The sequence below is a fragment of the Giraffa tippelskirchi genome, chromosome 2 (genome assembly GCF_054371585.1).
Source record: "Giraffa tippelskirchi isolate mGirTip1 chromosome 2, T2T-mGirTip1v1.2.pri, whole genome shotgun sequence".
NCBI classification, from domain to species: domain Eukaryota; kingdom Metazoa; phylum Chordata; class Mammalia; order Artiodactyla; family Giraffidae; genus Giraffa; species Giraffa tippelskirchi.
Window position 1 is genome coordinate 56,957,355 of NC_137276.1, and position 123,319 is coordinate 57,080,673.

General features: G+C 45.4%; 1 protein-coding gene across 7 annotated transcripts; it reads right to left on the reverse strand.

Moving 5' to 3' along the window:
- Nucleotides 1–21,939: 21,939 nt before the first annotated feature.
- Nucleotides 21,940–108,032, reverse strand: SH2D4B (SH2 domain containing 4B). Of its 7 annotated transcripts, none has more exons than XM_081570753.1 (10): nt 107,965–108,032; nt 107,294–107,382; nt 106,148–106,478; nt 85,014–85,173; nt 80,669–80,816; nt 66,065–66,212; nt 50,351–50,567; nt 46,326–46,450; nt 28,139–28,359; nt 21,940–24,946 (listed from the first exon to the last, which is right to left on the reverse strand). In XM_081570753.1, exons 3-10 carry the CDS (start codon nt 106,329–106,331, stop codon nt 24,854–24,856), a joined length of 1,296 nt encoding a protein of 431 aa, XP_081426879.1. In that variant the 5' UTR covers nt 106,332–106,478; nt 107,294–107,382; nt 107,965–108,032; the 3' UTR covers nt 21,940–24,853. The 7 variants fall into 7 exon arrangements, with proteins under 7 accessions (XP_081426879.1, XP_081426875.1, XP_081426876.1 ...); XM_081570749.1 differs by having other exon boundaries at nt 46,326–46,453; XM_081570750.1 differs by having other exon boundaries at nt 46,326–46,453; nt 107,630–107,973.
- Nucleotides 108,033–123,319: the final 15,287 nt, after the last annotated feature.

Genomic DNA, 123,319 nt, shown 5'->3' on the forward strand with positions numbered 1-123,319 from the left:
CTTAAATCCCCTTGTCCTTCCTTCTCCAGATTCCTTATTTTCAATTACTCTACAGTCCTAAGAGCCTCCAGCTTTCTTTCCACCCAGACCCCCATGAGAAGAGAATGTCTGTGCTTGAATACCCAGTGTGGCCTACAGAGGAAATGCCAAGTGGCCACACACAGAAGCTACTTTGCAGGTTACAGACTACATTTCCATCCATATCCCCCCACTCATCTTTTGGCAAAATGCAGACAGAGGATTAAAGACTGAGGAGGATTCTATCAAGTCAGGCAAAATTAATTAGCTGCAATTTCACTGCTGAGCTACCAGGTAAATTTCACATTGTGATCATTCCAAGCTTCTGCGTTAATGTGACAATAACGTCTTTTAAGTATCCAATATCCCATTTTCCTCCATGCATGGGCAAGCCTAAGAATTAGGTACTAGCTTAGATGCCATGCTTGGTTTGGAGCTGGGGATAATCACATTTTGTAGAATGCTTCTCATAGAGAAACACAGTAGCTTCAGTCTTCATTTTTTTCTCCTCCCACCTTTAAATGGGAATAATATCTACCTCAGTGGGTTGTTGAGACACTTCTAACACAGCACCTGGCATATAATTGGTGCTCAGTATAGCTTTATATGGCAACAACCATGTGGTATGTCCCCAACGGCAGTGAAGGCCTCAGAAGAAAAACTTTAGAGGAGAGGGGATTGTGGTATTTGGGTTACATGCAATGATTCAGAAAGCGTGGAAGGAAACAAAGCGCGGACCCCACATAAAAGGAACAGCAGGTCAGCTGGAGAGAGGACACACGTCTACCCTCTGTGACCACGGCTACCTGAGCCTGCTCACCCCCGACACCACCTGAGCCTGACTCAGAGAGCCCTAGACCCCAGGAAGTCTTCTCTGTGTGAAATGAAATCTTCTCAGCAGACCAGGGTGGGCCCTGGCTCTGCCCTCTGCTGCTATGTAGAACAGCTCTATGGTTCTTAGTCACTCTTTCATGCTCGACTCTTTGCCACCATTTGGACTGTAGCCCACCAGGCTCCTCTGCCCATGGGATTTTTCAGGCAAGAACACTGGAGTGGGTTGCCATTTTCCTCATCCAGGGAATTTTCCCGACCCAGGGATCGAACCCTTGTCTCCCATATCTCCTGCATTGCAGGCAGATTCTTTACCTGCTGAGCCATCTATCTCCTTCTAAATGGTGGCCCTGCAGGAAGCACTTTTGTCTTCACTAAGGGCCCCTCCTTCCTTCCTCAGTCCCCAGCGCCCAGACTGAAGCTGTGTTGTCTTGTGCTTAATCACAAGACCTCTGAAGTCAGGCAGATGTGGAGAGAATCTAGTTTGGCCCTGGTCCAGTTATTTTACTCTCTTAAGCCATAATGCCTCTTCTGTAATACAGAGGATTTAATAGAGAAGATACCTCATAGAGTCTTGTGCATAATTGAACACCAGCCTTAACTCATATTAAGCACTTACTAAATGTTAGTAATTTTCATAAAATGGGGGATTTACAGGAGAAGATAGCTCAAAGAGTTTGTGCACAATGCAAGCGTAAGTTTTAAGGCATATTAAGCATTCCATTAAATACTAGTAAATTATTCTTCCTTTAAACTCTGTTGTATTCGTGTTTTCTGACATCTTCAATTATTTTCATAGGTAGATAAGTAAGTAGATAGATAGATAGATAGATAGCTATACCAGAAGCTCTCTGAAAGTGTCTAGTTTTCTCCTACCTCACTGGCTGATACTAACTGGTGTCCTCTGTTAATTCAGGCTCTTTGGATACCTCCAAATGGTGGGTGCTCAGGATCCGTTCAAGGCCCTCATATTTCCTCTATCTACCCTTGGCTGTTAACAACATACCTATGTCTAAGACCACCCCCAACCATTTTAGCTCTAGCTCAAATATTTCTATTGAGCTCCAGATTCATATACCCAACTGTTTACCTCACATTTTCTTTTGGATGTTGTACAGTAAAGAATTTAACCTTGCCCCAAAAGAAGTCTAGCCTCTGCCCTTTGCTTTTGAGAGGTTATCTTTAAGCCTTTGAAAATGTCATGCCTGAAAGGAGTATCTTTATTTGCCTAAGAGCCTTGGATCATGCAAAATAGTCTAACAATGTGATTTAGGGTTAGGGAATTTGAGTTATATGGTACTGGTGAGCCACTGAGAATGGAAGTTAGGATCAGTCACGTGAGCAATCGATCATGCCTACACAATTGATGCCAATAAAAACTCCAAATACTGAGACTCAGATGAGCTTTCCCAGTCATTAGTATTCCACGCATATTGTTCACATTAATGGTGTAGAACAATGCTGTCCTGACTCTATGGGGAGAGGACAATGTAAGTTCCATGTCTGGTATTTCTGGACTCTGCTATGAGCTTCTTCTGTTGGCTGATTTCAATCAGTATTCTTTCCTCGTAGCAAACCATAAATATGGATAGAACAGCTTTCAGTGAATTCTATGAATCTTTCTAGTGAATTATCAAATATCAAGGCAGTTTTTAAAGTCCCTGAACTTGCAGTTGGTGTTGGAGTGAAAGTGATCTTATAGATTGCACCTTCTAACCTCTTGATAGGTAAATTCTTGCGGATGTCTAATGGCCTCTCAAGCCTAGTGCATCCCAAACAGAAACCTTGATGTGATCTTCCAAAAAGTAAACTAACAATAAAATTTTTAAAACCTTCAAAACAAGGCTGTTAATAACATTTGCTCATCACCATCAAACCAGCAGAAGGAAAACATACATGGAGTTGGCATGGGGGGTTTTCAGAAGCCAAGACTAGAGGGACATCTAGTACTTGTACTTGCATTCCATTGGCTGAAACATAACCAGACAGTCACACACATAATATTAAGGGTGGCTAGAAAATATACAAGACTTGGGTGCTCAGCAGAAGAAAAAAGCCTGTTGAGTAGTTAGCCATCCCTGCTATACTTCCCATCAATAGAGGACTGAAGCTCAGTTCCTTATTTCTGCTCTTCACTAGGTTGATTCCTGCATCAGGCTATCCACCACTGCTGTTTTCTTTGCCTGGACCTCCACATGACTGGCTCCTTCTTGTCAATCATACATCAGCTCAAATGTCACCTCCTCAAACAGGGCTTTCCTGGGCACCCAATCAAAAGTAACCTCCACTCACCAGTTACTTTGTGACATTCCCCCTGTTCAATTTTTGTCATGCACTTACATTAGGATCTGAATCAGTCTTGTTATTTCTGTACTTGTTTATTATCAGTCTGTACATTAAGAAAGGGCTTTCTTGTTGGCTTGTGTGGTAAAGAATCTGCCTGCAACATGGGAGACCCGGGTTCAATCCCTGGGTCGGGAAGATGCCCTGGAGAGAAGGGAATGGCAACCCACTCCAGTATTCTTGCCTGGAGAATTCCATGGACAGAGAAGCCTCGTGGGCTATAGTCCATGGGGTCACAAAGAGTCAGACATGACTGAGCAACTAATACTTTCACTTTTCATTAGGAAATCTATGAGTGCCTGAGCCTGGCACTGACACACTAGTATCTTTGAAAGAATGAATGAATGAATCCGTCTCCATGGATTTGCCAATTCACCCAACATCATCTGAACCATGCAACCCCCAGATGAGATTTCCATAGCGCAAAAGCACACATCATTTTGTGGTTCCACTGTTTCTTCTGGTAGGCCCCGTACTGTCATGAGCACTGAGACCAAAACCCTTGAGCCTTTTGATGTAGGTCCTAAAGCTCTGATCCTTCTGACTGTAGCTTTCTATCTGCTGTTACTGTCCTAGTGGTAAACTCAGAATCTATTCCTGTTAAAACTCTTCGTTTTAAACAAATGATACAGTTTGTCCCTGGGAGTCCTTAATGATCCCATTGTATTGGTTCTTCCATCCAAATTGAGTCAGTACATAAATGGGTACACCCCACAGTGAATGGGAAACAAAACAGTGTTCTTTTGGCTCTGGCTGTTAGCCTTGCCCCAAACTTAACATTTCAGATACTGTCCTTGTTCAACTAACTTCAGACGAAATTAATAGGCCCTTGAGCCCAACCTGTCCTTACTAATCTTGAGTCTCAGACTCTCAGGAGCTTTGTTCTTCCTGACATGGCCTAACAAGGTCGCTGTCCTGCCCACGTGTTCCTCCTCCTACCTCTTCTACTCCTGCCCTGTGGAGCCTCTGGAATTTCTACAGGGCCCTTGGGTGTCAGTCACTAGGCTTTTCATTAAACATGCCATGATTTTAAGCATGGCTCATTCACTAACTAGCTGTATGATTCTGGGCCTCTGTGTCCTCTTCTCTAAGAAGAGGTGACCATGTTCATTTGAGGAGCTGTTGTGAGGATTAAAGAAAATAAAATGTGTAAAGCACGGAGCCCAGCACAGAACAGGACTCTAACAGAAAGTTCATATCCTCAAAAGAGGATACGCTTTGTGGGTTCACCAGGTCCTTTAGGTCCTCACATCCAGCCTGGCATGTGTTGACTAAGCAGAATTGATGCCCCTTTCCTTAGGAATGTTTCCATGTTGGGCATACCTCAGCCAACATCCAGTGCACTCACTACTGCAGACAGGGGCAGAGCACTGATGCCCCACCAGGCACGGGCTTTACCATTCATGATGATGTCTAAAAACAGGGTTCAGGGGGCCTCAGTCCCTTTCCTGGGAAAGGGCCAAGGGTCAATAGACTGTTGACCGAGGAGTTTCTATGACCTCTTCACCCCTCTGTCTTAAAGGCTTGACCAATATCAAGTTCTGAAAGCTCTCACAGAGCAAACAGAAGAACCCATCAGCCATCTGAGACACAGTTCTAACAATGGCCCATCCTGGGATGCACCATCCCTGGCTGGAGAGGGCCTGTGATGCTGGACAGGGCCACTTTCTTCTCACTGACTAGGAAGAGAGGTGAGAAGCCTGCAGGTCTGCCGACAGATCAGGTATAACCAGGGCGAAACCAGGTCAGGACAGGAGTCAACAATAGCCACCTCACATCCTCCCATCTCCCCCCACCAGCTCGAGGTGTCTTTGTCCTGGGAGATTCCCTTCTGTACCGGTTGCAGAGAAAAGACCAACACAATAGTGGAAGAGAAGGCAGCTGAAAGGTATTTCCTCTAGGAATAAAAGTAGCTGGTAAAAAAATGAAAGGAATCTTATTCTTTTCATTGCGGCATTTTTTTTCTTATGAATCATTGTATCGGAAAGGTCACTCTTTGAGGCTGATGGCTTTCATTGGAATGCATTTGCTTTCCATTCCTCATTCGTGGGGCCTGCACATCACAAGATAGACGAGATGGCTACTCTTCTAAAATCTTAAATTGCAACCATGTGAATAGCTAAAATAAAGCTTTTTGGGGCTCTGAAGTTCTGGCTTTTTAAAAAATTGAATTTATAGGTTACTCTGCTTTCAGATGTCCCTTGCCAATTCTGGCTTGTGAAAAGAACCATCAACCCCGAGTGAGAAGCTGGTTTTCCAGAGTCTCTCAGGAGGCAGCAATTCTGGTTCATCCATCCATATACTCATCATGTATCCACCCATCCATCCACCCATCCCGGCATTCATCTGTTCTTGCAACAACCATTGGCTTAGTGCCAGTCTCTGGCCTATACAGTATCAGTATAGCAGGAAATTTATAGTGGTGGTCCCTGGTCTTGTGGAACTGGTATTGAAAGTGGGTGGACAAGTAAACCAGTGTAGCAGGATGATTTGTTAGAAATACACTATAACATCATTTAGAAATGCTTGTTGTTGTTCAGTCGCTAAGCCGTGTCTGACTCTGTGACCCCATGGACTATATAACCTACCAGACTCTTCTGTCCATGATATTTCCCAGAGAACAATACTGGAGTGGGTTGCCATTTCCTTCTCCAGAGGATCGTCTCGACCCAGGGCCTGAACTCACATCTCCTGCTTTGCAGGTGGATTCTTTACCACTGAGCCTCCTGGGAAGCCCCCATTCAGAGATACACTATATATTTGCTAGAAATATGCTATAACTTCATTTAGCTTAAACATACTATAACTGTGTCTTACTCCCCTAAAGAGGTATTTAGGGCATTCATTCCTGAAGTCTTGGGTTTCTTTTACCTATTGGCTATGTACAGGAATAAGCTATTGTTTTAAAATTTTGGGGTGAATCGTCCCTCATTGCCCACTGAGGGTCACCCTGCAGCCACTGTTTTCAGCCTACACAAGGCTTTTAAAGACACTGGATGTGGGCAGGTGAGAGACCCCAAATAATCCTGATGTTAACCACTCACCCTCTGCAGGCAGTTGGGTTTGTGAATCTTCTCTATATACACAATGAAGAGAAATTGGGCTGGCAGAAGTTCTCAACCTTGGCTGCAAGTTAGTCACCTGGAACTTTTAAAAATCACTATGCCCAGACTGTATCCAGACCAATTAAGTCAGAGAAGCTGGAGATGAGAGCCAAGCATCAGTTTTTAAAGTTCCCCAGAGGCATCCAATGAGAACAGCTAGTCTTAGCAGAAGAGCTGGCAGCTTTAAACACTGAGGGTTGAAGGAAGAATTATTCCAGCCCTTTAAGATGGGCTGCAGAAAGGGAGGGTTTGGGTTTCTGTTCCTAATGGGAGGCAGATCATCATCACAGGGTCCTTCCCAGGGAAGCAGTGATGTCATTAGCAGAAGGAGCAGAGCAAGAGGAACAGGCAGCCACCGTGGGTCATGGAAGCCCCAGGGCACTTGCCTGAGGAGAGTCCAGGAATGGCAAGACCTCGTGGGCAGAACCTCAGGGCTGGATTTTGTATTACTTAGGAAGTTTAGGACATGTGTCCCTTTTTGTACCTCAAGTATCATGTAAGTAATTCATCCCTTTTACCCGCTCACTGGTCAGCTAGGGTAGCAAGTGCTAAGAAAGAGACAGACCTTTGGCTGTGGTAAAAGAGGGTCACAAGCTGGCTGGTACTCTCTCTTTTTACCAGCACCCATCAGCCAACCGCACCTGCCTCGGCTCCCAGACACACCCCACTGGATCACATCCTCTGAGCACTTTAACTCCAAAGCAGAGAGAAGTGGTAGGTTGGGAACACTGGGCTCCAAGTATCCAAGTCCTCCTAAGACTTAATTCTTCCTTTAACTACAAATTTCAAGGGTGATTCTCTTCCTTAGGTCCCCTTCCTCCTACCCTGTTGCCCGCTGTCCCCCCTCCCCACCACACGCTCTAGCTTCCTTCCCAAACAAAGAAGGTAAAAGTGTCTGAAATGTTTGCCCAGCCCCTTTCCCTTCTGTGAAAAGGGAATTTTCCCACCTCTCTGAATTTCTCCTGCAGCATGTGGCTTTAAGAACCTTCCCTTGCTTACTGTTAGGATTATTCACTGTATTTCATAGAAATAAAAAACTATAAGCTTGTTCTCTCTGTTGGCACAGCCTACAAGGAACAGCTGGCAGCTTTGTAAATGACTCCATTAAATCCCATCTCTGTAGTGGGGCAAAGATTTCCACAGCCCAGTGCTTCTCACCCTCGGCTGCAGTTGGGATCATCTAGATGAATTTTTAAAAATAAGATGCCTAGGTCCACAGCTTACCTCCATAGATTTTGTTTTAATGAGTCTGTGAGAGACAGGGAGGGCTGTACATGAGAACTGAATTCTCAGCACTCCATGTGATTCTACAGGGTGGCCCGGGTGGAGAACCCCTGCAGTGGAGCTGACAAATGTCTTGTCTACCCGGGGACCATCTCTGAAGTGCCATGATCAGGGATGCAACTTGATGAAATAAAGCTACATCATTCATCCTCCAGGGGTTCTGCAGGTTCCCATCTGGTGCTCTCACTACCTCCAAACACACCTCCAGTTGGTATAGGCACTGCTGCAGCCCCCCCATCTCTATGCAAATATATGTTCCAGGGTAAAATATCTTTACTTGATATACTTTTCAATCAGCAAACCCTCTCTGAGCATGTTGAATAAGATGGATGCAGCATACATAATACCCAGCTCTTGCCCTTCCTCAAAGAGCCCCATGTCCAACTGGGGAGATGAGCAGGTGATCAAAGGCTGACCTGTGTACTAATACATATAAATTCAGGGTGTACAGTGGACTTCCAGGGAAGGGGCAACAACGGGTGCTGCGGTGGAGACAGATGCCTGGAGGAGGCAGTTCAAAAGTAGGGTGGAGAATAGAGAACAATAAGGCCAAAAGGAGGGCTTCCTGCTGCTGCTGCTGCTGCTAAGTCGCTTCAGTCGTGTCCGACTCTATGTGACCCCATAGACGGCAGCCCACCAGGCTCCGCCGTCCCTGGGATTCTCCAGGCAAGAATACTGGAGTGGGTTGCCGTTTCCTTCTCCAGTGCATGAAAGGGAAAAGTGAAAGTGAAGTCGCTCAGTCGTCCGACTCTTAGCAACCCCATGGACTGTAGCCCACCAGGCTCCGCCGTCCCTGGGATTCTCCAGGCAAGAGTACTGGAGTGGGGTGCCATTGCCTACTCCAGATGGCTTCCTAAGGAAAGGCAAAAGAGAAAGGACATCCCAAGGGCAGGAAAAGGTGTACCAATGGGAGGAGATGATGGGAGAAATCAGGAAGAGAAAATTGGGTCTGATCCCACTAACCTATCACAATCCTGTGAACTGAGGCCACTACCATTGCCTCTCTAGAAATTTGCACCTGCCTTGTCCTTATCTGTAGAGGCCCTGCTGCTGGGAGTGATATAGGTAGTAGTAGGAGAACGAGCATTCATAATTTGCTGAACCATAATCCAAACTATTGCTCACACCCAGCCAATTAACAAAAATTCCTTAGTATCAGCTGATTTCCAGACCACCATATTTCACAAATGTCCTTTTTATAGGCTATTGGTTCAAATGGAGATCCAAACAGTGTCCATATATTGCATTTAGTTGATGTGTCTCTTAAGTTTCTTTTCATCCAGAAGTTACTTCCCCACCCCCATTATTTTTCTCATGTCTTTCAAAGAAGTCGGGTCATTTGTCCCATAGCATTTCCCTCATTCTGAAGTTAACTCTCTACATCATCATTTGAAGTGTAATTTAAAAGTATAAACAAAAACAGGCAGAGAATCATCAGGACATGGAAGAGGCAGGGAAGCCTACCTAAGAAATATTCTCTAGAAAAAAAGAATAACCAAACCATTAGCTTCCATTTATGTTAGTCCCTGAGAGAGAAAAGTAGAATGAAGCTCTTTCCATCCCAAGCCTACTCATAGTTCCAAACTTTGGAAATGTGTTGAGAAAAACAGTTAATGGAAAGAAAGGACACATGAGCTAGGAGGGAAATGGCGCTGAGGTTTGAACCAGCTCAGAAGAGGTGAAGAATCACAGCTGTGAAGGAAGTATTTCAAGTGGCCCCATCCTCTGCAGACACCTTTTGAGGGCAGAAGAGATCAAAGTCTTGTTCAGCCATAGACAGGGACCCACATTGCCTCCTGCAGGTGAAACTCCCTCAACACCGGTGATGAAATCTCAGCTGGGATTTCCTTCAGAGCTTTGGAGAAAGCAGGAGTGTAGGAACAGCTTTCATATTGTGCATGCTGACTTGTTAGAGGAGAAACGAGGTTTAAAATGTCCTGAGCCAGAAGTCAATTGGTGAAAAAGTCTTCAAATCATCAGATATATATATACAATTGATGGTGGAGGCCAGCATTCTCATTGACATAAGTTCAAATGGAAGTTCTCTCCTTTCAAAAAGACACTTAAGAAGACTGTATATAAAGTTATAAATGCACTGTATATTTTCTCTCGTGTAATGGGAATTGGATAAATACAATTGCTTCCATTTTTCTGTTTGTACAACACAATCCTGTAGCGATACTACAGTGTGTCTATGTCTGATGCTTTTTGTTGTTTGGTTGCTAAGCTGCGTCCAACTTTTTTGTGACCCCATGGACTGTACTCTGCCAGACTCCTTTGTCCACAGGATGTTTTTATAGGAAAGAACACTGGATTGAGTTGCCATTTTCTACTCCAGAGGATCTTCCCAACCCATGAATCAAATCAGTCTCTCCTGCATTGGCTGGTGGATTCTTTACCACTGTGCCACCAGGGAAGCCTATCTGATGTTTATACATCCCAGATACCAAGATTAAAACATAAATTTTGATTCAACTTTATTGGAGGAAGCAATAGCTTATCTTTTTAATTCATTTGCAAAATATTATGAAATGACAATTTTACAGAGATATAATCAAAGAGTATGAAGCCAAGATATGTAGGAAATTGAAAGTACCACTGAGGTGTGTTAAAAAGAGCTATTTAGTGAAAACGTTATACCATCTTTTTGAACTTGAGGGTGTTTGTGGTATTTGGCAACTTATTTAAATTGTGTTTTGTTGTTATTTCTTTCCATATTTTACATATTCATTTTTGTACCAAAAACACAAAAAACAAAAAAAGACTTAAGCAGAAAAAAAGTGAAAGTTATAAAATAGGTGAATTAAGGTGTGATAATTAGCTTTGCATAGTTTGATTTAACAAAATAATTATTTTAGATAGACAATGTTCTCTTGGGGCATTTTAATTATGACTTCACAATATATTATAGAGGTGAATAGACCTGAGGTGATCTTATGCACTTTACTCCTCAGATAGCCGAGAAAAGGACTCCAGGTCCAAAATTACACTGGGAGTTCTGCAAAGGCAGAATTAGAACCCAGGACCCCCATCCCCTGTCCACATTCTCCTGTGTCCACAGGTTTACAGGCTGTGGAGAGGTGTATGGGGTTTTCTGGGTAGCTCAGACAGTAAAGAATCTGCCTGCAATGCAGGAGACCTGGGTTCGTTCCCTCGGTCAGGAAGATCCCCTAGAGAAGGGAACAGCAACCCACTCCAGTATTCTTACCTGGAGAATTCCTTGAACAGAGGAGCCTGGTGGGCTACAGTCTATGGGGTCTCAAAGAGTCAGACATAACTGAACAACTAACACTTAACTTAAAGCCATCATTTACCCTGAAACACATACATTAACAAAAGCCACCTACACCTCTGGGCCACAGCTCTAAGTTCCTCAAGCTAAGCAAGCAGAGGGTAGGCCTTTTTCATGGTAGTATGACTTCCTACATTACACCCTTCCATTGCCATGGTCTGAGACTCCCACCTGTCTTTCCTGCTGCAGGTGAGGCTGCCTCAGCAGATGCTGCAGGTGCCCCCTGCTGGCCAAACCGAATATCACAGCCCAGGTCACCCTCCCTTTTAGAGATTCTTGCTCCTCTCCAGCAGTTTAGAACCTGTACGAAAGATGTGGGGTTCAAGTAGAACTTTAGTAGAACTAAAGTAGAACTTCCTACACATGAAGGGGAAGGAAAGTGTTCCATGATACTTTGTCCTGTACATGCTCCGTTGAGACTATGGCAATCAGAACTCCATCCTCAAGATCCTGAAACTATGAAGCCTGGTTGTGGAGCCTAGAGAGGGGCCTTGAAATTTAACATGAGTAGACATTTCCTGGGAATCTTGTTCAAACACAAATTCTGATTAGCTGGGTCTAGGTTGGAGCTTGAGGTGCTGTGTTACTAACAAGGCCCCAGGTCGTGCCAATGTTGCTAGTCCAAGGACCACACTTAGAGTAACAAGACTGTAGATGACAGTGCATGTACTTTGAAGTCAGATAGAATGATCTGAATCCCGTTTTTTACTCACCAGCCATATGACCTCAGACAAAGATGGTTAAATCATCTTGAACCTTGAACTCTAGGTCTATAAAATCAGCATGCACACACCTGACTGCATTTTTCGTGGGTGATGTAGATACCATATACATCTACATCTACATCTGGTATCCGGTATGTAATAGACATTCAGTACATTGTGTCTATTACTGTTACATGAATTTTCTCCCAATAGGTTCTGTATCCTCAGCAGCTTACTGCTTGTAGATACCAGTAAAATGCTGTGATTTACACAAACATGTAAATCATAGCATCTCAAACTTATGGGCATCACAGTTTCATTTTATTAGCCCCTCATGGCCAAGGTTAGATCCACCTATAATTGTAAACCCTGAGGCTGTGGATAAGTTAGAGTTGGGTCCTTAACAGTGGTCTGAGGCAGCCCTGATGAATGTACATCTTCTCTCACACCCAAACTGGAAAGACACAGAAGAAGTAAGATTGATGCCTCATCGCCACGCTGGAGGTGAGCCGTATTTCACATGTGCTCCAGGCAGACATTGGAACGTGACCTGCACAGAAAATCTTCAGAGGAGCATGTAGAAAGAGACTCAGTTCTGTGAGCTGGAAGGCCTGGGTTCACATACTAGCATCAGTGCTCTGTCACTGAGCCACCTCAAAGAACCCTCTAAGTTATCTGAGTCTCAATTTCCTCATCTGTAAAATGAGATGATGAAAATAATGCAGCCAAATTAGACACAGAGTGTGAACTGCTTTTAAAAGCATCATCCCCATCACCTTGGCTCCCCTTGTGTGAGAAGGGTTAGAATTTAAGATAAATGGGGAGGGATCCTTTCTCCACAATAGTTCTGAACCCAAGAACCCAGGAGCTTAGAAGCAGCAGATGTTTCAGAAATATTTGTTTGTGAATAAAATATACTGCAGTTTATTTTACATCAAAGAGTTTAGGTTATAGAGTGGCAAAAGTCCACCCCCGCCCCCAATTTGGGTTACATTTTGAAGCAGGGAGTGACTGAAACACTGTAATCCCATCTCCACAGCAGAGCTTGTAAGAGCCTTCCACAGTGACCCTCTCCAGCTCATTGCTGACTCCATCCCCAGGGCGCCAAATCCTGGAGCCCTTTTACACCTCTGCACCTTTTCACATGCCCCTACCTTGTCCTCTCCCTCAATCCTCCCCAAACTTCTGACTTAAGGACCAGTCAGGGCTCTTGGTTTCAACAGAGTCTGTCCTTCGGTGACATAAGCAGTAGAATAACATATCAGAGGATATTGGGGAGCTGAGAGAATCACCTAGAAGGCTGGAGAGAGTGGCTGGGCAGGTGGAGGGAGATGCAGGAAATCACAGTCAGAACCACAGCCAAGACTTCAGTGCAAAACAGCCCAGGGACCACCCTTCTGCTGCCACTACCAAGCACAGGAACCCATAAGTGTGTGTTCCACCAATGCCCCCCCCCAAAGGCTGGCCCGACTCCCACACTCCCCCCCATCACCAATCCAGGAAATGAGACTGGGCAGCTGCAGAGACTGGGCAGACCTGTGCAGGTGGGTAAGTGTGGGGGACTTTGCCCTTCTTACCAGGAAGGCAGAAAATGGGGAAATTGGGCTTCTCAACTTCTGTGGTAGAATCCTGCATTCCAACCAGACCCACTCAGGTAAAGGGCTCTGAAATCAGGCAGCCAGATAGATAACAGATGCATGTCCACAAGCCTAGCATCATGATGTGCCAAAACTTCCCTGCTATACTTTTCTCTGTGTCCTGGAGCTGTGTTCCAAGCACCCCTTAAATCTGACCATGTGGTTTTATATTTTTCTAACTAGGTTTCTCTGAATGCCTTAGGACAGACTCCCCCAAAACAGACCTTGGGAGGAGAAACCTCATACAAATGGTTTATGAAGGAAATTCTCCAGGAAAGATATGTGAAGGAGTGGGAAAACAGGACAGGAAGAAGGGAAAGCCAACAAGGAGGCGATCTTGGCAAAAGTGAAACAGAGGGTGGCTTCAAGCTGACCTCCACAGGGGACCTCAGGAGGGTAAACTATGCCTCAGAAACGACTCAACTCAAGGTGAGGGGCTGGGTTCCCACACTCAGTACCCAACAGGAATTGGTTAATGGCAGCAAGGGTTGGAGAAGGAAGGTATAAGTCCAAGGCACTTCCTTGCACAGTGGCTCCCGTGGCCCTAGCACCATGCTCCAAGAAGTGTGGCAGGTACCACTGTGCTATTGAAAGCACAGTGTTGACTGTAGCAAAGATAAAACAGGGTCCAAGGGGATGGACGGAGCTCTGACTCTGCCTGCTCCAGTGGCCTCATTACACTGGAGCCCCCTCAAGATCACTGCCTGGTGCTGATTTAGCCTTATGTTCCCAGCACCCAACACAGGGCAGGAGCTTAGAAGGCATTGAGGAAATGTTGAAAAAGTGAATAAATGCTGGCTGTAAGGGGCTTATTGCTTCTGGGGTGCAAAACAAAGCAAAAAGATGAACGCAGACCTTGACGGGAGGCAAGCAGGCAAGGGTCAGGGAATTCCAACCTGGGATTTATATTCCTTTCATTATCTTGCAAGTCCTGGCCACACTGTCTCTGACAAAGGAAAGAATTCGTGGAGTTCCCAAGATCAGAGGGGGCTTGTCTTTAGAAAGGGTCTAGTGTGGACTGAACCCTTGTCTCTGGAAGGTGAAAGAACATTTGGAGTTCTCAGGCACAGCCGGCCCACAGCTACCCATCCCCTCAGGAAAAACCTAGAAGCTGGAGCTGATACAGATGGCTTCTGAAGTCACATACAATACCCAGAGGACACGGGCGATTTGCTACAGCAGCTCACTTCTTGTCGCCTACTAGTAGGTGGAAGGCAGGACTGGACAGGCTTGTAAGCCCCTGACGAATGTGCTTTCACACTAGAGCTCCCAGAAGAATTCATCCCAGCTGACTCTGGAGAGAGGGTTATTTTTTGTCCTGTGCCTTTGGATTGGCCAACCTCAGAGAAAGAACAGAGCTGGTGGGGTGCAGGCAGAGGGAAGGGGGCAATCTCCCCCTCCCATTTTAGGATCAAGAAGAAGGCAGAGTGTTTTAGCACAGGCTTGATTTGGGATGCCAAAGAGATCTGTGTTCTTCCAGTCTGAGGCACAAATGGTAGCCCTGTGAGTGTGGCAGGCCACCAAGAGAAGGGACCACTGATTAAGGGTCACTGTGGCCCAGGTCATGTCATCAGCAGGCCAGTGCAGAACACCACCATCGGCCTCTGGAGTTAAGGGCCACTGTGATGGTTAATTTTATGAGCCAACTTGGCTGTGCTACAGAGCCCAGATATGTGGCCAAGGATTTTTGCAAGGGTGTTTTTGGATGTGACAAACATTTAAGTTGGTGGACTTTGGATAAAGCTGCTTGCTCTCCATGATATTGGTAAATCCATCCTGGGAAGAAGAGAGACTGGGAGTTCACTGACTGTAACCTGAAATAACCAAATTTTATTCAGAAAATGGGGACTTGATATAAATTAGGTTTAATTGCAGAAAATTAAAGTGGCATTTCTCACACAGTTACCTAAATCATGAAGATAGTACATGTCATCATCGTCACAAAGACAGCATGTCCACACTGTCCTGTGCCCCACAGAGGGGACACTTAACCTCAGAAACACAGAGTCTCCTTTTACTTAAAATAGACTGATGCTGAGGTCCAGCCCAGACCAAGGTGTTAGCATCTCTAGAGTAGGAACATTACTGTCTATTTGGGTTTTTTGCTTTGTTTTCAGGATCCCTGGAAACTGCTTTAGATCATCCTGTTCATGCCCATCATGTAACCCTGTGAATGGACAATTTCCTGGCTGGGCAGACAAAAACAGAGAACTGAGGTCCCTTCCCCTCTTTGCTGGTTTGTTTCCCTTTTGTTGTGCAAAGTTTCAAATACAGTCCAATTAGACTCTGCCTCCAGTCCTTCTAATCTGCAGAATTTACACTAGAAATTTCTCTCCATGCTCAGATTAACCAGTGAGGAAATGACAACCATTTTACATGGCCATCCCCTTGTTCTGCCAAGACCATAAAACAACTACACAAAGAAAATGGACAGAGTTGCCTGGTAGGTGGGGCCCAAAGTCTCCACAGCGTCCCAGCAGCAGAGCCCTGGCTTCCTGGGCAGGGACACTGAGCCACAGGTTCAGGGGAAAAAACCCTAGAGATGCTCAGACTGTACTGACTCCAAGTATGTGCTTCTCTGATGAATTTCCCTTGTCTCCTATTATTGCTTTGTCTTTGGAGATTCAAAAAAGGAGAAAATCTATACCATGGGAAAAGTGGAGAAAGTTAGAAATGAAATAAACCTTTAACTAGAGATTGTTCAAATGATCACTGCCAGAAATGTATGAAGAATGGGCTCAGTGCTAAAAACGATGACATTGGAAAATCCATGAAAAGCAGCATAAACTAAAGAACGTCGGAGTGCGGAGGATACGGTGGCCTGCCCTCCCGGGGTCCAGTGACCACCGCCAGGCAGTCTATCTCGTCAGGTACGGGGAGAAAGGTGAGGGTCACCTTGTGGTGGAGATGCTGAAACACTACAGCCAAGTTTAAAAGCCAGAGGTTGGGTGATAAGATAAGGCCTCTGCCTTCAAATGCAAAATAAAGAGATCTGTTAACAGACTTCACAAGTGGACCTAGAAAGGTGACTGTGGTGGATGGGACAGAACAGCAGGCAGAGACCCTATCTCTGAATACGTACAAGGACTCAAGGTTGGCAGGATAAGCTGGGACATCTTCAGACTAACTTTGCCCCCCTACCCAGATACACTCCTGACTCCTCCACCTTTGGTGGCTGTCCTGTATAGATTTCACCAAGAGTTTCAGACCCTCTGGCCACAGGCCGGTTCAGTCACTGGGGCACCCAGCAGAGGTTGGAAACAGGGAGGAGGGTGAAGGCAGGGTATTAATTTCTTGCCCCAGCTGCCTCCCTGGAAGGTCACCTCAGCTGTCTCTGTCCCCGGACACAGTCCTGACCTGCTTGGAATAGCCGGCGGTATATATATCTCCCTCCACATGCTGTAACTGCTCTCCCCTCCCCACATCAGGGCCTGGGGGTAACAGGTGGGATGCCACTAAGTCACACAGAGGTCACAGCCTTTCCACCATGGGTCCCCTACACCCCCACCTTTGTGAATAAAACCTCATCCGGTGACCCTTGTTGAGGCCCCCTCATCCTTCCTACTGGAGCCACAACGTAGACACCAACAGCCCCTAGATCTTTTCCTGGCCGTTCTCAGGTGTCAGTGAAAAAAAAAAAAAAAACAAATCACATATGCAATGGGGGAGAAAATGATTCCATTTGAAGAAGAAACTGAGAAAAGACAAAAAGCTTATAAAAGCCTATGAAATGTGTCTCCTAACTTTTTCTCCTTTTTGAGTCACCATTGTACTTTTGAGTACAATTGGTTAAAAATTAGTGTTCAGAGGCTTTTAATATTGCTGGGAGAAATGGTTCCTGCCTTAAACCAATCATTGAATTGCTTAATTGAGAACATAAATCTATGTTGTGAATACTGACAGTTTCTCTTTAAGGGCTCTGTATGCTACACCTACCAGCCTGGGCTCCATTGTTTTATAGACATGTCAGGTAAGCGCTTTTAACACAAAGTATTCCTCCCTTGGTATGTACTAAGTAATAAAAGTTAAGTTGTTCCTAAAATGATTTTTGTGTTTCTGTTTCAGCTGTGAGTTAGCCTCTGCTTTTTAAGGTTAAGAATGTTTCTAATGCAGAATGTCATTAATTAGTTTTCCCATGGCCCTTGTGTTCAGGGATTCCATGCCTCTTGAACAAATTGCTAAGCGGTTAATGCAAAACTATATTTTGTTAGGCAGACTGGAGAAAGTATCTGATTTATTCCTAAAACAACATTTTAGAGCAGGGCTCTGGGTTGCTAGATCACGGATGTTCATATGGATTTAGTTATTTGTTCAAATACTAATTTTTGTATTTCAGCATACTATTTTGGTTGTTCTGTTTGTTTTTATTTGCTTGTAAGCTACAAGCGTTCTTTACTTTTCAAGAAGCCTTAGAAACTGGAAATGAGGAGAGGGGCCTCATTAGCTCAGAGAACTTTCCACAGTTCTGTTCAACAACCACTAGTAGAAATATAAGGCTGAAACAATACACATGCAACATGTAAGGGGGTGGGCCCTCACCTTATTAAATTGCCCAGCAGCTGTGCAGGGGGAAAAGAATCACTAAAGAAAGGCAAAATGACAAGCAATAATTACAGCCAGTCAGAACAAGCCAAATGGGAAAAACCCACCAAAACCCCATGAAGATGTGAGAATAAAAAAGAAGTTAACCAGAGTCATACCGGCATAAATAGCAATATGAAACATCAATTAGAGTCAAGAAAAGGTAGATGAGGAAGAAACCAAGTTATAGAAGGGCTAGGCTGTTTTTGGCCAACACCCAAGTTAGAGGTACAAATTGTTTGCAGAAGTGTCCGAGACACTCGGCTGATGACTGAGAATCTAAGCAGAATAAGTCCCTTATGATGAATTCAGTTGTACAGATGTTCAGTTTGAGTGATAAGGGAGGGGTAGATTACAGAATGCTAAAGAGCTCCCCCCCCAACACACACACACACATACATGCAGCCCAAGTTTGGTTCTGAAGGAACTTGTAGATCATAGGGGCTTTTAAAGCCTTTTTCCTGGAACATATGAATACATACACTCATGTACTTTTATACTGCCATACCATTACTTATGCCAGTTTTTTCCTGTTTCTAGAAGCCTCTTTTATTCTTTGACCATTTATATTTGGATGCATATCGGTGACCCTCAGTGAATTACTCTTCCCTCTACTCTGCTTCCTCCTCCTGCCTAGGTGGGGGATGCAAGATGAGGTATCCATCGAGGGGAGAAGCCCTTTGGTGAATAGGTTAAGGGTCCACCATAGATAAGCTTGCTACCTCCCCCTTCTACAGAACATGGATGCTCCTGAGGCCTTCTCTCCTTCAGCTCCGCCAGAGTGGGGTCACTGATTGCTGGGCCTGTAACATGGGATGCCTCTAGGGTAACAAATTTTCCTTCAGAAGAGTATCTGGAATAACCATTTTTTGAAGGGGGGTTGTTTTTTAAGATATTTTTTTATTTTTTTAATTTATTTTTTAATTGAAGGAAAATTGCTTTACAATGTTGTACTGGTTTCTGCCATACAACAATGCAAATCAGCCATAATTATACATATATCACCTCCCTCCTAAGCCTCTGTCCCCTCCTCCCATCCCACCCCTCTAGGTCATCACAGAGTGTCAGGATGGACTCCCTGTGTTATATAGCAACTTCTCACCAGCTATCTATTTTACACATGGTAGTGTATATATGTCAGTTTGGCTGTGCCAGGTCTTAGCTACAGCACGTGGGATCTTTGATCCTCATTGCTGCATATGGGATCTAATTCCCTGACCAGGAATCGAACCCAGGCTCCCAACATTGGGAACACAGAGTCTTAGCCACTGGACCACCAGGGAAGTCCTGGCATAACCATTTTTGAGTGTGTCTCTGGCTCTGCAACCTTACCATTGTCCACATTATACAGTTTCCTAGAGTATAAGCTCATAGCCCAGCAAGTCCATGAGCTCATCCTATGAGATGATGTTAGAAGTGGACATGGACTATTGCCCACAACGGCAACTCTCACAGCTGATCTTAGCATGGTCAATGGAGAAGGGACATTCAGCTGTTATTAACTGTGTATCATGGATCCCATACTTTACAGACATCATCTTTATAAAGCCCACCAGCGAAAGCCCTCCTGGAATCATGTGTAACCAAAGTTAGATTGATCAGCTGGTTGCAGCAAGGGAAAGCATATACCAGAAGAACTGTGGGAGTTAGGTAAGATAACTTGTTGGAGCTGAAGCTGATCACAGCATAACCTTGGCAGGGATTGGTCAGAATCTATAAGCTGGGGAGTTGCTGAAACACCCAAGAGATCTTTAGAACACATGAGTCATGTAAATACACACCCAAGTTCATAGCAGCATTACAACAGCCACAAGGTTGAAGCAACATAGATGTCTATCAACAGAAGAATGGATAAACAAAATGTATACACATACGATGGAATATTACTCAGCCTTAAACAGGAAAAAAATCTGATACATACCACAATATGGATGAACCTTGAAGAAATTATGCCCAGTGAAACAAGCCGATGACAAAAAGGCCAATACAGCGATTCCACCTACATGCGGTACCTCGAGTCATCACATTAATTCAGACAGAAAGTAGAAAGGTGGCTGCCAGGGGCTGGAAGGAGGGGAGAACAGGGAGTTACTGTGTAATTGGTTACGTTTATCTGTTTTGCAAGTCACAGAACAGTTTTGCCAAGATGTGATTTTTGTTTGAATTCTCAGTTCCCCTACTTTAGACTAGATGTTAGCAGAGCTGTTTTTGAGCTTACGGGTCTTGCTTGTTTGTTCCTCTTAACAGCTGGAAGTAGTGGATTCAGGATTCCAACCCAAGGCAGCTGTGATGCTCAGCTTGGGCTTTTCAACCATAGGACTCCCCTAAAGGTGAAAGCAGCCTTTTGAGATCCACACAACCCATTTGTCCCCAGTCCATAACAAGTGCAATTTGACAACAGCGACTATTCCAGGCACCATAAAACATACAGGTATGTGGCATCACTTGGCCTCCAGGACCCACAGATTGAAGGACAAAACAAATAGAACTGTAGGGAAGTATGATTCATTCGAGAAAGCAAATGACCCTGTGCCCTTGTAAAGTATCTATATAACTGTGATCGTGCTTGCTTATATTTGGTTAAAATCCTTTGACAAAAAACAGGCCTCTTCTTTGATTACTAGAGATGAGTTTCAAATTTAAAATGGAAACATGTAACACATTCACTTAGGTTTCTCAGACATATAAACAATGGTCTTAGCATCTTTCCTAAGGAGTTAAATTTAGATAAAGCAGAAAAAGAAAGCAAAAGTAATTTCTCACATACACACCATAACTTAAAGCCGGGGTCAGCAAATTTTTCCATAAAGGGCTAGATAGAAAATATTTCAGGCTTTGCAGACCATAGGCAGCCAAAGACTAGGTAAACAAACTAGCAAAGCTGTAATCCAATAAAACTTTATTGATGGACACTGAAATTTGGATTTAATGTAATTTTCACAGGTCATAAAATATTATTCTTCTTTTTAATTTTTTCCAGCCAACTGAAAATATAAAAACCACTTTTGGCTCAGGCTGTAGAAACACAGAAGAGAGGCTGAATTTGGCCTGCAGCTTTAATGTGCAAGGCTTGCTTCTCCAATTGCGGCCAAAGGTCCTGCAACACTGACAACACCTGAAAACTTGTTAGAAATGCACACCTTCAGGCCCCACCCCTCAGCCACCGGAGGACATTTTAAGAACATCACCTGTGTTCGTTTACACATCCGAGATTGAAAACACTGGTGTGAGGTCTACACAGGCTCCAAAGCCAGGCTGGTGAATCCCAGTGCTGTAATACAACTTCTCTCAGAAGTGCCGCTGAGAAAGTTCTGAGCTTCTCTTTGCCTCAGTTTCCCCACACACAAGATGACGATGATAGCACCGTCTCCCTCAGCATGGTTGTGAGAATTATACCCACACACAGAACTCAGTATTTGTTGTTACTGTTACAAAATCTTGTGTTATTTTCCCAGCGACTGCTCTGAGACAGGCATTGTGGAGAAACTGTGGCCCCGAGAATTGTAGACACTTGTTTAGAGTCACAAAACAAAGGTCTTTCTGCCTCCAAAATTATCCCGAGGATAATGAAGGATTTAAGGGTACAGAAGAGGGCATGCTCCCCAGGGACTCAGATCTCCCTCTTCATGTGTCCTTTTTATTTATTTATTTTTTTAAGATTTTTTTTTTTAATGTAGACCATTTTAAAAATCTTATTGAATTTGTTACAATATTGTTTCTATTTTATATTTTAGCTTTTTGGCTGTAAGGCATTTGTAGTCTCCAGCCAGGGATTGAACCCACACCTCCTGCATTGGAAGATGAAGTCTTAACCACTGGACCACCAGGGAAGTCCCAACACATGTCCCTTCTAGGGATTCCCTCTCAGTAGCCCTTCGCAGCCCTTCGCAGCCTTGTTCCTTATATATTCCGTCCCCCTTCAGTGCGCAGCTCCAACTCCACACACAGGGACCTCCCCCCCAAATCTTTACCCCAAGTTCCCCTTTCATTCCTTGAAATTTATCCTCCATTAAGTTGCACAGTGTTTTTTTTACAACTTCTCCTTCTAGTTGTGGATTGTAAATTTTCCCTCTGCTGAGTCCTGTAGCTGGCTGGCTGTTTTTCATTATATTTGTAGGCCTCAGGGAAAAAAAATAGGCAATTCCTTTATTTGAGAATCCTGACATTTATTAGCATAATAAAACTCTCACGATGAGATTGCAGTTTTCCAGACAGTAATTTCATTTGCAGGACAACTTACAAGGAATTTATTTTAAGGCCAGGTAAAACCTAAAATCTATGAGACATGCAGAAAGTATGGGCCCCAAATACAAGGAAATAAATGTGCTGGACATGGAAAATTCAGCTGTTGTTTCTCACAAGTTAATTAGGGGTGACAGGAACAACAGCTTAGGGAATCAAGTTCTCAACCCATCCTGGTCTGCTTTCAAAGCTGCTTTTGAATAGAAGTTTCTTCTTGTTAGTTCCTTCTAACACCTCGAAAATCATCACATCATATCCTCATGACATTTGAAACTATTGTCACTGTTAAAGCAGTTGTCACCAGCAATACTTTCCATTTCATAGAGCTCTCATATTTATCATTTGACTGACCTGCCAAGAGGCCTAGTGGTAGCCATATAGGAAATTCTCTTCTCAGATACACTGAACTTTAGTGAGGTTAAATGACATGAACAGCATCATATGGTTAGTTAAGTAGCAACCAGAACTCTAATTTGATTCCTCAGAGTCTAATAGAAAGAAGGTAATTATAATAATAATAATAATCAGGTTTTAAAGCACTTTACAGTTCAGAAAGCCGATTCCCTCAATCACTTTCATGCATCCATTCAGGGGCCCTGTGATGCAGGGAAATAGGAGGAAGGCCATGGAGTCAGGATACAAATTTTATATTATAAAACACATTTGTATGATGGATCCTTACCCTGGCTTCCCCAAAATGCTAAGCCTGTGGCACATGCTTATATGCCACTGTTTCACATGGTAACAAAGTCCCAAGGGACCAGGAGAGAAAGAAAAAAAAAAGCAGAAGCAAGGCAGAGATGGAGGGGATGGTACTGATGCAGCTACCACTTGTTTTATCATGACCAGTTGCTCGGTCTTATTGGACTGTCTTAATATGTCTTGCATAAGAAGAACAGCCTCATGATACAGTCCATCCAGAAGGGAGGAGGAAGGGAGAAGAACTGATCACCAGCCTCTGTCTCCCATTAATCCAGGATTCCCTGCATGGGGAATTAACTTCCCAGCTCTCCTTGGTTGCATGGTGTCTCAACATCTCTGCAGTAACAGAAGAACAGTCCATAGCACCACACGTGGCAAGGCACCATTGGCCAATGCTCATGTAAAGCTGATCAACATGGTGGGAAAGAGTAGAGCCCATCCAGAACTGGTTTTAGTGGTGGCAACAGGAGTAAAATAAGTAGCAAGTAGCCAAGCTGATCTGAGGAACAGGTGAGTCAGTGGTGGAATAGAGCATGAGAGATATTTGATACAACTATCAAGTAAGGTAACCAGTTCACTGATGGCCAGAGTCCATTCATCCTTTTACTCCCACCAAATACAATGCTGCCAGCATTATAATACTAGTCAGTTTCAGGGTGTGATTTGAACCCAAGTCTGCTTGATTCTGCAGCCTATAAAATTCCCATGATAACATGTCATATACAAATACATATAATCCATAAATGTGAAACATGAGCATGCAAAGACATCAATGCTGAAAGTTATTGAAGAGTTACTGGGAGAGTCTTCTTGTTAATAAGAAGAATGTACTCAGTATAAACATAGTATAAATAGAACACAGTCAGTATAAATAGGCATGCAAGCATGCATGCTCAGTCGCTTCAGTCGTGTCCAACTCTTTGTGACCCTATGGACTGTAGCCCGCAAGCCTCCTCTGTTATGGGATTCTCCAAGCAAGAATACTGGAGTGGTTTCCATTTCCTTCTCCAGGGGATCTTCCTGACCCCGGGATCGAACCCGTGTCTCTTAAGTTTCCTGCATTGGCAGGCAGGTTCTTTACCACTAATGCCGCCTGGGAAGCCGAGTATAAATGGACAGTAGAATCAAAATCAAAAGGACTGTGAGGATAGAGCTAACAATTTGAGTAACCTGCATAAACAGGACCACATCCTAGAAAGCAAAGGCCATATCAGAGGTCTACAAACGATCCTTGTATTTTTAATTTCCCTGGGGCTTAGGCACATCTGTAGAAATACATGAAACCACTGCCTCAATATTGCAAATCTGAGGCCAAGATATGATTTCAAGAAACAGGAGAGATGGCAGAAGAAGAGGGAAATACAGAGGCAGGGCAATGTCATCTGTTCTGGAAGCTGGGACTCAGAAGCCTTAGGTAATTCCAATGATAATACCAATGAGAATGAATATCATTTAAAATACAGTACCTATGCCTTCCATATAAATCCTTTACAATATTTCTTCCCTAATATCCATGACTTTATGCTGCTGCTGCTGCTGCTAAGTCGCTTCAGTCGTGTCCAACTCTGTGCAACCCCATGGACTGCAGCCTATCAGGCTCCTCCATCCATGGGATTTTCCAGGCAAGAGTACTGGAGTGGGGTGCAATTCCATGACTTTATAAACAGGGACAAATAGAACTTACTAGAAATCATTCCTGGCCAGTGTTGGAAAACTTTCAAAAGAAGTGCATTCATTCAACAAACATTTATTGAATGTCTACCATAGGTTAAATTCAGAGTTCGGCACTGGAATTATTTGGATAATTAAAACATGACCACGTACTCTAGGAGCTCAGTTTAGGGCAGCCATGACAAAACGGCTTTATTTTCTGAGGTTGTATCTAAATTTTTCAGGAAAGAGCTGTATCAGCTATTAGCAATTTCTGTCCTGGGCACTAGGTCAGGAACCACCAACACATACACCATATATTTCATATTTGTTTAAATATACTAATCCACTTGTTCCTCTGGATGTTAGTGGATCTTCCAGAAGGCCATAAGGATTTTAGCTGGGAAGTTCTTGAGTTCAAAAATAGGATGCCCAATGAAGTCAAATTGAGAAGGGGGAAGAAAATCATTCAAACAACAGATGGTAGTCTGGTGGGCTGTCCCTCTGTCCACAGGGTTCCTGCAGCAACTCTCCCCCTGCAACAGTGATAATTTCCTCCTAAAAAGGAAAAAAAAAAAAAAAAGTAAAATTCACTTATAATCAGGAAAAGGAAATAAATGTCCACCAGAGAGAGACCAGTTCAAGATAGAAAGACTAAGAATATGTATCTCCCTCCTCCTCATTCAAATTTATAGAAATGACAGAAAAAGTGTTCTTAAAAAGAAATAAATCTATAAAAGCATGGGAAAATAAGAAGGAAGGCCACCAACAAAGCAAGACCAAAGTCAATATGTGATGAGATTGTCAGAGGAGTGAATGTAGGGCAGGAGAGAGAACAAGTTGTCAGTGGGCAGGTTGGGGGAACCCCAGAGGACAGAAGTCTGTGTCTCAGGCAGGTGAGGACGTGAGGAGAGGAAGCCGAAGCAATGCAAACAGTTCAGACAGTTTCACTCCCAAAGATGAGCTACTCACTGTCAGCTCCAACCTTGGCCACATGAAGAGGCTGGATTTGAGAAACAGGAACTGTATCCACAGATGAACAAATAGGAATTTCAAAGTTCAAAGATTCCCCCCAAAGCCCAAAACTTATGAACATTTAAGGAAAATCATAACCATAAAAGAAAGATGCCAAACTCAAACAATCGAAATGACTCCCAGGAAAATATCAGGTTTATAAAACAAACCGAGTCTTTCAGAGATATGTATTATATTCCTCAGTGAAATAAGAAGATCAATCACCCATGAAACAAGAATGGACTATTACAAAATAAAAGAACCCGTTAAAGAATCTGGAAATGAAAGGGACGCCCATTTAAGTTCAAAACTTTTTTTCAATAGAAGACCTGGAGAGCAGAATGGATGTAACTAAAGAGCAATTTAGTCGCCAAGAGAACTGACACATCAACACATCAGTAAAAAAAAAGACATCTGAGTAGAAAAATGGACAAAGGATATAAACAGATAATTCACAGAAGAAATCCAAGTGGCCATTAAAAATGTGAAAAAATCCTCAGCATCAGTGGTAATGAGAGAATGCAGGCTCAACAACAGTGAGATACATTGTCTGCCCATCTGGTGGGAAAAAATTAAAATGACTGATAATCTCCAGTATTGGCAGCAGTGTCGGGGAACAGCCTCATATAGTTTTGGAAGAAGTATGAATTGGCGCTACATTTTAGGAGGGCAGTCTGGCAGATCTTTACAAAGTAAAATGTGCATAGTCTTCTAGCCAGCAATTCCAATTTGAGGGATCCATCCCAGAAAAAGATTTGCATGTGTGCCCAAAGTAACACATACAGCACTGTTTGTGATCATGAAAACCTGGAAGCTACCAAAGTGACCAGCAAAAGGAGGGTGGAGAACGAAATTGTAAGATACATCTACACCAAGATGTGGTGTATGCCTGGACATGAAAAGATCCCATAGACACAAGTCAGTAACAACCAGCTTGTCCTGATAATATACAAATGTAAGGTATAGTGTTTTAGTGCTTTACACAGTGATAGCTCATTGAAATCTTCCTGACCCTGAAGAGGTGAGTGCTATTATTAACCCTATCTTACTGAGGAGGAAAGGCTTCCCTGGTGGTTCAGTGGTAAAGAATCCACCTGCCAATGCAGGAGACGTGAGTTCAATTCCTGGGTTGGGAAGATGCCCTGGAGGAGGGCATGGCAGCCCACTTCAGTATTCTTGCCTGGAGAATCCCCATGGACAGAGGAGCCTGGAGGGCTACAGTCCATGGGGTCGCTAAGAGTCAGATATGACTTAGCGACTAAACGACAACACTGAGGAAGAAACTAAGGTCCCAAAGTTGAATAGTTGCCCAAAGTGACACACTGTAATGAAGCTGGGGTTTAAAACCTGGAGCTTGATTTCAGGGACTATGCTTTCAAAACATGCATTCAAGGATATATTGTGAAAGTGTTAGTCGCTCAGTCATGTCTGACTCTCTGTGAATCTGCCTGCCAATGCAGGAGATGCAAGAGACGTGGGTTCAGTCTCTTGCATCTCCTGCATTGGCAGGCAGATTCTTTACAACTGCACTACCTGGGAAGCCAGAGTCATGGTGAAAGTTAAATACAACATGGATCGTGGATGAGCGCAACAGGCACAGTGCTCAAAACAGAAGGTGCCAGCATCCACACACCCTTCCTTCCTCTGTCCTATGGTTGAAATGTACGTAGAAATCTGCCTTGATTCTGGTTAACTGAGTTTTCCAGGCAGTTCTCTCCTCCCAGCATCTAGCTATTTGTAATTGTATGTGCTTTACTTGAAGTTAAGAGCTGTCCTAGAGACCTGGAGACATCCATGAAGAAAAACTAATATGAATTCAAGAGTCCCTTTTATAGCAAAAACCCAGTGAGATGGCCAAGGAATTCTGTGAACATTTCTACACCTGCGAAGCTCAGGGAGATGGGGACCCCTGTGTTGTCACAGCTCTATCTCCTAGAATCCTGGGCCCCACCTTTCTGGGTCACTGAGCTCCACTGCTGGCTTTCTCACAGGTAGTATTGAAGCCACATTAACACAAAATTTGTTTCTTTTTATACACACTGTTTGGAAGGCAACATCTCTTCTAATGTGAGGTCCCCAGCAGGGGAACAAATAACAAATAGAGTTGTGGGAAACAAGAATGTGCATACTGCTTTCCAGTTATAGGGTGCTGTTACATACAGTCCCCATGCAAGACTCACAGGAGCCAAGCTAAGTATTATTTATAAGACATTCGTTTGCCTAGTTAGGGGGCTTAAGCTCAGCATGAATAAGGAAACTGCCTGAGGTCACACACAAACTAAGTGGTAAGGCTGGATTTGGAACAAGAGGCTTTAGAAAAGCTTCTCTAACTGCAGGGTTGCCTGCTCAACTTCAGCTAACCCTATGAAGCTGCCAGAGACTTGTCTAGAACATCCTCAAAAGGGACATTCTGGAATGAGCTGGGGGTGAGACATGGGCTTGGACAGAAGGCAAGTCAACCAGCCAGCCCCCTTCTCACTCAGGTACTCAGGGTGAGAACACACCTGTGGACCAGGGTTAGAGATGCCCACATGAGTAGAGAGTTGGCCAGAGAAGAACAGCAATTCCAGAGCCTGGTCTAGACAATCTCTGGTCTCTTCCATCAGGATGGTCTAGATCCCTGTGACCCTAGAGACTTTCTGAGGCTGCCTGCTCACTCTCCATCCTCATCTCTTAGAATGCCCACAGCCTGGCATTTCCTGCCCTCCTCCACATCAGCACCCCTAAGAGGAATACCTTGTGGAAATCAATGAGATCCGTGAGTGTCGCATGGCGATTGGGGTCTACTCCCAGGAAGCTGTAAAAATCCCCAGAGGCATCCACAAGAAAATGCTTGAACCCCTTCTGCAGGCGGTAGGAGAGGGTATAACCCCAGATTTTCTCACTGACCCGGACCAGAAATGAGCCCTCGGTCATATTCTCAAGGAGATCTTCAGCATCTTCTCGGCTGATAATTCCTGGTTTTAAAAAAGAAAAGAAAAAAAAAATGTCAGCAGATTCTGCAACCCCTTTCTCATCTGCCAGGCTTCCCATCTCATCCCTGCCCCTCAGCCTCTGTCAAAGTTCTAGAGAAAAGGGGAGCCTCAGGAGCTGTCCAGCACTTCCCTTATTCCAGTGAGGGGACCTCTTGGCCCGGAGCAACTAACGGCAGTGAGCTTGGGGGCAGAGTCTCTACTAAGACCCCAATTTAGCATGCTTTCCTTCAAATTAAGCCACACTAATTTGGATTAATTGGGTAAAATCGGGCAAGCAAAGAATTAGTAATGAGCTGGAATTATAGCGTCTATTGATTACAAATACAAGTCAACAAACATTGCCCTGTGGAGATCCTTGCTTTAATGAACAGACCAGAATGACTTACGATTACTACCTTGGTTATCTCTCTGGTACCTGTGAGTGAGCACCTGAAAACAGCAGTTCCTCTTAGGAAGTAAAAAGATATCCTCTGTCTATCTATGGACACAAGGCAAACAGTTTCTTAATAGGGGCACAGAATTAAGCACCACTTCAGCTCAAAGAACAAAACATTCTCAGGTTCTGCAGTTCTATACAATGTGGTTTCACCAGAGTATGACAGTCAGGTGTTTGTGCATCAGTGTCAATCCCCTGAAAGGCTTTTCAGGAGCTGCTCTCCCCTGAGGAGTACCAAAGGGGCCATGCGTCTGGTGGGTCAGGCTTTGGAGGGCAGGGTGGTGGGAAAAGGAGAGGGAGACTTAGTCTACCTGTCCAGCCCTGCCCTCACCTGCCTACAGGACCTTCAGCCAAGCCCTCAACTTCTCCAATGTCTTTTAACATTTAAATGACCATCTTAACCTATCTATTTCCAGGGCATGTTATGACTTTCAAGTGAGACCAAGAATTGAAAAACCATTTTGTAAACAGAAGAGCTGTGGGATTGTGGGCTCCTGCTCTCATCTGTTATTTGGGGGAAAGGTAAATTTGCAACACAATGTCCTCTTACACACCCACTTATTTACCATCTACATACATTCAGCAGGGTTCTGCCAGTCACACAGCAGAGGGCAGAAGGTGGCTGGGCTGCTCATCACCCTGACCCTGAAGGCACTGCACACTGTTACTCACCACCACCACCCCCTCCACCACAGCACCCCCAGTGCCTCTGCTACGATTCAGTGCAGGGACACTCCCTTCCCCGATCTTTCCTACTTCACAGGAGGTGTGGCAGGACTTCCTTGTGCCCAAAGCAGAGGACACAGAAGCCACCACACTGTCACAGGTCCCCTGTCAAGATAGCCAACAACACAAATGGGGGCCACCTCTTTCCTCCTGGGGCCGAGGACTTACCAGGAGGCAATCGAGCCAACAACCCCCACCCCAACCAGGCGGGATAAGCAGAAAACCAGGAAGAGAGAGGGAGAGAAACAGGCGGGAAGCGCTCCCACCACAGGGCACCCGGAGGATGGCACATACATCCATGCAGGAGGGTAGATGCCCCCGGTGGCATTGGTAGGTTCAGCTGGAGAAGAAGCGACGGCCAAAAGAAGTCCAACCAAAAGGGCATCCTAAGGCTTTGTCAAAAGACTCAGCAGTGATCCTCAGCCACCTCCCTGCCCCAATACCAGAGGACCTAGATCCCAAAGGTGGCTGGGGCGGAGGAGTCAGTAAAGGGAGACAGAGACATAGCCAAGGCCTGTGAAGAAGAAGGACCAGAAGACATCACCTCTGTCCCAATTCTAAGTACCTCAAGCTGAAGCCCCGTGTTGACTGGCGGTGGAGAGGAGAGTTAAAATGGGTGGAGACTAAACACCCTTGATGTGACTTGATTTTTTAATATGCAAAAATGATCAGTAGCACCAAAATGACAATGCCACGTCTCTCTGCCATCTAAAACCCTGGAAGATCCTTCCACTGACCTCCATCTGGCAAAGCCTCGCTCAAGCACAGTGGACACCAGGCTCTGAATGTCTACTTTCTCCCTGCTGACCTGGAATCCTCACTGAAGGATTTCTCTTCTCTCCCAAGAATCACAGGCTGCCGGGTGCCTATACTCTACCTTTGTGTGGGTTAGAAAACATCCTTCAAGGTGGTTGAGCTGGAAGAAGGTGCTTCTCCGAGCCAAAAGGACTAAGCTTACATTTCTGCCCTTCAATTCGTTCTCCCCTAAACCAGCCCCCACTGAAAGTGAAAGTTGCTCAGTCCTGTCTGACTCTTTGCGACCCCATGGACTATAGAGTCCATGGAATTCTCCAGGCCAGAATACTGGAGTGGGTAGCCTTTCCCTTCTCCAGGGGATCCTCCCAATCCAGGGATTAAACCCAGGTCTCCTGCATTGCAGGCAGATTCTTTACCAGCTGAGCCACAAGGGAAGCCCAAACTAGCCCCACTGGCTTCTTTTTATTCATTGCACATTCTGCCTGACCCACCAGGAAATCGTTTTATCCCAGAAGGTGCTGGGACAGCTCACCTTTGGGCTTTCATGACCTTCTGCCCAGACTCTACAGTATATTAGTACAGCTGGGAACAGCTCAAGGATGGAGACTGGCAGCCATGAGTTCTGCTCAGCCTCCCTTCCAGAAAGACTCTGCTTCAAGGAGCAGCATCTCCAGCTGTTGTCCCTGCAGGATCCACCATGCCCAGGAGGTACTACATGCCTGATTCAGGGCAAAGGGTATTATAACTGAGTCCAAGGGTACCAGAGCCACCATGTCTACCCTATGTTGATGTTGTCCAGTCAGTAAATCATGTCTGACTCGTGCAACTCCATGGATTGCAGCACACCAGGCTTCCCTGTCCTTCACCATCTCCCAGAGTTTGCTCAAACTCATGTACATTGAGTGATGCCATCCAACCATCTCGTCCTCTGTCGTCCCCTTCTCCTCCTGACGACCCTACATGGGGGATGACAGTCTCCTACGTGGGACTCCTCTACTGAGCAGTCTTTTCTCGGGAGCTTCCCCTCAGCCTGACCAAGGTGTTCTCTGAGCTGCACTCCTGTGTCAGGCTCTTCCTCTCAATCATCTGTCCTTCCTTCCCTCTGCCCCTTTACAGGTGTCAGACCTGTACCATGTTCTTAAGACTCTCCCCACCTACCCCATTCCCTCTTCCCTTCATCCTTCAACGGAATTTCCTCTAATAAAGCTCTTGGACTTCTGCTTTTGGATGACCTGAACAGACAAAGCAACCTTATCTTTATACTCCAAGTGCCAGAGATGTTGGGGGGAGGGGGGCTTGTTTACTTCATGGCAGTGAATATGCACATGAACTAAAATCACAGCTCAGGGACTTGATCAATAGGTGGCCTTGGGCATGTCACTTAAGCCCCTCTTAAGTGACACCCAGTTCAGTGTCCTCATCTATTAAATGGTACTGATTATAGCACCTATGTCTTATCATTATTTGAGACTTCATTACAGTAGTGTATTAATGTGCTTATCACACATGTGAATGTGCTTAAAGTAATGACTACCCAATACCATGTAACTCATCTGTACTGGATATACTGAGTACATGACATATGTGCTACTGTTGGATGTTACCTCAAGCTTATAGCAGCAATGATCATTGTACTGCTGGGCTGTACTACCCACACCCCACACACCCAATCCTCTCAGAGAGGGTGCTGAGGGTGACTTTCTCTGAAGGGGACCACTTGGGTCCCTGGGCCCAAGCCTGGGCTATTCTATATGGGGGACTCACCAGGTAGCTCAAATAATAAGCATCAGTGAACTCTTTGATACCTCTTTGATGCCTTCCTATGACTCAAAATCATAATCTGTCCCAAGACCAAAGGTAGTATGGCCTCATAGTTCAGGATGCCAAAGACAGTTTTACAGAAAACCAACCATCAAGAGAATTAGTTGGTGGCTGGGGGATGTGAAGGTTGTTTGGGGGAAGAAGCAGTTGCTTTCCTGCTCCATTATTCTGCTCTCCATCTCTCTCTCCCCAGATCACTCTTAAGCTAAGTGTACTGGGAATCAGCATTAATCATATCCCATCCCATCCCATCCCCTTTGATACACTTTACAACCTCCTGGCTGAGGAAATGGGGGGGGAGCCACACCTCCCCACTTCTAGCTAGGGAGTGAGCTCACCATCAGGACCACAGAAACTTTCTAAATCTGCTAATAACCAAGATCTTCTGCTGAGGGATACAGCCTTACCAGATGATGCTCCAGGGTTGTTGACCATTATTGGAGAATACAGCTATGGATTCTTTCTGAGCCAGTTCTCACCCTCAGACAACAGGAAATGTAGCTTTTCCTGTAGTTTCCAGAAACACTTTCTTTTCCTTTTTTCCTTTTTCTTTCCTCCAATAAACATTTATCAACCACTCTCTAGGAGCCAGGCCCCATGCTGGGCATCTAAGAGTCACCATTGAATGAGAAACAATTCCTGCCTTCCAGAATCTTTGATTCTGGACTGAAATCAAGATTAGCAGAATTTTTTATGGGGGGTGGGGGTGATGTGGTGTGAGAGGAGCTCACTGTAACTGGTAGTGATAAAGACCATAGAATATGGGCTCAGAGAGATAACCCTCCCAGCTCTGGAGCCCAGGGATGGAAGTGCCAGTTAGACTGAGAACAGAAAGGTTAAGACAGAGGGGCAAGGAAAAAGGGGCAGTTTGCAAAAGGAAAGAGCACATGATTCTTTGTGGCTGGAGGGAGAGCTGAAGTAGGAGCTGGGCAGTGGCAAGACATGTAGAGGTTGGCAGGGGTCAGGCCCCAAAGCACTCTCTACACCATTAAAAGGATTACGGACTTCATTCTGAGGGCAGTGGGGAGCTACTGATCTTCCCTAAACAGAGGAAGGACACAAGAATGTTCAAGAGTGGAAAATCGATTGAAGGGTACGGATTAGAGACATACAAGCCAGGGATTTCAACTCAGTGATGGCTTTCTCACATAAGCGTTGTTTCACAGCTACATTTCCACAGTTGCAACCTTGGTATCCAGCTCCCAAGCCAGTAGTCAGCCAGGAATAGTTTCCATTGTGAAGCAGAGGGCCAAGGGTCACACGAGAAGCCTGATATTGAAGCCAGCACTGGGCAGTACCTGGGGGACTCGGTGGCCCTCATCACATTTAGTCTCCTAACAACCCTACCATTGTCAGTTCATAGCTGAGGACACTGAAGTTCAGCAAGACAAGTGACTTACCCAAGGTCAGTTCAATTCAGTCGCTCAGTCATGTCCGACTCTTTGCGACCCCATGAACTGCAGCACGCCAGGCCTCTCTGTCCATCACCAACTCCTGGAGTCTACCCAAACCCATGTCCATTGAGTCAGTGATGCCATCCAACCGTCTCATTCTCTGTCATCCCCTTCTCCTCTTGCCTCCAATCCTACCCAGCATTAGGGTCTTTTCCAATGAGTCAACTCTTCACATGAGGTGGCCAAAGTACTGGAGTTTCAGCTTCAACATCAGTCCTTCCAATGAACACCCAGGATTGATCTCCTTTAGGATGGATTGATTGGATCTCCTTGCAGTCCAAGGGACTCTCAAGAGTCTTCTCCAACACCACAGTTCAAAAGCATCAATTCTGCAGCGTTCAGCTCTCTTCACCGTCCAACTCTCACATCCATACATGACCACTGGAAAAACCATAGCCTTGACTAGACGGACTTTTGTTGGCAAAGTAATGTCTCTGCTTTAAATATGCTATCTAGGTTGGCCACAACCTTCCTTCCAAGGAGTAAGCGACTTTTAATTTCATGGCTGCAATCACCATCAGCAGTGATTTTGGAGCCCAAAAAAATAAAGTCTGACACTGTTTCCACTGTTTCCCCATCTATTTCCCACGAAGTGATGGGACCAGATGCCATGATCTTAGTTTCCTGAACGTTGAGCTTTAAGCCAACTTTTTCACTCTCCTCTTTCACTTTCATCAAGAGGCTCTTTAGTTCTTCTTCACTTTCTGCCATAAGGGTGGTGTCATCTGCATATCTGTTACTGATATTTCTCCCGGCAATCTTGATTCCAGCTTGTGTTTCTTCCAGCCCAGCGTTTCTCATGATGCACTCTGCATATAAGTTAAATAAGTAGGGTGACAATATACAGCCTTGACATACTCCTTTGCCTATTTGGAACCAGTCTGTTGTTCCATGTCCAGTTCTAACTGTTGCTTCCTGCCCTGCATACAGGTTTCTCAAGAGACAGGTCAGATGGTCTGGTATTCCCATCTGAAGCAGGGCAAAGGCTAATAGAGTTTTGCCAAGAGAATGCACTGGTAATAGCAAACACCCTATTCCAACAACACAAGAGAAGACTCTACACGTGGACATCACCAGATGGTCAACACCGAAATCAGATTGATTATATTCTTTGCAGCCAAAGATGGAAAAGCTCTATACAATCAGCAAAAACAAGACCGGGAGCTGACTGTGGCTCAGATCATGAACTGCTTATTGCCAAGTTCAGACTTAAATTGAAGAAAGTAGGGGAAACCACTAGTCCATTCAGGTATGACCTAGATCAAATCCCTTATGAGTATACAGTAGAAGTGACAGATAGATTTAAGGGACTAGATCTGATAGACAGAGTGCCTGATGAACTATGGACAGAGGTTTGTGACATTGTACAGGAGACAGGGATCAAGACAATCCCCATGGAAAAGAAATGCAAAAAAGCAAAATGGCTGTCTCAGGAGGCCTTACAGATAGCTGGGAAGAGAAGAGAAGGGAAAAGCAAAGGAGAAAAGGGAAGATATTCCCATCTGAATGTAGAGTTTCAAAGAATAGCAAGGAGAGATAAGAAAGCCTTCCTCAGCGATCAATGGAAAGAAATAGAGGAAAACAACAGATTGGGAAAAACTAGAGATCTCTTCACGAAAATTAGAGATACCAAAGGAACATTTCATGCAAAGATAGGCTCGATAAAGGACAGAAATGGTACGGACCTAACAGAAGCAGAAGATATTAAGAAGAGGTGGCAAGAATACACAGAAGAACTGTACAAAAAAGATCTTCACGACCCAGATAATCACAATGGTGTGATCACTCACCTAGAGCCAGACATCCTGGAATGTGAGGTCAAGTGGGCCTTAGAAAGCATCACTACGAACAAAGCTAGTGGAGGTGATGGAATTCCAGTTGAGCTATTTCAAATCCTCAAAGACAATGCTATGAACGTGCTGCACTCGATATGCCAGCAAATTTGGAAAACTCAGCAGAGGCCACAGGACTGGAAAAGGTCAGTTTTCATTCCAATCCCAAAGAAAGGCAATGCCAAAGAATGCTCAAACTACCGCACAATTGCACTCATCTCACACGCTAGTAAAGTAATGCTCAAAATTCTCCAAGCCAGGCTTCAGCAATACGTGAACCGTGAACTTCCAGATTTTCAAGCTGGTTTTAGAAAAGGTAGAGGAACCAGAGATCAAATTGCCAATATCCGCTGGATCATTGAAAAAGCAAGAGAGTTCCAGAAAAACATCTATTTCTGCTTTATTGACATTGACTTACAAAGTAACGATAATCATGGGTAATTTGAGGGTTTAAAAAAGATAGAACTAAATTACTGAATAGTATCTTATCATTTGAGAGCAGGATGATTAGAATTTGTTTAGGAAGAGGTTAAAGATATATATTAACAAAGTATGCATGTGAAATCATCGGAATTAACCACTAAAAACAGGCGTTGAGTGTGGTATAACCTCCAAACAACAGAAGCAGGAAGATGCAATGAGAAAAAAAATTATTTTTCAATGAAGTGTAAAATAAGCTAATAACTGAAAAATAAATACAGTGTAGTTCCATTTATATTAAACTGAAAAACTCACGAAGCTAAACCCTCATGGTTGGAGATCAATATATAAACAATATATGAAGCAAAGAAATGATGGACAAAATACTCAGAATAGGGATCACATCTGATGAAAGGAAGTGGGATACATTAGTGAGAAGAAGGCTATGTAGAGGCCTCGAATGACTTTATTCCTTGCTTTTCACCAGAGTCAACGGCACAAGGAAGCAAAGCTGTAATCTGGAAACTGAGGCGGAAGCCCAGCATACAGATGGAGATCCTTGATGGGAACTAAGGGGAAAAGGGTGTTGGACCTGACCTGTCCCACAAGTCCCACGGGTGCCCATGGCTTCTCTGGGCATCAGAGGCAATCTGACTCACTGCAATGCCCCCTGTGGCGCCTCTTCCCAGAAAAGACAGGGCCAAGGTCAGGGGACAGAGGCCCTTCAGGGCAGCAGCCCCGCTTCCTGTGGTTGCATCAGGTGAGGGTGAGAAGGTGGGGAAGGCAGCCCGGAACATGTACACCAGCACAGCAAAGGAGTCCAGGATGACTTTCAGGCTCCTGGCACCTGCACATCAATAGCACGTGTGGGAGTTTGCAGCCAATATTCCCGTGACGTGGGGCAGCTGCTGCTCCCCACTCAGGTCTGTTATTGTACCTCGGGCACAAATCCCCGAACATTCTTCCTGACGCCTCCCCTAATCATCTCCCTGGATTCTTCTCAAACACCACCAAAACTCAGTGTTCGCTATCAAAATATTGGCTCCTTCTGTACTAACCGACGGCAGCCCCGGGAAAGGAGAGACACATTAAGCACACTTGCAAAAGACGCTCTGCTCTCAGGGACCCATAAATCCACATTTTAGCAAATCCTAAAGCAGACCCGGGATGCAGTTCCCATCCCCTCCGCCACTTCCATACTGGTCCCTGAAATCATTAGCTCGACTCGAACCTGAGTAACCAAATGAGCTCCTTTTATTTCTCTGTTAGGGCTTCTCCCCAAAAAGGAAGAAAGCCAGGCAGGCCAGACATGACATTTTACTTTTTATGGGTCTCAATTTATCTGACATGCATATTTCTTAAAGCTTTCACCAAAGCTATGCCTCACTGGCCAGCCAACAACACCTCCATTACCTCTCAGCTATTTCTCATTCACTTCTGTGACTTTCCTTTCTTATTGCCACACTTTCCAGACGATAACATTAAGGGGATTGGAATTATTAAGCTCTTCCTTCTCAACAGTTTCTCAGAGCATCCTGAAGCCACAGAGATTGTGATGAATGAGTTCCAATGCCTTCATTTTTTATAACTCCAAATGAAATTTAGCCACAGCTAAGTGCTGAGACAAGGGTTTCACTGGACAAGCTTCTTGGTTTCAGATATATTATGCACAAGGGGCACCATTCCATGCCATGACTGCCTGCCTGTTCCAAGCTGACATGCCAGGCTCAAATCACGGATGCCACTATTCATGACAGGGTTGCAACCCCCCAGCAAAATGACTTCTGAAACTGGCTACACGAGCTTGTGTAGCACTAACCTCAATTGGAAGTAGAAATTCATTATTTGATTCATGCCAGTCTCGTTGACTGGATTGTGAGTTTCACTAGGACAGTTACTTTCCTCAACATGGTGGCCCTCCATTGGTCTTGCCCACTCAGGACCATCTGTGCTTCTTCTGGCAAGGGAATGGTGAGCTTCTTTTGGGGAGCCACATCTTCCCCCTCAGTCTATCCAGTTGCAATGGGATGGACTCGTCCCTGCTCCAGGAGTGGTCATGTGACTCAAGCCTAGCCAATCAGAGAGCTCATCCATCTGGCCATGATGACCGGCTCAGGAGTGGGCATGTGACCACACCAGAGTCAACAAGGCAGAATATTGGGACTAATACTACAAATTATTTGAGAGAAAAGTATGCCCCCTCTTCAGCTAGATTTGAAACTAGGAAAACAAGTGCAGGCATGCTACCTCAGGCTGATGCATTGTTTGAGAATAAAAATAACATGGAGAGCAACAGAGCTGAGAGATGGAGAGAGGCCAGTTGCTGAAAACAAGCTCCCTGAATCAAGCAAAGCCTGAAGCTGGACTAATCTCTTTTGAGTATATCGGTTTGATAGCTTTCTGTCAATTGCAAGTGAATGTAAGTGCCACAAGGGGAAGGAAATTGTCAGTTTTGCTCACCACTATATGCCCTGTACTTAGTACAGTGTCTCACATAAAACAGAAGCTTAATGTTAATAATCAACAAATGATTTAAATACCTTACACAGGAGCCTGCTCCCTAGTGCCCCCGCCCGGACAATTCAACAACCTCAAACTCACAAGTACTATTATTACGTCTTCCAGAGAATTGTGCAGGCTTCCCTGGTAGCTCAACTGGTAAAGAATCCTTCTGCAATGCAGGAGACCTGGATTCAATCCCTGGGTTGGGAAGATCCCCTGGAGGAGTGCATGGCAACCCACTCCAGTGTTCTTGCCTGGAGAATCCCCATGGACAGAGGAGCCTGGCGGGCTACAGTCCATGGGGTCACAAACAGTCAGACATGACTGAGCGACTAAGCACAGCACAGCACAGAGAACTGTGCAAGGGATAAATGAAATACTGGATGTTTGATGTTTACCAGACACAAAGCACAAAAGAAATTTTCACTAAATTACCAGTTAAAACATAAAACCTGGTATGACCCCACACATGAGGCAAACCAGCCAAACCCCATGAATACAGACCAGTGTACACCTGAGGAATGGTACCAGATCAGGCAACACCTGCCCAGGGATGCCACCAATCTAAGTGGTACCTCTGAGCACCTCCAGATAGACACGGCCCCAAGCAGGGGACAGGACCTGGAAGCAGATCAGGGACACAGATCTTGGCCTCTCACCCTCAGTTGCACATCCTCATGCAAAGTCTAGACAACTGCATGGCAGTCTTGCCCCTGACCATCTCCCCAAAAGAGCAGAGAAGACTCTGACACTCAGATGCCCTTTTGTAGAGAAGCAGGGAGTGGGGTGAGACAATTGCAATCCTAAAGTCTATTCTCCCCAAAAGGACCAAGTTAACTAAAGACGACTGCATCGAAAAGAATGACACTAAACGGAATGGATGAGAGTTTATTTTTTCCCTACTACCTAGAGGGGTAAAAGGGGATGGTGATAACTTCATGAGATCAGAGAAATTATATAAAAGTACACTGCATTAAATTTAAATAAGCTTGAAATGTGGCTGTACAAATGTTGGTAGCACTGTGAGCTCTGCATGGGGGGCAGACAGTCTATTCGTGATGACTGCAGGAAGAAAACCATGTTAATTGCAAGTGACGCTAGCCACATTGATCCCCTGCAGGAAGTGTTTCTAGGAGGCTGCAGCCTAGAGCAGGTGACATCCTCCTGTCTTGTGCACTCCTGGGGGCTGATGAGGAGGAGTGTGATCTCAACATGTAAAAGCATCATCTCTGTTTTAAATGAAAGCTGTAGGCAAATGGGGCTTCCCTGATGGTTCAGTAGTAAAGAATTCGTCTGCCAATGCAGGAGACACAGGGGACTTGGGTTTGATCCCTGGGTTGGGAAGATCCCCTGGAGAAGGGAATGGCAACCCATTCCAGTATTCTTGCCTGGAGAATCCCATGGACAGAGGAGCCTGGCAGGCTATAGTCCATAGGGTCACAAAGCTTCAGAGCAACTGAGTATGCACACACACAGGCAAATGGCTCTGACATGTGAATCTATAAGAACTTAATTACTAAACAAGGTAATTTGAATATGATAGACTTTTAATACTTAAGCGTAAGTATTATAAAAGTCATTTCCAGAAAGCTTCTTAACTAGTGTAGCAACCAGACTTCATTCTCTAGCAAATGTCAAAGCCACCATATTTGTTTCTAGATAAGCAGAGAAAGAAGAGCTCGTGGTGGGAAGGTAGGGGAGAAAAGTCATGTGATCTGACCTAATCCCCATCAGACTGGACAAGCCATGCCTTCACTGTCTTGACTGAAGGGCCATCTGGCCTCTGTTTACACATCTTAGCAGTAGGTGTGCTCATGGCTCCTGGAGGTAGTTTATTCCATCTCAGGACAACTAACTGCTAAAAAAGATGGTGAGACTGAATCAAAGTTAGCACCCTGTGATTTTCATAAGTGTTCCATTTCTTGAGGCCCCTGACCTGGAAGACATTAGTGATTGGAAGACAGCAGCTATGCCTCCCACGCCAAGGCTTCCATCTCATGCCTGTCATCATAAAAATGTGAGGCCATGAAAAGGTTCTGGCATGAGCTGGAGCCCTTTGTCACAGGGCTGAGACAAGCTTGGGGCTGGGGATCCATGGGAAACTAGACTACAGGTCCTGGAGCAAGATAAAACTAAAGGCAGTTTCCTGGGTCTAACCGATGATAGAAACTTCGCAGAGTCAGCAAATTAGGAAAACTCTCTTGCAACCACCAGAAATATGATGAGACCATCAGAAGTATATTAAATCAGTAACAACAGAAATCACAGTATATTGTTACTCTGTGCTTTTATTTAATCCCGATAGAAAATAAAAATCAGTTTTATCAAATCCAAGCCATCTAGATCCTCAAACTTCTGTCCCTTTCCACACACTTTAGTTACCCACACCTGTGCATCACAAAACAATCTCAGCAAAACATCGAAAATGAAAAAGTGTTAGGTAGACAAGACACAAAGGGTCTGAAATCAGAAACACAGAACTAGCAGAAAGGAAAGAGTTAAAATCTTGAGAATACCATTACAATCGATGCTTTCCTAAAGCAAAAAATAATTCCACTCTTCTTTGTGATTTTTTTTGAGACCCTATAGCCAGTGCACAATTTAAAAAAAAAAAAAAAGAAGGAAAAAGGTTCCTTTATTTCTTAGTTGGAACAGCTTAAGCAAGAACTTATGAAGAAAGTAGGTCAACCGACCTACTTTTCTTCTTCTTTAGAAATGTTTGCATTTAGGATAAGAGTTGGTGGAAATTTTCCATTCCAAATTCTGCTCTGGAGGGGAAAATCAGCCATCTGACTTGACATGATGGATGGTAACATGCTAACCATCCCTTCCAAATGACCCATGTGTTATCCCTCACAGTATTTTTTAAAAATTTCAAGATGGGTATCATATTCATAATGAAAGAAAATTCAGACTTTTACTTTTTTGTGAGGAAGGCTAAATACATACCATCTTCCTTTTGTGAAGAGTTGCTTGATGTCATCTTTTTCTTTACTTCCAAGTGACAGGAATGGTTTACCCTAAGGGCATGAAGCCACCATTCACATGCTTCAAATCCTGATATGCATCTCCAAAGGCTACCGTGTTTATTTATTACATATAACAAGTAGAAGCATTTATTGCAAGTTCTAAACACTTTATAAATATTATACACTTAATCTTCATAACACCACCGTTACTTTCATGACCACTGGTTTCTTCAGCTAGTTTTTGCTTCACATGGATTTGGTGCTCAGGTCCCCACTTCCGCCCCCCCCCCACCGCCCCGATTCCGGCTGCCACCTCTCAACAGGTTCCAAAGCCTCACCATAGTTTCCTATCCTTCTATTGTTCTTGGGGACTGAGGACAAAAGCCTCAGCTGGCTCACTCTCTCCTTCTCACCCTAGACACTCTAGCTTCCAAGACTGATCCCAAAGACTGTACAAGGCATTCCCTGATTTCCCATCAAGCTAGGTTAGGAACTAGAGGCAGCTCTGCTCTGGAAAGTCCAAGGAATGAGAAGGGGTGAGATTTAAAATAAAGAACTCAAGGGGAGTTCCCTCGTGGTCCAGTGGTTAAGAATCTGCCTTCTAATGCAGAGGACGCAGGTTCAATCCCTGGTCGGGGAACTATTAATAAGATCCCACCTGCCTCAGAGCAAATAACCCCAAGTGCCTCAACAAAGACCCAGTGCAGCAAAAAAATAAATAAAATAAAAGCACTAGAGCTATGCATGAAAGAAGTTCAAGTGAATACACAGTAAAGGGATTGTGAATCCAGAGGAGGCACTTTTTTGCCCCAGTCTCCCTCCCTGGCCAGCTGTATATTCAAGGAGCCACCAGAATGGAGGAACAAAATCTGGGAGCCAGAGCCAATCCCAGCTCCCATAGTTACTACTGGGTAAATAAGGGTGATTTCTCAAGCTTTTCTGGCCATCAGTGATGCTATCTGTAGAGGGCTAACCATGACTAACTCAAGAAGTTGAGAGTCCCTCTGAGGCAGTACACATCCAACCACTCTGCACATCTACACAGCCAGGCAAACACACAAGACCTCAAGGCAGCAGCCTGCCAGGAGGATCACCAATGGGTAGTACTGATCAGCCAGTCCAAGCCCTTTGTGTTCCGTGCAGCTCAGAGAGGATGTGACCTCCCAGAGCATGCAGTTGGGGGAGACCACATTGCCTTTCACCCTCTGCCTCCCCAGGCACAATCTTTCCCACCTCCTTGGGGGGCTGCCTCTCTACAGGACAGCCTGGTGTGTCTGCTCCCCCACCTCCCACAGGACTCCTGGAAGGGCCATCCAGGAGGGAGTGTCCACTGCCTGAGCCTCAGTTCCTGGACTGAAAACAGTACCGGTAATAGAGACACAAATAAGACAAAGAAGCCCAACAGTCACTAGGAAGAAAACACCCTCACTCCTTAGCCCACAGACTCCCACCCAGGTGCCCGCTCTGTGGCTAACCCCACTCCTGGCCAATCTTTCCCATGCTCCCAACAACCTGAGAAAACTTTGGAAGCTTGAGCGGGGAGTAAGACCGGTGGTCCTGGGGCAGTGCCAGCAGAATCACACTGCATACCAGATGCTGAGAGCAGACACTCTTAAAGGCCCTCTGGTCACCCATCTGAAGAGTCCACTAGCCATCCCTCTGCCCAACGGTAGCTGCAACCATCTTTCTTCTATTGAAGTGAAATGTGTCTCTTTAGAACTCCCAGCCCCGAATCCGCTTAATGATCTCTCTTTTACCAGATGGGACTCTGGAGATTGAGGACTGGTGGCTTTGTTCCCCCCCACACACACATTTGCAAGACAAACATTCCCCCCCACCAAATAATTACTAAAAATGACTGCTATAACTTCTATGTCCTTCCCCTGCTTCAAACACAATCAGATGTGCTGTGGTTAAGAATAAGGTGGACAAAGAGCCGGAAGGGATGGACCCACCCTAGAATCCTGCAGCTCTGGGACCTTCAACAATCCTCTCCTCCACGTGTGTCCTGAAGACACAACATGGGAAGGTAGGAAGCAGTGCCCATTCCACTTGGGAGCTCTGCTTTGCACGGAAAGCCAACCTCAACTGCCAGGTCCCTAAAGCTGCACCGACTACATGGATGGGGAGTGCCCTGCCCTGGTGATTGTCAGAAAAAGTTAAGAGGTGAACACCCCACCTGAGTGCAGGACAGGCCATCAGGAGGCCCATTTCCAGCACCCAAGCCCCAACTCCACTATTCACTGCGTGCCCACAGTCCCTACCAAGCCCTTAGGGCAAGTCCTCTGGAGACAGCCAGTGGGTTGCTGCCAAGACAATAAGCCATGAACCAGGTTTGCCTGATTTTTAGAAGTAAAGCTCAGGAGGAGAAATGGGTTCTGACTGAGGCAGTGTTTAGACAGAGGATATTCTTAATAGTTTCAGATACATGTTGAAGTCCAAAAATAGATATTTTTTCCCCCAAAGCCAAGCTTCTATGCAATAGCTTTTCTCATGAGTATTTTTATATAACCAGAAAGCTCTCTTAGAACCCCTGGAACATAACAATGAACACAGGAGAAAGGAGGAATGACTTTACATTTTCTCTCTTTTTAACAGAGAAGACTTTTATCAAGAACCCTGTGGTCCCAGTGGGAAGCCACCTCCTCCTCACCACCACCCCGCCCCACCACCGCCCGGAACTCTGTGCTCAGAGTCCACTTTCCCAGACTGTTTCTCTGGAGAGGAGGAGTCTCAGACTCCGGGAGGCATCAGCACCCACGCTCATGTGCTCATGGACAGAGCACATTTGTTGGCTTGATCTTCACACATATCCCACGGAGTCGAAGTTATGGTCACAGATGAGGAACTGAAAGGACACACCGAAGCTCACAGAGCTGCTAGGTTCTAGAGAGGGCCCTGGGTCTTCAGACTCCTGGTCCACATTGCTCTTTGGATTACAGTTCAACAACACATCCAAATGTGTTTGACAGAAGGGAAGCGAATACAAAGTCACAAGAGTCCTTTTTACACTTGAATTTTGCACCTTAAATTCAACTAAATTAATGATGAATGCTTACCCCGGGAAAGAAAAGATTTACATTAGGATTGTGATCGATTGCCTTATTCGCTCAAATTCTCCTCCCCTCCCTGTCTTCACACTCTTTGACACATGGCTTTGCAGTTCCTCACACGAAAGGAGCAGAATATTTTTCCCACCTTCTCAACTCTGTGACACATTGTGGCCAATGGCACGAGGTCAAAGTGATAGCATGCTGGTTTGGAGGCTAGACTTCAAGAGCCTGGCATGCTGCCACTTGCTTTCTGGCTCCTGAGAAGAGTGTGCCCAGGCTGGCCTGCTGGTCCCAAGAGGAGCATGAGAGCTACACGCAGCAGAGTCCCCCTGCCCCAGTTACGATGCCCAGCCAAGATCAGCCAAGAGCAGAGCCCCAGCCAATCTGCAGCAAAGACTCCCTAACACCTGACTGTGGGGCAGGAGGCATCTTCTCTCGTACAGAGAAGCAAGGGGGAGTCCCACTAACAATGCTGTAGGGAATTGCTACCATGGGAAAGAAGTTGGACCATACCAGGACTTCCAGACTTCGGGACTTTAGGTATAAGTATCAATAAAAAGCCTCTGGAGAAGGAAATGACAACCCACTCCAGTATTCTTGCCTGGAGAATCCCATGGACAGAGGAGCCTGGCGGGCTACAGTCCATAGCGTTGCAAATAGTAGGACATGACTTAGCTACTAAAAAACAACAACAAATCAAAGAAAAAGTGTGGAAACCAACACGAGGTTCCTCCCTTTTTGCTTTTCTGAGCAAAGACAATACACAAAAAAATAACCATTGCTTACTATCACCATCAATTCATAAGAGACAGGACATGTTAACACTAAAACTGAGGAGAGGATATTATCTTTGAATATGACACAGTCCTTTCCAAACAAAGATAGCTGGCCACCCTCCATATAAGAGCCTTTTTCTTTCCTCTTATCACAGATCAATGAAAACTTTGTCACTAAATAGCTCTGGTCCATGTATTAGCAACGTTTCTGCATGCTTTATAGTAGAACTGTCAGAAGAACATGGAATCAGTTATGTGAATCGCAAGACTTAAATCACGTTTCTGTTTTCTCTGTGCCAGTATAAAAATTACGTTTTTAAAACTGGGATGAAAAATAAAGCTAAAGATAAATTTGAGGACCTCTGTCATGCCTTCTCCATTGGCAGAGGAGCCAATGGCCCTGACAAACCTCTACCTCAACAAAATTTTTTGAGTCACACACTATGCAGGAGCCTAAGATGATAGTTTTGTGCTTCCATGATTACAATAATGTAGGAATAAAAAGGAAAGCAGTGATCCCAATAGAAGCTCTCCCAGGGGCTACAGGGACACATAACTGAGACAGAGGTTACGGGCAGGGAATCCCAGGGACCAGCTCCAGGGACACACAATGAGATCACACATAAACATTGACTGTCTTCTTTCTGAGCCATAAAGAGCCCCTCCATCCTTCTGTTGGGTATATGGAGGCCCAGGAGAAGGAAGGGGGTCTCAATGCCCAGAGAGAAATGCCTCTGAGAGGCCCTTGATGGCCAAGCAGGTTGTGAGGTGAGGGCAGTGGGCAAGAGTCTGTTAATCCCTTCCCAGCAGAGAGGGCAGTGCATGTCTAGAGCCCTGGGGGCTGGCGGTCCCCAGGACTCCCGCACAGAGATGTTAAGCCGTGGTCTCTAACAGTCTCTGTGAAGGTCACTCAGTGTTTCAGCACATGCCATGGGGACATCAAAGCTTGTGCCTCGAGCTCAGCACATTCAGTGAGCACGGAAAGGACAGACACCAGACCTCTCTCCACTCCCCTCTCTGCAGGCGACCAGGAACACTGAGCCTTAGCCCTGGGAGACCGGCCAGTCTTTGTGGAGCCAGCGCAGAATTAGCAGTCTAACGTCCTCACTCCCATGATTGCAGCGGTCCCTCTGACTCTGCCCCACCCCCAGAGGGAGGCTGAGATGTGGAAACCTGCCCCAGGGATCTGGAAGGTCAGCCTACCGTGGAACCAGGGGGCAATGGCTTTGGTGTTCCTCTCGAAGCCCGCTCGGCGAGGCAGCTGCTCCTCCTTAAACCAGCGGACTATGACTTCTCTGGAGACGGGGCGCAGAGGCCGCTCCCAGGTCCTGCTGAGACAGAGACCACGGAGTGTGGGAGAGTCATGAGGGAGGGGGTGGACGGCGGGGCAGGAAGGAGGGGGAGGGAGCTGGGAAGACCACCATGAACAAGCCCAATGCCCACATGCACACTTGTGGAAAGGATTAAATGAATCCAGGTACTTGAGGGCACTCTGCAGATTATAATGTACCAGCTGTTTGTATCTTTCCCCAAAAGAAAACTGTTATCACTTGCTTTGGGGAAAAAAAGCCTACTAGCATAGCATTGTAAAGCTACTATACTCCAATAAAAAATTTTTTAAAAAAGGAGGGGGACTTTCCTGGCAGCCCAGTGGTTTAGTGGTTAAGACTCCATGCTTCCAATCCAGGAGGGGGGCAGGGTCCCTCAGGTTCAGTCCCTGGTTTGGGAACACACCTGTTGCCTGGTAAGGCCAACATTTCTTTTAATGTAAAAAAAAAAAAAAGAAAAAATCACACAAATGCAAGTGGCAAATAGGACAGGAGGGGATGTCTGAGGGAGAGAAAAGGCCAGGGCATAAGCAGCAGAATCTATGAAGAAGGATCCTAATGTAATACCAGCAAAATCATTATATGCGCGTGTCCTCCACCATCCCCAAATCCCCACTGAAGAGGATGCTGGTTTTGCCTTCTCCCCATCTCCCTGCCCATCTCCCCTGCCCCTGCCATCTAAGGGGACACCTGTCTTGGCCAACCAGCTTTCGTGATTTATGATGCAGTATCAGGACAGGGAATAGCCTCAATCTGCTCTGAAAATGGCTGAGCTTCACCTCCAAAAAATAAAAAGGAAAAGGACAGAGGAAAGAGAGAGGGGCAGGAGCAAGGCACTATGCTGCCTGACTTTTGACCGGCAATCTGGTGAGGGTCTGTAGATCCCTAGAGTGAGATGTACAGGGGCACTACTTCCATGCTTTCTGATATTTTCCCACAAGAGCCCAGATTTTACTTGTTTTTGTGTCTGTACTGTGGCTCCTGGATGTATACAGAAATTCTGTTGTATTGGAGCCACACTAGCACGAAGCCCAGTAAGGGTTTGACAGCATATGCCCCATAACAGCATACACCACTGTTTGTGGATATGTAGCAAGATTTGTTGTTGTTGTTGTTTAGTTGCTAAGTCATGCCCAACTCTTTTGTGACCCCATGAATTGCAGCCTGCCAGGCTCCCCTGTCTATGGGATTTCCCAGGCAAGAATACTGGAGTGGGTTGCCATTTTCTTCTTCAGGGGATCTTATCAACCCAGGGATCAAACTCACGTCTCCTGCAATGGCAGGGAGATTCTTTATCACTGAATCACCAAGGAAGCTCATGTAGCAAAATTCCATTACATTAATTTATGTAATGGAATTACAGAGCAGAGCAGAGTTTGCTGCTGCTGCTGCTGCTGCTAAGTCGCTTCAGTCGTGCCTGACTCTGTGCGACCCCATAGACGGCAGCCCACCAGGCTCCGCTGGGATTCCCTGGGATTCCCCAGGCAAGAATACTGGAGTGGGTTGCCATTTCCTTCTCCAATGCACGAAAGTGAAAAGTGAAAGTGAAGTCACTCAGTCATGTCCGACTCTTCACGACCCCATGGACTGCAGCCTACCAGGCTCCTCTGTCCGTGGGATTTTCCAGGCAAGAGTACTGGAGTGGGGTGCCATTGCCTTCTCTGGAGCAGAGTTTGGGCCCACCTTAAATAACTGCAACTTTTTCAGCTTTCCACCTGAGCGACAGAAACCTAGCAAATTCTCACTGTCATTGCTGTCTGGTCACCTAATAGCACTGGCATTTAGGATTCACCACCACTGTCATCATCTCTTATAAAATAAACATCAGCTGTCCCCTTATGCAGTCACTGCATTTCCTCTGCACCAACAAAAACTGATGATGAGCCCAGGACTTCCTGGCAAACCCCAGAATGAGCTCCTATTTTTCTTGCCCTAAAATGAATCCATGTACTCACGTGCAGTAGTGAACACTGCAGATTTTTAAAAAGATTCAATAAGAAAGACAGGGCTTCCCTGGTGGCTCAGACAGTAAAGAATCCTCCTGTAATGCAGGAGACCTGGGTTCGATCCCTGGGTTGAGAAGATCCCCTGGAGGAAGGCATGGCAACCCACTCTAGTATTCTTGCCTGGAGAATCCCCATGGACAGAGGAGCCTGGTGGGCTCCAGTCCATGGAGTCACAAAGAGTTGGACATGACTGAGCAACTAACACACAAGAAAGATAAAGGGTGAGGTTCCACTGAATGGCTCAAAGGCATGATCAGTGGGGTCTGTTCTCCAAATCCCTTCCTCCCCACAGCCACCTCCACAGGCAGAGCCCCTCTAACCAGCTTTGCTCCCCTGTATCCACCCTTCCGGATTTCCCTCTTCTCAGGAACCTCAGAGTTCCTTTCTCTTTATGAAACAACAGTCCTGCCCCCAGCCTCTTCTTTCATACTTGCATTCCTCAGTAAATAACTATGCTTGGGGGGAAAAAATCCTCTGGTTTCTAAGACTCATTATCCTTAGAAGGCAAGAGGAGGTGATAAATGACAGCAAGGAAAATTCATTCACTCTTGTCTGTCTGTTTCCAAGTAGAGAATCTGATTCCCCAGAAAGTAAATGCTAGGGGGAGGTGCTCCAAGAGGCCACCTGGCCAGAAGCCTTGCTCCTGCACCTGCAGCTCTCTCCCATCAACCATGTGTCTGCCCCCAGTACAGCCAGGCAAGCATGTGCTGGCACCACAGTGCTGAAGGCAGTGAGGCCACAGGGACCTGTGCCATAGGGCAGCCTCAGGAAGGAGGCTGATCCATGGCTTCGGGTGCCTGGGTCTGCCGTTCCATCTGCCTGGTCCCTGGTCCCCCCACCCCATCCAAGATGGCTCGCTGTGGCTGTCACTTCTCCTCTACTGACAGCTACACCCAGAGAGCCTGGAGGCAGACTGCAACAGTCCATGCAGCTCTGTCTTCTGGGCCTGAAGGACAAATTATTTGTCTCCTTAAAAAAAAAAAAAGCACAAGAGGAAGAAGACTTCTAACTATGTCTCTAAATCCAGTAAACATAAAAGAAACTCTGACCTCATAAAAATCAAGAATTCCTGCACGACAAATATTATTGTAAAAGTCAAAAGACAAATGACAGATTGAGGGGGAAAAAACGTTTTATCACAAAGAAAAGAATCTATTCCCCTATATTTTAGGAGTTCTTAAAAATAGATCAACCCTGAATATTCATTGGAAGGGCTGTTGCTGAAGCTGAAGCTCCAAAATTTTGGCCACCTGATGTGAAGAGCTGATTCACTGGAAACGATCCTAATGCTGGGAAAGATTGGAGGTAAAAGGAGAAGGGAATGGCAGAGGATGAGATGGTTAGACAGCATCACTGATTCAGTGAACATGAATGTGAGCAAACTCCGGGAGATAGTAGAGGACAGAGGAGCCTGGTGTGCCATAGCCCATGGGGTTGCAAAGAGTTGGGCACGACTTAGCGACTGAATAACAATAAACAAAAAAATAGATGACAAAAAGACCAATAACACAATGAAGAGGCAGGAAAGGAAGAGACAGGTATGGAAATATCAAAAACCCTTAAACATATACAAAATACTTCATCTCATGCATAAATAGAAATGCAGATTTAAACTTTCACTGAGATATTATTTCTCACGAAAAACAAAAATCTGACAACTTACTGCTGGCAAGGCTAAAGAATGAGAGTGTTCACTGGTACCATCTCTGTGGAGGACAAATTGACCTCAACTATCAATAATATAAATACATGTAGCCCTTAATCCAGCGGTCCCACTTTTGGGAATCTCTGTTGTAGATAATAGTTGCACGAGTATAAAATTAATGTCTACAAGGTTACTTATCAAGGGCATTATTGGTAATAACCAAAGGTCTCAAACAACACCACGACCCACCTGCCAGTCACGGCCAGGGGTGAAAGCAGACCTGGGCCTGGGAGGTCATGGTAGCATCTCGCCTCCCGCTCATGGCTCTGGCCGAGCTCTCGGAACCTGGAGCTGAGTCCGGCAACGGTGCCCTTCTGGATGGCGCGGAGCGAGTGACGCTGGTACTCGTCCCGGGCGCGCTGGGCTCGGTGGCTCCTCTCCTCATCAGCCGCCTTGGATCGACGCACTGGAAAGGAAAAGAGAGCATGTTCACCACTGTATCCACTCCCAGGCTTTCTTCCTTTTAAAATCAGGTATTTCCAGGGACTTCCCTGGTGGTCCAGTGGTTAGGAATCTGCCTTCCAGTGCAAGGGATGGGAGTCTGATCCCCGGTCAGGGAACTAAGATCCCACTTGCCATGGGGCAACTAAGCCCACACCCCAACTAGAGAAAAGGCCTGCGTGCCACAATGAAGATTCAGTGGAGCCAAAATTTTAAAAAAATAAATCAATAAAAAATAAAAATAAAATCAGGTGTATCTGACACAAGAGCCCCTGCTGTTTCCTACAAAAAGCCACAAGAGCCCTTAAGACCATCCCGTTACTCACCCCTCCTCATGTTACTCATGTGGAAACTGAGTTCTAGAGAAGGACATTGCCTTGCCCAGCTGGGTCAGTGGGCAAACCTGGCAGGGACCCATACTCCCTGCTACCAGAGGATGAGTTATGCGAAACCCTGGAGTCCCGATCCCGATGCCCTTTCTCTTTGGTTTCCTGTGGCCTTGACAGCTGGTGGGTGAGTGTGTTGGAGGGAGGGAAGAAGGTGCTTCAGTAACTCTGTCACCACAGAGCTGCCATGTCTGCCATGACGCCCCTCTCACCAGCCTGTCTTTTCATGTCTCTCGAGGCAGGTCGGACATCTGCAAGTTGCTGCTTCTAAAACTCAAAAGGAAGTCCTGGAGCTGGGAAAGTGCACAGATCGAGGAAAACCTCTGAAGCATGGTCTAGAATTAAAACGGATTATTTTGTAGTCTGACTGCATCAAGTCAGGCCCCATCTGCCTCTAAAATTCAGTCCTTTTGTAGAGAACTCTTGGAGCTGGCAGTGTTCTCGTTGCGCAGGTCCAGGCATCGCGTTGGCCCAAGCCTTGAGAAAAATCTTACCCAAAGTCCAAGTCTACTCCAAAGTCCATCCAATACCTGTATAGCATGCACCTACAACCTACCAATGCCAGAGAACTGTGTTCTGTTGGCACTTGCAGGATACAAGGCAAATGGCCCTCATCCTTAAAGAAAGAGCTTCTCCTCTTCAAGCGGTCAAAGTTCATTCTCGAAACACAACATCTCCCAGATCTGAAGAAGGCAGCATGAAGTCTGTCCCTCAGAAAGTATTTATAGAAGTGGAGGTCACATAGACTAAGAGTGCAGGGTGGCGGGAGGGGAGTTTTCTTTGGTCTATTCATTGCTGCATTCCAGTGTCTAGCATACATATGCATCAGTCAGCAGGTGATACATATGCTTGAACGACTGCACCGCATTAAGTATTTAACCCTACCAGGCTCTGAGCTGAATATAGAGATAGCAAAGACGAGAACTTTCCCTCAGGACACTCAGAGCGTAGCTGGGAGAATAAGACAAATAAATATCTCTAGCATAAGGAGAACAGGGACTCAGCAAGTCTTGTCGGAGTTTAGGGGCTACAGCACTCACATTCTGAGAGGGAGTCAGGAGCCACCACAGGAGCCTGAGCACCCCACTGGGTCTGGAAAGGTCAATAGGAGTTTTTCCAGGGAAAGAAGAGGGAGGAATCCAGAACAGGCAGGGGGCAGGGTCCGGGGGGAGAAAAAACCTAATTTCAGTTTCTGGTACTAAGAACACCACAGCACCTGCCACCACAAAGTTTCCCAGCGTGGGCTTTCCAGTCACTGGACTGCAGACAGAACACAGAAGCCTCTGCCCCACAAGGACGCCTTCCCTGGTGGCTCAGTAGTAAAGAATCCACCTGCCAAAGCAGGAGGCGCAGGTTTGATTCCTGGGTCGGGAAGATCCCCTGGAGAAGGAAATGGCAACGCACTTCAGTATTCTTGTCTGGGGAAATCCAATGGACAGAGGAGCCTGGTGGGCTACAGTCAATGGGTCGCAAAAGAGTCAGACATGACTTGGAGATTAAAGGGGTCATTGACATTTGAGAGTTGACAGCCCTTGAGAGACAGCCACAGTCAGTGATAGAAGGATGTCATGTGCAAAGTAGGAAGACAGGCTTTGGGAACTCAGATAGGAGAGGGCACAGGCCATGGGTCACACAGGGACTAAATCCAGCCTCCCAAAGTCTAGCCCTGGTTTTGCCATTGTCTTCCTCAGAAGCCTTCAGTGGCTCCCAGTACTTGCAGGACAAAAGGCAAATCCCTTGGCCCTTAAGGATCATCCCTTCCACTTTCTTCCCAGCCCAATGGGCCTCTGAGCTTCTCCCGGCCCTTTGTACAAGTGCCACGAAGCTCCCCACCGTTCTGCAAACTCTCCTCTGTGCAACTGTGTCCACCAACTCAAACCAGCTGTGATGCACATGCAGGCAGATAAGCTCAGAAATGCTAGGCAGCAGTACAGAGTGTACTCAGAGGTGAGGACATGGCCAAGGCTGCAAGCAGGAAGCCAGCCCTGCCACCCAGCCTTGATTATGGAAAAGAGACTGATACGGAGTCAGACAGGGTCAGTTGCAGCTCCAGGAGAGCTTCTTGGGTCTTTTTCTCTTCTTGTGTTTCTTTCTTTTTCTTTTTTTTTTGATACATAATTGATGTACATAAGCTTAAAGTGTTCTATGTGCTGATGTTGAGATACTTAATATATTGCAAAATGATGATTACCATAGCATTAACTAACTCATTCATCAGTCACATAGTTACCATTTCTTTTTTGTGGAGAGAACATTTAAGATCCAGTCTCTTGGCAACTTGAGCTTCCCTGGTGGCTCAGATGGTAAGGAACCTGCCTGCAATGTGGGAGACCCAGGTTGGATCCCTGGGTTGGGAAGATCCCCTGGAGAAGGAAATGGATACCCACTCCAGTATTCTTCCCTGGAGAATTCCATGGACAGAAGAGCCTGGTGAGCTATACAGTCCATGGGGTTCCAAAGAGTCAGACACCACTGAGTGACTCACTTTTTCACTTTTATTCTTGGCAACTTAGAAGTATATAACCTATTATTGTTGACTACAGTCACTAAGCTATGCATTAGATCCCCAGAATTTATCCATCTTCTAATTTTGTACCCTTTGATCAACTTCTAACTCCTTCTCAACCTGCCACCCCTGCCCCCAGGCCCTGGAAACCACCATCTTACTCTCTGTTTCTTCAGGTTTGACTTTTTTAGATTTCATATATAAGTGAAATCATGTAGTATTTTCCTTTGTCTTTTTTTTCACTTAGCATAATCCCTAACGGTCCATGTATGTATAGGTATGTGTGTGTGTGTGTGTGTGTGTGGTCTTTATTCATCCGTTGACAGATGTTTATGTTGTTTCTGTAGCTTGGCTATTGTGAATAATGTTGCGGTAAACATGAGAGCACAGATATCGCTTTAATAGCCTGATTTTATTTCCTTTGGATACATACCCAGAAGGGAGATTGCTGGGTCACATGGTAGCTTTATTTTTTTAATTTTTTTGAGGAATCTCCATAATGTTTGCCATAGTGGCTGCATTGATTTATACTCTCACTAACAGTGCCCAGGTTCCCTTTTCTCCAACCTTCATCAGCGCTCTATGCCAGCTTTCTTTTGAAAGTCCCTGAATGCCTCCAGGCCTCAGTGTTTATCTCTGCAAAATAAGAATGATGTGAGTGTCTGCCTCATTGAGTTATTATAAAGATTAAATGAAACATATAAAACACTATAAACAATGAAGTGCTTTGGAAAAGCAATGTCTTACTAAATCAGGCCTCTGACCTTGATCTTTTCTTCAAATTTCTCAAAGCCTGATTCTGGAGCCAAGCTGCCTGGGTTCAGATCTCAACTTCATTTACCAGCTGTGTAACAGTGGACAAGTTAGTTAATCATCCTAGGCCTCCATTTTGTCAGAAGTAAAATGGACATAATAATGGTTCCTACCTCATGAAGTTGTTAGAAGTTATTATGAAACTAATAATACAAATCACTTACAACTGTGTCAGGTACATTTTGAGCACCATGGTGTTAGCTAAAGCTTTTATTTTCATCAGAAGTGAAAAAGGTAAACGTTTTCCGTGCTCAGTCATGTCTTTGCGACGTTTGCCATCCCGTGGACTGTAGCCCGCCAGTCTCCTCTGTCCATGGAATTCTCCAGGCAAGAATACTGGAGTGGGTGGCATTAGCCCTGTCAAAATGCAGACATAAGCAGTTCTCAGTCAGTCCAGGAGGGGGCACCCTTGACGCTCAGTGGCATGGATTCTGGGTCTGTTTCCAAGCAGTTTGTGGGACCTTAGCTCCCCAGCCAGGGCAGTGAAAGCCTAACCACTGGACCTCCAGGGAACTCCCAGCTTACCCTAAAGTAAGCTTTGAAATCTTCAAAGGTCGCTTCTGTTCCTTCTCTGAATCTGGGATAGATTCAAGCTATATCATGTGAATCTGCCATGGAAAATCTCAGCCAGAACTCAAAGCTTTTTTTCTTCTATCCCAGTGAAAACAACCCAAGCATCTTTGGCCCTGAGGCAGCAAGTATCAGACTGTCTTATACCCCAAAGGATGCCACTGAGGAGGTGGGGCCCCATCCAAGTCAACTTCGCTTTCTCCCACGGCCCGAGTTCCAGTCCAAGATGACTTCCCATGGGCCCACCTGGCAAGGGCCTGCACTGCATGCAGAACAAAGGGGAATCATGGCCATTCCCACTTCTGAGATGGGCTCCAAGGTCTCTTTTCTCCATCTGTTAAAGGGGAGAATGAACCTCGTCTCTCAGAAATAATGTAAAGACAGCTGAACAACATGAAAACACTGAAGACCAGAAGAAAAGCTGAATTTATAGACTGAAAAATGGACCAATCACAGAGAGATATTTCTTCACACCTATTTGTATAGCTATTGTTTTTTCAAATTAAAAGAAATATGATAATAACAAGTATTGGCAAGGATATGGAGAAATTGGAACCCTCATGCACTGTTGGTGGGACTATGAAATGGTACAACTGCTGTGGAAAATAGCACAGCAATTCCACAAAAAAATTAAATGCACAATTACATATGGTCCAGCAATGCCAGTTCTAGATATATACCCAAAAGAATTGAAAGCAGGAATTCAAACAAATATTTGTACACCCATGTTCATAACAGCATGATTCACAATAGCCAAAACATGGAAATAACACAAATATCCATCAATGGATAAGCAGATAAACAAAACATAGTATATACATAAAAGGAATATTATTCAGTCTTAAAAAGGGAGGAAATTCTGACACAAACTACAACATTATTGAAACTTAAAGACATTATGCTAAGTGAATAAGCCAGACACAAAAGGAAAAGCGTTGTATGATTTCACTTATACTTCACTTATTGCACTTAGAGTAGCTAAATTCACAGAGTAGAAAGTGGTGGCCACCAGGGGCTAGAGGCAGAGTGAAATGAGGAGTTATTGTTTCATGGGCCAGAGTTTCAATGTGGGAAGAAAACAAATTTCTGGAGGTGGGCGGTGGTGATGGTAGCAAAGCACCATAAACGTACTCAGTGTCACTGAACTACACACTTAAAAGTAGTTAAAATAATCAATCTGAAGCTGTATCAGTTCAGTTCAGTTGCTCAGTCATGTCTGACTCTTTGCAAAACCATGGACTTCAGCACGCCAGGCCTCCCTACTTCTGCTGCTGCTGCTGCTAAGTCGCTTCAGTCATGTCCGACTCTGTGTGACCCTATAGACGGCAGCCCACCAGGCTCCGCTGTCCCTGGGATTCTCCAGGCAAGAACACTGGAGTAGGTTGCCATTTCCTTCTCCAATGCATGAAAGTGAAAAGTGAAAGTGAAGTCGCTCAGTCGTGTCCAACTCTTAGTGGCCCTCTGGACTGCAGCCCACCAGGCCCCTCCGTCCATAGGATTTTCCAGGCAAGCGTACTGGAGTGGGGTGCCATTGCCTTCTCTGCCAGGCCTCCCTATCCATCACCAACTCCCAGAGCCTTTTGTCAAACTCATGTCCATCGCATGGGTGATGCCATCCAACCATTTCATCCTCTGCCGTCCCCTTCTCCTCCCGCCTTCAATCTTTCCCAGCATCAGGGTCTTTTCCAATGAATCGATTCTTCGCATCAAGTGGCCAAAGTATTGGAGTTTCAGCTTCAGCATCAGTCCTTCCAATGAATAATCAGGACTGATTTCCTTTAGGATTGACATGTTGGATCTCCTTGCATTCCAATGGACTCTCAAGAGTCTTTTCCAACATCACAGTTCAAAACCACAATGCATTTGTTGGGGGTTTTTTACCTTTTTTTTTTGGCCAGGCAGGTGTGGGTACATCCTCATGATAGGAGGGCAAAGCTGGAAGAGGCCTTTCCCCCTGATCTGCAGGTGAGAGAACCTCCCAGAACTGAGATAACACTTTCCAGGACTGCTGGCCTGCAACTCTCATGCTCAAAAGACACCCAGACCCCCAGTCTTAGGAGTCCAGCCTCACTCTTGTTGGACCTGGGAGTTTCAGCTGCCCCGGGCCGGGAGCGGACAGCTGAGCATTCTGCTTGGCTTTGCTCCTGACTCTCTGTCTAGCCCACGACAAGTTTTCACCTCCCTAGGTTTTAGTTTTCCCTCCGTGGAAAATAGAGACCACCCCCTCTTTCATCTTGTGTGTGTGTGTGTTTACTAAATCATTTAGTCATGTCCAACTCTTTGCAACCCCATGGACTGTAGCCCGCCAGGCTCCTCTGTCCGGGGCTTCTCCAGACAGGAATACTGGAGTGGGTTGCCGTGACCTTCTCCAGGGGATCTTCCCAACCCAGGGATCGAACTGCCAGGCTGCTCTGGAATCACGTCCCAGCTTCTGTTCAAGACTCCTGCTCAGTTCTCCCATGCTGAAGAGAAATGGCAGGAGCTGGGTTTCCTCTTGGCAGCGTATCTGTGAGCAGTTACACAGCTCCAGAAACATGGCCAGGCTAGTCATTGCCAGAGGCAGGGTTTTTAACACTTTAAGTAACACATTCAGGCACAAAAAACACATTTATTCAGCACATGTGTGCAGCGCCTCCCTTGTGCCAGCTCCACGTTGCGCAGGCAGGAGCTGTGCATTGCACAGCTCCAGGGGGCACAGTCACCCGTGATCGTCATCCATATGTACAGATGTTGTGACAGTTTCCTGGTAGATGGAAGTGCAGCACCTTGAAAAGTGGGCACCTTTTCCTAACTTTTCACGAGGTTACCCTATCGGCTGGCAGCCTGGCTGCTGCTAGGGGATGTAAATACAGCAACGAGGAAGACACAGTCCCCATCCTCGGAGACCTCACTGCCTTGAAGGGGGAACATAACAGCAAATGGTGCATGGAGCTATGCAGTATGGACAGGGTGCTGGGGAGCCCCAGAGAGGGGGTACCTTCTCCAGTCAGAGAAATACTCTGGAGGACATCTAAGTTGATGCCCGGTGGACACAAGGGATTCCAAGAGAGGCCAAGGAGGGGCTATTCCAGCAGAGGAAGCTCAGGGGCAGAGGCCCAGAGGCAAAAGGGAGTTGGAGCATTTATCACAGAATGGCTGGAAGGAAGCTCTTGTGGGGAGGGGGCAAGAGGTAAGGATGCAGAAACAGAAAGGCCATTTAGGAAACCCCAAAACACTGACTAATCAATTTCAGTACTTTACCAAAGAGTGATGAAAGCCAATGAAAGGCTTTAAGCAGGAAAGCAGGATGCTGTTGGAGCTTTCCAAAGATTGACTTAGCTACATTGTTGGGAATGAACTTGACAGGAACAAGAATGAACGTTTGCAAAACAGAAAGCTAGACAAAGAGAAATGGGGGTCAAAGTTAAGACATGGTCAGGATGATGAGGAGGAGGGGTGTAAATTCCAAGAATACTGAGGAGGTTGAATCTTTATAACTTGGTAGGTTTGGGGATTAGTAGTGAGCAGAAAGAGAGACCAGAATGACAGCCAAGTTTCCACCTTTGACAGCCAGGTGATGAAGCAAGTGAGGGAAGAGGAGGATTGGGTTTTGAACGAGTGGAGGTAGAGGTGCCTATGGGATTCAGGGGGAAAGGTCCAGGGAGCGTGAGGTCTTAGAAGATCACCAGTTGCCACTCATCATGAAACCTATTTCTAGAGCACTTGCCTACGGTTCTCCCTACGTTTGCCCAGACAGAAAAGACTCAATGCTGAATAGAATTCAGATGAGCTAGTTAGAGCCTGCAGAGAAACCAAATGCTTCAAAGCATTATCAATTTGTAGTAAGCCCTTGGGTGAATAACATAATGTCTCTGAAAATTAGTGAATAATCCTATATACAGGAAAAGGCACCAATAAAGATTCAGGTTGTGTATGTGTGTAGATGTGTTTAAATTCAGCTCCATCTTCTGCTTCATGGGAAGCTTAGGCAACTTGAATTACCTTGTCTCTACTTTATTTCCTCATCTGTAAAATGAGGGCCTCACAGGGTTGCTTTGAGACATCAATGAGAATGTACATAGATGGTGCTTGGACAGTTCCTGGCACATGGCAAGAGTTCATTAAATGTTATCGTGTTTGCTGTGAGATAGGGGGACTGGAATACAACCTTTAGAAAGGGCCCAGTCTCGTTAAGGCACAGAGGGGTGGAGGTGGGGAAGTGGTGTAAGATGGGGGGCTGCATAGAGTCAGGAGCCCTTGTCAGGGAAATGCGGAAAATGAAGCTTTGTGAGAAGGGGACGTTTCCTGACCCCTAAGAAAGAGAAACATGTGGTCCAGATGTTGAAGGATATACATTCAGGCCTCTGGTAGCCTGGGGAACAGCCATCACCTGGGGAAGAATGGGTTTGTCACCAAGGCAATGAACCCTGATGAGCCTCAGGGAAATCCAGTGAGGTCCACCCACAGCTAAACAAGACCTCTCTGTCTAGGGCTCTCTCTACCTGGACTCAGAGGCTTCTGAGGCCAGCTGTCAACCATCCTTGTTTGGCTTACAATCCTGATGGCTGCCAACAGTGACCCCGTCTGGACACCAGGGGCAACATCAGGGGTTCCTTAAGACCAGAGTGCTCTCCAGGGATTCTTGAGCAATCAAGAGGAGAAAGAACCCTAGGCAGGACGTGAATCGGGCATGTTGGAGGGGTCAGGCTGGCATTATTCTGAGCTATAAAAGCAAAAATATATGGCACCTGTAGTTTGGGGAGCAGTTGCCCAAGGAGCAACTCCACAGTTTCCCATCCCATCAGTGAAGAGAAAAAAAACTTCTGTGTTATTCTTCAACTGTCCTTCAAACCCAAAATTCTCTGCCCCATCCCATCTCCATAACATATCCCTCTCCACAAGCCCTCAAGTTCTACCTGGGTCAAGTACAGAGCAGTTTAGAATCACTGACTTTCTTTCTCTGGCTGTACTGGAGCTTAGTTGTGGCACATTGGGATCATTGATCTTCGTTGCAATATGCAGGATCTTTAGTTGTGGAAATGAAAATTCTAAGTTGCAGCCTGTGGGATCTAGTTCCCTGATCGAACCTGGGCTCCTTGCACTGGAAGCTTAAAATCTTAGCCATTGAATCACTGGGGAGTCCCCTAGAATCACTGTGTTTAAACCCAGACTCCAGAGCACATGCCCTTCTATGAGGGAAGAGAACAGAACCAACACAACTGGGCTCCCTAGTAGACTTGAGCACACATTTTCTCACTCAGCTCTGACCACAACCCCACAAAGGGTTGACACGAGGATGCAGATTGTGGGTTGGGGGCCACAACTGGGATCATAAAGCTCAAAGAGGAAGCGGAGGGCTTAACTGTAACACTGTCCCAATTTTTATAAGCGATACCATTAGCCAAGTCAGACTGGCTCATCTCAAAATCTCTGTGCAACTAGATGTTACCTAACTCACAGTCCTACAAATTCCCGCTGAGAAATTATTAAGCGAATTTCTGCCTGATATATTCAGAGCTTCTCAGAAGTCAGAGCCTGCTCTGCTGTTTGAACTGAATAACTAACTCTGTATTCAAGTGATACTAAAGGGAACAATTCCCTCTTTTTTTTCCTAACTTGGAGAATTTAATTTAGGTGTTTTATCAAAAACTGCTGCTCCCAGTAGATTAATGGCCCACTGTAGCTTTCATATTAAGTTAATTGAGTGCAGAATGGCTTTGCTGGATTTGAATGACAGCTTCAGAGTTAAGCTCATCATTCTTTAAGAAAGCATAAAATGAGGGAACCGAAATCATGGGCCTGAATTATCACATCTTTTCTCTGTTTAGGGTAGGTTTTTCCATTTTTCGGGTGCCACACAGCCCATTAATTAGCAAACAGGCAGCACTTGCACGAAATGATCTCCATCCTCCGTCCGCAGCTAAACACCAGCCCAGCCCGGAACTTTCCATCTCAGGGTGTAGGTACCAAAAAAAGGAACGTTCTGTGAGTGACAGCCCTTCACAGCTTAGAGAGCGCCTGGGTTCCTCTCTCTCATTCCACCCTCCCAACAAGCCTCAACTCTCCACGATCACCCTCATTTTACAAATGAAGAGACTGAGCAACAGCAGAACGAGAACTCGCTTGAGGTCACACACTAGGAAGCAGCAGAGCCAGGACAGGGCTCCCCGCCCAGAACAGGGTAGGCTCGTGTGACGTCACTCTGTGACTGTTCACTTGGTTTTATTCACTGTAAACTTCTGTCCTGCCTTCTTTTTCCCTCTATCTCTCCATCCATTCCAAATTTATATGAACGAATTCTTCTTAAGTCTTGCCTGTTTTACCTTTTCAGCTTTATTTCCATCATTACCCAACACGAACCCCAGGCGGCAGCCACGTCAAAACATTTGCTGGCTTCCCTGGTGGTCCAGTGGTTAAGAGTCCATCTGCCAATGCAAGGGACACAGGTGTGATCTCTGGTCCGGGAAGATTCCACATGCCACGGAGCAACTAAGCCCAGGCGCCACAGTTACCCAGCCTTCACTCTAGATCCCGCAAGCCACAACTACTGAGCCCATGTGCTGCAACTATTGAAGCCCGTGTGTCTAGAGCCCGTGCTCCACAAGGAAAGCCATCGCAGTAAGCCTGAGCACCACAACTAAAGAGAAGTCCCCTCTCGCCACAACTAGAGAAAGCCCACACACAGTAACGAGACCCAGCACAGCCATAAATAATTTTTTTCAAAAACATGTGCCATGTTCCATGCACATAAGGACCTCACTTTTACTCAGTGCTGTTCCCTCTGCTGTGATGCCCTTCTCCACCTTCACCTTTTCTACTGAACTTTCCCAAACAAAATGCCAGTTCCTCCATGGGGCCTTTCCAAATTTTCAAATGTTTTGTAGCAAAATATTACAGGATTCTTGTGCATTTATGTGTATCAAGGATAGTGGCTTGTAAATTTCTTTGCTTATACTGTCTCTGTCTGGCTTTGGTATGAGGATGATGCTGGCCTCTTAAAATGACTTTGGAAGTAATACCTCCTCTTCAATTTTTTGGAATATTTTGAGAAGGATTTGTGTTAATTCTTTTTTAGATGTTCAGTAGAATCCATCAGTGAAGCCATCTGGTCCTGGACTGTTCCATGTTGGCAGATTTTTTTATTACTGATTCAACATTCTTATTAGTAATTGGTCTGTTCAGATTTTCTATTTCTTCATGATTCAGTCTTTGTAGGTTGTACGTTTCTGGAAAGTGATTCATTTCTTCTGGGTTATCTAATTTGCTGGACTATAACTGTTCATAGTAGCTTCTTACATGGAAAAGGCAATGGCACCCCACTCCAGTACTCTTGCCTGGAAAATCCCATGGATGGAGGAGCCTGGTAGGCTGCAGTCCATGGGGTCGCTAAGAGTCAAACACGATTGAGCGACTTCACCTTCACTTTTCACTCTCATGCATTGGAGAAGGAAACGGCAACCCACTCCAGTGTTCTTGCCTGGAGAATCCCAGGGACAGCAGAGCCTGGTGGGCTGTTGTCTATGGGGTCACACAGAGTCGGACACGACTGAAGCAACTTAGCAGTAGCAGCAGCAGCAGCAGCTTCTTACAATCCTCAGTATTTTCATGGCAAGTGTTAGGTAGATGCAAATCAAAATCGCAATAAGATAGCATTTCTTTAGGACGGATATTAAGCAAAACACCAAAAACGAGTGCTAACAAGGATGTGAAGACATTGGCGCCCTTACACATTGCTTGTAGAAGTGTAAAATGGTATGGTCACTTTGGAAAACAGTATGGCAGTTTATCAAACTGTTAAACATAGAGTTATCATAAGACTCAGAAAGTCCACTCCTGGATACATATCCGAGAGAATTGAAAATATATATTCACAAAAACATACACAAATACTCAGAGCAACATTATCTGTAATAGCCAAAAAATAGAAATAACCCAAATGTCCATGAACTGATAAACAGATAAACAAAAGTGTGGTATATACACACATTAGAATTTTATTGTCATAAAAAAGAATGAATGATTGATCCATGCTACAACATGGATGGACCTTGAAGACACACTAAATGAAAGGAGTCAGACACAAAAGACCACATAATACATGATTCTACTTACACGAATTGGCCGTTTCAGGCAAATCCATAGAGACAGAAATTAGATTAGTGGTTTCCAGGGGTAGAGTGGGAGGGCGTGAGTAACTGCCACTGGGCACGGAGTTTCTTTCTCCGGGGATGAAAATGTTCTAGGATTGGAGAGTGGTAATGGTGGCACGACTTTGTGAATATACTAGAAACCGCTGAACTGCACATTTTAAAAGGATGAATTTTATGGTACGTGAATTGTATCTCAATTTTTTAAAAGTCTGTCTAATGAATGGGGCAGATGGTTGTGAAATGCTGAAGACCAGAATGCTGGCCAGCGGAAGGCATCTCATATCTCTGCTCCCCCTGCTGTGGCCCTAGTCATCTCCAAAGCCCATCATGCCACAGTCTCCTCCTTCTCTCTCTCACTCCCAAAACCAGCCCGAATTATGTCACTCGACTTCAGAAGTTTCCTCTGTCCACTCATACAAGTCATGCCTTTTTTATTTTCTGTATGTTTTGAAGTTTTGACATCTGGGACCTTGCTAGTCCTTCAGATACTGCCCCTCCAAGATCTAGCCATTTCCTAAAGCTAGCAAAGGACCCAGCTGCAGGTGCCCTTTTCAAATGCAAACCAACCAATGCAAAGCCCATACCCCAACCACCTCGTTTATCTGGTTCTTATACTCCTCAGTCCGTCCATCTGCCCTAATCACCCCAGTGCCGGATATAGATAACTAGAGACAGTTCCTATACTCCAGAGCCTGCTGAAATTATTCAAACTAGCCAGTCCTAAGTCTGTTTACTCTGTCCTGCCTTACTTTTGAGGCTTCCCAGGTGGCGCTAGTGGTAAAGAACCCGCCTGCCAGTGCAGGAGACTTAAGAGACAAGGGTTCGATCCCTGGGTCAGGAAGATCCCCTGGAGCAGGGCACAGGAACCACTCAAGTATTCTTGCCTGGAGAATCCCATGGACAGAGGAGCCCGGTAGGCTATAGTCCATAGGGTCACAAAGAGTCAAACACGACTGAAGCAACTGAGCTTGCACACACGCATGCCTTACCTTTCCCAATGACACCCTAGTAAAGGCTCTTGCCCACTTTTTCTACTTGTTTCCTCTGCCTTTTGACTCACCCTGGTGCTTCCTGTGTGGCCCTGATTGGCATGCCATGCTCTCCATTTCTAGGAATCTGTGAGCAAAAACTTCTTGCAACAGTCATTTCCACATGTGCATGCCTATCCATACCTGGTTAAACCAAGTCTCAAGTACATATTAAAACACCACCTTCAAGCTTAGTTCCACTTTCTCTTTCTCATCTGACTTCTTACCACCCCCGACACTCTCCAAGATTAAGAGCTACCTATACATCTCTAACAGTACTCTTGCCTGGAAGATCCCATGGACGGAGGAGCCTGGTAGGCTGCAGTCCAGGGGGTCGCAAAGAGTCGGACACGACTGAGTGACTTCACTTTCACTTTTCACTTTCATGCATTGGAGAAGGAAATGGCAACCCACTCCAGTGTTCTTGCCTGGAGAATCCCAGGGATGGGGGAGCCTGGTGGGCTGCCGTCTATGGGGTCGCACAGAGTTGGACACGACTGAAGCGACTTAGCAGCAGCAGCATACATCTCTAATGGCTCAGACGGTAAAGAATCTGCCTGCAATGCAGGAGACCTTGACTTGATCCCTGGGTCAGGAAGATCCCCTGGAGAAGGGAATGGCAACCCACTCCAGTATTCTTGCCTGGAGAATTCCACAGACAGAAGAGCCTGCCAGGCTATAATCCATAGGGTCGCAAAGAGTCACATATGACCAAGTGATTTTCACTTTTTCACATACATCTCTAACTTTCTAAGCACACCACATCCCTTTATCATATTCTGGGTCCTCCATCCTGACTACCTTCTCCAGCCTCTTTGTCTGATAGCCTCATGCTCCCAGCAAGCCTCACTTTATAACTTCTCATCTGGAATGCCACCACAATAGTCACCATGTGCTCCAACAGAATGTGTACCTTTTCCCTCAAAGCCCTTAGCCTGTGTGTCTAGCTCCTGCCTGACTGGCTAGTTCCCCCAATATACAGACCATGATCCCTCATCTCTGGATCTCCAGGGCTTAGCACACAACCAGAAAATTATTGGTAACTCAGTAAACGTAGAATTTTACTCTTTAGTATAAGAAATCTCCCCAACAGGCAAGTAAGTTCCTTGAGGATGGAGCTCTTACCCTCTAGGTCCTTAGCAGGACCATATACATTGTTAACACAGGTTAAAGGCTTCTGGGCTAAGCAGATGAACTGGAATGATGGCTGAGCAAATAGACAGGTGGGAGGAAAGTGGCTGAGAAAGCAGGCCAGCCTCCCAGTCCCCAGTAAGAGAGCTTAGGACCTTCCTGGTGTTCCAGGGTCTAAGACTTTGAGTTCCCAATGCAGGAGGCCCGAGTCAGGGAACTAGATCCCATAAGCCACAACGAAGAGTCTGCATGCTGAAAGGAAGATCCAGCAGACCTAATTAATCACTGCAGGTGGTGACGGCAGCCATGAAATTAAAAGACGCTTATTCCTTGGAAGAAAAGTTATGACCAACCTAGAAAGCACGTTAAAAAGCAGAGACATTACTTTGCCAACAAAGGTCCGTCTCGTCCGTCTACTGGTTTTTCCAGTAGTCGTGTATGGATGTGAGAGTTGGACTATAAAGAAAGCTGAGTGCCAAAGAACTGATGCTTTTGAACCGTGGTGTTGGAGAAGACTCTTGAGAGTCCCTTGGACTGCAAGGAGATTCAGCCAGTCCATCCTAAAGGAGATCAGTCCTGGGTGTTCATTGGAAGGACTGATGCTGAAGCCGTAACTCCAATACTTTGGCCACCTGATGCGAAGAGCTGACTCATTTGAAAAGACCCTGATGCTGGGAAAGATTGAAGGCGGAAGGAGAAGGGGATGACAGAGGATGAGATGGTTGGATGGCATCACCGACTCAATGGACATGAGTTTGGGTAAACTCTGGGAGTTGGTGATGGACAGGGAGGGCTGGCGTGCTGCAGTCCATGGAGTCGCAGAGTCGGACCTGACTGAGCGACTGAACTGAACTGAACTGAACTGAATTAATTTTTTTAAAAAAGCAAGTGCTACTCACACTGTTCTTCCCATTCACGTTCCTCCTTCTCGCTGGGGTGGCTTTGCAGCTGGGCCTGCTTCAGGGTCCAGTAGAGTTCCTTCGCCCTCTGCTCTTCCTGGAGGCGAATCTGCTCTTCTCCTCGCTTCCTCTCCTCTTCCTCTTTCCTCTAAAAAACATCATGGGGACAGAATGACATTAGGTGATAGTAACAGGTCACAGGCAGGGCAGGGCTGAGCTGTCACATGGAAAGGTGGCCAGAGGAGGCCACTCCAGACTCTGTCTCTACACACATGAAGTGGTTACAGTTATATCTAATCAGGCCATGGTAAAGATCAAATGACTTGAAATATGTGAACCAAATATGTGAAGCTTTCTGCAATAATAAAAGAACTCTGGGCCACCCTTGGTCACACTTCCATTCTGGGGGAAGAGAGAAGTGGGCATGAGGAGGGGAGCTTGGTCTTCTTGGAGGCAAGTTAAGGAGGATATGATTATTGTCAAAGCCTTTGACTGTGTGGATCACTATAAACTGTGGAAAATTCTGAAAGAGATGGGAATAGCAGTGCACCTGACCTGCCTCTTGAGAAACCTGTATGCAGGTCAGGAAGCAACAGTTAGAACTGGACATGGAACAACAGACTGGTTCCAAATAGGCAAAGGAGTATGTCAAGGCTGTATATTGTCACCCTGCTTATTTAACTTATATGCAGAGTACATCATGAGAAACGCTGGGCTGGAAGAAACACAAGCTGGAATCAAGATTGCCAGGAGAAATATCAATAATCTCAGATATGCAGATGACACCACCCTTATGGCAGAAAGCGAAGAAGAACTAAACAGCCTCTTGATGAAAGTGAAAGAGGAGAGTGAAAAAGTTGGCTTAAAGCTCAACGTTCAGAAAACTAAGATCATGGCATCTGGTCCCATCACTTCATGGGAAATAGATGGGGAAACAGTGGAAACAGTGTCAGACTTTATTTTAGGGGCCTCCAAAATCACTGCAGATGGTGATTGCAGCCATGAAATTAAAAGACATTTACTCCTTGGAAGGAAATTTATGACCAACCTAGATACCAGAACAACTGTGCTCACATGCCACAACTATTGAGACCAAGCTTTAAAGCCTGGGCTCTGCAACAAGAGAAGCCACCGCAATGAGAAGCCTGCACACCAGGACAAAGAATAGCCCCTACTCACTGCAACTAGAGAAAATCCATGCACAGTAATGAAGACCCAGTGCAATCATAAATAAATAAATTTTTTTTTAATAAATATAGTTCACTGTAAGGAGAAGGCAATGGCAACCCACTCCAGTACTCTTGCCTGGAAAATCCCATGGACAGAGGAGCCTGGTAGGCTGCAGTCCATGCGGTTGGGAAGAGTCGGACACGACTGAGCGACTTCACTTTCACGCTTTGGAGAAGGAAATAGCAACCCACTCCAGTGTTCTTGCCTGGAGAATCCCAGGGATGGGGGAGACTGGTGGGTTGCCATCTATGGGGTCACACAGAGTCGGACACGACTGAAGCGACTTAGCAGCAGCAGCAGTTCACTGTAAAGCCATCAGGGGCTCCCCTGGTGGCTCAGTGGTAAACAATCTGCCTGCCACTGCAGGAGATGCACACTGGATCCCTGAGTTGGGAAGATCCCCTGGAGTAGGAAATGGCAACTTCCTCCAGTATTCTTGCTTGGGAAAATCCTAAGGACAGAGTAGCCTGGTGGGCTACAGTCCAGAGGGTCACAAAGAGTCAGACACAATTTAGCAACTAAACAACAGCAACATATATATAGCTAGATCTATATACATATTTTGTATCATATGTATATTATTTTTATATCCATAGAGTCATGTCTGAAAATATCTATATGTTACCCTCGCATGTAACTGCTAGTCTAGCTAAGCATAGAATTTGATTAAAATCATTTTCCTGCAGAACTTGGAGGACTTCACTTCCTTATCTTCTAGCATCCAGTACTGCCACTCAGATTCTCATTCTTCTGCATAAGGCACTATTTTCCTCTTTATCTCTGAATTCTGAACCTTTTTAATACATGTGCCTTGGTGTGGAGTTTCTTTCATTGATTACTAGGCACTCAGGGTGCTTTTGATTGGAGTTTCAGGTCCTTCTAGTCTACTACATCTCTGCTTAGGATTTTTCTGATAATTTCTCTTCTCTCATTTTACTTTTTTCTTCCTAGAACTCCTATGTGTCAACTGCTGGACTTCTTGATTTGACCTTCTAAGTTGCTTATCCTTTCTCTCTTATTTCCTGCCTCTTGCCTTTTTGTTCTACTTCCTGGTTGATTTCGCTGACTTTATCCCCCAAACCTTCCACTGAACTTTTTATTTCAGCTAGTACATTTATAATTCCCAAGCCCTCTTTTATTCTTTGCTTGTTCCTTTTTGCTTTGTGGCATTCTGTACTTGTTTCATAAATGCCAAAACTCATCTCTGAGGGTTTTAGAGATTTTTCTCCCTCATGTTCTGATGTAGGTCTATTTCTTCTGTTGTTTTGTTTTGTTCTTTTCTTTAAAGTTTGTTTTATTTGGTACCTATCATTTGTGTCAGAGGTTTTCTTCTGATGTCTGATGTTCCCTGACTGCTCACAATTCAAAGAGGAAAGTAAGTGTGTTTCTGAGGGACTTTCCTGGTGGTCCAGTGGTTAAGAATCCTCCTTACAATCCAGGGGACACATGTTTGATTCCTGGTTGGGGAACTAAGATCCCTCATGCCTTGCAGCAACTAAGCCCACAGACCACAACTACTGAGCCTGCACACCACATGTCATAACTAAAGACCCAAGGCAGCCAAATGAAAAAAAAAGTATATCTGAAACAGAGACTCGGAGTGTGTAGTTGGGGTTTCCTTGGGTTTCACTCTAGGAAGACTGGATGAGGTATCAGCCACTTCACTGAGGTCCCTCAGGTGGAAACACCTGGAGGTTCTTTCTCTGAAATTATTTGACATCTTCTGGGTCCATCTGGATGGTGTCTGACCACCAACATCCCAGGAGTCTGCGCAGGAGGCAGGCTACAGGTAGGACAGCCCTTAGACTCAAGCAAGCAGGACCCCTAGCCTGAGCCCCATGATTCATGAGAAACCAATGCTTTGAGGTACCTTTTTTCAAATTGTCCCTGCAAGTTTCCCAGGACTGTCCAGAAATAGTACCCCAGGACAGGCAGGGGCAGCAGTAGGTCCAGGTAAGATCCCCCAAACCCAGACCAGGTCCCATTCAGCCCTTTAGGGTATTCTCTGACCCTCTCCTCCATGCAAAGGGTTAACCAAATGCCGTATGGAGCTCCAGGATTCATAACTATGAAGTCATTCCCAGGTCCAGTGGCCAGGCCATGGTTCCAGAAGGGTAGCCCAGCAAGCAGATGAATGTTCCTGGCCAACAGAATAGTTTTATCATAGGATCACCTGAGATTGGGCCACCAGAATAGAGTTAATAGGCTGAGTTTATGTAGTTCAAATTATCAACTTGCTATAGACAAAAACACCACCAAAAAAAAAAAATGTTACCAGTTCTGTACACCCTACAGGCAACCCTGACAGCAGGTTCCACGGTTCGGTTCAAACCTTTGCTTGTTCCCCCTGATTTCTACCTGCCCCCATCTGTTCTCTCCACTTGTCCTGATACGCCGAGCCCCAGTGTTGTCCTTTCAACTCCTGGTCAGAGGGAGGGATGACGTGGCCTGAAGAAACAGGTGCAAACAGGGACCTGAGGGTCCAGCCACTCCACGCAGAAGCGTGCCACCAGTCCCTCATTCCCAGCGCCATCCTTCACTGTACCCGCTTCCCCAAGTCTCGAGCCTGTGGGGTCTCTGGGCTGAGCTGGTTCAGGGCCACCAGCCCCCTTCCTGCAGGTGCCCCCCCATCCTCCCATCTCCCTCTGTCTTCCAGAAACCAAATGTCTTTGGCCATGACTTTCATCCGCTCTTCCCTCCTCTCATTTTCTGTTTTTGTGGCTTATAATTTTTTTCAGTCTGCTGAGAGTTTAATGGATCAAGAAGAAAAAGCAAAGAAGATGGGAACTGTGAGTTTTGAGCCCCTCGTTTTAAAAAAAAAAAAAAAAAACAAATAAGGATTTTGTCACTTCTGAAATGATACAGATTGAGAATTTTTCTCCAATTCAACAATCACGTTTTTAAATTCTAAAAAATAGACAAAATTCCAAATTCCTAATGACCCACTCTCTAGGAGTTAGGAATTAAGGGATAAAGATGTTAAGTGGCTTCTCTAGTCATTCACCAAATCCTTACTGAGAACCTAGGAGACTCTGCCTGCTCCAGGCACTGGGGACATAGCCGTGAAAAAGGCACTTAGCCCCACTCTCTCAGAGCTTGCCTTCCAATGACAGAAAAACACCCATCAGGGTAAAATAAAAAATATATCAGAATATCAGAAGTATTATATTATGTATTATACTATGTTATACATCATATTACATATGTGTGTGTGTTAGTCACTCAGTCGTGTCTGACTCTTTATGACCCCATGGACTGTAGCCCACCAGGCTCCTTTGTTCATGGGATTCTCCAGGCAAGAATACTGGAGTGGGTTGCCATTTCCTTCTCCAAAAAGGCTGATGAAAGTGTGTAAAATCAAGATGATAACTGTACTTAGCAGCACAGTCGCAATAAAGCATCACTGAGATCTGAGGAAGTATTACATATAATATTTATATAATACATTATACAATATATCATATTATATAATAAAGTATACAGAGAATTAAAACAGGGTAAGTGACAGAGTCTAGGCAGCTACTTTAGACAGCGTGACCAGAAATCCTCTCAGAAGGGGCTGATCTGAGACCTAAATAATAAGAAGGCTGATGAGTGAATCTCAGGGAGAAGAAACTTCTAGAGAGAGGGAACCACAGGCTCAGTGGCCCCAGCATTGGAAATGGGTTTGGCATGTTTGAGTAGGGAATTATCCACTACAGCTGGAAGGAAAACAAGTCAAAATTCTATCTTTAAAGAGTTTGAGATGCCATCTGACATCCAAGAGACCTGTTGTGGGTAGTGGGATGCATAAACCTGGAACGTAAGGGTCCCAGGGACTTAAGCTCAGGCTGCAGAGGTTGACTGAGAGGCCCTCTGCATGGGGGTAATGTTTCTCAGCCACCGACTTGATGTTATCAATGAGAGAAAGAAAGCAGATCAGAGAAAACAGCCAGAATGCCTTGGGGCACTGAGCCATTTATAAGTTGAGAGAAAGAGTTGGAGCCAGAAAATGAGACTGAGAAGGCAGACCAAGGGGTAAGATAAAAACCCAGAGAGGGCTATGTCTGTAGGAGAAGCTGAGAGGAAAAAGGGGGTGGTAAGCCGAGCTGCAGGCTACTGAGACACCACAAGAGATGACAGAGAAGTAACAACAGACTGCAGAACGTGGTCTCAGGACCACGTGATGTGAGATCTTGTCAACAGCAGCCCTGGTGGAGCGGATGGGCAGCCATCCAGGCAGCATGGGGGAGAGAGAGGAAGTGACCACAGACAACCCCTTTCAAGACATTTCCTTTTAAAAATGAGCAGAGACAGGAAGCAGCAGCCAGAGGGGGCTGTGGGGTTAAGCTAGAAAAGGGAAGGTGAGTCGGTTGGTTTTAAGATGTGAAATACTAGAGCAGAGAGTTAATGACGGATGCAAAACTGGAACCGAAGTCTGTCTGCCTCCAAAGCAGAAAAAATTGAATTTTACCCCAAAGTTGTATTTCACTTTCATCAGTCACTAGCATCTCAGCAGCATAAAAAGGAAGCGTCACACTGGCATGGCACGTCACAGTTTACAAAGTGGGTTTCCCATTCCTCCCCCAGGAATCCTTAATCGGATTGTGGTCACCACATTGCTCAATACACAGGGCACTAACCAAGACAGCTTCCACCAGGGACTATAGATCTATCATCCACCCACAGAAGTCTTCCAAACAGGAGTGATCTCAGGGAAATTACAGACAGTTGAGGCATGTCAGAGCCAGAGGGCTTTCAACCCCCCAGTCTTACTTCCTTGTGAAGATACTAGCTTTCCCAGCTGCCACAATAAAGCACCATAGACGGGGGCAGGTAGGCTTAAACAACAGATATTTATTATCTTGCAGTTCTGGAGGCCAGAAGTCCAAGACCAAAGTGTCAGCAGGGTTGATTTCTTTCTGAGCCCTCTCTCCTTGACTTATAAACAGCCATCTTCTCCCTGTGTCCTCACACATGGTCTTTCCTCTGTGTTCACGCATGTCTCTGTCCAAATTTCCTCCTTTTAAGGGTAACAATCATATTGATTTAGGTTGGACTGTACCCCACCAGGCTCCTCGGTCCATGGAATTCTCAAAGCAAGAAAACCAGAGAGGGTTGCCATTCCCTTCTCCAGATCTTCCCAACCCAGGGATCGAACCCAGGTCTCCTGCATTGCAGGCAGATTCTTTACCATCTGAGCCACCTGGGAAGCCATTGATTTAGGGCCTGCCCTAAAAACCTCATTTTAACTTAATTTCCTCTATAAAGACCTTTAGGTCCAAATACAGTTACATCCTGAGACCCTAGGGTTGGGACTTCAACATATGTATTTTAACTGAATACAATTTAGCCCATAACAAGGAGACTTAGTACCCCCAGAAAAGGGTTATGACTGGTGTACCATAGATAAATGGCATTTGACCAACCACCTCAAATTAAATACAGTGTTCCTACTCCAACCAGCTGTGGCAACAGGAAGCAGCATGGTAAATGGCAGTGCCCACTTCCCTCCCCACCCACTCCTACCCCAACTCCACAACTTCCATTCTACTCCCTGCTTCTACAAGTTCAACTTTGCTAGACTCCACATTTAAGTAAGATCATGCAGCATTTGGCCTTCTGTGTCTAGCTTATTTCACTTAGCATAATGTTCTCCAAGTTCATCTGTGTTGTCACAAATGTCAGGATTTCCTTCTGTTTTAAGACTGAATAATATTTCGCTGTATATACACATATACTACTTTTTAAAATCTATCTATAGATACTTTAGCTGTGTGGCAAAAAGGCACAAAGCTTCAGTTATATAGAATGAAAAAATTCTGGAGATCTAATGTACAGCAGGAGGAATATAAATGAATACTGTATTTAATGGATATGGGTTTGAGCAAACTAGTGCTCTCATCACAATAAAAAAGTAGGTGAGGGATGGATATGTTAATCAGCTTGATTGTGTCACCATTTCATAAAGTATATGTATATCAAAATGTCACATTGTACACCTTAAACTCATACAATTTTGATTTGTCAATCACACCTCAATAAAGATGGAGAAAAATTTACTACCAGTAAATAAATAAATAGACAGATAGATAGATGGATGGATGGCAGCTCCACAGTTCACTCAATCCTTTTCTCCTGAGAATGGGACAACACCAGAAACCTTGGACTTCCCTGGTGGTCCAGTGGCTAAGACTCTATGCTCCCAAGCAGGGGGACTGGGTTCCATCCTTGGTCAGAGAATTAGCTCTCACATGCCACCACTAACAGTTTCCATGCCATAACTAAAGATCAAATAAAGAAAGAAAGAAAGAAATACTTTTAAAAGAGAGCCAGAAGCCTGCATCAACCTCCACCTCAAAGGAACATGACTGGTCACTTACTGCGGCAAAGGTGAGAGCTTCACAGAGATGAACTGACAAAATAAGACATTTTCCACCACAAATAAAGAGTACTCCATCATCCTCACCCTGGTTTTGCAAAAATGCTCAACTTTTACAGCTGAAATTGCCTGAAAACTCTCACTGTTGCTACTTTCAGAATCCTTTGGCCCATCTGTGATCACTGAAGAAAAGGCCATCTTTCTTTGGTTTAGCAAAGAAAGGCCAATACAGCCAAAAGGCAGATAGGCAAACACTCGCCTTCCACCTTAAGAGTCGATTGCCTTTTTCTGGCAAGCCCAAAGCCCTCTGAGCTGTCCAGCTGATTCAGTCCCCCTTCTGCTGATAACCCATCAGTAACAGCACACTGCAGGAGCCCACAGACGCCCAGTCCATCTCACCCCAGTGGAAAATGTCATGAAGACACATGCTTTTTCTGGAAGGCACAGTCCTTTTTGTTTTTGGCCTGGCCCCAATGATACCATCGTGTCTTGTAGGACAACGTGCTCCCAAAGGACAGGGCCAGACCTGTGTTGTTCATTCTTCTACCACCAGTACCTCACACAAGGCCAGGTAGATAGTAGCTGCTCCATAAACACTGCCCAGAAGAGTGAGTGAATTGATGAATTGATGAATAGAGGGTTTGTGATGATCCCTGATGAGGAAAGGGTAAACCGCCCCATGCTGTGTCTTGCTGATGCCAGCCTTGTCCAAGAGAAATTCCGAGAAAGTCTACAAATGTTCGAGAGAAAATAAAGCAGCAATAATGTCTCTGGTTGCAGAGCGTGTCGTGAGGTGGCCAAAGTGAACTCCAGCCTTAAAGGAGAAAGATAAAAAGAGAATGGCTTTGAATAGAAAACAGAGGAAATCGAAAAGACAACTTAGCTGTACCGAGTCTGTTCCCCATCATGGAAATCAGGAGGAGGCAGCATGGGGCAGGAGACTTACAGGTTGGGAAGGGAGGTCACAGGCCCTGAGGGTGCGGGGCAGAGCAGGAGCCTTGCTGCCCATGTTCTGGGGTTGGAAGCAGAGAGAGAAGCATCCAAAAGCAGTCTGAGGAGTTTAAAAAAACAAAAACAAAAACAGGGAAACAAGAAAATTTTATCTGCCTCCACGACCTTTTTACTAAAAAAAAAATAATAATAACTTCTGTATGCATGTAAATTGCATATAGTGCCAGCAACTCAGCTGGTAAAGAATCCGCATGCAATGCAGGAGACCCTGGTTTGATTCCTGGGGTCAGGAAGTTCCCCTGGAGAAGGGATAGGCTACCCACTCCAGTATTCTTGGGCTTCCCTGGTGGCTCAGATGGTAAAGAATCCACCTGCAATGCAGGAGACCTGGGTTCAATCCTCGGGTTGCGAAGATCCCCTGGAGGAGGGCATGGCATCCCACTCCAGTATTCTTGCCTGGAGAATTCCATGGACAGAGGAGCCCGGTGGGCTACAGTCCATAGCGTTGCAAAGAGTCAGACACAACTGAGTGACAAAGCACAGTGTCAGCCACAAAAGAATGTTGGTTTGTTTTTTTTAAAAAAAAAACAAAAAAAAAAACAGGTTTCTAGCTATCTCTAGCTCCTATTTTGAATCTCCCTCTTTAACCCTACAGAAGGTTCTGGGATTATCCCCCCTATTTTCTGAATTTCCTATGATCAGGAAAATTCACAGAATTTGCTGGCATCCTCAACACAGCCTCCCCAGGCAAACTCCCTCCACCACCAGGTTTCTCATTCAGGTTCTCTCCTCTCCTCCATTCCCCACTCTTCTCTGTCCTGGGTGGAAAAACAAAACCAACAAACACCAACCTCAGCACGACCGTTCCAAGCACATTCTCTCTCCTCCAAGCCTGAACCTCCTTCCCAGCTCCCCATGCAAGGGGGTGGTGCCATCTAGCCATCCCTCCACCTAGGGCTCAGATGCCTTGCTCTCTGCTTTCCTTCAAGTGTTAAGTCACTTCAGCCATGTCCAACTCTGCAATTCCAGACTGTAGGCACCTCTGTCCTGCCGCCAGGCTCCTCTGTCCATGGGATTTCCCAGACAAGAAAACTGGAGTGAATTGTCATGCCCTCCTCCAGAGGATCTTCCTGACCCCGGGATCAAACCAAGTCTCTTCAGTTCAGTCGCTCAGTTGTGTCTGACTCTTTGCAACGCCATGGACTGCAGCACGCCAGGGCTCCCTGTCCATCACCAACTCTGGGAGTCTACTCAAACACACGTCCATTGAGTCAGTAATGACTCTCAGGTCTCCTGCATTGGCAGGCGGGTTCTTTACCAGTAGCGCCACCTACCAACAATTAACTGATTGTTGATTTCACCACCAGCATTTCTTTGCCCATCCCCTTTATCTCGACATAGTGTCAGACTCTGTTCAGACCTTCATCATTTCCCACTTTGACCACTGCAAAGATCTCCTAATTGGCTCTCCCTCACTTTATTTATTTATATTTAAATATTCATCACTTGAATCACACCATCACCACCAGTTTTCCTCATGAAACTTGATCCAAACGTGGCCCTCTGAATACATGCAGGTCTGCTTTGCCCACAGAAAATAGTCCACCTCCTTAGCATAGCATTCAAGGGCCTCACAGCCAGTCTTTCCAGGTTTTTGTCTGTATCCACCCATCATGTGCTTTTTTCTCTTCCCCAGCAGATCATTTCTCACCCCACTTATCTCCTTTCCATTTCCTGTCTTTGTGCAGGGTTCCTGGAAGGACCTCTGCCCTCTAAAGTGCCTCCGGTCATGGTTGGGGCTGAGTGGCTGCTCACAGAATTGTCTCTTCCCTGGCACCTTGTAAGCTTTTTGAGAACAGGGAGTATATTACTACCACCACTACCCTCCTCCAAACAACCTGCACTTCTGGTCTCAGGGGAAAAAAGTATTAAATTAGATAAATGTAATCGGTGCATTGCTGCATGCAAGACTCATATTATGTTAGCATCTTGATGTAGGAAGACACAATAAAAATTATCTAAACCAATCTCTAACCCAATGCGTAAATCCCTTAGGCAAAGCTGTCGCAGTTAGCTATTGCTAAGTATTATAACAACAAGCTATCAGCAAAATTTAGTGGCTTAAAACACAAACGTTTTACGTGCTTGAGATTCTGTAGATACTAGTTCGGGCTGGGCTTGGCTGGGTGGCCTTTCAGCTCCACATTATGTCAGTCATGGTCGATTACTTGGCTGAGGTCATTGACTGGAAGAACCACAAAGGCTTCACTAGCGAATGTGGTGCCTAGGTGCTCCTTCACAGAGCCTCTCTTTAGCTAGCTGGGGTGTCCTTGCAGCTAGCCTGGGAGCCTAAGGCAGGAGGGCTTCTTGTGAGGCAGCTTCCAAAACTGAGCCTTGCCAGAGGGCGCAATGTGCTCTTATCCATACTCAGAATTTACACACAGTCATTTCTACTGCATCCTACAGACCAAGGCTAGCCACAAGGTCACAGAGGCTCAGTGGCGGGGAATCAGACCCCTCTTCTCAAAGGGAGGAGAGGCCAAGAATTTGCTGCCAGGCATATTTAATCCACCACTGAAACCTTCTCAGATACTATTTCAGCCTACCCATAACCACTTCCTGTGATGGAGAGCCTGTCACAATACAAGGGTAGTTCATTTACAGACAGCTCTGCCAGAAAATGGGGCCTCCCAGGTGGCTCAGTGGTAATGAGTCTGCCTGCCAAGGCAGTAAATGCAGTAGACACAGGTTCTATCCCTGGGTGGGGAAGATTCCCTAGAGAAGGAAATGGCAACCCACTCCAGTATTTTTGCCTGGAGAATTCCATGGACAGAGGAGCCTGGCAGGCTACAGGCATGTAGCAAAGAGTTGGATATGATTTAGCAACTAAGCATGGATGCACTGACAGAAAATATCTCAGGTCATTAACAAGGACCATCCAGCCCCAATGTCTGATCTGATGTTCCTTATTGAGCCTTCCAAGGCCTCAAAGATACCACTTGCACTTCTGAGGCTCCTCAAAGCAGACATACTTACTATGTATATTAAACACATATAACACATTTATATGTGTTCACAAAGAAAAAAACACATAAAAAAAAAACCACACAATAATGATAATCTTTGGAAATAACAAAAGCATGCATTTGGGTTCCTCAGTGAACATGGGGCCTGGCCACATGGCTTTACTGATTCCTCCATAAACCCCAACACAGAGTCAGCATACAATTTCTATCCTTCGATCACTGAGGTCCTCAAGGAGAACATCAGAGAATCTCTGCTGGGAACTGAGCCCCAAGACTCCAGCTCCGCCAAGCTACCCTCCTCCCAGCATCTGGGACTCAGCCCACCTCTGGGAAGAAGGGAGGCCAGGGATTGGAACAGATGATGCTCACTGCTGGAGACATGTGAAAAGTACTGGTTTACTTCCCCAGCAGACTTAAATTGTTGTTGTTTAGCTGCCAAGTCATGTTGGACTCTTTTGCAACCCTATGGATCGTGGCCCACCAGGCTCCTATGCAAAATCCAGCAATACAAACTAAGTATCTCTCCAGCGTGGATGGGATTTGAGTCACTACTATGGAATTACACCGTTAATTTCAATCAATGTGACAATGATTATTGTGGCTGTGACAGAAAATATCCTTCTTCATGGGAGATGCACACTGAAGGATTAAGATTTGATCAGGAAGCTCCCAGGCCAATGACAGGCATTGTTTTAAAACCTTGTTGGACCACAGTCTCACTCTTTTGTTTACATGCTATCTGTGGCTGCTTTTGTGCCATGATGTCCTAGTTGAGTAGTTGTGACAGAGACAGCATGACCCACAGAATCTAAAATATTGACTATCTGCTCCTCTACAGAAAATATTTGCCAGCTCCTGGGTTAGAGAGCACTATGTCTGCAATTTTCTCTCAAACTGTTTGACAGCAACAAAAAAGTGAAAGTATGTATATGTGGCTGTGTGTGCACCTGTGGGTATGCATGTATGGACAGAGAAAGAGAAAAGCAAAGATCATGAAATTGAGACAAAATATTACTAATTGGTAAATGTAGGTGGATAATATTAATATATGAGTACTTATGTCATTTTTCTTTCCACTTTTCTCCAAGTTTGAATTTTTTTTAAATGAAGTGTCTTGAGAGTAAATATTCCTTCATTTAAAAATGCAAAAGAATCTCCTAGAAAAAAAGTGCAACTCACGGGAAAGTTAAATAAGGAGACCAATAACAATGTAAATATATAGCTAGCAGTTGCAGTAGGTTTAAAAGTAACGAGCATAATCACAATAGCAAAATATTAAACATAAAATTTAAAAGAAAAGAAATGTAGAGCACCTAAAGAAAACAATAAATTTTACCCAAGTCCAAAAAATAGAAGCCCACAAGAACATAATGTCATTGAGAATGTTTGGGATTGGGTGGCCAGTGCATTTACAGATATTAAAAAAAAAAAAAAGTATATCAAAGATAAAAAAAGAAACCTTGGATTAAGGAAAGAACTTACCACATTCCTGAATAAGATTTAATGATTCAATATTATAAAAAATGTTCATCTTCCACAAATACAGCAATAGTACTGATGCAATTCAGTGAAAACCACCACATGGTTTTTTTGGATATTAGGGGAGAAGGGGATAGTGAGAAAATAATTCAAAAGTAGCTCTAATGGGAAAAAAATGGATGAGATTAGCAAAGGACATTTTAGGAATGAAGAATAATGATATACTCTAACTTTAATAGATGATAAAATTTATGTTAAAGTTACGTATAATTAAACAATTACATCTGGCTCAGGAATAATCAGTCAAAGAAGAAAAATTCACAAAAGGATCCAAAAGTAAGTAAGAAGTAAGATCAAGGCAGGAAATCCAATGAGAGGAGAGAGGATGATTTACATAGTAAATGATGTTAGCATAATGGGCTAGCCATTTGGAATAAAATAAAGTGAGAGCCATGTATCATACCACACAGCAAAGTGAAGGAAAATTGAGTACAAAGAAATGAGATCTGGAAAGACATATAAAGCAATGTAGATTAGTATTTTTATAAGCTTGTGATGGTCTTTCTATGCATAAAACAAATAATAGAGAACAAGATTCATATAGTTGGCTAATAAAAATTTTAACCTTCTGCACATCATGAACCACTATAACCAAAATTAAGAAAACCGCAACAACAACACCGAGAAAAAATATTTACAACAGAAATGATATTAAAAGGCCAATGTTCCCATTATCTAATCATTATAGGGGAAAAGTTTTTAAAAATTCAAAAATGGGCAAATGCCATTAATACACAATTTACAAAAATATACAACTGCTGAGATTCAAAATGATTCTTGTTTTTTTTTTCTTTTTCTTTATAGTATTTTCTGAGTTTTCTACTCCCTCAAAAATATATTATTCCTACACAGCCAAAAAAAAAAACCTCAAAATAGGAACCAGAAGAAAAAATATTAACCTAAGCTTTTTTTCAGGAAACTTAAGCTTCTTGCTACAGGACTGTAAAGCTCCTTTACCAGCGCCAAACTCTGAGTCTCAGAATGAGCAGATATGCAAACTTACAAACAATGTCCTATCCTGGGCAGAAAAATTTACATTTTTCATCTCCTTGAATCCTCCAAAAATCTCAAGGAGAGTGTTGTTATTACAAATATTACAAACAAGAAGCTCGGAGAAGTTCAGCAAGCTTCCCAAGGTCACACAGCAGTGAGCAATAGTTGGAACTGGATCCCAGGCTGGTCTGACCACAGATTCAGCTCTCTTCAGGCCCCATTTTAGGACCCTTGGTTTGGGACACAGAGAGCTGAGTTCTGATCCTGGCTCTGTCCCCAAACCAATCACCACTACACACAGTCTCTTCCCTATCTGACCCTCAATTTCCTCATTTGTACAAGGAGAAGTGAATTAGCCAAGATGGTATGTCAAGTTCCTTCCTATTCAGATCTGTCTGATTTCTATTCTCATAAAGCATGCATTGGCCAAGGACTGGTCCAACCAGAGATCAGCCAGGGGATTGCAACAGGTGGCCTCACACTGACACCCAGGCACTGGCCCACCTTGAATTCCTCATGGATGCGCTCCTCCAGGACTTTGGCAGCCTTGCGGTCCTCCATCTCCACCTTCCACTTCTCTGCCAGGATCCGGGCTTTCTCATTGGCCAGAGCATCCCGGAACTTTTTGGTGATCTCTGCCTCCTTCTGTCTCCTTTCAAGAGAACACCAGCAGGTATCAGGAGGTGTGGGAAAATAACGGACCACATGCCAACAGAATTTCAAATAAAAACCATGCCCAATCATTCTTGGTCTATCAGAATGGCAACTATCTGAGGTTCACAAATGTTGGCAAAGGTGGGAAAAGACAGTTCCTCTCCTGCCAGTTCAGGTCAGTTCAGTCGCTCAGTCATGTCCGATTCTTTGCAACCCCATGAATTGCAGCACGCCAGGCCTCTCTGTCCATCACCAGCTCCCGGAGTCTACCCAAACCCATGTCCATTGAGTCGGTGATGCCATCAGGCCATCTCATCCTCTGTCATCCCCTTCTCCTCCTGCCCCCAATCCTTCCCAGCATTAGAGTCTTTTCCAACGAGTCAACTCTTCGCATGAGGTGGCCAAAGTATTGGAGTTTCAGCTTCAACATCAGTCCTTCCAATGAACACCTGGACTGATCTCCTCTAGGATGGACTGTTTGGATCTTCTTGCAGTCCAAGGGACTCTCAAGAGTCTTCTCCAACACCACAGTTCAAAAGCATCAATTCTTCGGCACTCAGCTTTCTTCACAGTCCAACTCTCACATCCATACATGACTACTGGAAAAACCATAGCCTTGACTAGACGGACTTTCATTGGCAAAGTAATGTCTCTGCTTTTAAATATGCTACCTAGGTAGGTCATAACCTTCCTTCCAAGGAGTAAGCGTCTTTTAATTTCATGACTGCAATCACCATCAGCAGTGATTTTGGAGCCCAAAAAAATAAAGTCTGACACTGTTTCCACTGTTTCCCCATCTATTTCCCATGGAGTGATGGGACCAGATGCCATGATCTTAGTTTTCTGAACGTTGAGCTTTAAGCCAACTTTTTCACTCTCCTCTTTCACTTTCATCAAGAGGCTCTTTAGTTCTTCTTCGCTTTCTGCCATAAGGGTGGTGTCATCTGCATATCTGAGGTTATTGATATTTCTCCCGGCAATCTTGATTCCAGCTTGTGTTTCTTCCAGCCCAGCGTTTCTCATGATGCACTCTGCATATAAGTTAAATAAGCAGGGTGACAATATACAGCCTTGACATACTCCTTTGCCTATTTGGAACCAGTCTGTTGTTCCATGTCCAGTTCTAACTGTTGCTTCCTGACCTGCATACAGGTTTCTCAAGAGACAGGTCAGATGGTCTGGTATTCCCATCTCTTTCAGAATTTTCTACAGTTTATTGTGATCCACACAGTCAAAGGCTTTGACATAGTCAATAAAGCAGAAATAGATGTTTTTCTGGAACTCTCTTGCTTTTTTGATGATGCAGCAGATGTTGGCAATTTGATCTCTGGTTCCTCTGCCTTTTCTAAAACCAGCTTGAACATCTGGAAGTTCACGGTTCACATATTGCTGAAGCCTGGCTTGGAGAATTTTGAGGATTACTTTACTAGCGTGTGAGATGAGTGCAATTGTGCAGTAGTTCGAGCATTCTTTGGCATTGCCTTTCTTTCGGATTGGAATGAAAACTGACCTTTTCCAGTCCTGTGGCCTCTGCTGAGTTTTCCAGATTTGCTGGCATATCGAGTGCAGCACGTTCATAGCATTGTCTTTGAGGATTTGAAATAGCTCAACTGGAATTCCATCACCTCCACTAGCTTTGTTTGTAGTGATGCTTTCTAAGGCCCACTTGACTTCACATTCCAGGATGTCTGGCTTTAGGTGAGTAATCACACCATCGTGATTATCTGGGTCATGAAGATCTGTTTTGTACAGTTCTTCTGTGTATTCTTGCCACCTCTTCTTAATATCTTCTGCTTCTGTTAGGTCCATACCGCTTCTGTCCTTTATCGAGCCCATCTTTGCATGAAATGTTCCCTTGGTATCTCTAATTTTCTTGAAGAGATCTCTAGTCTTTCCCATTCTGTTGTTTTCCTCTATTTCTTTGCATTGATTGCTGAGGAAGGCTTTCTTATCTCTCCTTGCTATTCTTTGGAACTCTGCATTCAGATGGGAATATCTTTCCTTTTCTCCTTTGCTTTTCCCTTCTCTTCTCTTCCCAGCTATCTGTAAGGCCTCCTCAGACAGCCATTTTGCTTTTTGGCATTTCTTTTCCATGGGGATGGTCTTGATCCCTGTCTCCTGTATAATGTCACGAACCTCTGTCCATAGTTCATCAGGCACTCTGTCTATCAGATCTAGTCCCTTAAATCTATTTGTCCCTTCCACTGTATAATCATAAGGGATTTGATTTAGGTCATACCTGAATGGTCTAGTGGTTTTCCCTACTTTCTTCAATTTAAGTCTGAATAAACTCCTTGGCAATAAGGAGTTCATAATCTGACCTACAGTCAGCTCCCGGTCTTGTTTTTGCTGACTGTATAGAGCTTCTCCATCTTTGGCTGCAAAGAATATAATCAATCTGATTTCGGTGTTGACCATCTGGTGATGTCCATGTGTAGAGTCTTCTCTTGTGTTGTTGGAAGAGGATGTTTGCTATGACCAGTGCGTTCTCTTGACAAAACTCTATTAGCCTTTGCCCTGCTTCATTCTGTACTCCAAGGCCAAACTTGCCTGTTACGCCAGGTGTTTCCTGATTTCCTACTTTTGCATTCCAATCCCCTATAATGAAAAGGACATCTTTTTTGGGTGTTAGTTCTAAAAGGTATTGTAGGTCTTCATAGAACCGTTCAAGTTCAGCTTCTTCAGCATTACTGGTTGGGGCATAGACTTGGATTACCGTGATATTGAATGGTTTGCCTTGGAAAAGAACAGAGATCATTCTGTCATTTTTGAGATTGCATTCAAGTACTGCCTTTCGGACTCTTTTGTTGACCATGATGGCTACTCCATTTCTTCTAAAGGATTCCTGCCCACAGTAATAGATATAATGGAATGTAAATCAGCAGAACTGCTCTGGAAGCCAGGAAAAAAAAATCTCAAGAATCCCATTTCTTGCTTGAGTTTACAAAGGTGTAGGGAGATGCACATCAGAGGATTTTTATAACATTAAAAAAAAATTGGCAAACAGCACAAATGTCCCTCGACAGGACGAATAAGTTGGGTTCCTCATGTAATAGGAGACTACACAGTTACTTTGCATAATGCTGTGGATCTACAGTAATCAATTTATCAAGGTGTGAATAAAGCACTTTACAGAGCAGGTATTGCCCTAATGCTCATCATGCTTATCTTAGGTGATGGGTATTGAGTTGTTCTTTAATTAATTCTTTATAGTTTTCAATATTGGTCATATGTCACAATTTTTTTAATTAATTTATTTTTTATTGAAGGATAATTGCTTTACAGAATTCTGGTCTTTGTTGTTTCTGTCAAATCTCAACATGAATATATGTCACAATTTTATTATTAGAACATTGTCATTGGACTTCCCTGGTGGTCCAGTGGTTGGGAATCTGCCGTCAATGCAGGGTACCGGGTTTCAGTCCCTGGTCCCGACAGATCCCACATGTGAGGGACAACTAAGCCCGTGCGCCACAACTACTGAGCCTGGGCTCTAGGGCCTGCATTCCGCAACAAGAGAAGCCAACAGCAATGAGAAGTCCTCTCGCTGCAAGTAGAGAAAGCTTGCATACAGGACGGAAGACCCAGTGCAGTCAAAAACAACAACAACAACAAAAACACTGTGATTAAAACTTGTAGGAAAAATGTTGGCACCGACCTCATACAAACGTCCAAGTTTAGCAAAAAATATGTCATAAGTTGTTTATGAAAGAAGTCTGACCTTCCCAGTGTCAGTAGAGGCTTCAGTGTCCATCTTGTGTGAAAAACAGAGGTAACACAAAGAGGAACAAGCAGACTTTAAGAGTGATATTCAAATTGCTCTGCTGTCCTAGGGACAACTCAGTGAGGGAAGAGGCAAAAGAATATCAAAATGTATATTACCTCAATAAATCCAACTATATAAAAAAGGTGTTGTGGTACCCAAACCACAGATGTAGAAAACTGAGACCTCAAATCACCTCCCCACTAATGAGTGGAACCGAGACTTGAACCACAAGGTCTACCTGATGTAAGACTAGTTCTTCGGTCACCTAATCTTAGCACAGCTCCAAACAGCCTGCCAGCTGCCTGGCGCTGCCTCCTCCTTCCCACCCATAATCTATTATCCTTAATTTGAACCCACCCCAAGCCTCCGTGTTCAGGCACCAACACCTCCCCCCTCTCGCCCACCTCAACACCCACTGGCACCTCTCACCAGAGTTCCTCGGCTTCTCGCTGCGCCTGCAGCCGCGCTCTCTCTGCAATCAGCTCCTCAGAGATCTCTTCATAGGGCTTGTCGCCAGGACCTTCTCCCATGATCCAGACCCAGACCTCACCATCTGCCCCCAGCAGCCACTGGATGTGCTTGTCACTTGCTGCCTCACATCAGGAGGAAGAAGGAGAAGGAAGGGGGAAAAAAAAAAAGGTCAGAGTTGTAATGAGTGAGGAATGACCTGGGCTGACCAGGGGTGCACAACCATCACACCACTCTACAGAACGTTGTCATCTGCAAAGAGGATGCCAGACAGAGATTGACCTGAGTGCAGTTCCACAGCCATCTCCCCCTCCCATTCCCTCTAGGGAGCAATATGGCAGCCAGGTCAGCCTGCTGGAGCAGGTGTTCAGGGCTGGAACTGGTGTCCAAAGCCCAGAGACCCTGAGATCTTCAGCAGAGCAGACATCAGGTGACTCACTGAAGGAAGACTTGTGTCACTTCCAAGCCAAGGCTTCCCTGGTGGCTCAGACGGTAAAGAAGCTGCTTGCAATGCAGGAGACCTGAATTTGATCCCTAGGTGGGAAAGATCCCCTGGAGAAGGGAATGGCTTCCCACTCCAGTATTCTTGCCTGGAGAATTCCATGGACAAAGGAGTCTGGTGGGCTACAGTTCATGGAGTTGCAAAGAGTTGGACAGTACTGAGCAACTAACACTTTCATACAAACCAAGGCACTTCAGAGCCAAGCATCTTCTGAGTCTTCTCTCTCTCTCATCTCTCATCTCTATCTATCATCTCCCCTGTCTGTTGACTGGAAGCAAAGAATTGGAGATGGTGGTGTTTGCAAGATGGAGCAGCTGGCCCGAGTCTCCCTGACCCACATCAGCCCATAACCTGAGCAAGAAATAAATTTGTGTTGGATTAAGTCACTGAGATTTTTCAGTCTGCCTGTTCTAACAGATTCCATTGATAACCATGACTAAAATGGAGATCTACCCCAAAGTTGGGTACTGGCTGCAACAGGAATATCAACTGACTATCAGTGCTTTAGCAGTGGTGTTTAGCAGGCTGATTGGCTGAAGATTCATGTGATGCAGGAACAAAGCATCTGGTAAAGCTGTCAGACACTATAACTTAAAAGGGAGACCCTCGTGCCTTCTGAACTTGTCTCTCTAAGAGAGGAGGTTGGAAAACACAGCACTGGGATTATGCATTAGTTGCTAGGTGCTGGGTTTGGCAAGATGTTAAGGGAAAAAAATGAGTTCAAGAAAGAATTGAGGGCACTTCTCTGGCAATCCAGTGTTTGGGACTCCACTGCAGGGGGCACGGGTTCAGTCCCTGGTGGGGGAACTAAGATCCCACATGCTGGGTGGTGAAGACAAAAATTTTTTAAATTATTATTTTTTTAAATTTAAGTGTTTAAAAAACAGAAAGAATTGAGCCCAAGGTCATGCTCCCAGCCTTCGCCTGAGCATGACAGGCTGGTTCCTGGGAGACATGAGACTCCTATGAACGGCAACTCCTCAGAGGCTGTAATAAACCTTCCCTGGACAGCCTGGAACACCTCCACCCGACCTTCCCTCCCCTCTGCTTCACTCAAGGTCATGCCTGCACTGACTACAGCACGATGGCTCTTACAGCCTCCTCCAGCTCCCGGGCCTTTTTCTCTCACAGGTGTTTCCTGAATAAAACCCTTGTGTGATTGTCTCCCACCCTTGTCTCTGCTCCTGAGAGGAGCCAGGCTAAAACAAGACACGAAGGGTGCAGTCTTTCACACTTATTTTTCAAAGAGCCTAAAAGTAGATGACCTTCAGTTGAAAAGTAGCGGCATGGGGTAAAGAGGCAAGGAAAACAGGCCATTTTTGAAATACGTCCAGAGAAGAATCTAAGGTGTTGCTCCTGGCACATGGAAGCAAAGAGATCAGAAGCCTACTAAGTCTCTGAGTCTGGACTTCATGACTTAAACAACCCTTGGGCACCCAACCTCGATGACCAGGAGGCAGGTTTCAAAGGCTATATCTATATGGTCCAAGGAGTATGAGATACTCTATACTCACTTCGGATGCAGCCAAGGGGAATAATGAACAAGGAGGAGGCTCCAGGGTACAGTCAGTGTCCATTCAAAGTCATCCCTTCACTGCCAGGGCAGAGGGTCCTCACAGAGTCTGACCTGGAGGACTTCACGACGCTATAGACTAGTGACTAAGTGGGGCTCATACTCCCGCCTTTTCCACAGTGGACATTCTGACCCTGCTCTTCCCACTGTGTATCGTGTATCGAGGGTGTAAGGATATGTCTTTTGAGCCACATCAGGACCTTAGCGAGCCTAATGCTGTACACATGTAGACTGTGGACTCTGGGCTGATGCAGTGACCAGGTGAGACTTGCAGGTGCCCCCATTAAGGAGGCAGTGAGTGTATCTATGCAGAGAAAAACAAATGCATGGATGACTAGAATGACAGCTTGTGACAGTGACCACACTATGTCCAGCACCCCACCTCCTCTCCCTGAGCCCAGCAGATGACCCCCTTTCTCAGGTTCCCTTCAATCCCATGGGGCCACATGACTGAATTCTAGTGTATGAAACTTCAGGGGAAGTAACTTGTGCTACTTTCGGGCTAAGGTTGTTTGCAGTCAGTGTGCCTTTTTCCACATTCTCTTTCCCATCCACCCAGCAGGAAACTGACGACTCCAAGATGGTGGAGAGAAAAGCAGCCTGATCCATGAGTCAGTGTTCGAAGGCGAACAATGCCACAGCTACCCAATCCACATCAAGCTGTGACATAATCAGAACTAGTCCTCCGTTATAATAACTCACTGAAATTTCAGCATTTATCTGTTGCAGAAGGCAGCATTAATTCTCCTGGCTGATATATAAAGGCATTGTTATCTTTTTAGTATGTTAAAAGCAATACAGTACTTGAGGAATGTAAGTTTAATTATGACTGATAGAAGCAAGGAAGCAACTACTACTAGAATTGCAGAACTTCCAAATTAATAGTGGGCAAAAGTACATGATAATAGGTTTATCAATCCTGTAAAAATACTTAAAAGGAAAAGAGAAAATAACAGAAAATGAGTAGCTATCCTAGCAGACACTATCAGTTACCTCCTCACCATCCATCCCAGCCACCTTCCTCCCTTGCTAAAAACCCCAATTTGTTTGGGAAGTAACAGAGATCCCTTCGTTTCAGGAAAGGCAAGTTTCTACTGCACCCTCAAAGGACAAATGAAATTGGTCTAAACCCATCACATAATATTATTCTCACTGGCAAGTAGTCGACCTAGGAGTGACCAGTCATCCCCATTTTTGACAAAGAAGATGTGGGCGGAAGTCCCAATGAAAGGCTTTCTTGTTCTATACAAAAGGTGAAGACTTCTTAGGAGAAATCGGTTCACTCTTTGCTCATTTACCTCCCCTCCTTCTTCCTGGCTGGAATGAAGAATTGATGTCAGGAGCTGCTGGAAGACTTTTTCAGCCATGAGGAAGAAAGCCACATGCTAGAGATGAGTAAGCAGAAATGTGAGAGGAGATCAGGCCTTGACGATCTGACTGAAAAGCTAAACTAATCTATCCACTGCAGTACACCTCCAGACTTCTTATCATTTAGGAAAAATGAGGAACTCCAAGCAATAAAGTTCTTTAATTATTAAATGAAATATGGTAATACAAATATGAAGGATTTATTTAATCAGGCAACTATTAATGGTGCACTCTGTTACTTACGGCCAAGCACATTCCTAACTGATACAGATAACAATGAAAAATAACACAGAAGCACTAAACCCTAAGTATATTCATTAACACAAAAAGGGGAACAGAATTAATTTCTCTATTAAAAATCTGAGACTGTCAGATGTAAATAAAAAGTAAAATCCAGACACTACTTTTGGGGAAGGCCAAGTATTCTCCTTACTGGCTGCAAGTAATAATAAATCCTTGCTTCTTCCAAGCAAAAAAAAAAGTAAAATCCAATTCTGTACTATTTAAATAAAACACACACGTAAAAAAGAAAAAGGTTAAAAATGGTCATCAATAGGCCATGCAAAGGCAAGCAAAAAGAAAGCAGAAGTGCCAATGTCAGACAAAGCAAAGCAAATTCAAGGGCAGACATGTCAGACAAGACAAAGAATATTATGTGATAATAAAAGATGCAACCCACAAAGAAGCTGTAACAGTCATAAAACTTTATACAACAGAAAACATAGCAGACCACTGCATAAAACAAAAACTCCTAACAACTCAAAGAGAATTTGAAAATATATAGAACCATAGTGGAGAGTTCTACAATATTTATTTCAGAAGCTGGAAAGCCAGATAGATTTTAAAAATTAATAATATAAAGTTTTTGAATAATATAGTCAATAAATTTTACTTAACAACTATAGAACTTTACTCCTTAAAGTTTAAGAATATACTTTTATTCTTCTGATCTTGCAATTTGTGAGAAAAATGTTATAGGCCATAATTCTCTAATAATGACACAAAATTTAGAAATCAATGAGGGGAAATAGCCATCAAGAAAATACTCCTAGAGAACCCATGGATCTTAGGGCAAATCAAAACTGAAATTATACATTATCAAGGGGAAAAGTTATAGCAAAAAAATATGAGTACAAGTAACAGTAAGCTCAAAAGAAAAATTATAGGTTTAAAGCCTTTTCTTTTTGATGTCCCAGTGAGGATAAAACTTTCTTCTCCACACATTCCCTCGTTGTCCAATAGTTAGGACTCTGCCCTTTCACTGCCGAGGGCCCAGATTTAATCCCTGGTCCAGGAACTAAGATCCTACAAACCATGTGGTGCAGCCAAAATAATAAAAGTTAAAATTGAAAAAAAAGTTTAAGAAAAAAATCTCTCTTGTACAAACACATAACAATATAGAAGCAAAATAACAAGAACAAATGTATAGGAATACAAGTGATACCTCCAGAGACTCAATACTAAACAGAAGTGAAGCAGTCTGCAGGGTGGAAGCCTCAGCTCCCATGTGGGTCCTGAAGGAAATGGTGCTCACCAGGAATGTGACTCCTACAGGGTAGAGGGGAATCAAAGTTCTCCAGGTGAGACAGGGGCCGGAGGAGGATTCAAGTCAGGTGCTGGTGATGTGCTTGGCAAGCTCGAGGGGCAGCAAAGAGGTTACTATGGCTGCAGCAGAGGGAGCAAGAAGGGAAATCGCAAATGCAGTTGCAGAAGCATCAGCTTCAGTTCATTCAGTGACCCTCGCATTGGACACTGTCGACCCTCATAAGGACTCTGGATTTTGTTCTAAGTGGGATGGGAAGCCATGACAAGTGGAGAGTGGGGAAAGTGACATAATCTCATTGATAGTTCAAAATGCTCACTCTCCCCATTGTGTGGGAAACAGGGGACAAGAAAACCTGGTAGGACAGTGAGCATCTGTAATAGTCCAGGGGCTAGATAATCATTTCTTGGACTAAGATGATCCTGGTGGAAGAAGTATAAAGTGGTTAAGATTTAGGATATATTCTGGAGGAAAGAGCAATATTTGCTTAAATTTGGGATATGAGTTGTGAAAGAAAGAGAACAAGAAACCTCCAATGTTTCCATGTAAGCAATGAAATGAAAGGTGGTGTTACTGAAAGGAATAACATGAAAGAAATAGCTTGGATAAATCAATGCTTCTGTTTGGGCCAAGTTAAGTTTGAGATGTCTATCAGACATCCAATAGGATGAGACTAGAACTAAAATATAATTTTTTACAGGAATCACTATATAGATATTTTAAGCCGTAAGACTGGACAAGAGCAGATCAAGAGTGAGTATAGGAAGGAACTAGAAGAGGTGGAAGGACAGAAGTCCAGCACATTCCAACATGTAGATAGAAGGACCCTCAAGGAGATGAGGACAAAGAAGCCTGTGAGGAGAACAACAAAAAGAGCCCACAGAAACCCAGGGGAGAAAGAATTTCAGGGATTAAAGGGAGGTCAACTGTGTCAAAGGCTACTGATGGCTCAATAGGATGAAGACAGAATTGACCACTGGATTCAACAACATGGAGGTCACCAATGACCTTGACAAAGGTGATTTCATGAGTCTGTGAAAGGAAACACTTGGAAACCTTTAGAGGAAAATATAAAAGCATATCATTATTACTTTGGGGAAGGAAAGAATTTCTTCTATGCGACATAAAAAGAATAAGCTATAAGAGACAATGTTGATGTATTTGAATACAGATTAAAGCTTAAAATTTCCTCACACAAAAAAATACCACAAAGACAAAGACAATTAAAAGACAATTAAAAATCAGTCACCAACTGAGAGAAGATACTTGAGTATGCATAATTGTCAAATAATTTCACCAATTAATAAAAGCAATAGTAACAGTTAACATCTACTGAAGGCTTATATGCTATTCAGGGTTCAACATATTTTACATGTATTAACTTATTAATGTCTAGAACAATCTTTCGTTACTAGAGTCCTGTGAGAGAAATAAGCCCTATAAAACATAATTTGAATGGTGATTTTTTTTCTCAGTTCTCTAAGAATGGTATATAGATAGTACTAGTCTACATGCATTGTAGAAAAGTCAACTCATTACATACTATGTATCTTTTCAAGCAACTATGGTCAAATAATTTGCTCTCAAGACCCCTTTATGTTCTTTAAAAATATTTAGCATCTCAGAGAATTTTTGTTTATGTGGATTATACCTATCAATATTTACCATATTCAAAATCAAAACATAAAATTGTAACATACATTTATTTAAAATAATAACATATCAGGACTTCCTTAGTGTCCAGTGGTTAAAACTCTGTGCTTCCACTGTAGGAGGCAGGAGTTCGATCCCTGGTTAGGAATTAGATCCCACATGCTGCAGGGCATGATCAAAAAAAGATAAAATAATAGCAAATCCATTACATGATAACATATACAACACTTTTATGAAAAATAGCTATATATTCTAAAATAAAAAATATTTAATTGGGAGAGTGGCTTCATTTTCCGTTTTTGCAAATCCTTTTAATGTCCAGCTTAATAGAAAGCAGCTGAACTCTGTTGTAGTGCATAATTTTAGTTGAAGCATATGAAAAAAAATTGACTTCACACATATATATAATAGGAAAGAGAAGAAAAGAGAAAAATCCATACCTTTTCAGGTATTATAGATAATCTCCTATTATACCACACCAAAACTAAAGTGGTAGTTTCTTAAATGTTTGTTGTGATGTGAAACCTGAAACCATATCAGTGAATTTATTGTACTTTGTCCTATTAAAATTCATAGGTCATGTTAATCTCCTAGTTTTTGGTCAACGTATCATGGTGACATAAGATGTAACCATTAGTGGAAGCTAGATGCAGGGTATAAGGGAAATTCTCTCAACAACTTTGCAACACTTTTATAAGTCTACGGTTACTTCAAAATTTAAATTTAAAATTTTTAAGCAAAATAACACTAAAATCCATTGGTTTATTTTGCACTTTGAAAGGATCTTTCACTCATGCGTGATTTAGCAACTTTTCTCATTGTTCCTTTGTAAAATACTGGTCCACTGAGTCGAACAGATCTTCCTAATGTGCCGTTTTATTTTACAATATCATAAAGTCATGTCTGTTAATATCACTTCAAACCTCAAAGAAAAGCCTCTATGTATTGGAAATCTAATAAGCTCATCGTGGCTGATATAAGTTTTCCAAAAATTTTAATTTTTGCTTGAAAGCTGGAATTTTATCACTGCTTTAAATTTTATCAGTTGTTTTTTTGAAGTGACAGAGTCACTTTATTAATTTTGAAATACCCAAGTTTGAAAAAAGACATAGTTTGTCAGTCTTCTTTCAAATAAAAATGGCATCCCATGAAAAAAGAGGCTAGTTCAGCACATAACTCAAAAAATCACACACTGCTTTTCCTCAGGACAGCCATCATACTTCAGTATGCAGCAGAAATGGTTTATGCAGCCTTCCAGTTTGTCACACAATAAAATAATAAGGTTTACTGTTTCATCATGGAGTGAAACCATCATCAATTTTACTGTGAGTGTATGATGATGAAAAAATACAATCATTTCACTCCTACAAGGCTGGAAAGAATAAAAATGTCTGATGAAAAAGTGCTTCTTAGAAAGGATATGGAACAACAATAATTCTTATAAATTGCTGATGGTAGAAGGTACTGATACAATCACTTTGATTATATTTGGCAAATATTTAGTAACATTGAACATGCTACACATTATTACCAAGCACTCCCAAGTACACATGTGCCCAGCGAAAACTGAACAAGGTTCATGGAAACATTGTCCAAAATATTAAAAATCAGAAACAACATAAATGACCAGTAAAGGAAAACAGATAAACACATTTGGGTATGTTTTTATAATGCAGTGCTCCATAGCAAGAAAAATAAATAGGTTTGAACAACACAGACATATCTCTTTAAAAAATGCAGAACCAATAAATTAAATTTAGACTGCATATAGTATGTCATTCATATAATGATTAAGCAACATACTGCTTGCAAAATATATATTAAAGTACAGAAAAGATAAAAGGATGATACATTTTGTATTTATAATAGGCTTGCATATGGGGAAAGTGATGAGGAGTGAAATTTTAGAAAGATATTAAAGTGTGGCGTATACTTTAATAAAAATGAAGAAGACCACTTCCCTAGTGGTCCTGTAGCTAATACTCTGCACTCCCAGTGTAGAAGGTCGGGTTTGACCCCTGTTCAGGCAAATAGGTGTATGTCACATGCCGTAACTAAGACCTGGCACAGCCAAATAAAGAATTTTTTTTAAACAAAGAAGGCACCATGTTAACACTTAGTAATATGAGTCCATGAGTACATATTACACTACTTACTATTTTTGTCTATATGTTTAAATATTTTACAGTGAGAAATTTTTAAGGCTTTCTTTTAAAAAAAAAAGATGAAACATGAATAAACTAAGTAGATGAAATATGAATAAACTAAGTTCTAAATCTAAGAAATTAATAAAAGAAAAAGAAAAGAAAAAGAGAAAAGAATTGCCAAAGAAAAAACAAATATTAGTTAATATATAGCATATATATTATAAATACAACCAAACATTTGTTCTTTGAAAAATGTAATAAGATAGGAAACCACCCAGCATGCTTAAATTAAGTTAAAAGATATATATATAAACATATATATGTTATACATATATTATATGTTTATATATATGTTATGTGTATATATATAATATATATGGCATTAGGAATAAAAAAGAGAGTGTAAAACAAGAACTGATTAAAAGAGAGTATCAAGGACTTCCCTGGTGGTACAGTGAATGAGAATTCGCCTGCCAACGCAGAGACACGGGTTTGATCCCTGACCCAGAAGATTCCACATGCCATGGAGCAATTAAGCCCCCTTATTACAGTGACTGAAGCCTGCACACCCTGGAGCCTGTGCTCTGCAACAAGAGAAACCACCACATCAAGAGCCCGCCAACCACAACAAAGAGGAGCCCCACTCTCTGCAACTAGGAAAGCTGGTGTGCAGCAACAAAGACCCAGCACAGCTAAAACTAAATAAATAAATAAAAGAGAGTATCATATACTACTCTGTATTAATAAATTTGAAAATATAGACATAGGCATAAATCTTCATAATCTTAAACTAGACAATGGTTTCTTAGATATGACACCAAAAGCATAAACAACAAAAAATATATATACGATTTGGACTCCATCAAAATCTGATACTTAAAACTTTTGAGTTTCAAAGGATGCCATCAAGAAAGTAAAAGGGCAGCTCAAAGAGTGGGAGTAAATATTTGCAGATCATATATCTGATAAAGAACTTGTGTCTAGAGTACATAAAAATTCTTACAACTCAATAATAAAGGACAATTCAGTCAAAAAATGGGCAAAGGATCTAGACATTTCTCCAAAGAAGATATACAGATGTCCAATATGCACAAGAAAAGATGCTTAACATCTTTACTCATCAGGAAAATACAAATCAAAACCACAGTGGCATAACATTTCATACCTCCCAGGATGGATTTAACCAAAAACATAAATAATAACGAGTATTGGTGAGGGTGTGGAGAAATTGGAACTCTTATCCACTGCTTGTGGAAAATTAAAATGGTACAACTGTTTTGGAAAACAATCTACCAATTCCCCAAGTTATTAAACATAAAGTTATCAAAAGATCTGGCAATCCCACTCATAGATACATACCCAAGAGAAATGAAAACATACATCCACACAAAAACTTGTACATGAGTGTTTACAGAAGCATTATTCATAGTAGTCAAAAGTGAAAACCCAAATATCCTTTAAGAGATGAATGGATAAACAAAATGTGATACATTCACATAATGGAATCTTATCCAGCCAGAGAAAGAATGTCATACTACATTGCGGATGGACCTTGAAAACATTATGCTAAGTGCAAGAAGCCAGTTACAAAAGTCCACATATTATATTATTCCATCCATATGAAAGTCCAGAATAGGGAAATCCAGAGATCTAAAGAAGACTGCATGCTAAGTTGCTTCAGTTGTGTCCGACTCTTTGCAACCCTATAGACTGTAGCCCGCCAGGCTCCTCTGTCCATGGGATTCTCCAGGCAAGAATGTTGGAGTGGGTTGCCATGCCCTCCTCCAGGGGATCTTCCCGACCTAGGGATCAGACCTGTGTCTCTTATGTCTCCTGCATTGGCAACCAAGTTCTTTACCACAAACACCACCTGCTGCTGCTGCTGCTGCTAAGTCGCGTCAGTCGTGTCCGACTCTGTGCGACGCCATAGACGGCAGCCCACCAGGCTCCCCCGTCCCTGGGATTCTCCAGGCAAGAATACTGGAGTGGGTTGCCATTTCCTCCTCCAGTGCATGAAAGGGAAAAGTGAAAGTGAAGTCACTCAGTCTCGCGAAAACATGGGCTGCAGCCTACCAGGCTCCTCCGTCCATGGGGTTTCCCAGGCGAGAGGCCTGGAGTGGGCTGCCATCGCCTTCTCCGAGCACCACCTGGGAAGCCCCTAAAGAAGATTAGTGGTTACTAAAGGCTGGAGTAGGGAGAGAGGGGCCTGGAGGGTACTAGTTAAAGTCTATGGGTTTTCTTGAGGGATGAAAATATTCTAAAATTGACTGTGGTGATGGTTGCACATTTCTGTGAACATACTAAAACCCATTTAGTTGTACACATTAAATGGGTGACTTGTGTACACTTTAAACAGGTGATTTGTATGGTTTATGAATTATGTCTCAATAAAGCTGTTCTGGACAACAAGAAGAAAAACTCTCCTGGTAATTATTTGATAAGGTAATTTAAAAACTTAGTTAAGGTACAGAAGTCTAAACAAGATATGGACAAACTTAACCTAACCGACATCTATCGAACAGTCCACACTATAATGGAACACTTTCTTTCAAGTGCACACAGAACACTCACCTGGATAGACTACATTCTCGGCCATTATAAAAGAAACAACAAGTTCTAAACGTTTGAAATCATTTATGGAATGTATAGGGAACCCAACCATGGTGGCCACATAATAAGCATATCCATTCGATGATAAGATAAAAATAAATGCTTCCCGAGGCCCCAGTTCATGTCATTTTGAAAGGACAGGCGGGAAACAGGTGTGGAAATGCACCCGAAGAATTTAAACCCCAAAGCTAAATGCAAAATCTGGTTTCAAATGAGAGAATCCTAGGAAGGTTTGCTAATTTTTAATGTGAGAAAACCTGGAAAGCAGTGATGCTGCTAGCCGCTCTGAGAGATAACAGAGGGGCCGGCAGCCGCCTGCAACCTGTTACTTCAGCATGACTCCACTAAGGAGAGCTGAGACCTGGCATCAGGTTACAGGGAGTCATGAGATAACCAGGTGGTGGCTTTTCTCAGAAACTGCCCCTGCTGACCTCCAGGTGGAAGAGGAAGCAGTGAGGTGGACAGGGAAGAAGGGAGGTGGCAGGCATGAACACCTCTCAAGCAAGGGGAGAAAACACAACCCGAGCAGCTCAGCCTGGCATGCCCAGCTGGGGTCCTGCAACAGGCAGGAGAAGGGTTTCCCTCCAGCCAGAGTTGAGCAAAACTCCATCTGTTTAATCAGTCCATGGGCTGCAGGAAACAAACTTACAGTTACCAGGGAGGAAAGACAGGGTGGAGTAAACTGGGAGACTGGAATTGACATATACACATTACTATATATAAAATGGATAACTAATAAGGATCTATTGTATAGCACAGGGAACTCTACTCAACACTCTGTAATGCCTTGTATGGGAAAAGAATCTAAAAAAAAAGTGGATATATGTGTATGCGTAACTGATTCACTTTGCTGTACACCTGAAATTAACACAGCACTGTAAATCATCTACACTCCAAAATTTTTTTTAAACTAAAGAAAAAAATATACAGCCCATGGGCTTTTGGCAGTATACAGGAAAATGGTGAGGGGTAGGCGGGCAGGAGAATCCCATTCCCATGGGCCAAGCTCTTTGGGTACTTGCAGAAACTCTCTTCTTCTATATATGTCCCTCCTTAGTCTTGGAGGAGGATCCCCATCAACATTACTACTATCAAACTTCTTTAACTTTTGCCAGAATCATTGTTTTAATTGGCAATGACATACTTTACTAGTGAGCTGAAGACCTTTCCGCATGGTCATTGTGGATTTGAAATTTCACTCTTGTGAATGGCTTGTTCATATCTTTCCTCCATTTTTCTACTATTTTTCTTTTGCTGATCGGGGAAGTTTCTTTCATCTCTGGATACAAGTCCTTTGCCTGTTACTAATGTTGCAAATATTTTCCTCTCATTTATCTCTCCTGTTTTGTTTTCTTTTTAAACTCAGTTTGGTATCTTTTATAAAGATTTTAAAAATTTAGTCATATTTATCTTTATTTTCCTTATTTTTCTTGTTGTGTCTTACTTTAAGAAAGCCTTCAGCCTCCCCAGTATGCTCTCATATTTTCTTTGATTACTTATAGAATTTTGTTTTTGCTTTTTCTGCATTGGTCTTTAGTCACCTGGAATACATCATTTCACCATAAGACTAGCTGTGAGAAGGAGGGCAATGCTATGCACTGAAGTGTGGGGAACTGGAGCCCCAACAAGCCTGGACCCGGATTCTAACTCCACCTCAGTTCAAACGGAGACAATAATCTATTTTGTTAATTTGACAACACACATCCTAAAGTTTCTGAAATCAGGATGTGTCTTATAAACAATGGTGTATCATGGTTTCATTTACAGCTTTCTTAGTAGTATATAAAAACAGTGTGTCTTTCAAGCTCCAGCATCTTAGATTTCATGAATCTAAGGTGGGCATGCTGATTTTCTTCAATTCCCTTTTTAGATTTCTCTGTTAGATTCAACAGTTTTTCAGTAGATCCACTTAGAGGGCAATGAGTTTGTAGGAACACTGGGGAATCAGGGGCTTGGAAGCCCTGGATTTGGGGGCTGTAACTCTTCAATTGCCCATCTTAGATTTCATGAAACACAAAGGACCCAATCTCAGGTCCCTAAGGGGGTGAGATAAACAGGCACTTCATGGGCCCAGGAGGGGTGAGACATTCCATCTAGGTGAGTTCTCCTTCATTCCAGAGACAGCAGCTGCTCTGAGGCCTCATTCTTCCTGCAACCCTGGCCTTTCCTCCTTAGCCTCCAGAACCTGAGCCTCCATTCCAGGAACCCCTGTAGGCCCCCTTCTCTAAAACCTTCAGTGGGACAAGGCCATACCTTCAGTTGTCTGCCAGAACCAGGACGCTCAGAGCTGACAGTTAAGGGCTCCGTCTAAGGCTGATCTCTGTCCACATTCAACAAGACTGCACCCTCACCCCTGGGGACACCCACACCTGCTGGGCACCAGAAGCGATTAAGGCGGGTGCCCCCACATCCTCTCACAGCAGCTTCTGCCTGGCTCCTCCCACTGCCCACCTGGTGAGTCTGTGGTTTTGCAGCTTCTGCAAACACTGGAGACAGGGAGCCGAGGGCTCTGGCAGAGCTGCCTTGGTCAGAACCCTGGCACCGGGCTCTGGGAAGGCCAGGAGGACAGGGAGTGAGTGTGGGCCAGCGTGGGAACTTTGCACACTTCAGCCTCACAGCCACCCAGAAAGCCCCTGCCTCATCCCAGATGAAGGGAAGCACAGTGACATCCTAAAGAGTTACAGCCCCCAAATCCAGGGCTTCCATGTCTTTGATTTCCCAATGTTCCTACATATACACTGTCCTCTAAGTGGAGCTACTAGAAAACTGTTGGAACTAATAGAGAAATTTAAAAAGTTGAAGAAAATCAGCATGCCCACCACAATATGACAGCAAGAACAGGGATGGGGCAGGAGACAGCTTCAAATGTGGATTTCCCTTGGTGTTTAATAACTTCCGTATGACGTGCTGAGAATCCAAACAGTGAGGGCTGTGCTGCTGGGTTGGCCAAATCATTTGTACAAGGGGACAGAGAGGGGATAAAATATTTATCACTTTCCCCTCAGAGGAAAAAATGTGGGGAACTAGCAGTACAAAATGGAGTTAGTGTCCAAGTAAATATTGTTATTATGACTTGATTATAAAACCACTATTGGCATAAAAAATAAGTCTTGAAAGATAACTAAACAAAATCAATATAAAATTCTTGATTATACCAACAAAATCATGGAGAGGGATATTAAAATATCCTTGTTTCTCATCTTCAATCTATAACGTTTCATTCTTGATAAGATAAAATGGGTTCAAGTATATATTTTTAAAGCTTTAAATGAAAATATGCTATTTAATATACACTTTTCAATCGACTCCCTTTAAAAAAAAAAAGGTAGTATCAAAAGGAGAGGGGAGGAGTAGGAAATGGCAACCCACTCCAGTATTCTTGCCTGGAGAATCCCATGGACAGAGGAGCCTAGTGGACTACAGTCCATGGGTACGCAAAGAGTTGGACACGATGGAGCGATTAACACTATGGCCACTAACACTAATGTGTACATAGTTGGCAAGAGTGTACCATACACTCAGAAATTGTTAAGAAGGTAAATAAAGATGTGCAGAGGTATGGTGAACCGTGGCGTATGTATTCCCTGTGAAGAATCTCTCTTCATGTCAAAACCTTTGCAGACAACCAAATGTTTGGTTTTCATGTCCCTTTCACTAGTTTTAATAACCTAAGGGAACAGAGGGACTTCCCTGGTGGCACAGTGGATGAGAATCTCCTTGCCGATGCAGAGGGCACAGTGTCACAAACTACTGAGCCTGCATGTGCTCTGCAACAAGAAGCCACTCACCGCAACCAGAGAAAGCCCGTGCACAGCCACGAAGATCCAGTGCAGCCAAAAGTAAATAAATAATTTTTAAAAATCTGGGAGAACAGAAATTCGTACATGGAGAATTATAGAACTATCTAAATTGTTTTCTCCAGTCTAGCAAGATTAACTCTTCTAAACTGTCTGAGCAGCAGAAGAGGAAGTGAGCTGCTCACTTCTATTTTATAATGAGTGCACTTCATTTTATTTACCTGATGCTGTCTCTGGTCAGTGAAATGTGGGAAAGATCAGGGAGAATAAACAGTTCTCTCAAACCCTTTCCCAGAATTAAAACAAAGAATTAGTTTCACCTTAGGGTAAGAAGATCATGTGTTGTGTTATATACATACATAAATAATGTATCTTGAAAAAAAAAAAAGGAGGGGGGAAAGAAAAGATACAAGGAAATGAACACTAGGCAGATGCAAAGGAAAAAAGCAGAGCCAGTCAACCTAAAATCTAAGTCAAAATCCTAAAAAAAGAAATGAGAAGGAAGGACTTACCCAGCGGTCCAGTGGTTAAGACTCTGCCTTCCAATGCAGGGGGTGTGGGTTTGATCCCTGGTTGGGGAGCTAAGGTACAGAACAACGAACGGGGCTAGAAAACTTGAATACCTCTCTGCAAAATTACAGCAACAACAGCTGGTCATATCTTGCACCACATACAAAGATTAACTCAAATGGATCATAGACCTAAAATGTAAAGCCTAAAAGGAATTTAAAAAATAAAACGGTGAATTGTATGTTAAAAAAAAGAAATGAGAAGGAAATGAGTTGTAAGTATGAGTGAAAAGGCAACAGAATTGCCACTACTTGGTGGCTCTGGTGGTAAAGAATCCACCTGCAATGGAGGAGACCGGGGTTCAATCCCTGGGCTGGGAAGGTCCCTGGAGAAGGGAACGGCTACCGTCTCCAGTATTCTTGCCTGGAGAGTTACAGGGACAGAGGAGCCTGATGGGCTACAGTCCGTGGGGTCACGAAGAGTCAGACACGACTGAGTGACTAACACTTCTCATATATTACAGATTGTAGTTCAGCTTCTACAATATATATCACAAAACACAAGTATACTGAGACTGTTAGACTTTTACTGCAGATTTTCAACGCCTAGGGGAGAGGTCTCACTGCACAGCTCACAAGGTGCGCATGCGTGCTCAGTCGCTCAGTCGTGTCCGACTCTTTGTGACCCCCAGACCATAGCCCACCAGGCTCCTCTGCCCATGGGCTTTTCTAGGCAAGAATCCTGGAATGGCTTGCCATTTCCTTCTCCAGGGGATCTTCCCAACCCAGGGATCAAGCCCACGTCCCCTGCGTGGCAGGCAGATTCTTTACCACTGAGTCACCTGGGAATCCCGCAGCTCCCAGCCTTCTACTCAAAAGAGAAATCCTTTAATACCTGTCTCCTCAATCAAGCCCCTCTGACACACCACGCAGACCAGGGTCTCAGCAGCTCCCCACCCACAGCCGGCCCCAACCATACTCCTCAGGTTTGTTCCACTTGCTGGGATGGACACGACACAGCCGCAGCTGACACGGCACGTGCAGGCTAATGGAGGAGACAGACCATAAACAAGCCAACAGACATGAGAGAAAAAGAAGACGATGACGACAAAGGCAAATCCACAGAGACAGAAAGCAGATTGGTGTTTGCCGGGGGCTGTGGGAGGGAAGGACGGGGAATGACCGAGTAATGGATACGGGCTTTCCTTATGGGGTGATGTACATGACACGGGTGGCTGGTGGTTGCACAACATTCTAAATGTCACTGAACTGCACACTTTAAAATGGTTAAAGTAGTAACCTTTATGTTGTGTATATTTTACCACACACACAAAAAAATGATACTTTCAGATGAGGTAAAGTGCTTTGAGGGAAGTCAGGCTGGATGTTATAAGAAAGACAAGGGTGGGGCTCCTTGAGAGCAGGGAGTCAGTGAAGAGCTCAACATTTAACTGAGAAATGAAGGAAGGGGAGAACCCAGGCTCATGAGGATTTGGGAAAAGAGCATTCCACGCAGAGAGACACAAAAGGGGTGGAAACTGGGTTGGAGAATGGGCAGAGGTCCTCAAAAACCATTTGTGTTCCTTTGAGTGCAATGGAAGCCACTGGGGCAGGGAGATCCCTGAGCTTAGTGTGTTAAAAGGGCACTTTGGCTGCTCTGCCGAGAAAGGTCATAGGGCATGAGCCTGAGACAGGGGGACCACTGAGAAGATGGATGCATTGGTAATGTCTTCAGGCTAGTACAGGTTCCCATGAGGCTAGGAGGGTCTAGGCCAGGCAGGGGAGGTTGCCATGGCTACTGGAAGGTTCCCAGGAAACAGAGACAAGGTGGATGCCCAGGGAGAAAGACTGTGTCCCACAGCTTTCTAGAGCATGGACCAGGCCCACCAAGTCCAGGGCAGATGCACAGTGGGAATGGCTGAGAGCTGAGACGGGATGCTGGATCGGGTGTCTCCTTCCAGTCCCAGGTCAGTGCTGCTTGTGGGAGTGGTAAAGGATGGGAGGACAGAGAGGTGGGCCTAGCAGGTGGGAGCTGCCTCTTGACCCTTGGGGAACAGAAGCAGTGGGGGCTGGACAGCCGGACTTACAGTCTTCCATAGGCTGGACTGAGGGGCAGGCACGAGGCTGGCTGTGTGGGTGAGAATAAGGCACCTCCGTGAAACTGCAGGTTTGGCTTGCAGTGTGGCCAATGTCAGCCACATTAAAGGATAGAGCAGGAAGGAGAGTGGGGGAAGAGGTCTGGAACCCAGGAAGAGGAGGTCCAGACAGATAAGGAGATGGTCACGGAGGAACCAATTTAACACTGACAAGGACTGCCAATCGTGCCCAGAACCAGCAAGACCAGGTGGAGAAGCTTCCTGGGTCACCGCAGCAGTAGGAATACATGTGTCCTGAGTCCTGTGTCCCAGGTGACACACAGCTCCAGCCCAAGAAAACCCAGAAAGGGCCAGGAGGTTGTGAAGGCTGCGAGAACCCACATCGCATATGAGAAGCTGCAGTCACCATCATGCTTAATGGCCGTGGCTTAAATCTAGCAGAATGTAATGTGATAACACGGCTTCCCAGAGTCTCAACAAACACAAATTTCCATCAGACATCAAATTTTGCCAGAAACGTGACAAACTAGCAAATACGATGGGAAATGTGAAAACAGCGTAGGCTGAGGGTCTGTATCTTCTATGACAGGGCAGAACACCAGAAGCGTCTCAGCAAAGTACAAAGCAAACCAAAATGACACACCTGCATGATCGGGGGAGTGAGATGGGCCCAGCCATGACCATCCTCTTTCAGCCCAGCTCACTTCTGTGGACCCTCCCAGGACCAGAACAAGCACCGAGTTTCTGTAAACCGGAATAATCCATATCACCATATCAGTTTATCTCTACCCTCTGCAGGCACAACTGGAAAGCAGAGACGTTCTCAGGGTCAGGATGCACCTTGCCCTGCCTGAGCCCTAGGGACAGCGAGATCAGGCCTGCTAGGAGCTGAGAAGTGTCCTCAGAAGAGAGAGGGTGGGATGGAGTTCTCCGGGGACAAATGGGACTTGGGAGATCAATGAGCAGGAGGAGGTGCAAGGTCATTCCAGGCTGACGGGAACTAAGTTGTGCTCAGGGATCCCAAGAGGCTGGCATGCACTAACAGGATGCAGCAGGTGCTTCCTTCAGGACAGATTGGAGGGAGGGAGGCACAAGCTGGAAAGGAAGTGTCTGTGAAAGGAAGAAAGAGAAAAGATCCCACTGATAGTGCCTGTGCCTACACACCCTGCCCTGAGCCACCCCATGGCTGCTTCTTTCCCAAGTCTCACTCCTGACACTCCAGTTGGCATGCTCTCTTGGATCTGATCTGTTTACCCATGGATTCAAGAGCTGAAGCTCTGTCCAGTTCAGGAAGATCAGAGCTTAGTGATGCTGGCTAAAGGTATGAATGAATGAATAAATGAATACACACACAGATCATCCATTGAATTGAAGCATTGAGTTCAGAAGTGAATGAATAGAAAAACATCAGTCACTGGACCAAGGTCAAAGTCACAAGATATTCATCCTGACTCCATTCTTAGCAGCTAGGTGACTTTGGAGGATTGGGCTGTAGCTTCCTCATCTGAGACTGGGTCACAGGGCTATGGGGGCATTCAGTGAGGGCAAGCACATGGTAAATATTAAAGGTCTTGGACAAGGTGAGGTGGTTGTTGCAACCCTTTATCAAGATTCCAGGACGAGAAGCAGGCAATGTGCACCCAGACCCATATTAAGAAGCTCTTCAGCCTCTGGGGCTGAGCCTGCCCCCAGGGCTTCCCCGAGGTCTTCCCAGACAGCTCTGGGACTGAAGAAAGAGCTGAGATCTAAGCGGGATCCTGACCTGGAATACACACACTCCTCCTTGTCTCCATTCTTTATAAATCAGAAAATTAATTATCTGGAAAAGAGTCTTCTGCACCAGAAACCCAAATGAGCTTAATGTATAATTTATGCACGAAAATGTAGATGTCAACGTGTGACAAATCATAGTAAAAATATTTTTGTAGTTAAAGTTTTAGGCATCTGTCTTCCTCCCAGAAGAGTCATGGTATCGACGACATGCAACCCCAGGGCTCTGGGCAGGTGGGGCAGGAAGGAGGCCTGTCTTTTTCACCAGCAGTGATGAAGCTGCCAGAGCGGTCCCAGCCTTGGCACCAGCCACAGGCAGCCAAGTCATAGCTCTGCTTCTCTGGAGTCCTACCATATCTTGTTCAAAATGGGGATTTCACACTCTGTGACAGCTCTGTGTTAGACCCAAGGGTAGGGGACTTTGAGTCCCCTGGGAGAGCCAGGCAAGCAGAGGATCAAAGACACTGACAGTGTCGCAAGTGCTAGGGCAGGGATGGGTCCAAGCAGTCATCAAGGAGCAAGTACTTCTCTGTGCCAGGAGCATTCCCGAGAGACTGCAAGAGGCAGGGGCCAGAACTGAAGGAGTCTGTCAGGAGGATAAAGGCAGGAGAACATTCCCCATGAGAAGAATCACGCGTGTAAAGAGAGAAGCTAGAGCAGCAGTAGCAGAGCAAGATGGCCAGATGGGTGCAGGTGTGGCCTGCAGCACACGGCAGGGGCTAATGGTGAGCCTGGAGTGAAGAGAGGGAGCCAGGTCACCAAGGGGCCTGTATGTCTATTGAGAAGCAGAACCTTGTCCTGGACTGAAAACTTACAAACTGATCAAGTCTACACCTCACTCTGGTCAACAGTATAGCGGCTAAGAGGAGGGCTGTTGTGGGCATCCAATAAGAGAGAAGACGAACGGGTTTTGCGAATGGTAAAGTGCAGCATCCACATACAGTGCCCTCCCCAGCAGGCGCCTGCACAAGTCCTGCACAAGTCCTGCACAACTCAGCAGCCTGCCTGCTTCAGATGTGCCCTCGCCCACAGGCGCCCCATCCACAGCCTTGACTGGCACATCACTGCATGGTAACTACCTGAAATGTGGGTTGAACCCTTGCTTCTCACCTGCAGTTGCTACTACCTTTGGGGCTGGTCACTCTTAATGCAGTTTCAGAGGCCCAGTGGGGCTCCAGCACAACCCGAAGCATCCTCTCACACAAGGACAGGGAGGAGGGTCACAGGGCACCATGCTGGAACCACTGAGCTGCACTCACAAGGGAGGGAGGAATGGTGTGTCTTTGTTGCACCCTGCCCTCTGTCCATGCCATCAGGGTCCCCAGGCAGTCCCCTGTGCAGCCTTGGAGCCCTGCATAAAAGAGAGACGCCCAGGCTAATGGGATAGGATGCTCGCAGAACAAGGGTTTCAAGCCCCTGACCCTCATCACATCAGTACACATTTTAAAGAACACAGCCTGATATTACCAACGTTTCCATCTCCCAGGAGGCCAGGGCTCAGGCATTTGGTTAGTCCCAGCCACCTACCTCGCTTGACCTTGGGGGGCCTGAGGCCCTCGACCTGGGCCAGGGCCTCCCAAGCCTCACGCTCCCTCCAGCGTCTCAGCTGCTCCTCGCGCATTTTGTAGAAGAGGATGTGCTTCTGCACATCGCTGAGCTCAGCGAGGAGCTCGGGGTCAATGTACATGTCATGCAGGATCTGCTGAAGCATGGCGCCACCTGGGACGTGCAGGCCAGCAGGACACCTCAGGCCACTCCTCACCCCGGGCTCCTCACGCCATAGCCACTCTCAGAGCCTCTTCTCCGTGCAACACTGTCACTCTGCCACAGCTCCCAGCCGATGACAAACTCATCTCCTCTGCTTGGGACAACAACAGGGATCAGGCAGCTAGAAGGAAAGAGGCAGCCGAGACCTGCAATGGAGATCCGGCATCTGGAACAGTCTAGTCCTTCAGTTGGGTCCCCAAGAGGCTGGGTCGTGGCCTCCCCTGGGCTCTCAGATGATGGAAGAGTCAAAGCCTCTAGCTCTGTGGGCAATGCCCAGGCTTGGCCCTGCCTGGCCCGGCAGGCAGGTGTCGAGTGATCTGTTAGTGGAAGGTAACGATGACACCAGCTGTATCAATGACACTGCCCCAGCCAACCAGGAACCGATCTTTCCTCCAAAGGTAAGAGGAGGAGGAGGAGGCAGGTTTGCCAATGAATTCCATGTCTTTTGAGCCAACATCAAACAGGCCAGAGGAGACAGCCAGGAGCTTAGGCTGCTCAGCCTTGTGCTTTAGCTGCTCCATCACTGTCAGTCTACCTCTTTTCCAGGATGTTCGCCTATTGAGATAATGCTTCTAACACTCTGTCTTGGAGGAAAAGAGGTCTGCCCTTCTTTCTGGCTTGCAGTTAAGGAAGAAAGCAAAATGGAATCAGTAGGGACACCCGAGGGGCTTGATCACAGTATTCAAGGACATGAAGGAGGCAGATATCCTCTCCCTTTCCCCTGTAATGGGCTGGCTCAGTCTGGGGTCAATTGTGGTCATTGCCGATCCTTTTTATTGTTGTTGTTGCAAGTATCTGGACATGATCACAAACAATACGAGTGTGTTTTCTCTGTCCTCTCCATGCCCTGAATGTGAAGTGCCCTGGACAGAGGGGGATGCTGCTTTCCGCTTGGAGGGAACTCACCTGTCTTTGGCCACGAGGATGGGTAGTGCTGCTCATGCTGAGAGCCAAAGTTCACCTTAACAGGCGCTCAGAGCTACTCCCAGCTGCCCCTGTATTCAGACAAGGAAACGGGTTCAGAGAAGGTAAGAGACTTGCCTCTGGCTACCCAGTCCATAGGCTGCCACCCGGGGACTTCATCTAATTTTCAAATTTGACATCCACTAGATACTATGAATATTCTCATGGTTTGTAGCCTGACCAGGAGAAAACAAACAGAATTTGGCACTATGGCCTGGGAGGGCTGGTAACCTTCACATCCTCTTCCCTCCCTAAAAGGACTAAAGGTGGATCAGGCACCTCAAAGTGAAGGAACCCAGGTTTGAGTGGGTGCTCTTTAAGCCCACGGGGTTACAAGAAGTATGAAGGGTCTGGTCCTCTGGCCAGGGCGGTGATAGTATCATCCTTGCGGTGGTGATACGTTTGAGAGAGGGTAGGTGGCGGCCAAACGGGAAGGACCACGCTAGCGGCCCGTTTTGTGCCCCAGCGGCAGGAGAGCTCCCTGGCAATCCCAGGTCAGTGGGGCAGGAGGCCGAGCGCGGAGCGCAGCTCGGGCGCGGGCTGGATCGGGTTTCCGGAAAGACGTGCTAGGGCCGGCGCGGGTGGGAGTTGCCTGGCCCCGCTCCCCGCTCCACCTCTGTTCTGGCCTGGCTTCCGCCCGCCGGTCGCGGTCCCCGGGTGAAGGAGACCGCTAGACTCGGCCTGGAGCGCCCCCTGACGGCCAATCGGAGTGTGCGCGCCTGCCCGTGGGAAAGCCGGACAGGAGAGCAAGCAGCGGACGCCCCGGGATCTGCGCTCAGGTGGACCTCTTCCCGCCGCCGGTGCGGTGCGCCAGTACACGACGGCAGTCCAGACCCCGGACGCCAAGGCGGATGCAGCGCAGACCAAAGGAGCCCGTGGCAGTTCCGGCCGAGGCAGCGCCCAGCGACTGGAAACGGACAAGGTGAGGAGTCCCAGGGGTATTTACACATGACCCTTTAGCGCCTTCCAACTGGTTTTATTTTGTTTTCATTTTTCATCGGCTGATGTGATGTGTTTAACTTTGCATGCTAACGCAGTTCCCTCTGGGGGTAGGGTACACGCAGGCAATGTTCTTACACAAGTAACTGGAAACCACCCGAATGTCCCTCAGTGGGGTGGGGAGTGGCCTAATGAGGAACACTGACACTTGTCACAAAGAATGGAGTCTATATGTCTGCTTTGGCAGAGGAAAATGTTCAGGGCAGAAAAATGGAAAAGTGACACTCAGTATTGTGCATGGTGCAATCCATTTTTAAAATTCTATGTTTGATTGTTTTCATATAAACGAAGGAAGAATATGAAAGACACACATGGTTTCTGCTTTCTTGTTGGAAGGGGGAGGAAGCCCACTTTATACCATTCTGTATTGCTTTCTACAGTGAGTTAAATATATAATTCCTATGAGTGAAATAAATATACTTCAGAAGTGCTGAAATGTGACCCAAGAAAACTGGCCTCTGGACATGGGACAGGACATGCACAGTCTTGTCCACAATGGCACCCACCCCCAAAGAGGGACATGCAGACAAAGCCAGACCTTCCTAGCAGGAAGGCTAGAACCTTGGCAGGGATAATCCTTCCTGTCATCAGAGGTTCCTAAGCTGCATAAGGGCTTGGAGACATTTCTCTGAGTCAGAAGAGCAGGAGGTTGGGAGAAGTCAACGGACTTTGGCCAAAGTCTATGAGGGAGGTGATGAGGACCGTAGCAGCATGGCCAGTGGGGACCAAGGGCACGAGAGAGGGCATGTCCTTATCCCAGAGTTTCCTATCAGGTATCTGCTTACATCTAAAATCATTTTAAAGTGTAGATCATGTCATTCTTCTACTTGAAACCCTGCAGTGGCTCCTGTTTCACTCAAAGCCCAAGGCTTACAGAATCTGTCTCCTCCCAGCTACCCCCCCCAAAGCCCCTGTTAACCACTGCTCCCGTTCTCACCTTTCCACAAATACACACTCCCTCCCTTATACTGGCTGTTCCCTCTGCCCAGGGCCCAGCTAGCTCCTTCACCCCCTCCAAGTCTTTGGTCAAACTTTTAGCCCTTCTATATTCCCGATCCCTCCTTGGTTGCGTGTATGCTCAGTCATATCCGACTCTTTGTGACCCCATGAACTGTAGCCTACCAGGCTCCTCTGTCCATGAGATTTCCCAGTTAACAATACTGGAGTGGGTTGCCACTTCCTCCTCCAGGAGATCTCCCCAACCCAGAGATCGAACCAGTGTCTACTACATCTCCTGCATTGGAGGTGGAAACTTTACTGCTTAGCCACTGGGGAAGCCTCCTTTATTCTGCTCTATTTATTCCCGTATCACTTACTCTGTAAAACACTATTTTACAATTGCTTTGGTGTTGTCTCTCTCTCCCTACTTGTAACAAGCATCACAAGGGCAGGTGCTTTGCTGATCCCCAGTGCTGAGAGCTCTGCTTGGTGTGCAGCAGGTGCTGGATATACTCTGTAGCTACTAGAAATGAGAATGGATGATGGAACATTCATGTGGGAATTGACCAGAGGCTGTGTAAATGCTGCAGAACAGGGCTCTGGGGAGATGCTATTGGAGATTCATACCTGGAAGTCCTGGGCAGATGGGCTAAGTCTCTGGGGCATTAGGTGGACTGGCCACTTGCCCTGGCTATCCCCCCAGGCCCTGACCACAGGGCTTCCTTAAAGGCAGGGTCAAGTCATGGCCAGAGAACCCCATCATCTTGACTTCAGGCAGCCCTGAGCACCACGTAAAGACAGTGAAGACAGATGGCAGGAATGTCTTCCTTACATTCTCCTCCCACCTCCCTGGCACACAGTCACTTGGGAAACTGGTCCCAAGCGCACATTTAGGATCTTATCTCATCTCTGTTTTGTGATCCAAAGGCTCAATGACAGTCTAGAGGAATTTCTGCTTTGTTACCCGTTAAGCTCCCCTGAAAAATCGTGGCCATAAAAATCAATAGTGTCCCTGTATGAGTGCAACAGCCACTTAGAAAATACAATATGAAAGACATCCAGTTCACAATAGGAACCAGGTATGAAACACTGCGAATAAATTTAACAAACATTGTGTGGACCTATGTGAAAAAAAGTAAAAATCCTCGCTGAGAGCACACTGAGGATTTAAGTTGGTATAGGGACGCACTGCGTTCACAATTGAAAAGCTGCAATACCGTAACATGTTCAGTTCTCATCTGTATTAGTTAGCCTTCAAGATGGTTCTCAATGATCCCGGACACCTGATATCTGTGACTTTGGGTGGCCTCTCTCACACATACCAGGGTTGGCCTGTGTGATCAATAATAGCATGCACCAGAATTGATCATCTGTCACTTCTGAGATTAGGTTATAAAAGATTTTTCTGCTTCCCCCTCGGGTTCTCTCCCTTCCTCTCTCTCTTTTCTTCTCTCTCTCTCAGCATTCACTCTGGGGAGACCATGTTACAAAACCTGCATGTCAAGGAACTGAGGTCTCCTGCTAACAGTTACATGAGTGGCGGAGGATCTGGTCAGATAAGACTTCAGCCCCAGCCAACAGTTTCACTGCAAACTGATGAGAGATCCTGAACTAGCGTCCCCCAGCCAAGCTGTTCCTAGTTTCCTGACCCTCAGACAGGGTGTGAGATGTATAAGTACTATTTCAAGCTGCTAAACTTTGGGGTAATGTGTCATGCAGCAATGCATAACTAATACAATCTCAAATAATTCATCTATTTCTACAATTTCAAGCCAAACCTGAAATTTAACTAGTATGTGGGCAAGACACTTTGATAAAGTGTTTCCCAAGTTAGCCAAAAGAATGAACAGATAAGAACAGTCTAGAAAATACAGTGGAATGTTGAACTCCATACTGCCAGTATTCAGACTTATAAAACAAACATTTCAATTCTCACACACACACACCAAAAAAAAACCAGATAGATTGAAATAAGAAAGCCTAGTTGTTGTTGTTTAATCACTAAGTTGTGTATGATTCTTTTGCAACCCCATGAACTGCAGCCTGCCAGGTTCTTCTGTCCATGGGATTTTCCAGGCAGGAATACCAGACTGGGTTGCCATTTCCTTCTCCAGGGGATCCTCCCAACCCAGGGATCAAACCACTGTCTCCTGCATTGCAGGCGGATTCTTTACCACTGAGCCACCAGGGAAACCTGAGAAAGCCCATACTCAGATCCAGATACGTATGTAATTATTTAGAATGTGATCCTAATGACACTCACTACGGTGGCTTCTCTCGTTGCAGAGCACAGGCTCTAGGCACGTCCGCTTCAATAGTTGTGGCACACGTGCTTGGTTGCCCTGCAGCATGTGGGATCCTAGTTTCTGGACCAGGGATCAAACCCATGTCCCCTGCGTGGGCAAATGAATTTTTAACAACTGGACCACTAGGGAAGACCCTGGGCCTTTCCTTTTATTAGGACCTGCTTACTCTCTTTAGAAGGCGCTGGGGGTTAAAATACTCTTTTTACTCTTTTCTCTTGTAACGGGGTGAGGGAGAGGATGGATGTTTATTCAATAAACAGAGCTGGGATAATTAGCTAGATCCTTGCCTGTTACCTGTGATTATACCAGGATAGCCCTCAGTGGTCATGACCTTAGGGGTTCTGTGACATACAAAAGAATAATTGCTGCATCATTAGTCATAATCGTGGGAAATTTCAAAACAACAGATGGATTCAATAAAAGGGGCTTAGATTAATAAATCATGGTGAGTCTATAGGATGAAATACTATGCAGCCGTTAGAACTGACATTGAGCATGTCTGTTGGCATGAAAGGGTAATCGTGATATATTACTAGTGGGGAAAAGCATGTGTAGGATGCTCCCAGTCTAACGTATCAGGAAAAAGAGTATTTTAACCCCCAGTGCCTTCTAAAGAGAGTAAGCAGATCCTAATAAAAGGAAAGGCCCAGGGTCTTCCCTAGTGGTCCATTTGTTAAAAATTCATTTGCCCATGCAGGGGACATGGGTTTGATCCCTGGTCCAGAAACTAGGATCCCACATGCTGCAGGGCAACTAAGCACGTGTGCCACAACCTTTGAAGCAGATGTGCCTAGAGCCTGTGCTCTGCAACGAGAGAAGCCACTGCAGTGAGAAACCTGAGTACCACAGCTCGAGAGCAGCTTCCGCTCTCCGCAACTAGAGGAAGCGCGTGCACAGCAACGAAAATCCAGCACACCCATAAATAAATAAATAAATCTTACAAAAAAAAAAAACAGAAAAGGAACGGTCCATGAACTTCTGGAAACCATGCTAGGTTTGGATATGCACATTTCGGAGGCCAAGCTGTGATGAGCTCAGTTGCTCCATGTAACACAGGACTGAAAACCAGGATCTTTGAGCCCAGAGATGGCAGGGGAAGAAGCAAAGGGACGGCCACATACCCGAGACAGTGGACCACTCTGCCCCAGATCTTCATAAAAATGATTTAACTCACAAAACGCTTGCTGTGAGATTTATTTAAAAGAGAGAAAAAAAGTGAACTTTAATTCTGCCAGGACAAAGGAGGGACAAAAAGGAACCATTAAGGGACATAGTAGTGGGAGACATGTGGGCACGAGTGCCAGGAATTCGCAGAGTTCATGAGGAGGGCTTGGGGCTTTCCCCACCATGGAATTGCTGGGATCAGAGCACAGGGTGAGGACATCAATGCTGATGTTAAATAAAAAGCACAGGCACACATATTTGTGATTACAGCTTCAGAGCCCAGGGTTGCAGCCAGCCAGACCTGACCTTCCTGGGGGGCAGAGCTTCTTAAGTAATAAGGGCTCTGCACAAGGCTTTGATCAGCATTCAATGGGTGCGGCAAGTTATGTCAGAACCATGTGGCCAGGCTCACAGTAGGTGGCAATGGGAGTTGTTTCCTGCTCCTTAATATGGGACTGAGTTCCTCACTAACTTGCTGAATCAACATACTAGGCAGGGGTGGTGGGTGTTGGGAGCTAATTCTATGTCCCCAGACTCCTTCTGGTTTACAGGAAAAGTCCTGAGTCCTGCACAGGCGTGTTTCCTGAGCCTGGGATTGATACACAAAACAAGGAGAAATCAGCTGATTTTCTATTACAGTTAGAACTTGTGGCTGCCGGCACTCGGGGAGTCTGGGGATGGGCCGGCGTTCCAAGAGGTGGAGACACTGATGGAGAGAAAACACGGGGCAGTGTGAAGTCTGGTCATGTCCCCACGGTCCCATGCCTCTCTGAGACTGTCCCAGCCTCCTCCCTGTTATCAGAGTCCCCTTCTGCTTCACCTCCTCTCTGTTAAGGTCATTGCAACCAGTGTGTTACTTGGCTAGCCCTCTATTTGTCTTGCCAAGGATGCTGCAGAGGTGGACTGGACATGACACTAAGGACCTGGGCCAGACCCTCTCTAAGGGCCCTTTCTGATGGCCCATTTCCCACTGGAGGTCCCTCCTGGGCTCCGCTCTCTCTTTGACAGCAGCCATCCCACCTCCTTGCTGCCCAGCCCCCCTTCCATCACCTCCCCCAGGAAGCCAGTGACACAGCAAAGAAAAGGTGGTTTCCAGAGACAGTTCTCTGCTCATTGGCTGCCGAGTTCTTTTGGGCTGCACACAGCTGTGTGCACGCAGCTGCACACAGGACCCAGGGAGCTCTGGGTCCTCAGGTGGACGGAGTATTGAGCGGGCTACCCCCTCTCCATTGGCTGTCTGACGCAGACAGACAACCTACGCTCGTCTGCACTCCCACTCCCTAAACCTCTCCAGGAGCCCTGGTCCTGCTAATTAGAAAACGCTTGACTCCATCCGAATTCCCCTGGAACCAGGCCACTCAGCACAAGTATAACAGATTGACTCAATGTCAGCCCAGGACTGATTCTTATTAACTCAAAGGGCAGGAGGTGACTCTGAGACCGCGTATGGCAAATAGGCTTGTGCTATGGGCAGCTGCCCGCACAGTCCTCCCCAGGTCCCCTGGCACCTACTAAAGACCACACGTCGGCCAGCCCTGCCTGCTGCCTCTCTCAGCTGCAGACAGAGTCACCTCCAAACCACAGGCCTGGCCCCACCAGGCCCCTAGGCAGTCTCGCCCAGTGGAGAGGCGCAGCATGCCCTTACCCTATAAGCAGCTGAGAACTCCAGTGAGCCCTGGGCCCCCATCCGGGCCTGGAAGAGTGAGCAGAGATCACTGCTAATACTTCCTGCATGCCCACCATGAGGCCACAGGCACTGTGCTAAGGCCTTTCTTCTCCTAACTTCTTTAAATTTCAGAATAAGATTATGAGGCAGGCAGTTTTATTTTTCCAAGGCCAATTTTGTTGTCAAAGTCGACAGCTGCTAATGATCCAGGACCTAAACCTAAGTCTTAGTGAGCCCTAACAGGTTCCTGCCCTTCCATCCTCCACCTCCACCCTCTGGGTTCTTGTTCTGAGCCGAACAGTCCTTCTGGGGCCATGCAGTGGTGTCTCACCTCCCCAGTGGTTACTCCTGGTGGGTGTGGACAAGAGTACATGTGCCTCCTGCTCTCCCCCACCACCATCTGCCCACAGACCACTTCTCTGTCCCTGTGGGATCCCACATACCATTCAGCTTGAAGAGGCGTCCACCACCTCTAGGCTGCTTTTGGGAGCATTGAGAAGGCTGGGCAGAGGCTGTGAGCTAGGCAAACAGCCCCCCACAGGCTAGGTCCTCAGTTGCCTACAAAGGGGAATTCCAGCTCCAATCCTCACTTCCCCAAGCTGTGGGACTTAGGGTAGAGAGGGCTGGTGTCCTTCAATATCTAGCCTCATCTCTTCTTCCTGGGCATACAGAGAGACCTTGACCTGACAGCTTGACGTGGCTTCAGATAATGGAACATGGGCACAAATGATGTACAAGCATCCAGGCCTCTATCCTAAGATTCTCCCTCCCTGGGTCCTCACTCTCTTCCCCCCTCCAGCCACCAGCTGACTAGACTAGAACCTTCAAAGCCCTATCGGAGGGTGGGGTCACAAGATGGAAGGAGTTTGGGTCCCTGAAAGACTGTGTGGAGCAGAGTATTTGCCACCTCAACCCCTCAGCCCTCCACCAGAGACTGTGACATGAGCAAAAAACATTTATTTTTAAAAGCCATCGAAGTTTAGGGGATATTTGCCATAATGGTTAGTCTATCCTGACTCTAATGCAGTGGTCTTCTAACTTGAACCTGTGTTAGAATCACCAAGTGAAAATGTTAGTTGTTCAGTCATGTCCAACTCTTTGTAACCCCCCTGTCCATGGATTTCTCCAGGCAAGAATACTGGAGTGGGCAGCCATTCTCTTCTCCAGGGGATCTTCCTGACTCAGGGATCAAACCTGGGTCTCCTGCATTGCAGGCAGATTCTTTACCGTCTGAGTCATCAGGGAAGCCCCAGAATCACCAACGGGCTGGTTAAAACAGTGACTGCTGAACTCCGTTCCTGAGTTTCTGATTCCACAGGCCCAGAGTGGAACCACAGAATTTGCATGTTTAACAAGTTCCCAAGTGATACCACAGCTGCTGGTCTAGGGGGTCACACACTGAGAACCATTGCACTGTTGCCAGAGCTGCAATGTTAGAATCAGCATCCCCACTTTACAGAGGAAACGGTCCCTAGTTCCTGTCTGTTTCACCGGCACTGTGCTGCCTTCACACTAGGCCACATCAGTGTGTGGCCCCCACATCTGCCCCTTCTATGCTCACTGATTGTGTCCTGTGAGTTGGTGTCTTCAGATGGGGTAAGAAGTCCTTGAAGTAGACATCCTGGGCTATAGACCCAGCTCTGCTAGTCAACACGCGTGGCACCGGTGTGTTCAGTTTCCTCCAGCGTCAGACATACCCCACCTGCCCAGCAGTGTTGCCCAAAGTAGGTGTTTTAATGAGGCCATCTGACTGTTGCCCTTGAGCAGCAGATACTTGGAACAGAAGGAACGAATACTGGTCCTAGATGAGCCCATTCCAGCCTCACTCCTGAGAACCACGCGGACGTTCACCCGTATTGCTGCCTCCGAGGCCAGTGACTGACATTTGTCCCTGTACAGTCTTGGGGTAGAGGAAGGTGGGGTGTGGGATATAGAAAGAGAAAACAAAAACACAGTCGTAAACTTTAAATGCACACCTTTACCAGGTGTAAGAATTGTGTTGCCAGGAGGAAGGAGGGGAGTTCACCAGCCAGGGGCTGGGCCCCCACACCCCAATTTCTTAGAACATCCTTACAGATTCTCTTTTATATGAGAATCCTGAAAAGAGCTCCCACCCCCTGCAGCTTCCACGAATGGTTTTAAGATCCTCAGAGAAGGGAGGTTAGCTCACTTCAAAATGCAGTTATGCTTGGAAAGAGATTCACATGCACATGAGATGTCTGACTTTTAGAAGAGGTGACCGGATGTTCTGTTGACTGGAGGAGCCAATTTCATCCTCAGGGCCCTGGTGATCCCACACTCCTGGATCATCCCTCCAGGAGCCCTCAAATCCAGGCTGTGGCCTGGATTTAGCCAACGGGCAATAGTGGTCCCCTGAGCTTAGATTCGGAGAAGGCAATGGCACCCTACTCCAGTACTCTTGCCTGGAAAATCCCATGGACGGAGGAGCCTGGTAGGCTACAGTCCATGGGGTCACACAGAGTCGGACACGACTGAAGTGACTTAGCAGCAGCAGCAGCAGCTTAGATGGGCAAGACTGGAAGGGGTAGGTTGGGATATGATTGAGATTTACGATTGGAGGAACAGAAGACAAACTCGACGTGTCTGCAGGAGCGGGTGGCCCCGTGGGTCTAAAGCAGCTTTGCTGACAGTGGGCTCTCTGGGCAGCAGATGACCTGAGCCATCCAGTCCCCACTGAGAAGGCAGCCAGTGCCCTTGGGACCCCTCTGACAGTGGCTGACCCTGATCGAGGGCACTTGGTAGACACCCTCATCCCCCGCCTCCACTTCACAGTGAGAAGTTGGCTCTTTTGGACTCCCTGCCTGGGTCCTATTTTTTTTTAAGTGAACTCTGCCAGAGAGACAAGAAGTGCAAAGAAATTTGGAATAAGCAAGAGATTGTGGGTGGAAAACTCTGCATGGTTTAGAACACAGCCTTCAGTTATCTGATCCTGATTCTCAAATTTCATTGCCTTTGAGCTGTTTTACAACTCTTTAAGTTGTAGTTAATGCAAAATACTTCTTGTCTATGGACAGGCAAGAATGATCCTTCAGTAAAGGGGAACGACCATTGACCCTTCCCCTCTGAAAAAAAGCCAGTTTCAACATTCCTTTACTCTGTATAGATTTACAGTCCACTGCAATTTCTCCTTTGAAGTGCTTGTTAATCTTACCAGATCCATGATTTAATTAATGAGTTAAATCTTTCACATGTGCACCTTTAACATTTAGATGAGTGATGCTGTGTTTAAAAAAAAAATAATCTCTGACAAAATGCACAGGAAAGAGGGCCTCTCAGGGATGAGAAGAGTTGCCATGCAGTGCAACCCCCTGCAGCCCCATCCATATCACCCCCAACAGGAGGTGTCCAGCCTGGGTTTGCCCACCTCCAGCAACAGGCTGCTCAGTCCCTCCCTGAGGTCAGTTCTCCACATGTATGATCACAGATGTGCTGACTTTTAAAAGTAGAACAAAACAAGAACAGATCTAAAACTAAAAAGAAAACACAGCTCTCCTCCCAGCCCAAGCTGATAATGACTGCTTGGACCCCCAAAATCACCTACAAACAAAGCTTGCAATCCCAGGCTCCCGGCAAAGGCACAGTAAGGCTGAAATGGCTGGGCGGTGAGGGCTAGGAGAGAGGGGATGATGTGGCCCAGAAGATGCCCCCACGAGGTGGAGCCTGGAGGTGAGACCGCTGGGCTCATGTGCCTTAGGACAGTCTTAAGACACTGTTAACCAGCTGCCCTCCTGACCTTAGTGCTCTAAATAAAATCCACAAGGTCTTGGAAACAAAGATTTCCTCCCAGGGACCCAGGCTAGTGCGACAGGACTGCATGCACATGTAATGCATGCATATGCACACACACATATATACACCCACATATACACACACACGTGTGCCTCCAGAACTGCATGCACATGTCTTACACATACACACACATGCTTCCAGGACTGCATGTATGTCTTACACACACACACACACGAGTGCCTCCAGTCCTGCTGCGGCCATCCTGTGTCAGGGTTGGACACCCTCGCTTGTCAAGGTGGGAGGTCCACGGACCACCTCCTGGCCTTGGCTTCAGGCCTCCTCCAGGCCCCTCCGCTGGACTCAGCCCTTCACTCTGAGGCCTAGGGAGGGTCCCAGCACTTCTCTGGTTTCTGTTCTCCCTGCCTGGAATGGAACCAGATGAGGTCTCCAACCACAGGAGCCTTCCCATCCCGTCCAAACATGTCATCCTGCTAGTTTCAGAGCATCTATCCAGATTCTTCCTCATCCAAGCTCCTTTAACCCAGACTCCTTCCCCGTTCTCCCTTAGATCATCCCTTTAGGAGGTCTTGAAGGCAGGCTGTGGCCCTCTGCTGGGCCCCTTGGCCAAGCAACACTGCTTCCTCTGGGGGCTTCAGGAGCTACGTCTCAGGCTGTGTTGGTTTCTGGCAGGATCCACAGTCTCGGCAAGAAACCCCATCTTCTGCCTCCCCACCCATGACACGGAAAGCAAACAGACCTTGAGCTCCAAATATTGGCTGAGCCCCCTACAGGCCTAAGCCTTGTTCCTAAAAGGACAAGGAAGTAGGGCTTTTCACTTCAGCCTGGCTGGGAGATTGAGCTGTGTTTCCCATAACCCAGGCAGCTGAGCCTGGTGGGAACTGGTAGGTAGATAGAATTTCTTCAATAATTGGATTAGCAGTAGTTTTGAGGGGTGCCTACTAAGTAATCCATCTAAACCTACGTTAAAATGCTTAGATGAGCCACCTCATCTCATTTAAACCTTGAAACAACCTCATGTTGGAGGTGTTTTTCACAAAAAAACACCCAAAGTGGTTAAATAACTTGCCAAAGGCTACAAAGCTAGTGAGTAGTAGGTGGCTGGGGAGCTGATAACACCTTTCAAGTTTACCTCACTGTCTCTCATCTACACCAACTCATCATACACCCAGAAACCTTGTGAAATCAAGACCTCAAATTATTTCCACCTGAGAAATGAAGAAATTGAGGCACCGAGGTGTTTGGGGTTTATATGTACATGTATGTGTTTGTGGTGTTTGTTTTCAAGCCCGAGCTCACTGAAGCACAGGCCTTAATCTAGAGCAGTGACCCTGGTACTACAAAGGAAACGGGTCAATGGCAACCCCACTCAGTCTCTATGGGAATACACCCTCACAGAGCCAAGACCACCCCCTACCTCCCACCTCCCCGGGTTCACTGTCTAGTTTTGCCAAAGTGGCTGAACCAGTAGGCTGAGCCCATCAGGGTGATCTGCCCTTCTCCAGGAGGGGGATCAATCCAGCAGTCAAGCAGTGAGCCATCTGGACCCCAAAGCCCCATCGCAGGCTTGTCTGCCGGCCTCTGCAGTTCCCTCCTTGGCAAGCTCAGGGCGGCCCTGGATCTCCAGTGCACATGTCCTCATCCGTACACAAGAATGCCATTCAAACCACTCCTTTCTCACAGGACCAGCTATCCCCGAAGGCAAAGGGGGATTGCAGGGCCACCTTGCTCAGCCTCCCTGTGGAAGCTGTGCTGTCACAGGCCACAGGCTCCTGGAGGACATGCCACTCATCCCCCTGCCCCCACCCCTCACCCCAGAACTAGCCCGTACATCCCAGCTGCTCAGGCCGCCCATACCACTCAACAGCCTGGCAGCACAGGCACACCCCAGCCAGCCCACCTCCCTGGAGAACTTCTTTAAAATATGTTTTCCTTACAAAAACCTTCTTGGAAGTAATTCTAACAATAAGATACAGTGGGGTTCTTAATAGCCCTTGTAAGAACAAAACACCCTATAACTAAAATGTTCATCCACAGGAGTGTAATAGGGGTGGTTGGCAGACTTTCCCATGTCCGTCTCCCCTACAGGAGTCTGGTTCCCCCACCACGGGGTTTCAGTGGGGTGGACAAACACAGAGGGCTGCTGGGGGCATCCCCTCAATGGCTTTACCACCATGCCGTCCTCTTCAGAGGCTCCAGGTGGTTCATGGTGAGGTCTTGCCTCCCTCTGCCTTGGGTGATGGGAACATGGTGACAGGTGGAGCAGACAGGAAAGGAAACCAGATCCTCAGTGTCGGCATCACTGAGTCACTCAGATCAAACACTGAAACTCACCCCACCTCTGGACTTTACAGGTTCAGGAGCCAAAACCCTCCCTGCATTGTTTCAGTCAGTTTGAATTGGGTTTTCCGTTACCTGTGACTGCAAACACAATCCCTATTCTAAAACTAGTTTCATTCACTCATGGCAGTCCTGCAGTGGACTGTGAAAACGCATTGTGGATGGGTATTCGGCCATGGAGAAATATTTCTGAGATACAGTAAGTAGAATTAATTGCAAAACACAATTCTCGTTTGTGTGGAAAAGATACTTGAATATGCATGCACATTTCCGAGGAGGGTACTTCGTGGTGGATGTCACTGGGCAACAGAACACATACTTGTTACTTTACACTCTATGCTTGGACTGTCTCGACTTATACTGAAGAAAGAGAGATTGGTTTAAAAGTCGTTTGAGGTGATAAAATTACAGTTTTAGGTGATAATTTAATTTGGTAGTTATTAAACCATGCTTTTGAAGCCCCTGCTGACATACAAGATGCAGAGCATAGCAAGAAAACAGAGGAAGAGAGAACTCTCCCAGACTTTTGTGAGGCACAGACTTCCTCCTTCTCCAAAGCTGGAATCTCTAAAACTGACAAGTTCACCAGAACAGTATCCATTTGAATCCCAAAGTTGTATTGCAGTTGCCGTTTTATAGTGCCCATGTCAGGCTGTCCTGAGGTGCCCTGGAGCCCCTAAAAGCATTCTGAGAATGAATATATCTTTACTGTAGTCTTTGAGGGCTTCCCTGGTGGCTCAATTGGTAAAGAATCCACCTGCAATGCAGGAGACCTGGGTTTGATCCCTGGGTTGGGAAGGTCCCCTGGAGAAGAGAATGGTTACCCACTCCAGTATTTTTGCCTGGAGAATCCCACGGACAGAGGATCCTGGTGGGCTATAGTCCATAGGGTCGCAAAGAGTCAGACAGAATTGAGCGACTAACACTTGGGTTTTCCTGGTGGCTCAGATTGTAAACAATCTGCCTGCAATGCAGTAGACCTTGGTTTGATTTGAAAAGGATAAGCCAGGTCTTGCTGAGTTTACAGGAGCTAAAAAGTGTACAGTTCTCGGCATCTTTGGAGAGAGAGCCAAGATGACGGAGAACGGTGCTGCAGAAGGCCCAGTTGGCCCTGGGAGGCTGGGCAGTAGCCTCTTGGATGGCAGACAAGCACAAGCAAGGGCCTGTACCAAGGTGGGTCCCCAGAGACAGGTTACCACAGTTTGGGGGCAGAGAGCCTACAAACCTTGTGGATGACCCTAGAGCTAGAAAACACCCACCCAAGGTCATACAGCCATTCCACTCACCCAGGACAGCTGAGGGCACTGGACCCTGAGGTGACCTGGCTGAGCTCTGAACACCTGGGCAGGAGGATATCCTGGGACTGCTGCAATAGCTCCTCCCCCTTTTTTGCAGTCCACACTCTGAGCTTGCTGGCCAAGAGGCAATCGAGTAGTCCCCACTGCCAAGACTCAATCCCTCGTCTGTTGGCTCTGATCCAGCCTCCTCTCCTGAGGAGCTCTCCCCCTGGGTCCCTGAGATTGCAGTAGCCTATACTCCCAGACATGCCCATTACTGCCCCAGTAGCAGCCCCAAGTACTATCTCTGGGAGAGAAAGCTATGCCCGATTCCTCACTGCCCAGCAGGCTTGCTCTGGTCATGGAGGGGAGTGAGGCTGCTGCTCGTGAAGGTAAGTAAGCTGCCCAGATGGCAGCTCTGGTCACGAAAGGGAGTGAGCTTGCTGCTCAAAACCAGGGCCTCTAGCCCAGGGTGGAAACAAGGTCCTTCGAGATGACGTTGTGCTCTCCCAAAGGCCCCCCCAAACCCAACCAGGCACCCAGATCTAGGTACAGAGCTGGGGATCTTCACTGACTTTCTCCAGATGGTTGTCAACCTGCCACAGAGCTCAGTAACTGGATCATCATCAGGAAACTGATACTTCTCACAGCCTTGCCCTTGGTGCTGGTTTTCCTCAGCAGGCACCAATCAGTGGTTCAGAAGCAGGGCTCGCAGGCACCAAATCTCCTTCAGGGGCAAGGCTCCCGGAGTTTCAATCCACCTCTTCCAAATCTCAACTGGTAAGTTACCTTTCTCATGTTTTGGACACAAAAATGGCTCCTCCAGAGCTGTTCAGCTGACTGAATCAGTTTTTAACTGTTAGGTACTCTGAGTACTTCCTTTGTTCCAGGAAGTTCTGGATCCATTCATTTTTATTGTTATTCATGTGGGGAAACCCAGTGCAGTCTCGGCACCAGCACAGATGGCTTTCCTGCCCGGCCCACAGCCCTGCCCTGGGGTCAAGGGAGCCCAAGGAGATTGGTGAGTGCCGGCAGGTGCAGCTGGATGCGGGACAAGGATGGGTAGGAGGGGGTCAGGTACCTAGGAGCTTGAGCGGCAGAAGCAGAGGACTTTGAGAACGGGACGGTCCAGGGCGTCAGGAGCCACAGGGGCCAAGAGAGAGGCACTGCGTCTGGTGACTGGGCTGAGCAGCTTTCAGGCAAGTGAGAAAAGCAGTGGGTAGTGGCGGGAGGTGGACAGAGCTAGACAAGCAGCTTCCTGGGAAGGAAAGCTGGAGGCGGGCAGCACAGAGGTGGGTAGGCCAGCTTTCTGGGAGGTAGATATGTGGGATGGGACAAGAAGGAGAGCAAGTGGGAAAGATAATAGCGTGGCAGTTCCAGGAGGAGGAGGTGGACAGGAAGAGTCACAGGCAGGATTAGCAAAGACCCTGAAACTTTCAAGCAAGAGTGTGTGTGTGTGGGGGGCGGGGCAGGAGGGGACATGAAGAGGCACAGGCTGGCCTCTGTCTCA

What these genes read in the sequence shown, in the direction of transcription:
- SH2D4B (XM_081570748.1), bottom strand. Translation starts at nt 106,331, where the DNA reads ATGCTTCAGCAGATCCTGCATGACATGTACATTGACCCCGAGCTCCTC. An exon ending in GCATCCATGAGGAATTCAAG is followed by an intron (nt 66,213 to 80,668) that starts GTGGGCCAGTGC and finishes GATGTTTTTTAG; the next exon opens with AGGAAAGAGGAAGAGGAGAG. An exon ending in ATCTCATTGATTTCCACAAG is followed by an intron (nt 24,947 to 28,138) that starts GTATTCCTCTTA and finishes TTTCCTTTTTAG; the next exon opens with GAGGAAATTATCACTGTTGC.